We start from the raw sequence: 144,179 nt of genomic DNA, 5'->3' as shown, positions 1-144,179 counted from the left end.
CAATTTATCTCCTCTTTGGTGCAAGTAATGTGTTAGAAGTATCACAACTAGTGATTCAAATATTTATCGTGTACGTAATGTGCTCTGGGTAGTGACCCTCTTAGTCGACGCGTAATTCCATGGGTTTGGGTGGTGGTACACAAATTGATGAAAGTAATTCGCAATGCGTATTACATCACTTCTAGAATTAAATGTTGCAAATAGTCACTCCATAGACAAATCGTATCACGCAATTCATCTGACTCATGTGTTGTGCCGCCTCGAGGTGTTTACATAAATTCATTATAGCATCGAACACGTCGGTGAATCTTCGTAGTTATGAGATGCAGGACGAGTCGAATTTTCTTTGAATTATATTCCATATTGTAATGATCACTACGTATGATGAGCCGCACACACTTTGCTAAGCATGCATTCATATATATATATATATATATTGATTACGCATACTGATACCTCTTGTAGTGGTAGAGTACGAGACATATCAGAACCCTTACATTATTTTTATGAATCTCTTGAATTATTGTTAATCTTAAAGGATAACCATCACTCTGAGTAGAGCATTGACCCTCTCCAACCGTACAGATGATGCAAGTGATGTACAGATTCAAGACCTAGAGGACCATCTCCCTATAGAAGATACTGAATGAATAAGAAGATATTTTTATGATTTAGTTTTATATTTTCATTGCGAACTTGATAATGTAACAAGCTCCTATTGAGAGAGCATTTGATAATTTGTTAAATTTTTTAACTCAAATAAAATAATATATACAGTCGATTTTATTCTTGTGAATGGTTACCTTCATGAATGTAACTGGATGTGATCTAAATGAAAAAAATATGGTGCGATTTTTAAAGCATCCAATTTATACATTATTAACACCCAAAATTCTCGAGCAGGAGTATGTACTCGAGCCATAAAAATTCACAATTTACACCTTTGGTAGAGTCAATTTAGGGACCATGCAAGACCTGAAGCCCACATTCATCAATGATTTGCTAAAACCTCAAGAGAAAGTACGGCTGATTAATTTACTTGAAGAGTTTGTCAATTTCTTCGCATGGGATTACCATGAGATGTTAGGACTCGATCAAGGATTAGTTGAACATTGATTACCTATAAAAGAAGGCATCATCTGCATAAGCAACCACCTAGGTGAATGACAAGGGAAGTAACCCACAAAATAAAAGAAGAAATTAAATGACTTCTGAATTCCAGTTTTATTGGGCCTATCAAATATGCCTAGTGGATTTCGAATGTTGTCCTAGTTATAAAGAAGAACGGTAAATTACGGGTTTGTATTAACTTTCAAAATTTGAATCTAGCCATGTCAAAAGATGAACAACCAATATCGATGCTCGATCAGCTGATCGATAAGGTTGTTGGGCATATGATTGTATCCTTCATGGATAATCATTCTGGGTATAACTAGATTTATATCGTAATGGATTATGTGCCAAAGATGACATTTAGATGTCCAGGTCCATTAGGAACTTATTATTGGATGGTGATGCCTTTTAGACTTAAAAATTCGGGAGCCACATATCAAAGAGCAATGAACGTCATATTTCATGATATGATCGGCCGGTTTATAGAGGTCTATGTGGATGATGTAGTGGTTAATTCGTTTGATATAGAAGACCATGTCGTTCAATTATGCAAATCATTTGAATGAATGAGACTCCATAAGTTAAAAATGAATCCCCTAAAATGTACTTTCAGGGTATCGGCCAAAAATTTCCTAAAATTCCTTGTGCATTGGTGAGGAATATAAGTTGATTAGAATAAGGCTCGAACAATCATTAATGCTCACTCACCGAAGAATAAATCAGAATTACAACGATTCCTATGCTAGGTTAATTTCATGCAAAGATTCATATCTAATTGTACAGCAAAAACCAACATATTTTCTCCATTGATAAAGCTGAAGGGTCCAAGTTCAAATGGGAGGCGAAGCATCAGCTAGCTTTTGATAAAATCAAGGAATATCTAATGAAGCCACTAATATTGATGTCACCAGTCAAAGGTTGACTGCTCAAGCATTACGTTGTAACATCAGATGAGTCAGTCGGAGCTCTCTTGGCCCAAGATGACAAGACCAAAAAAGAGCATGTGGTTCATTACTTAAGTCGAACATTGCTCGACACAGAGAAGCACCGCTCAGTTATAGAGAAGGTATGCTTATCATCATACTTTATGGTGACATTATTTGTTGGCCAAAAGAGTAAATATAATAGTAGTGACCAACCTAGTGAAATATATGCTATATCAGTCGATTTTGAATGGTCGAATTGGCAAATGGGTACTGACTTTATCAGAATTTGATCTTTGTTATACTCCACGGAAGGTAGTAAAGGGTCAGGCAATAGAAAATTTCTTGACCGACCACCCATCCGATCCAGAAGAACAGATTCCTTCAAAAATTATGGATCTAAAATGCATAAAACTAACACCATGTAAGTTGATCTTCGATGGATCGAAGATGCATAAGGCGTCAGGAGCTGGCATAGTCTTAATTGCACCAAATGGAAACATACAGAAGTTTAAGTTCCAATTGGAATTTGATTGCACTAATAATCAGGCTGAGTATGAAGCTATGATAATTGGCCTAGAATTATTGATGGAGTTAGGTGCGATAACTGTGATCGTGATAGGAGATTAACAGTTAATGATCAATCAGATGGCATGGCTCTTTAAGTGTACTAGTACAACCTTGTTGCCATATTATGCCTTAGCAACTCAGATGATGGATGATTTCGAAGAAGTGGAGTTAATGCACATCACTTGGGATCACAACATGGATGCCAACAAAATGGTGCAAATAGCTACAAGACTCGATGAGCCGGGAGGATTGGCCAAAAGGATGATTGCTATCCAAAAAAGATCATTACCATCTATCTTTGAAAGAGGAAGTGTTATGGAAATAGACCAGGTAGAGTTAGGGAAAGAAGATTGGAGGGCTCCTCTCATGAGTCATCTTCAGAGCCCGCGCACTAAGGTCGATAAGAATGTGAAGAGGTCGGCCGCAAAATTATGTCATGATCGCAGTGAACTTCACCGAAAAGGAGCTGACAGAGTCTTCCTCCAATGCCTATCTAGAAAAGAGGCTTTTCTAGCAATGGGTGAGGTCCATGAAGGGATATGCGGAGCTCATCAAGCAAGGAAGAAAATGAGAATCACACTTAGGTGTTACGGGTATTTTTGGCTAACAATGACGGCCGATTGTATACGATATGCCAAGGGTTGTGAGGCTTGACAGAAAAATGGACCAATTCAGCATGTGCTCGCGATTGAAATACATTCTATCATAAAGCCTTGGCCTTTCTGAGGTTGGGCAATCAATTTGATAGGCCAAGTTCACCCACCTTCATCACGGATTGATTCATTCATCGTTGTGGTGACCATACTTCATTAAATGGGTGGAAGCAAAACCTATGAAAGGGGTTGGCCATCAAAAAATCATAGAATTCATTGAAAATAGTATCATCCATCAGTTCAAAATTCCAGAATCTATAACGATGGATCAAGGTGCAACATTTTCGGCAAAAGAGGTGTGGGCGATGGAGGACAAATATGGTATGAGTCCATTCGTGTTAACTTTTGGGCATGGCGTGGTATTACCTCTAGAAGTTACCATACCATCCCTAAGGACCGCTTCTCAGGCCGAGTTAACCTCCATAAGTTCGCAGAGGCCATGCTGGTCGAATTCGAAAGACTGGGTCAATTCCAAATGAAAGCCCTCGATTCAATTATTTCTAATAAAGAGGTCATTGCTCGTGCATATAACAAAAGGGTGAAAGAAAAATCTTTTGGGAAATGGGATATGGTTTGGAAAGTTATATTGTCAATCGGTCATACATATCGTGCTCTGAGTAAGAAATGGTCTCCCACATGGTATGGACCATACATCATTGTCCAAGTCGTCAAGGGTGAAGTGTATAATCTAAAAGATATGAATGAAAAATTTACAAAAACTCTAATTAATGACCGATTCTTGAAGCTGTATTACCCCTCGCTATGGGATGTAGTTTGGGAACAGGCTAGACAAGTTTAAAGAATTTATAATTATCGGCAAGAGAGTAAAGGAAAACATCTTGTATTTCAAGAAAGGAGGCCCTAAAATAGTAGGCCTTTCGATTACAAAAAGAAAAAGAAAAATAAAAATGTGTATATATATGCAAAAAGAGAGGAGATCCTTGGTCGATCAACCAAATTACAGATAAGTTGCCTTGAGTTCTTTGAATTTCTTAGCAGCTGATTCCTTTGCCTCCTTAGCTCATGCGCGCCTATTCCTCCATGACAGTTGATGGCCTGTGGTCTATGAAGAAGACCGATGACTACATCAAGGCACAAGTCGACTACCATGAACTCTTACTTGGTCCTCAGCTTGTCGAACCTGCTTGATTCTTCACGAATCCAATAAAGTGCTATTTGGGACTCGATGAAGTCCAAGAGGTCCTAAGAGTCTGGTCGATCCTATTCTGGATAGAGGTGGGAAGTCTCCGACAAGTCAACAAAGAGGTTGCCACGCTGAGTTTCCAAAGTTCACAGCATCCTTTTGTCGAAGTGATGCTGGAAAATCCAATGTAGTCGATCTCTCCATACCACATCGTATCGAGCCGAGAGAGTCTCGGACTCAGCATGGATGGTTGAATTATTTTCCTCGAGAGTAGCGCATTGGTGAAGTTTTAAATTGGCCATAAAATAAATATCTTTAAGGTGTTGTAAATCGGAAAGAGTCTCGAGGATTTCTCATAGAGACTCGTCAGCATTTGCCACGTTGAAAGCGTAACACCCTGAAAATCGGGGGTCGAGCAGAAGATCAACTCCCGAGTTCCAACGCATTACTTACGTAACATAGATAATGATGATTAAATGTTGTCCATATTAGTGCATTAAACATGAATGGGATTACACTAAATCAGCATATCATACTCTAGAAATAATTAGATTACGCAAGCGGAAGACTGTGATAGATATATAAAGCATATAAGTGGTTATAAGTCCCCAGAGTATGATCATGTCGTCAGGTTAAATAATTTCATGTATAATTCCAAAATTTACAAAATAATACAAAGTAATGGCATCTAATTCATATCCCTGTAACCCCGTCGGCGCAACGCCAGGTCTACATAAACCTGCCAAAGAGTTGCATGTAAGAGAACTCCTCCTTATCATCAACAAAGTTATGCTCTGCCTCGTAAGCCTTGCCATCACCTAAAGCTACAACAAAGTCTGGTTGGTGTTTTAAAACACCGTCCCAAAGTGGAAGTGAGTAAGCAACTCAGTGGAGCTATAAGGCAAAGGTTAACATGTTACCAATTCAATGAAGTAGTAATGATAAAGCAGCACAACAAACATTCCTAAGTACTCTGATTAACGCAAGGATGATATGTATTAATGATGCATGCCCTTTCCTGCACTCCCTCTGCGACATCATCTCACAATCATGCATGCTAAACTCCCACTGTGCTAAACTCCCTCGCCAAAGGCACATGCGATGCGGTGCATGCAGGTGTTAGCCGATTTCTTGATTAAACTTATTCATACAATAGATTCGGGAAGCAAAGGTAACTCCCTTTTTATCATTTACCCAAACAATTATCCATCTAGGGTCATCATTCCTAGTTAATCACATACGGTAGGTAAGTTATAGGGCAGCGTCACCCCTGATTCAAAACAGTGGATAGGCAAGTTCAAGTAGCTACGGGAGGTTCGTCACCTCGGCGTAGGCCTAGTTTATACTCGAGGTCACTACAAGAAAGGCTCATCACCTTAGTGTAGGCTGACAGCTCGAATACAGTATCTCATACCACCGTATTCGACTCACGAGTTTGGCTTGCTCACTCGACATTACGGGGAGGCTCGTCACCCCAGTGTAGGCCGATAGCTCAACCACGGTATCCATCAAGCTTGACTAGTACGAGCGCACATTAAATTAATCGACATGGAGTACATACGAACTCCTCGTGGCCTAACCACTATCGATAATCACCGTATGACTCGAATTCATCAAACATATACATTGTGGCGAAACTAGTTCGGCCACTGATCGTAAACCATTACCGATTGCCTGGACTAGGTATTAGTCCCAACCATACACAAATACAATAGGCATTCATATGTGATAGTCAAAACAGCATGTGACAATCAATTCAAATATAAATCTCATTTGAGCATTTAACAAACACACAGCACATGTTATCATACATAGTCATTTCATCTATAATTCACGTAGTAGGAAAATAGGTTATATGAAAGAAACTATAACTTATAGATACGGAAATTGAGAATCCTATCTCAACGTCCTTATTAAATACATTTCAACAAACAACCTCTCATTCAGACATTTTATCAAACACTTAGACTACACATATCAATATATATGTAATAAAGTAGTTATAACATATATTATAGCAAATCCTTTCACAAAGGATTTGTCACACATATAACAATCATATACTCTCAATCAATAATCATGGCAAGCACAAATCATAATTCCATATTCATTCAAACATTTCAACAAACACATGAAATGCATCATATTCAACATAGTTCATGTATATGTGTAATACTCGGAAAACTTCGCAATCTAAGTACACGTGACAGCAATCAAGTCAGTCATAAATCACTACTGACACTGAAAGCCTTGAAAACCATAACCTAAACATTTAAAGTCCGCACCTTTCGTCGGTATACTCATATCGAACTCAGTTTGAATCCTACGTTCCCGAATACAGAATAACAGGTATCTATACATTGAGATAGGTTAGCTATTACATAGATTCTTCTTTTTTTGGATTCCTAAAATGAGATTAGGGTTAGGATTTCTTACCTAAATCACAGTCGAAACGAGTTGATTAGCGTAGCCAAGAGGCGATCTAGGTCGTGTTGTTGTACAGGAGAACCACCGCGTCGATCTCCATAACCTTCACTCTTCTCCTTACACTTTTCTCTTCTTTTCTCTTTTCTCTCTCCTACGGTTTTAGAAAATTCGTATGGAATGAGAGAGGGGTGGGTTAAGGTCCTTATAGAGGCCCAAAACTAGTGTCAATGGCCTTAGGGTCATGGTATACTTAGGGTATAGCCAAAGGATGGTTGTTTCGGGTCAACGGAGTTCATCTAGAGGTCCATTTTCTGCATACGGTCCAGTGAAAGTTCCCTGGCAATGGATCTATGTCAGGTAAAGATTTTGGTCAATCGAATTTGTAGATCGACCATGGAGGACCAGTTTCAGTTCAATAGCCTTTGTTATTCGATCAGGGCCACGAGTATACTGGCCTGTAAAGGAAAATTTTCCTGATCCAAGCGTATAGTTGGGTCAGACTCTAATGGTCTAAAACCTTAGATTTTTCATACAAGCGAACGGCCCAATTCACTTAAGTTTGAGTTCATTTCCTGAAGATATTCACGTTTCTCACACACTTCGTTTCAGGCTCAAGTTGTGTGTTTCTGAATACTATTAGGACTTAATTCCCACGATGGTTGTCAAGCCCAATAAGGCAGTCATAATCCTATAGTTTCGCGGTCATCGGACTTTCGACGCGCGGTCTAGGTCCGATACGGAGTTTCAATGTGCTCCCGAGAACAACTGGGTTTTGAGATTGATCCTAGGTTTTTAGGTAATGTAGAGTTAGCGATTCTACTAGTTTTGGGTCTTACAGTTCGTATAAAAAGTGATCCAAGCTAATTCACCGACTAAATCAGTTTAGTACTTAATTAATTTTCGTCTAATTTTTAAAGGATTTAGTCCTTAGTGATTTCTGCCTGAGGTGGCACTCAGGTCTTTGTACAGATTTTTTCGAGACGTTACAATCTACCCCTCTTAAAGAAAAAATTTTATCCTTGAAATTAGTACATTTTCGTACTCCTTGAGAATCTGAGGGTAGTTCTTGCGAACCTCAGCTTCTGTTTCCTAGGTAGCCTCTTCCTCAGTATGGTGTGTCCACAGTACCTTCATAAGTGGAATCACTTTACTATGCAACACCTGCTCCTTTCGGTCTAGAATACATATCGATCGCAGTACATAAGTAGCGTCTTCACTCAACTGTACCTGCTCCCATTTGATAATGTGGGAAGGGTTAGAAACGTAATTCTTCAGCATCGATACATGAAATACGTTGTGCACGCCTTCGAGTGGTGTGGGCAAAGCAAGGCAGTATGCTACCATACCCACTCGATCTAGCATCTGGAATGGGCTAATGAATCTTGACATGAGTTTCCCTTTCTTTCCAAACAGGAGAACTCCCTTTATTGGGAAAACTTTCAGGAATACATGATCCCCAACCTCAAACTCTAGCAGTCGTTGCCTCGTATCAGCGTAACTCTTCTGCCTGCTCTGTGCTGTCAGGAGTCGACGCCTGATAATGTTAATCTTCTCTGAGGTTGCCTACACTAACTCTAAGCCAAGTAAACTCTTCTCCCCAACCTCTGCCCAGCAATACGGTGCCCTACACGGTCGCCCATACAGTGCTTCATAGGGGGCCATGCCGATACTCACCTGAAAGCTGTTGTTATAAGTGAACTCAGCATAAGGAAGATAATCATACCAATTGTCCTTGAAATCTAGCACACAAGCTTGCAACATATCTTCCAACACCTGATTCACCCGTTCCGTCTACTCGTCAATCTGTGGGTGAAATGCAGTACTGAACTTCAGTTTCACACCCATTGCTTCCTAGATACGCTTCCAAAAGATAGATGTGAATCACGTGTCTCAGTCCGACACGATCTCCATAGGCACTCTATGCAGACGCACTATCTCCTTAATGTACAGCCTGGTCAAATCGTCTGCTGAGTTTGTGACTCTAATCGGGAGAAAATGAGCCGATTTCGTCAACCAGTCCACAATCACCCAAATGGAGTCATGTCCCTTCCTCGTCTTTGGTAACCCTAAGATAAAATCCATAAAAATGAAATCTCACTCCATTCAGTTATGAGCATGGGCTGAAGTAAACCAGCAGGTCGGTGATGTTCAGCCTTAACCTGCTGGCACATAAGACAACGAGACATAAAATCTGTTGTGTGGGCTTTCATGTTGTTGTCCCACTAGTACGAACGCTTCATATCTCAATACATCTTCGTACTATGAGGATACATCGCCATCTTCGAATTGTGAGAAGCTTTGAGAACTTTCCTTCTCAAGTCATAAAGGTTTGGGACGCATAGGCAGCCATGATAACGTAAACCCCCATCCGTACCAACTCTCCATTCCGAGTCTTCACTGTCGCTCACCTACTCTCTCATCTTTGCTAATAGTTCATCGTCTTTCTAAGCCGCAATAATCCTGTCATCAATGAGTGGCTGCACACGAACGTGTGTAACGCTCTCGAACGGCTCCTCTACCGTAAGCTTCTGCTCGAAGTCTCGCACAAATTGTACCATATTCCACTGGTCTAACATTAGCAGGGTCGCAAATCCTATCATCTTCTTACGGCTCAATGCGTCTGCCATAAGGTTAGCCTTGCCAGGATGGTAGGAGACCTCGAACTTGAAGTCTTTTAAGGTTCCATCCATCGTCGCTGCCTCATATTCAAGTCTCTCTGTGTGAATATGTATCTGAGGCTCTTGTGGTCACAAAAGAGCTCGAACTCCTCTCCATAGAGGTAATTTCTCTAGAGCTTTAATGCAAAGATGACAGTCGCAAACTCTAGGTCGTGCGTAAGGTAGTTTTCCTCGTCCTTCCTCAACTATCGTGAGGCATAAGCAATCACTATGTCCTTCTGCATCAGAACACAACCCAAACCAACACAAGACTTGTCGATGTATATCGTATATTTGACCCCTGCTTTGACAATACTAGAATGGGTGTGGATGTCAACTTGTCCTTCAGTTCCTGAAAAGCTGCCTCTACCTTCTCATTCCAAGTAAACTTGAGATCCTTCTGAGTGAGCTGAGACAACGGTCTGGCTATCTTGAAAAAGTCCCTAATGAATCGATGATAGTAACCTGCCAGGCCGAGGAAACTCCTCACTTCAGTAACCGAACCAGACTGCTCCCAGTCCTGAACTGCAGCTACCTTAGTAAGGTCTACTACTATTCCTTCTTTAGACACCACATGTCCCAGGAACTTGACTTCTTCTTTCCAAAAGTCACGCCTCTTGTATTGGGCAAACAACTGGTTCTTCCTGAGGGTATCAAAGACTATTTGCAGGTGCTCCTCATGATCTACCCGACTCTTAGAGTATATCAGGATGTCATCTATAAATACGATGATGAATCGGTACAGATACGGCCGAAACACCCTGTTCATCAGGTCCATGAACACGGCCAGTGCATTTGTGAGTCCAAACGACATCACAAGGAACTTGTAGTGCCCAAAACTAGTCCTGAAAGCTGTCTTCTGCATGTCCTCATCTCTGACACGCAACTGGTGATACCCTGACTGTAAGTCAATCTTTGAAAAATATTGTGCCCCTTTCAACTGATCGAATAAGTCATCTATCCTGGGCAAAGGATACTTATTCTTCACCGTCACTTGGTTCAATCTGCGATAATCAATACACAATCGCAGTGATCCATCTTTCTTCTTCACGAACAACACAAGTGCTCCCCAGGGAGATACACTCGGTCGTATGGAACCCGAATCTAACAGGTCATCAATATGTCTCCTCAATTCCTTCATTTCACATGGAGGCATGCGATACGTGGGGTAATAAAATAGGTGTCGCACCAGGCACAAGGTCGATAGTAAAGTCGATCTCGCATCGGGGAGGTAACCCAGGTATCGTCTTAAACACTCTCCAAAAGTCCTGGACCACGGGCGTGTTTCCAAGTGTCGAACCATCATGATCCTTCAATAGGGCAGCATAACAAAGAACTCAAAAGGAGCAACTGACCTGAACGAAAAAAGTGAAGGTCGTGTTTTCGGGCCCATGTGCCGTCACCAATCTGGTTTCACAATCAATTTCTGCCTTCATATTAGTGAGCCAATCCATGCTGAGGATGACATCATAATGGTATATCGTGGTGACAATCAGGTCAATGCGTATCGTCCTACTCCCTAAATTTATCAAGCAACCCTCACACAACTTAGTGGCATTTGTAAAAGTTCCTGTTACTGCATTAACTCTCACCCTAACCATAGGGGTCGTATTCAACCCTAAGTGCTTGACCATAGAACATGATATCATCAAAATAGTGGACCCGGTATCCACCAACAGAAATACGGGTGTACCTTAGATGTGGGCAGTGACCTCGAAGGCTAAAGGCACCGTAGCTGTTGAATCAGACGCTTCAGCTACAAGCGCATGTACTCGCACCTGCTAAGAATGGTTCGGTTACGGTGTCATAGGCCGTTAAGGCTGCCTAAATCGAGGTGCGAGTGGCTGTTAAGAAGGCTGTGCAGGCGGTGCTGATCGTAAAGGTGGAGCCGAGATCGTTGGTGGCATCTAACGGTTGATCTTCTGAGGGGGCATGAAGTCGTTATCCCTCATCCTAGTAAAGCAGTACATATCAGTATGGCCCTACCTCTTACAATAAGTGCACCACACGTCTGGTTGCCTCAACTAGGTTGGTGGCGCCATAAGCCGAGGAGGTGAATCTGCTCATGGCCTCTTGTCGAGGAATGGTCTGCTCGACAGATCTGGTCAAGGCATCTGACCCATGGGTACACGTGTATGGGATAGCCTATCCCCATCCTTCTCAGCTTGCAAGGACATGCTCACTAGCTTAACATAGTTATTAATGCTAGCGCAACACATCTTCGAGCGGATATCAAGCCGCAAATCCTGAGAAAATCGCTGCATCTTCATCGGCTCGTTCGCTAGGATCAAAGGAGCATATCTGGCTAGCTCTATGAACTTATTCTCATATTCCGCTACTATCATTCCTCCCTATCGAAGGTGAAAAAACTCTCCCTCCTTCTCATTACGGTAGGTGAGAGGGAAATACTTCCCTTGAAAGTATGTCTCAAAAGCCTCCCATGTCCATACGTAACCAGGAGCAACAGTCTAAAGGATGCTGTCCCACCAGAGACTGGCTTCCTTCTCGAACATGTAGGTGACCAACTCAACCTGCTCTGCCTCAGTGCAGTGCAGCAGCCTAAGCATCTTAGAGATGCGGTCAAGCCAATATTCGGCCTCCTCAGATCTTTGAGTACCGGCAAAAGTAGGAGGTCGAAAGTGTTGAAATTGCTCAAATAAGTCGCTAACACTCATGTTTCCAGTAGGGTGCACAAGTGGTATAGACGGGGCCACATTCATGTTCTGAGCAAGGGCCCCGGCAATGGTGGTCCAAATTTGTTGTTGCTGTTGCATAAGGAGCATCATCTGCTCCAACATATTAGGAGGAGGAACCGCCTGATGCATGTGTGGCGTCGAGGTAGACGCACGGTTCTGCTCCAGAATCGGTGGTACACTAGGTGTTGGCCCATTTGTGGGGCCAGTGGCCAGTAGAGAATCTGGCATAGTCTCGTGATTCGGGACCAAACTGGGGTCTGTGTGGCTATCGCTTAGGGGAGGTGCCCCGTCACTTAATTCACCAAGTGTAAGACGTGTCGTACTCCGAGTGGCCTTAAGTGGCATTCCCTATATACAACATAGGGTGCAATCCCATGTGAGATTGAGCATAAAAAAACACACACTCATCCAAACGTCATCCACATTCCAAATCAAAAGAAGCTTCATGCATTTCATTTACCAAAATTGTCACAATACATGAGATATGGTCTAAACAGCTAATCTAAACTAAACAAGCTTTAAACATCATAACATACTAACAGCTAACCAAGCCTACCAAGGCTAGTATAAAAGAAAACTAATAACAAAGCAAACTAAAAGACACTACACATATGACTAGTCGTCCGAATCTGGTGATGGAGGAGGGGCACCCTTATCTTACATACAACACAAGAGAGCCTTCAAGGTGTGAAACACATTCTTAAATATCCACTTCATGTAGGCCTAATTCTCTTCAAGCTTGGCCCAGGTCTCCATGACTTCCTGTCTCAGGGCGACTTGGCCCTCCTCAATTTGAGCCAAGTGGGCCTCTATGGCGGGCCGATCACGGCGCTGCTCATGTGTAGCAGGAGGAGGTCCCTCATCAGACTCTTAGGCCTCTCCTTCATTCTCCTGATCCCCTCCTTCATCATTGCCCTCCTCTTCACTGCCTTCCTCACCACTTCCTTCTTCTTCGCCACCACTTCCTTCTTCACCTTCACTTCCTTCGACATCTTCACTTTCTTCTTTTGTATCATCGCTCTCTTCCTCAAGTCGGGCTCGGCGTCACCTAAGGCCAATGCCCATGTTGTTGAGCATGTTTTCGCTAATAATGTGGATTGGGGCGACATTATCCATATGGAGTTGGAAGCAATGGTGGCAGACAATTTTGCATACAAGTCGGCCAAAAGGAAGTGAGGAGCTTTCCCTAGTAGACCGTGCAGTGCGGATTATCTGGGATAGGACAAGAGTAGGCAGGCACACTTTCTCTCATTGCCTAACTCTGAACAAGAAATTCACCTAGGATACACGTTATACATGCATACGTGGTGGAGCAGGCAGAAGTCGTTCGTCATCTTGGATGAAGCGAGGCTATTTTCCTACCTCCAATGCTCGAGCTGGCCACATAGGAAGCGTGTGCAGAGTCTTTTATCTCCCTCACTAGTGAGGTTCTTCTCACTGGCGTGTACCACACCTCTTTCAACTCCCATGATGCGGGCAATCTCGTCCACACCAACTATAGCCTCCTGCCTTCCCAAAGGGATAGAAAATTGGAGAAGCTTCAACAGTGAATTTCAAATGTGGGCATAGAAGGCGCACACCGTGCCATCACTCGCATGAGTGTTCCCCTCAAATATAGGTCCCCACCCATTTTCTAGGAGAAATTCGATGACTGAATACGTCCCAAACAACTTCTAATCGACATGAGCCTCGAACATGACCTCGCAGTTGTGGAACTTACCAAGATTGACATCCGATGGTAGCGATATCTCCAACGGAACTCGAGGATCGAGGTCCTGCTTAGACCTTCGCTCATGCTAGGCACGTGCACTAGCTTCGGCGTCCGCCCTCTTCGTAGTACGGCATGGTCGGTTTGGCCCGGCCTCATCCGGGGCCGCTCTCTTCCTTGCCATGAGAGAAAAATGCGTAGAGAGTGAGGAAATAGCGGCGACAGACTCAAAAGGGGCCCTTAGAAGCAAAAATGCTTAAAGAATGAGATAAGTTTGTGGGTTTTTGGAAGGTTTGAGACGCCAAAGGAGAGCCTTTGTGTGCCATAGATGGAAATGGGAAAGAAAGGGAGATGAAAATGATAGTTTCAAAGAAATGAGGGTGGGTAGATGTGATGGGTAGAGGATTTGTAAGATTATGAGACATAAAAGGGGGATTTTGTGCTCAAATGAGTGAAAATAGTGAAGATGGAGGGATGGAATTGAGGAATGGGAAGGTAATGATGAACAAAGTGGGGGATTTGAAGGTTGGAAGTGTAGAGAAGAAAGGATGTGAGAGGGAAAAGATTTTTGAAGGGTTTAGAGGGCTAAGAGTTGAAGGAAATAGCAAAAGGGGAGGTGAGGGGGGTTAAATAGGGGCCCCACACATATGACATGGCCCACTTGATTGGGCGGTGGGCGGTGTCGTCGCCCGGGCGCTGTGAAGCTGGGTGGTGCGCCACCGTCCAGGTTCTGGACTATCAGTAGTGGCCATGCCTGGGGGTGGTGTCGACCCCTCCCCAGGGTGCCGAAAACATGTGGGACACTGCTAGGTCCCTCTGTAAATTACGGTGTGGCCCCCACATCCGTTTAAAGCACTTTCGGACTTCAACTCCCACGTATTCACGCTTTGGCATGTTTTGAGCATGGGATTCGTTGAATTATCACCCAGACTCTTTGATTGACTATTTAAAAAGGGATTGGGATCATCTTTACATGATCTTATATGCATACAGGGTGAAATTCAACGGTCAGTTTCGCCGGTCAGTGAAACTGGGGATCCTATGTTCGTTTCTACATTTTTCTTGGCCCCACCTAAGTCAAAATACGTCAGCATATGTCATGTGTCCATAACCCAGGTCCAGGTTAATCCAAATCATGCTTTGATACCAACTTGTAACGCCCTGAAAATTAGGGGTAGAGCAGAAGCTCAACTCCCGAGTTCCAACGCATCACTTATGCAACATAGATAATGATGATTAAATGTTATCCGTATTAGTGCATTAAACATGAATGGGATTACACTATATCAGCATATCATACTCCATAAACAATTAGATTACACAAGCGAAAGACTGTGATAAATATATAAAGCATATAAGTGGTTGTAAGTCCACAGAGTATGATCATGTCGCCAAGTTAAATAATTTCATGTATAGTTCCAAAATTTACAAACTGATACAAAGTAATGGCATCTAATCCGTATCCCTGTAACCCCGTCGGTGCAACTCCAGGTCTACATAGACCCGCTAGAGAGTTGCATGTAGGAGAACTCATCATCATAAAAGTCAGGCTCTACCTCATAAGCCTCGCAAGCCTCGCCATCGCCTGAAGCTACAACAGAGTCTGGTTGGTGTTTTAAAACACCATCCCAGAGTAGGAGTGAGTGATCAACTCAGTGGAGCTATAAGGCAAAGGTTAACATGTTATCAATTCAATGAAACAGTAATAATAAAGCAACACAAAAAGCATTCCTAAGTACTCTGATTAACACAAGGATGATATGTATTAATGATGCATGCCCTCGCCTGCACTCCCTCTGCGACATCATCTCACGATCGCGCATGCTAAACTCCCACTATGCTCAACTCCCTCGCCAAAGGCATATGCAATGCGGTGCATGCACGTGTTAGCCGAGTTCTTGATTAGACTTATTCATACAGTAGATTCGGAAAGCCAAGGTACCTCCCTTTTTAGCATTTACCTAAACAATGATCCATCTAGGGTCGTCACTCCTAGTTAATCACATACGATAGGCAAGTTATAGGGCAACGTCACCCCTGATTCAAAATAGTGGACGGGCAAGTTCAAGTCATTACGAGAGGCTCGTCACCTCGGCATAGGCCTAGTTTATACTCGAGGTCACTATAGGAAAGGCTCATCACCTTAGCGTAGGCTAACAGCTCTAAACAGTATCCCATACAACCGTATTCGGCTCACGAGTTTGGTTTGCTCACTCGACATTATGGGGAGGCTCATCACCCCAGCGTTGGCCGATAGCTCAACCACGGTATCCCATACCACTATGTCCGGCTCATGAGTCTTAGCAGATCGTAGTACCAAAGTTAAATGGGCTTTTCACTGGTAAGTGGTACCTTAGATTCAAGCAATAACGTCCATATATGGTGAACATACATTGGGCCAATCGGGTTACTTGACAAGCTTGACTGGTACGAGCGCATGTTAAATTAATCGACATGGAGAGCATACACACTCCTCGTGGCCTAAGCACTGTCGATAATCACCATACGACTCGGATTCATCGAACATATCCGTTGTGGTGAAACTGGTTCGGCCACTGATCGTAAACCGTTACCGATTGCCTGGACTAGGTATTAGTCCCAACCATACACAAATACAATAGGCATTCATATGTGATACTCAAAACAGCATGTGACAATCAATTCAAATATAAATCTTATTTGAGCATTTAACAAACACACAGAGCACATGTTATCATACATAGGCATTTCATCCATAATTCACGTAGTAGCAAAATAGGTTATATGAAGGAAACTATAACTTATAGATAAGGAAATTGAGAATCCTATCTCAACACCCTTATTAAATATATTTCAACAAACAACCTCTCATTCAGACATTTTATCAAACACTTAGACTACACATATCAACATATATGTAATAAAGTAGTTATAACATATATTATAACAAATCCTTTCACAAAGGATTTGCCACACATATAACAATCATATACTCTCAATCAATAATCATGGCAAGCAAAAATCATAATTCCATATTCATTCAAACATTTCAACAAACACATGGAATGCATCATATTCAACATAGTTCATGTATATGTGTAATACTCGAAAAACTTCGCATCTAAGTACACGTGACAGCAATCAAGTCAGTCATAAATCACTACTGACATTGAAATCCTTGAAAACCATAACCTAAACATTTATAGTCCACACCTTTCGTCGGTACACTCATATCGAACTCAGTTTGAATCATACGTTCCCGAATACAGAATAACAAGTACCTATACATTGAGATATTAGCTATTACATAGATTCTTCTTTTTTTGGAGTCCTAATATGAGATTAGGGTTAGGATTTCTTACCCAAATCACAGTCAAAACAAGTTGAGTAGCGTAGCCAAGAGGTGATCTAGTTCGTGTAGTTGTACGAGAGAACCACCACCTAGATCTCCCTAACCTTCACTCTTCTCCTTACACTTTTCTCTTCTTTTCTCTCAACTCTCTCCTACGGTTTTAGAAAATTCGTATGGAATGAGAGAGGGGTGGGTTAAGGTCCTTATATAGGCCCATAACTGGTGTCAATGGCTCCAGGGCCATGGTATACTTAGGGTATAGCCAAAGGATGGCTGTTTCGGGTCAACGGAGTTCAGCTAGAGGTCCATTTTCTGCATACGGTCCAGAGAAAGTTCCCTAACAATGGATCTACATCATGTTAAGATTTCAATCCGATCGGATTTGTACATCAACCGTGGAGGACCAGTTTCAGTTCAATGGCCTTCATTATTCGATCAAGGCCACAAGTATTCTGGCCTATGTAGGAAAATTTTCCTGATCCAAGGGTGTATTTGGGTCAGACTCTGACGGTCTGAAACCTTAGATTTATCCTGCAAGCGAACGGCCCAATTCACTTAAGTTTGAGTTCATTTCCTGAAGATATTCGCGTTTCTCACACACTTCGTTCCACGCTCAAGTTGTGCATTTCTGGATACTATTAGGACTTGATTCCCATGATGTTGTCAAGCCCAATAAGGCAATCATAACCCTATAGTTTCACGTTCATCGGACTTTCGACGCGCGGTCTAGGTCCGATACGGAGTTTCAATGTGCTCCTGAGAGCAACTAGGTTTTAAGATTGATCCTAGGTTTTTAGGTAATGTAGAGTTAGCGATTCTACTAGTTTTGGGTTTTGTAGTTCGTATAAAAAGTGACCCGAGCTAATTCGCCAACTAAATCAGTTTAGTACTTAATTAATATTCATCTAATTTCTAAAGGATTTGGTCCTTAGTGATTTTTGCCTGAGGTGGTACTCGAGTCTTTGTATGGATTTTTCCGAGACGTTACAGGAAGCATCTCTTATGAAGGGATAAGTGTCACAAAAGGAGGAATGCAAGAACAAAATGGAGGAGGCCATGACTATAAGACTCATTGTCGAGGTCTAGTTCGTGATGTGTTTCAAATGCAAGGAAGGGGTAATTTTATAAGCATCGTCAAAAGTGATAAATGCATGCATCAGATAAAGGCTGATGGTTGTGATACCCGAAGTAAATGGTTGGGCTGATGCTTCGATTCCTATAAGATTGGAATACCTATAAGATTGGAATACGTAATAAACCCCTTGGGAAGTAGCACGCATTTGTTGCCACTTACTTAGCACGAGACTACGTATACAAAACAAAGAAAATTTGGCAAAGGGTTGAGTGGTCGAGTCACTATAGCTTAACTCGGCCGATGGTGACCATTTGACAAGTCTCATGTTACAATGATAAATGGATCGGGATTTAGTCATCCCGAATGTCTTGGGTAATGGCAGATTATGGAGAAATGATATGAAATCCTAGAAAAAAAAACCTAATGTCTTAATATACTATGAAAATCAACATTGATGTATGTAGAAATTTGATAAAGAGTAATTTATTCAAAGACATTGTCAGTTATCGACTACACTACAAAAGTAGAAAGAAAAGAAACAAAGAGGCCGAATAACTTACGCCATTTTAGTCTTCATTTCTTCGAATTCTTCAAGGAGAGCCTGCTTCTCAGCTTTGTTTTGTTCTTGTTTAGGTTTCCAATCATCTCCTTTTTCAATGATAATTAGAAGGAGAAGAAGAACTGGCCGACAGGAATGTTGTTAGAGGAAACTCTGTTCTTAACTTACCTTTTCCTGCCGAGACTTATCCTCGACCACATCTGGTAAATAAAAATTTGTTCATCCAAGAATGAGAGGTCTTCAGGAATGAGCAGATCCTTAGTAAAGAATGAACATTCCCGTTCCTTGAGTTCTTCTAGCAGTCTGGTATAATATGCTTGTAATGTACAGAGAATGGTTCAGTTAAACTAATGAATCTAAACCCATCGCAGTCGATCGTTCCAGGCTAGCCCTTCAGCTTTGCTCACCTTCAGAGAGTCTTCCTTAGTTGAAGCCTGTTGGTGAAGATATCTAGTGAGCTGTTCAGATTCAAAGGTGAGTTTGAAATAATGATGCCCGATGGAGTATAGACACTTCATGTCATGCCCCAAACCCAAAAATCAGATTCACAGGAATCTCGATCACCGAATCTGGTGCCAACAGCCTCCGTAATACCTCATTCTCGGCTCCCAACACTCGTATACCAGGTTCCGATCCTGGGATCCCACAAGGAGGATTTTTTTGCCAACATACATTTATCTCGTAAGAAGTATAACCCCAAATCACAAAAGCAACATCATCATCACATGTCCACTAATATAACCAGTTGAATACAGTGATGAATGGGAAATACATATGTCAAAAATCAAAGCTCTATAAGTCCGCTACATGCTCCAAGCTCAATGCTGATGTTGGGGCGTCTCCTGGCCTCGGAGGTTTAGGGACTTTCACCCATTGATATCCAAAGTGCCCAGATGCTCAAACCAAATATTTTTGGTATCTCATCTAACCATCCACGACATGCCTGTGGAGGTTACGGCCCTGATGTCGCTAGGGCGTACAGTAATCACAACACACAATACAAGATGCATGAGTCATACAATCCAGTCATGCATCAATCTTGTGCATACCGTGTGCTCATGCGAGACAATCTCTACCTATCAGGGATCTCATAACAATCTACCCAATGACATATGCAATGGTCAACCACAACTCATAATAAACATACAAATGATGTGTATGGGTATGTACATGATGCTATGCTATCACATACTCATGAATCGGTATCAATAACCGGCATCGACAATCGACCTCGACAATGTGGACATTTAACCAACATTGCCCCCAAGGGATGACTCACATAGAGTCTAATGTATGATGGACCCATGGCCTCACAAAGGGCCTAAAATACATCACAATGGGCCTTCAACACGGGCTGAATATACATCACAATGGGTCTTCTCAATCGGCCTCCACAATCAAAATCGGCCTCGGTAGTCAGCATCCACAGTCGGAATCGGCCTCGATAATCGGAATCGGCAATCGACCACGGTAATCGACCTCGATTCGCTAATCGGTCAATCGGCCACGACAATTGGCAATCGGTTACGATGATCGGCCTTGATTGATATTCGGTCAATCGGCCACGACAAATCAGAATAAAAAATTGCCCTCGATCGATATTCGACAATTGGTGAGAATCCTATCAAGGCCTAAGGGAAGGTCACAATGTGGACATCTAACCATCATTACCCATCAATGTGGACATTTAACCAACATTTCTCCCAAGGGGGTAGTCCACATAGAACCAAACACATAGTGGCCCCACGGCCTTGCACAAGGGCCTCGAATACATCACATCGGGCCTTACCCATGGGCCTCGAATACATCACATTAGGCCTTGCCCATGGGCCTCGAATACATCACATTGGGCCTTACCCATGGACCTCGAATACATTAAAAGAGCCACGCGTCATGAGCCTAATACATGTCACAATGGGCCTCAGATTCAAACAGGTGGGCCCCATCATATGGGCCTTATATATATATATATATATATATATATATATATATATATATATATATATATATATATATATATATATATATATATATATCAAAGTGGGCCTCAACAACGGTCCACAAACACATCAAGATGGACCTAATCACATGGACCTTATATTTATCAAAGTGGGCTGAGTCAAATGGGCCCCCTAAATACATCGAATTGGGCTTTATCAAGTGAGCCCAAAATACATCAAATCGGCCTCATCAAGTGGGCCCCAAATACCTCAAATGGGCCATGCCAATGGGCCGATTCAAAATCATTCACCCATTATTATAATTCATTAAAGGACTTATATAAAAAAAAGAACCATATCCAAAGGATCAACTGGGCCATACCACAAATGGCGGTGGTGACAATGATTCACACTGTTAAAAATTTAGAGGGCCCACTGTGGAATTTATTTCCCATCCAAACTATTCATAAGGTCACAATGACCTGAATAGTGAAGAGGAACAAATATCATATTGATTCAAAACTTATTTAACTCAGAAGGGGCTTTAATAGTAGACTTTTAATCCCCACTTTACTGTAGTGTGGTCCACCTGATACCAAGATCTACCTCATTTTTAGTCTCAAGCCGTGAGATGGGCTTTCAAAATGGTTGAACGGCTTGGATGCAACACATGCATCATGGTGGGTCCCATGAATGAAGAGCGTGGATGAAACTAGTGGGGCCACATAGCTCAGTGACGCCACTGCAGCAGCTGTATAGCTAGAGGGAAGTACACTAGCCATCCCACCCTAGGACAGTATGGAATTCAATACATACATCAGTGGTCCCACATGGGGCCCACCTTAATGCTTATTTTCCACCCAACCTGTTGATAAGGTCACGTAGACCCGTATGAAGGGGAAAAACAAATATCATTTTGACTCAAAACTTCTCTGACCCAAAAGGGTTTCAAAGACAGCCTTTCAATCACCACTGTTTCATATGATGTGGGCCATCTGAGCCATCTATATGGATGATTTTCAGAGTGGGGCCCACTGCCCAAAGGGCCCACCAATGCACGGCGTGGATGCTCGACACACATCACGGTGGGGCCCACATATGGGACCCCTGTCCTGCCCGCCTGTCCACATTAACGCCAGTAGCAACATCAACGGCGCTGCAGCAGAGACACTGCTGCATATTGTGCTTCTTTTTTTCTTTTTTTTAGAATTTTCATGGTTTTTCGTATATAGGACCCAAATCTGAAAAATATAACCCAGCCATTGGATTCTACAGCCCTTGATCGACCAAATGAGACTAATATCTAACATGTTTTTGGTGAATAGAAGAATTAAGGTGGGTTTTAACGATAACACCTTTATTTCCTATGGTATGGCCCACCTGAAAATCAGATCGGTCTCAAATTTTGGCTCAACGCCTAAAATGGGCTTAGAAATGAAATGGATAGTGTGGATTAAATCAATAAATCATGGTGAGGCCTGCATAAACGATCTACTCAAAAAGTATAATCTAAAGCTTACATTTTTTTTAAGACCCATGTGATTCGCAGAGGGTTCGTTGCCATAGAGGAGACCAGAAGAGGAAGATCCCATATAGTAGTTTCTAGCAGTAGCGTCGACGACCGCAGAGGCATAGGAACCGTCCATCCTTTCGAGCGCCAGCAGCATCTTTAGCATTACTAAAGAGACTGTTAACGGGCATTTGCTTCAAATGTGGTGAGACGAGGCATCGTAAGCGTGAGTGCCCCCATTTTCAGTAGCAATGACCTCTTTAGGGGGAACATACACCTCCCCTAGCAGACCTAGAGCCAGATTTATGCAACTCTGCAGGACCCTCAGTCATCAGGAGTTGCCGACAATTCGCACAACCGGGCATTATGGCCACCATGTTAGATTAGTCATTAGTGAGATGGTAAGGTTGCAAGGTATCCTAGTGTCGATTGTTTCTGATCCAGGATCTGAGGTTTAGTAGGGGTCACCACAATGTTGGTGAGGCATCTTAAGAGTGCAAGGTTGAGATTAGAGAGCGCTATTCACATCCTTACGTAAACTGATTGTGCCTTGACTTATATATGATGTTTCCTCTTCCCTTGTCTGTTCTGTAAATTTCGAGGATGAAATTTTTATTTGGAGGGGAGAGTTGTAAGACCCGTGTCCTAGTCCGTACCGTTCCATAAGCTTCCGCGGTCCTCTCGGTTGAATTTCGACAACTCTCGACCGGTATCTGACGTTCGCGCGCCAGCCTAAGTTGGGTCCTGCATACTGAACTCGGCTTGACCCGAAACTTGTACCTTAGTGACCGCACCGTCGTCGCGGTTCTAACGCCGCGACTCACGCACCGAACTGATACCCAGGCAAGGAAATGTGGGTCCACGTTCATTCTGAAGAAACGCCGCGCGTTATAAATTTTGAGGAAATCTCTACGATATGTCCCATCAATCAATCAATCATCCAAGTCAAGTACACACCATGCCCCAAGTATAACAACTCATCCCTCCTTTTCAAAAGTCAACCCTTTCTCTCCCCTCACCACTCCTCTTTTTACAAAAAAATCAAACAACACCTTACTTCCCATCCCCTTTTCCTTACAACCACTACATCATCCATCCCTTTAATATTCTTTTTCTCTTTCTCTCATTCTATTTATACTCTCCCAAGCTCCATACATCCAAGCCTTCCCAAGCAAGCAACAAGTGTGGCTCACTTTCCCCACCCTCTCATCTCTCATCTCCACCATCAAAACCCCATCAACCACCATTAAAAGTGAAGGCAAGGAGTTTACAAGCCTAAGGGAGCAAGGAGGCCAATAAGGTGGGTGATCTACCATTATTTCTCATTTTTTTGGGCCACATGTGGTGGGACCGGTTTGAAGTATATAATGTAAGAAATGGAGGGCCCATAGTGGCGGGGTCCCTCCTCTCTCTCTCTCTCTCTCTCTCTCTCTCTCTCTCTCTCTCTCTCTCTCTCTCTCTCTCTCTCCTCCCCCTGGAATGAAGTGGGCCCCACCGATATGTTAAATCTGCTCCATCCATTAGATTGTGTGGCCCACCACATTTCAGGTGAGATCCACTATTGAGATAGTGGGAAGTCCCACATGATGGGTTGGGTTAAATGGCATATTATATATTATATTTATATTATATTAATATAATAATATATACATGCATGGTGGGCCACGACCATATGGGACCCACCACGATGCTTGTGTTGTATCCACACTGTCCAGCGTCCCTGGACACTGGACGTGGTCCGTGGAGTGTGAACAAAGTGCTACAGCAACACAAAAAAAATGTAAGCTTTGGTTTATACTTTTTGAGTGGACCGCTTATGCAGGCCTCACCATGATGTATTGATTTAATCCACACCGTCCATTCCATTTCTAAGCCCATTTTAGGCATTGAGCGGGCCATACCATAGGAAATAAAGGTGTTACCATTAAAACCCACCTTAGTTCTTCTATTCACCAAAAACACGTTACATATTGGTCTCTTTTGGTCGATCAGGGGCCGTAGAATCCAATGGCCGGGTTGGATTTTTCAAATGTGGGTCCTATATACGAAAAACCATGAAAATTCCTTTTAAAAAAGCACAACATGCAGCAGCGTCTCTGCTGCAGCGCCGTTGTCGCTACTGCTGGCGTCAATGTGGACGGGCGGGCAGGACAGGGGTCCCATATGTGGGCCCCACCGTGATGTGTGTTGAGCATCCACGTCGTGCATTGGTGGGCCCCTTTGGGCAGTGGGCCCCACTCCAAAAATCAGCCATATACATGGCTCAGATGGCCCACATCATAGGAAACAGTGGTGATTGAATGGCAGTCTTTGAAACCCTTTTGGGTCAGAGAAGTTTTGAGTCAAAATGATATTTGTTTTCACCCTTCATACAGGTCTACATGACCTTATCAACTGGTTGGGTGGAAAATAAGCATTAAGGTGGGACCCACTGATGTATGTATTGAATTCCATACCGTCCTAGGGTAAGATGGCTAGTGTACTTCCCTCCAGCTATACAGCTGCTGCAGTGGCATCACCGAGCTATGTGGCCCCACTAGCTTCACCCACGCTCTTCATTCATGGGACCCACCATGATGCATGTGTTGCATCCAAGCCATTCAACCATTTTGAAAGCCCGTCTCACAGCTTGAGACTAAAAATGAGGCAGATCTTAGTATCAGGTGGACCACACTACAATAAAGTGGGGATTAAAAGTCTACTATTGAAACCCCTTCTAAGTTAAATAAGTTTTAAATCAATATGATATTTGTTCCTCCTCACTATTCAAGTTATTATGACCTTATGAATAGTCTGGATGGGAAATAAATTCCACGGTGGGCCCTCTAAATTTTTAACAGTGTGAATCATTGTCCCACCACTTGTGGTATGGCCCAGTTGATCCTTTGGATATGGTTCATTTTTTTATATAAGTCCTTTAATGAATTATAACAACGGGTGAATGATTTTGAATCGGCCCATTGGCATGGCCCATTTGAGGTATTTGGGGCCCACTTGATGAGGCCAATTTAATGTATTTTGGGCTCACTTGATAAAGCCTGATTCGATGTATTTGGGGGGCCCATTTGACTCGGCCCATTTGTAAAGGCCCACTTTGATAAATATAAGGCCCATGTGATTAGGCCCATCTTAATGTGTTTGTGGACCGTTGTTGAGGCCCACTTTGATATATATATATATATAAGGTCATATGATGGGGCCCACCTGTTTGAATCTGAGGCCCATTGTGACATGTATTAGGCCCATGACGCGTGGCCCTTTTAATGTATTCGAGGCCCATGGGTAAGGCCCAATGTGATGTATTCGAGGCCCATGGGCAAGGCCCAATGTGATGTATTCGAGGCCCATGGGTAAGGCCCGATGTGATGTATTCCAGGCCCTTTTGTGAGGCCGTGAGGCCACTATGTGTTTGGTTCTATGTAGACTACCTCCTTGGGAGAAATGTTGGTTAAATGTCCACATTGATGGGCAATGATGGTTAGATGTCCACATTGTGACCCTCCCTTAGGCCTTGATAGGATTCTCACCGATTGTCGAATATCGATCGAGGGTGATTTTCGATTCTGATTTTTCGTGGCCGATTGACCGAATAGCGATCGAGGCCGATCATCGTGACCGATTACCAATTGTCGTGGCTGATTGACCGATTAGCGAATCAAGGTCGATTACCATGGCCGATTGCCGATTCTGATTGTCGAGGCTGATTCTGACTGCCGATGCTGACTACCGAGGCCGATTTTAATTGTCGAGGCCGATTGACAAAACCTATTATGATGTATATTCAGCTCGTGTTGAAGGCCCATTGTGATGTATTTTAGGCCCTTTGTGAGGCCATGGGTCCACCATACGTTAGACTCTATGTGAGTCATCCCTTGGGGGTAATGTTGGTTAAATGTCCACATTGTCGAGGTCGATTGTCGATACCGGTTATTGATACCGATTCATGAGTATGTGATAGCATAGCATCATGTACATGCCCATACGCATCATTTGTATGTTTATTATGAGATGTGGTTGACCATTGCATATGTCATTAGGCAGGTTGTTATAAGACTCCCTGATAGGCGGAGATTGTCTCGCATGAGCACACGGTATGCGCAGGATTGATGCATGACTGGATTATATGACTCATGCATCTTGCATTGTGTGTTGTGATTACTATACGCCCTAGCAACATCAGGGCCGTAGCCTCCACAGGCATGTCATGGGTGGCTAGATGGGACACCGAAAATGTTTGGTTTGAGCATCTTGGTACTTTGGATGTCCATTGGTGAAAGTTCCTAAACCTCCGAGGCCAAGAGATGCCCCAACGTCAAGACCAGGTGGATACATGAGCGCCTGAGTGCCGAATACTAGGAGGCCGTGTCTCCCACTGTGTTGTGGTCATTTGGGAGGGGGTGTGGCCTTACCCGCCCAAGCGTAGGGGATAATACTAGGCTGAGTTTGACCAGCTCGTGAATGGGTCTGCTATCGACGTGTCGGATAGGTATTGGCAGACTATTGGCCAGGCGGATAGTGTGGTTTCTTACGCTCACTTGGACTGTGCGGCTGGGAGAGCGGCAGTGCCATTTGGAGTGTACTAAACCCCGGTGATGATCCCAGAGATGAACTGTACTGATATGTGGACTTATTGAGTAGGAGTTGCATACTCATTCATTCATTCATTCACTATTCACTCTGGCTGGTGGTGCGCAACTATTTATTACGTGTGACTTCATAATGGCCAGGATTTCGATTGGGGTGCTCGACTAACCTGAGATCAGGAGTTTACCACATTGAGTCTGACTATCCAAATTTAGGTGTGGGACTGGTTTGGATAGAAGTCCCTTGTGCTGGACCCCATAGCCTGTGATACTACGTACTATAATCCCGACTTCACACTCTAGCATGATCATTCCATTCGCACCGCATATTGCATTACATCTGCGGCATATGGTATTTTGGGTTACTATGTTTATGCATTTATACGGCCTAGACACGACTGACGGTATTCGTGGATTCATCCGGATTTGCATGTTGCATTGTATCATCGACATCTAATATTTGGTTTATTGTATCCGCATTGCATAGCTGATCTACATTGCTTCATTAGTATATGATATTGTTTTTATTATATTTCTACATCACATAGCCTGAATAAGGCTGATGGTATTTATAGGCCTATCAGTATATTTACGCATTACTCTGATATTGTACGATTTATGAGCTTATCAGTATTTTCTGCTTACTCTGATTAATTTGATATTGCTTACTTGGCACTACCTTGTGCACACACTTTCACCATCCACTAAGCTTTCTATAAGCTTATGCACGATAGATGCGTGCAGGTAATATTAGGTTGTAACAGCATTAAGCTTGGAGCGTGCAGCGGACTGATGGAGCTTTGATTTTTGACATATGTATTTCCCTATCACCACTGTATTTAACTGTTATATTAGTGGATATATGATGATGATATTGCTTTTGTGATTTGGGGTTATGCTTCGTGCGAGATAAATGTACGTTAGAAAAAAAATCCTCCTTATAGGATCCTAGGATCGGAACCTGGCATACAAGCACTAGGAGCCGAGAATGGGGTATTACGGAAGCTGTCGGCACCAAATTTGGCGATCGGGATTCCTGTGAATCCGATTTTCAGGTTTAGGGCGTGACACTTTAACTTTTGAAGAATGTCTTCTAACGCGACCTCTGATTCGGCTATTGTCGAAACCTCCTTGATAAAGTAATTCACATAAAAAAGAAATGAAGATTGACAGAAGTCTATCAAACCTCAGTTAAAGATCTCCTCCAACTTGCTCTTAGCACCAGCAAGGAATGAGGAAGAGTTAGAAGCCATGGAAGTAAGGAGCTGCACAATTTTAAGAATTGGCTAATATGAATTTAAGTGGAATTCGAGGCAATTTAAATAGGCAATCCAGGTACCCACAACGGGAGTGATTATAGCATAAAAGATGCTTCATGTTTCGAGAAACCAGGGGCATATAGCTGTCAAGGCTTTTAGTTTGGAAAGCGACCCACGATGTCTCAAAGTTTAAGGGCCAAGTTAGTAGTTAGTTATGAAATAAGAGCAAAATAAGCTAAGATATGAGGCAAAGAAAAGAAGGCTCAACGATTGATTGTATTGATAAAAGGGTTTCCAATACAAAATTACAATTCAAAAGAAGAAAATAGTTGGAGTGATGCCTCTATCGTCTCTAATCGCCCCTTTACCGCATGCAATGTGGCCTCAAGTTTGGTAGAAGATCGATGGAGTCGGCCGATGATAGTTTTTTGAGCCCAAGCGGACATCGCCAAATCCTCAATCACTTTCAGAGTTATCAATTCTGCTTCTAGAGCTATAATCCTGACTTATATGTCTTCCAACTTATCCCCATATGTCTTCAATTCAGTGGTACCGGTTGAACGTTGGTCAGCGATATCTCTGGCAAATGCCATTTGAGAATTTATCTTTGTGCGGTCTTCTTCAAGGTGGCCGATGATAGTACACATCTTATGTCTTTCTTTGACGAATCCCAAGAATTCTTGGAAAGCTGGTAATTTTTCCACAAGGTTAGGGTCTATCCAAGAGAAAACACGATACGATTCGATTAATTTTTCAAGCTTATCGACCACTTCGGCCATCAAGGTGCCAAATAACCCCACTTGCAGGAGGATTTAGAGTTCTACCCTTATGTTCTGCAGACTAGTCGAGAGAGAATGTGATTTGGCCATAGTAACATCTTCGTTGGTGAGAAGAAAAGATGTCATCAAGTCGAAGCAAGACTTCTACAGAAGTAGGGAGAACAGAAGCTTCAGCCGTAATTATTGGCACATAAATGGGAGTGGGCATGAATCAGGCTCAAAAGCATCCATTGTTGGAGTTTCTCCTGTCATTGGCTCAGGCATAGTTGCCTCATCAGGTGATGACTCTTCAACTATTGGAGGAAGATGATCAACCGATGAAGAGACCGGTCGAGGGGAGGATTTCTTGCCAAAACATGAGGGGTAGCACTCAGTGATCACTCTTCTTCTTCCTTCGCTTGGTCAACTCCCACAGGTGGTGTTTGGGGAAGATCGACCATGTATTCCGACTCAATGGTGAGAGTCATGATTTCGGGAGAAGTATGAGAAGGAAGAGCTTCAACGCTAACTATATCCTTAGAGTCGACAATCTACAAATCAGTTGCTTCAGGAGCCTCGATCACTGGTTGGTGTTGTTGTAGCGGTTGTACCACTATAACTTGCTTTTCTACGTCCATTAGCTCTTGAGTGACTATAAAAGGAGGACATGGTTATTCAACATGAGAAAAAGAAAAAAAATCAGAATAATTGTATAGGTAAGTAACCTCCACATAAATTAGAAAGAACAACATAGGTGACGAATCATCTGTCCATAGTTTAAGGATTTTTAATAATTAGTGTTATTATTCGTGTCGAAGTGGGGAATGGTGGCAGGTTGGGATGATAGGGAGTGAGATATTTTTCACCAAACAGAAGATATGGATTATTTAATCTTTCCCCATCCTGCCACAATTTGTTCCAGCATTTATTATAATGAGCTTCCTGGTAATGTTTCAGACACTCCTTGATCTCTTTAGAATAATCTTCAGCGGATAGTCTTGGCCAATATTTAATTTTGAAGTATTTTTCAAATGAAGGTACGACCTCGCCCGAGGAAGTGCCTGATTGTCGTTGTCCTCTTGATGAAATCGGCAATAGTCGATCTATAGTAATCAGCTGGGAAGGTGGATCAACACGTATGAAAACCAAAATAGGGGGTTAGGGAGGCATACCAATAGGAGCTCCCAAATTGAGAATTCTCTTCGAAGCTGTTGGAGGTTGACAAGCTAATGGTGATGTAGGAGTAATAGATACCTTCACCATAGCTTTTTGGCTCTTTGGCTGAGTAACTGCTATCTCGATCGGTGAGGTTTGTGGAGAGGATGCGGCAATCGATTTGGTCTTCGACTTATTTGTTCTTTGGCTAGGAGTAGTGGCCGATGGAGGCGCTACTCTTTTTTTCTTTTAGGCTCCATGTTATAAGAGAGTTAAGCTATTATATATTGAGGAGACTTATTAATCAATTCTGATAATGGTTATCCCACTAGACAACAAAGGTGTCCATTACTTGAGGTTGGTTCAGATAATAGGGAAGATCGAGAATCAGGCTAGCTTCTTGGAAACAAGAGAGAAGAGAATGATAGAGATTGACGCTATCGGCAATCGGCCTATTAAAGGGAGGTTGATTCCAGGTTGTTTGGGTAAATGGGCATGGATTGTTTGACACCGGCTTTGGGATTTTTGTCAGAATTAGTGAGCGAGCAAGTTCAGATAGTATTGTTTGACATCGGCTTTGGCAATTTTGTCAGAATTGATCGTACTATCGTAAGGAAGATCCCTACAAATAAAGTAGCTCTCCCATGTGTGGTGCATCTGAGATACATCCTGATCACCTTCTTGTACGTATCGGCCTGTGAACCAAGCAGGGCCATATTCTCTGCCATGGAATGGGATGAACAACCGACTCCGCTTGTCTCTATCTAGGGAAAAGAATAAAGCACTTGTATATACAAAACAATGATTGAACTTATTGAGGGGAGTTGATAATGCGTTCGCCATAGGAAGAATAAATAGTTCCAGAGTGGATGGAATTATGTACAGGGAAAGGATGGAAGTACTCATAAATCCATATTTGTAGAAGCCACAATGGTACTCCTATGTGGAATAGACCTTTGGTGGTGATTTCATAAATGCCTCTATACAGGTGACCGAGTACAAAGGGTGCTAGAGCAAAGTTACCAACCTTGAACAAGTACCTCGGCCAAATGAACATACTTATTTGTAATTTGCAGAGCATTCATGCAAAGTAAATGTTAGCAAATTCAGAGAAATAAGAAAACCATATGCTCTTCATAATTGACCGATCCACTGCGTTTGCGATATACCTGCATAAAGTGAGAATAGGCTTTACCGTCCTTATTCGTGAAGCGTTTGGATTCCTTTGTGTGAAACCAGGGAAAACAGCTTCATCGAAGGGAAGAAGTTGAGTTAGAGTCGTGATGTCCAAGATAGTTGGACTCATGGGGCCGCAACCGAAAAAGAACGTGTTGGTGAAAGAACTCTAAAATGTTAAAGCAACGGTAAGAAGAGTGGGATCTGATGGATAATCATAGATAGATAGCTTAATACATTCATAAATACCCAAATTTTTCATGTTGACTCATATTGAGAGGAAATATGAGCAAACTAGGCATCCCATATTGGTAGTGGCTTTGGCCACGACTAAGGATTCTTTAGAGCATTAGCAGTATCATGGATGGATCCAGATTGTATCAATAGAGTTTCACAGGGCAAATGGGAAACATGAGATCCATCATGCTAACACCATCGATGTCTGTTGCTGGAGAAAATGCTGGACCCATTTAGTAATAATCGCCCATGAGTGACTCAAAGATCGTTCTATGAGACATTTTTCAGAAATGGCATGCATCGCTGTGACAAAATCATCATGATGGAATGAGAGAGTGGAAGATGATGAGGTAGCTATTGATTAAAAATGAGATTGGAATTCGGATTTGGGTGTTCGGATTGAGGAAGAGGAAAGTGTAAGGATGAAAGAAAATTGAAACGACGCTTATATCAATCGAGGTGATGGAGCATTTATTAGGGCATCATTATATTTTGCTGGAAACGATTCAGCAACATGCATCAAAATGGGGTTCGACTCTCATTTTAATAAAGAGCAGTTATTGCTTACGTGTTGCGATGAATCAGCTAAAGATAGTTATTAGGGTGTCGCTATGTGTAGGTAATTAATACATCATTAATGAGGGGTCGCACGTTGCTTTTACCTTTTTCCAAAGGTGAAGTGACGCGAGGGCAATGTTCATTCCTATTATCGCAATTTCTCATGAGAACCAATCAAAGCAAGTTACGTGTGATTTGTATGGATCCGCATGATGTATTGAAATATCTGCAAAGATGTACATAGATGATTTTTTGACAGTACAGTTGGAACACACTAAACAGTGCCACGTCATTGTTTAAGCAGCCGATGAAAGAGAAATCTTGAAGAAACGGTTATAGGATAGATGGTAGAATAAGAAACAAAGGAAGCCACGAGGTATCAAGTGATTATAGTAACCGTCAAGACATGGGAATGATATAAATGGCTTGACTAAGTTTATAAATAGCTAAGGAGTTCGGTAAAGCAAATTGTCTCATACCAACCCAGTCAAAACCAAATATTTTCTTTCAATTATCCTTTCAATTACCAGTCAATTACATTTCTCAGTGTAATCACTTTACTTTTCTGCCATGTCAATTATATTGGTGTAATCCTGTACTTTGAGCTTGTTGTTTACATTTTATAATGTAATTTGTGTAATTTGTAGCATTAATCAAGTAGCTGATAATCGTAACTATAATTTGAGTCTACACTCTCGCATGCTAAATTCAATTTTGCATTAGGATATGTGTTCTGCAGCAGTTCTTCACCACGGAGGGTAAGAATCCATTTCTTATTTCACTTTTACCATATTGAAAAGTACTTTCATATCGAAGTCAAAAGTGTAACCCATTATCAACGACTAACCCTACCATCTTAATATTACATTATCCTGTTTATACATGGACCGAGTGGCTGAATACACGAATGATTTCATCGGATCTCAGTCATATATAGGGCTATACATGAACCAGGCTAGCCCGATTAACTCGCTTGACTCGGCCCGAAAAAGCTCGACTCGGCCCGACCCAGAATTGAGTTCGGTCCGAGACAGGCCATTTTCTTCAGCTCGAAACTGAGTTCGGAAGTCTTTCCATAGACTATATAAGGGTTAGATATCCTTACCCCAGCTATTATTGCATATGAAATTTATACATACATACATATATATATATATATATATATATATATATATATATATATATATATATATATATATATATATATATACATACATATATATATATATATATCCTAAATCCTTACCCTAACCATTTGAGACAAAGAAGTGAGAACACCGCTCGACCTATGAACTTGCTGTAAGGTCTGAAACTGGCCCGAACTTAGCTCGAACTCGCCCGATTGCTGACTAGGCCAAGTTTGGGCTGGACAATTTGTCCGGTGATCAGGCCGGGCCAGGTTCGGGCTAGGTTTGGCTGGTGACTGGGCTGGCCTGGGTTGAGCCCAGTTTGACTCGGTCCACCCATTGTAAACCAGTAGTCACGTACTCTCGTCTGCCCACGTGGGGCTTGTGGTGGCTATTCCGTTTGAATTGAGCCGCAGTTCCATTTAAGGCATGCCCTCACTTCCAACTATGGCAGCCAAAACAAAGCAGCAACAGTGTGAAGCGTACGATCAAACTGATCTTATGCAGTGGCCCATGTTAATTTAGGGCCATTGTTCTGATGTTTTGGACTGAGGTACGGGTGTCTACCTTTGTTTAGCGGCAGTGTGCATGTGTACGGCTGCTCCTACTCTACCTCTTATCATATAGTCACCCATTTAACGTCGTAGATATTTGGCATTTAAGGAAAGATGGAGCGATCCCTGTCAAGATGATGGGATGCCTCCGAAATAGCACGACAAATTAATGATTAAGTAGGCCACACCAGAAAACAATGCCAGCCAACCAAGAAGGTACAAGTCCACAAGGTCACATGCTGGGCGGCGGCTACGGTGGAACCTAGCTATGAACCCTCCTGGATGTATGTGTTACATCTATACCGTCCATCTATTTTGATAGCTCATTTTAGTAAATGATTCAAAAACGAAGTAGATCCAAATCTCAGTTGTACTACACACCAGGAAACAGTGGTAATTGACCGCAAAATAAACTTCCCATGGCCACAAAAGTTTTGAATCAAGCTGATATTTGTGTGGTCCCTTCAACGAGGTCCTGGTGACCTTTCCAGAGGCGGCCAATAAGTTTTTAATAGTGGCTATTTAATCACCACTGATTCTTATGGTGCGGTCCACCTAAGTTTGAATCTAGTTTATTATTGGTATTATGCTCTAAAATGAGCTGCCAAAACGTATGAATGGCATAGTTGTAAGGTACGTACATCACGGAAGGCCCACAATCAGTGATCCACCGAAGCACATGGTGGTTGCATCTGCTTGATATTTGGGCGCCCAACTTCCACGGTGGGTTAATCCTGATGGTCCGGTTGAGTGCCATGCACAAAGAACGTGTACCCACGCACACCGCGCAACCGGCCTCTTTCCGCAATGTGAAAAACTTTCGTCTCCGTAGTATGACTAAATCCAAGCCGTTCATTCAAACACTGAGACATATCCTATACACGCGGTATGGATACACCATGATCTGAACTGTTCAAACACCGGGATCCACTGTAGATGGGTGATATTAAAAAAATTTGACCTATTGACACATCTCTAAACAATAGATAATGAAAATTGATAATAGTCAATGGTCCAAATTCAACTAACGACAGCCTGTATTAAAAACCATAATACTTCAATTAATCTTGTTTTTCAAGGATTTGCACTATCTAGAGTGGGGCCTACGATTTGGACGGTTTGTATTGTGGTATATAAATGAGATATACACAATGGGAATTGTATTTATAGTCTACCATCCTATCAAATAACCCCACCAGCCAATGGCGATGAAAGGACAACAATGACGGAAGAGAAGTCATTTGATAGTTTAAAAGTGGTTTGGTACGCCACGAGAAATATACCCATGCGATCAGGCGAAACACACGTGGCATAACTTCAACTAAATCGAAACCAGCAAAAAGTTGGGACCCACTGTAGAATGTTGGTTAGAGATCTTAATCGCTGTTTCATTGAGTTCGGACCTTCAATATCATTCATTTTCACCGTCCATTAGATGTTCACTGATCAGGTAAATTGTGGTTATATTTTCAGTGCTCCTTTCAGATTACCACAATTTTTTTTGGGCCCCATCGATTTGGACGGCTTATTTAGAGATAAAATTTTACACGTGTACAAAATTTGCACGCATGCATACGTTGGATGGGTCAATATTAAAAAGAGAAAATTCCTATTGTACAACCCACTTACGGCTCACGAACTTTTTAAGCCCACTTATTTTTAGTTTACAAGAATAAGCTCCAACTGTACGGACAGCTTTTCACGTCAAAAATGTCTTGCTTTATCAATTCCACGTTATACACTCCCTTACACTCAAATACAAGTCCAAACTCATCTCTATCATCCCTATTTCTCTTTTCACCCATTTTCTTCGTTAAATCTCCATAGAATCTTCATCTTACTATCACATCACATCTCCATGTTTCATTCTACTCAAGGCTGCCTGCATTCGTTTTCTGAGAGAACGTGAATGCATTGATAAACATGAAATGTTGTAGGCTTTTCTCCGAAGAACGTTTTTCACATCAACACACTCTTATTCTTTTTATCGAACACGGATTTCATAGATACGGCGGCTATGGGAGGTAAGGACGTTTAAATTCTTAAGAAATTACCTAGAAGTTTGTGGTCAATTTTACATGGTCAATTTCATACATTACTAAGTCAATTTTACGTGGTTATCAAATAAACTTTAAGAAGTTCGTGGTCAATTTGACGAAGTTTCGCGGTTAATTTCAGTTAGTTCCCGGTCAATTTATTGAATTGATTAGTCAACTTCATGTACTACTTGGTCAATTTCACGCATTTTACTGTCATATTGTAGTGCATTTTTGTAATACGATTGTGAATTTATAGTGCATTTTTTATAATACGACTGTGAATGTTATATATTGAATACATTTGTTGCTTTATTTGAAATTGCTAATTTTTTACCATTACGATTCAAATTTCCAATAAGACATTCATTTCAAGGTCAATTTCATGCATTTCACGATCAATTCCCTTCACTTCACGGTCAATTCCATGCATTTCACAGTTAATTCCATGCGATTCCTGCTCATTTCACGGTCAATTCAATTCATTTCGCGGTCAATTTCCTTCACTTCACAGTTAATTCCATGCATTTCACAGTCATTTCCCTTCACTTCACGGTCAATTCCATACATTTCACAGTCAATTCCGGCGATTCCCCTTCACTTCACGGTCAATTCAATTCATTTCACGGTCAATCCCCTTCACTTCACCGTCAATTCCATGCATTTTATGGTCAATTCCCTTCACTTCATGGTCAATTCAATTCATTTCAGGGTCAATCTCCTTCACTTCCCGGTCAATTCCATGCATTTCACGACCAATTCCCTTCACTTCATGGTTAATCCCCTTCATTTCACGATCAATCCCCTTCACTTCATGGTTAATTCCCTTCATTTCACAGTTAATCCCCTTCACTTCACGGTCAATTCCATGCATTTCACAGTCAATTCCCCTTTCACTTCACGGTCAATTTCAAACATTTCACGATCAATTCCCTTCACTTCTCAAAGTCAATTCCGTCGTTTCCCCTTCACTTCACAGTCAATTCAATTCCCTTAAGTTCACTCACTTTGCGGTCATTTTCAATCACTTCAGGACCGAGAAGTGAGTGAAATTCATCGCGAAGTGAGTGAACTTGCCCTATAAGTAAGTGAAATTGACCGCGAAGTGAGTGAAAATCATCACAAACTGAGTGGCATAAATCCCTGCAATTGAGAACTTTGAAAATCTGACCGATAAGTCGGTCATTTCAAGTTAGTACAATGGTGGATTTCCTACTACTTGGTCAAATCCGCCTTATACATGTGAATACTAAACGAGTTATATCATTGTGTTTATTTTCAAAAAATGGCTTCGATAATCATCCTATGCTTATATGGTGGGGAGTTAGTAAGCGAAAACAATCGATACACGTACAAGGGTGGAGACTCGAAAACTACTGTTGTGGGCGTTGACACTACATATACGAGCTTTTATCGAAAATGTACAGGATTACGAAGACTGGACCTGATGATTATAATATTATGTTGAAAGCATCGTATCCTTACACAAACGAATCAATCCCTTCAACTGTAATTAAAGATGACGAAGATGTGAGAATGTTCTTAGCAGTATAGTTGAAGCATCCGGATCACTACATCCCTTTATTCATCCAGACAATGCAGCGCATTAATGAGGCAATACTCGAAGACCCGGTGGCTTACAGTGGTTTCGAACATGACACCCCACCAGTAGAAAGTTTGGGTGGGGAACATATCTTGAAATATGAATATATGGCATCACCTTCACAGGTTCCTCTAAGCAACACTCCAATACCTGTGTCGGCTCAGACATTAAACTTCATGATAAGTCAAGTGAGGGCGTCGGCTGACGTGAAGCTCAGAAGTGAATATCACCTTCATTCACAGGAGTATATTTGCCCACAACATCCAACGCCAGAAACGTAAGTGGAAGCGGCATTCCATTACCCGAGCAGGCTCAAACATCAGACTTCACCATCGGTCTTCCCATTATGCCTTTCTGGGATGCTGGTTTCACCAATGTAGACCTGTCATTGTATTTATATCCACTTGATGACCTGATTGATATAACCGTTGGCCAAACATTTAAGGACAAGAGCCAGTGTAAGTATGTTTTGAGCCAATTTGCAATCCGCAACAACTTTCAATATAAAGTCCTGTATTCCACATCCAAGAAATTCACCACGGCGTGTATAGAAGATAAGTGTGATTGGAGGGTACATGCATCTAAGATGAATAATGTGGGGGTTTTCAAGATTAAGACTTACACGTCCTTACATACATGTGAAATGTCATGGATGAAGAGTGATCATCGGTAAGGAAGCAGTAAGCTAGCTAATGAACTGGCTATCAATTGCATTGAGCAACGGCTAGGATTAAGGCCGAAGGACATTATATTGGCAATGCAAGAGATATAATATTCTTATTAGCTATAAGAAGGCATAGCGCGCTAAAGAAATTACAATCAATCGCGTAATGGGGTCTTATAAAGACTCCTATAAAGAACTCCCTATGTACTTGCATGAGTTGAGGATGGCGAACCTGGGGACAGTGACTGCCCTGCTTGTGGATCCACAAATAGGGAGGTTCGAGAGATGTTTTGTTGTGCTCGGACAGTGCGTCAGAAGTTTTCGAACATGTCTGCGAAGGGTCTTAGCCGTTGATGTGACGCATCTAAAAGGTAGGTACAATGGTGTTTTCTTTGGTGCTACGACTTTGGATGATGACAATCATATTTTTCCAATCGCTTTTGGTATCGAAGAATTAGAGAACAACAACAGTTGGAACTAGTTTCTTACCTACCTCAGTGGTTTATTAGGGGATCTACCTGGTCTTGTAATCATATCAGACCGACATAAAAGTCTAATGGAAGAAGTTCCCTAGGTCTTCCAAGCAGTAATACATGGCTACTGCGCCTCCCATATATACCAAAACTTTGTGGATACGTTTAAAGACAAGTCGTTAGAAATCTACTACTGACAAGCTGTAAAGACTTGTAGGAGGGCTAAGTTCGAAAAGTTAATGCATGATATTGAACTTGCCAACCCTCCGGTACATGCATGGCTGAGGAAAATAGGGTATGAAAAGTGGGCATCATCGCACTTCCTAGGAAAGAATTAATTTAGTCACTACAAATATAACTGAGTGTGTTAATGTTGCATTCAAAGAAGCACGAGAATATCCTGTGACTATGCTGATAGAGACGGTCAAAATGAAAATTCAAGAGATGTTCTATAAGAGAATAGAATCAACATCATCATTCGTTGGACCGTTGACACCGTGGGATGAGAATCAATTAAAGGATCTCATACCGAAGGCACGAGATGTTTGTTGTCATGTAATTTTTCGAGATGAATACTATATTGTGGGAGGGTATAATGATAATGTCAAGCTCAGTGAGCTTTCATCTACATGTCGCGAGTTTGAAGTAAAGAGATTCTCTTGTTTTCATGTTCTTTCAACATGTACAAACTACAACCTTCCTCATCATTTGTATTGCTCCTCATTGTACATAGTGAGGAATTACCAGATCACGTATGAAGATTCTGTGTACCCAGTACGGGACAAGAGCCAATGAGAAATTTCATTAGGATTCAAGGAATATTGTGCGAGTATGAAGCCACCGCTACAAAGGAGGGCAACTGGAAGACCGAAGAAGGCACGGATCCTTTCCCGTGGAGAGAAACGAACAACAAAAAAATGCGGATATTATAAACAAACAGGGCATAATCGTTGGAGTCACAAATTTCCAATACCTCCGGAATAATATAATTTGTAGTGCATTTTTTGTAATACGATTGTGAATGTTATATATTGAATACGTTTGTTGCTTTCTTTGAAATTGCGAATTTCTTACCACTAAGATTCAAATTTTCAATAAGACATTAATTTTACGGTCAATTCCATACATTTGACGGTCAATTCCCTTCACTTCACAGTTAATTCCATGCATTTCACGGTCAATTCCCTTCACTTCACGGTCAATTCCATGCATTTCATGGTCAATCCAATTTATTTCGTGGTCAATCCCCTTCACTTCACGGTCAATTTCCTTCATTTCATGGTCAATTCAATGCATTTCATGGTCAATTCTCTTCACTTCATTGTCAATTCCATGCATTTCATGGTCAATTCCATGCATTGCACGGTCAATTCCATGCGATTCCCCCTCACTTCACGGTCAATTCCTTTCACTTCACAGTCAATTCCCTTCACTTCACAGTCAATCCAATTCATTTCACGGTCAATCCCCTTCACTTCACGGTCAATTCCTTTCACTTCACAGTCAATTCCCTTCACTTCACGGTCAATCCAATTCATTTCACGGTCAATCCCCTTCACTTCACGGTCAATTCCAGGCATTTCACGGTCAATTTCCTTCATTCCACGATCAGTTCAATGCATTTCGCGGTCAATTCCCTTCACTTCATGGTCAATTCCATACATTTCATGGTTATTTCAGTCACTTCTCAATAAGGGAGTGAAGAGAATTGTCTTGAAATTTGCCGGAGTTGCATATGGTCCACATTCAACTATAAAAACTCATTGCCAGAATTGACCGTGAAATGCATGGAATTGACTGTGAAGTGAAGGGAATTCACCGCGAAATGCATGGAATTGACCGTGAAGTGAAGGAAATTCGCTGAAATTGATTGTGAAATGCATGGAATTGGCTGTGAAGTAAAGGGAATTGACCGCAAAATGCATGGAATTGACCGTGAAGTGAAGGGAATTGACCGTGAAATGCATGAAATTGGCCGTGAAGTGAAGGGAATTTGTCGGAATTGACCATGAAATGCGTGGAATTGACCGTGAAGTGAAGGGAATTCGCTGCAATTGACTGCGAATGCATGAAATTGACCATGAAGTGAAGGGAATTGACCGTGAAATGTATACAATTGACCGCGAAGTGAATGAAATTGACCACGAAGTTAATGAAATTAACTGCGAACTGATTGAAATTGACCTCGAAGTGAATGAAATGAATGAAATTGACCGCGAATTAATTGAAATTGACCACGAAGTGAATGAAATGGATTTTCGACATCGATCTGATGGAATCTAGGAAAATAACCAAGTTGGTTAACTAAAGTAGCTTCTCTTACCCCTAAATCATATATGATACGTCAAGTAACTCATTCTAGTTTAAGAGATGTTTATTAAATAAATAAAGAAATAAATAAATAAAAAGAGAAAAAAATTTATATGCTTATATATACACATTTACATAAATATGTATTAGAGAAAAATGTCAAGGGGAAAAAGTTCTCATTGTAAAAAAAAAAAAAGAAAAAAAAGCAATGGTTGCCATGGCACTATTGCCAGCGCGGCGTTATTGCAGCGGCATACTGCAAATTTTTTTCCTGGTGCAATCCTCCACTACTTTTGTGGGTCCCATCATAAGGTATGTGTTATATTCAAACCATTCATCTATTTGGTGAGCTCATATTAAGGCTTGAGATGAAAAATAAGACAGATCTAACTATCAAGTGGACCACACTGTAAAAGGCAGTGGGGGATTGGACGTATACCATTGAAACCCTTTTAGGGTTAGAGAAGTTTTGGATCAATATGAAATTTGTTTTTCCTCTTCAGTTGGGTATTTGTGACCTTATAAATAGGTTGGATGGAAAATAAATATTACAGTAGGACTTGACTTACGTAATTTTTAAATGGGGAAATTTCCTCCTGCTATTTGTGGTGTGGTTAAGTTGATCTTCGGATATAATTCCTTTTTTCGATAATGCTCTCAAATGATCTCGAAACATGGATGAACGGTGTGGATGTAATATATACTTGTGGCCCCGTAACTTTGATCTCTTTTAAACCGTTGGTACAACCCGGAGTTCGAGAAGTATCAGCGCCCGTCTTTGCACACCAGCCAATCGGCTTCGGGAAGGAATGACGGGGTATTTTGGTCCCGTGAAAGGTTGTCCGTACACTATGGGCTAATTCCTGGAACGTAAGGGTAAGTGGGCTTAATAAGGTACGTGGCGATAAATGCGTCGTACAGTAGGAAGATATTCTATTAAAAACGCTGCTGTACAGACGGCATCTTTGTACGGAAATTCAACAGCACGAGCGGAGCGGATTGCCTGTCACCCCGGGCACAGAGATATCCCTGTGCCCGGTTCTGTGTGGGGTCCACAGAGATGTCCATGAAAAATCCACTCCGTCCATATCTTTCTAAAGGTTACAATAGGACACTATTTTACGAATCAAGAAGATCCAAAGCTCAAATGGGCCACACGTACAAAACAGTGGAAACATCAACGTCCATAGTTGAAACCTTCCTGGAGCTGACCATTATGTTTATACGCCATCCAAACCGTTAATAGAATTATTAACACTCAGAAAAACTGTAGAACAAATAGTATCCTGATTCAAAACTTTTTACACTGCCAAGCGTACAATTCCCACAGATTCGTATGGTATGGCCCACATGAATTTTGTATCTACCTGATTTTTAGAATTCCGTCCTATAATGGCCTTTTGAAACAGATGGATGGAGTGGATTTCTCATGGACAATTCTATGGATCCCACACAGCCCCGGGCAGGGTGACAGTCAATCCGCTCCCCACGAAAAGATGATAGCAGCCATCTTATTTTTTCCCCTGAACATCGTACACTTGTTTTACCGTTAACCGTCCATTTACTAGCTAATAAATTACACGGTTAGGATCGTTTGATTAATTTAATTTAGAGATATGTTCCATCCACAGCGTGCCCCACAATTGGGATGGTCTGGATCCTGTACTGTTTTTCGCATGTAAGAAGCACGAGGAGGGATCGTTTTCAAAATGGTGGTAAACTAGCGTAGAAGTCTAGACCTTATCTTACTATATCGATGTTCATTCCACGTTGAACGAGGTGAGCCATATCAACTACAAGTCCCGATCTGGTTGCGCTCGCTCCCCTGCGGTGGGCCACGTAGTTTCCTCACTCCTTCCCTTTAAATTCCAACCAAAGCAAAGCAAAATGGGAAAGGGATCCAATACCTCTGCAGACATGGAATATTCGTGCCTTTATATCATGCTTTTACGAATATATTATTTATACGATGATAATCCGGACCATCAATCACGTGTTCTTCTCAATTTCTGTTCCAGAATGAGAAGAATTTCGTGATTGGGTAGTTTAAATTTTAAATAATGAATATCTGTTCATTTAATGCCTATCTGATTATTTAATGCCTATCTGATTATTCAAAGATATTATAAACTTGATCTTGGTCTAGAAATTATTTATTATATATTAAATAACGAGCCAACAGTTCCGATCTTTCCCTTGTATTCTACCTACACATGTCAATCTGGTGGAGGCATAGAATCTTCCTTGCCTCTCGATGCACCGGATCATTTCTCCAGCGAAATAACTCCGCGAATTCTAGAGAGAGAGCGACTCGCGAGCAAACGCCGAGGCTCGAACGGGCATTCTCCACGTCGGAGATGATACGCTAAGCTGAGGAACAGGAGAATGTCGAGCATCTCTCCTCAGTACACGTGGCTGGCAGGGTGAGGCATCAATCGAAGCCGTCCATTTAGTGACACATATCATGGATGGGGTTGTATTTTAAGAATCACACGTATTAGATACTCCTTTCACCAATCATCTACCACCGTTGCTTTAATGGCTACTGAGCAGCTCATTTAATTGTGTTAATTAGATGAACGGCTTTAATTCATATATAACGATTCTACGGGACGCAAGTTACGAGTTATTACTACGACTCAAATCTCTGTGGGACCCACCGAGATGCCTGATGTAGTTTTGGAAGTGGAATGCCGTCTGAGTAAACTCTGTGGGCCCACCATGGATGTACACCGGACATTTGTTTGTAAAGATCATTTTAGGGCATGATTCCAAAATTGAATCATATCCAGAGCTCAAGTGGACCACACCACTGTAAACAATGGAAATATGATGTCCACCGTTGAAATCTTCTTGAGCCCACAGTGATGTTTATTCCTCATCCAACCTGTTGATAAGGTCACACAGGCATGCACGAAAGGATAAAACAAATATCAGCTTGATCCAAAACTTCTACGGCCCCAGGAAATTTTGGACAGTAAGCATTCAATTCACACGGTTTCCTATAGTGTGGTCCATGATACTTGGATATGGTTTAATTTTGTGTTCAGGCACTAAAATTATCTGATAAAACAGATGGACGGCATGGATAAAAAGATACAAATCAAGGTCGGCCCCACAAGTTTACTCAGTAAGCTTAAGTCGTGCTTAGTGTAGATTCAAGTCTCAAGTGAGCCTCACCATAAAAAGCAGTGGCACGGGACGTCCACGATTGAAACCTTCCTGAGGCCACGGAAGTTTTAGATCGGGACCCATGTGAATGTTTTACCTTCGTCCTGGTGGCATTCACCTCATGAACGGGTTGGATTGCGTATAAACATCACGGTGAGCTCAGGAAGTTTTCAACGGTTGACGTGTCCATCGTAGTGTGGTCCAATTGAGATTTTTATTTAACTCATTTTTATTTCCTCATCGTAGCAGAAGCTGGAGGAGCTAATGGACGGAGTGGATCTTCACATAAACGTCGTTCCTAGTCCCGCACAGATTTTCAGACACCATGTGGATGATTCTACATTCTACCGTACCGTACGTTTCCCCACATCTCTATCTGGGGTTGTCCATTTCCAGGTGGTTTAATTACAGCGGGACAGGGGCCGCAACTAAAAAATAAAATGAAGAGAGTAGAGACAGAGGAGAAGAAGCCGTGCGCGACTGAAAGGCGAACCGATCCTGCCTCAGAAAAGCATCCATCTGTCCTAAGAAGGCTTTTTGATTTTTTCTTTGGCTTGAGCACCTGATGCTAACGCCTTTCCCGTTCTTTTCCTTTCCCCTCCGCACCAACCCCACCACCACCACTACCTTCATTTTGACAAGGAAAACTAAATTCCCTGTTTGGCATCTTTCTTTCTTACTCATTCTCCTTCTCTCCGAGAGAGAGAGAGAGATAGCACCTGCAGCAGCTCCGTTTCATTTAGGTTGGAAAAGATAAACCCCGTTTGGCATTCCTCTTCATACACGCTTGGAGAGGTTGGAAAATAATAAACACCGATTGGCATTCCTCTTCCATACTCCTACTCTGAGAGAGAGAGAGAGAGAGAGAGAGAGAGAGAGAGAGAGAGATCATGGCTTCTGCGCATGGGAGCAGCAGCAGCAGCAGCAGCTACGATTTCTCCTTCAAGATCTTGTTGATTGGGGATTCGGGAGTGGGGAAAAGCAGCCTCCTCGTCACCTTCATCTCCAACGCTTTGGATGATCTATCTCCCACTATCGGTACAATCGATGTTTTGATTGATCGATCTGATCTTTTTTTTTTTTCTAGTTGAATCTGATGCTTGAGTGTATGCATGCATGCCAATCTGGACCGTCCGAATTGTGGTCTACGTTGTGGACAGAGCATGGCCTGAGAATGGGGGATTTGTAACTGTTGGATTTGTGTCGACCGTCAGATGGATGGTCGGGAACGGAATTATCAGCTGTCTAAACTCAATGGGGATGTCGGGCAGTTGAGATGTCATGATCAGTGTGATTTTCGGGATTTGCTCTGTCAGCAGTTGGGGTTGTGGTTTGGATTGTCTGGATGGGCGTGCATGTAAGCAATGTGGAGGGTGGATGGATTGCAGCACGCAAATGGTATCCAGCATCAAAGAATGTTGCTGGAACCTTTTTGCGGTTCTGATATTTCTTTTTTTGTTGGTTAGATATTCTTTGATATTGATATGTAAACTCCAAGAACTGCAGCATTTGCTGTTTGCTACAGAGGACTTAGATGATACTGTGGCAGGGTATGGTGGATCATAATCACTCAAGCAACCAGCATGCGCATGGTATGCATTTTGCTTTTTGTGGATATGTTTCAACTCCGACTGTCCAAATTATGGTAATGCTGTAATGGAGTGTATGCTGGATTGATTGTAATTCTTCTATCATTGGGAATTAGCTGGCTAGCTAGAATGAGAAATTGCCAACTGACAGAATTCAATGGGCAGATGTCCATTGATTGGACAACTATCATTGTCCAGTCAGTGTGTTTTTGTAGCCATGATCCACCCCAGTGGGTCCACACATTGGACTGCCTGGAGTGAGTACGTGTCTGTGTCTTCCAGGTGGATTCACGCACAATATGGTCCATCACACTCTGCCCCCGGTATCATACAATTCTTCTTTTCTAACACATGCATGCATGGAATCACCACTGTTTATGAATAGCTACAGATATTCTTCTGATTGCATTATAATACAAAGTGCTCTGCCCCTTCTGAAACAATCATGGAAAATTCATGAAATTTTTCGGGAAAAAGGATTTTCCTTAGTAATTCACAAATTATCTGCCAGCTATGAATTATTCACAAATCTTTCAGTAATTTATGGGAAACGCAAAAGAACTCAAGAAAAAATGACTTTCGTTCTTCTTCTTCTTCTTCTTCTTCTTTTTTTTTTTTTAAAAAGAAGATTCCCAAAATTTCACAATTGTTTTCCAAATTTGTGTGAGACTTTCAGTAAGTGTGACTGGTTTTCATGCTGAATTTTATCCATATCTCGTGATGACAACCCTGATTTTTTTTTGAAAGACAACAAACTTTTATTAAAAGGAAAAGGGGAAAAGAAGAAAACAAAACAAAACAGAGGGCAGGGGCGCCAAGCCAACGACCTAGCTACATCCCAGGGAAAAACAAATTACATCCCTTAAGGCATGGAAGACCGGAAGCCCATTTGATCACTAGGAACCTTGCTCTCTGGGAGGTTTGATCCATTGACTTGGAGTCGTTTGAGAAGCATTTTGTGTTTCTTTCCTCCCAGACAACCCACTAGACAGCCAAGAGAGACATCCTCCACAGCATTTTCTTCATCTTCCCAAAGGAGGCACTGTGCCAAGCTTGAAGAAGATCATCCACTGCCTTAGGGAAGGACCAAAGAATCTGTAAACGCTTCAAGAAATCTGCCCAAATAGAGCTAATGAAAGGGCAATGGATGAAGAGATGATTGACGGTCTCCTTGTTGTGCATGCAAAGGAGACAAATGTTTGAGAGGATCATTGATCTTTTTCGAAGGTTGTCGATTGTTAGGATTTTATTCCTTCCAACCAACCATCCGAAGGCAATAGACTTAGGAGGCGTGTTTTAGCTCCATAGGAAATTTGTATGCCCCAAAGCATTCTCATGGCCATCGACACATATGAGAGAGCAAAAGGAGTGGCTGGAGAAGGATCTAGACTTGTGAGCCCACATCATCGTATCGGTGTCCGAGAGATGGGAGGCAAAGATGAATTCTTTCTAAGAGCGCTGCAAACTCTGCCACCTCATCATCTGAAAGGGACCTTTTGCATGGAGTCTCCTAGACCAACTTGTCTCCAATAAAAGAGAAAAAACCAGCAACCTTCGTGGTTGGGTCTGGCGGGGGAAGTCTTCCTTCAAGGGAGAGGGGCCAATCCTGATATCATCCCAAAATTGATTTTTTCCCCATTACCCAGGGAGAAGCCCACACCTCCTATAAAAACACTTTTGGCGGAGGAGACTGCTTTCCAAATAGCTGAAGCTCTATAACTGGAGGACTCGCGTGTTACCTATCCTCCATCTGAGCATCCGTATTTACCTTTGATGACTTCTTTCCAAAGGGCAGCATCGTCCTCCCCGAATAGCCAAAGCCATTTGCCAAGGATGGCTTCGTTCATGGATTTTAGATCCTTGATGCCCGCACCTCCATCCTTATATGCTTTGCAAACATCGTTCCAAGCCATCAAGTGAAACTTTTTCTTGTCTTCCGCTCCATGCCATAAGAAGTCACATATGATTTTGTCAAGTCCTGAGATCACTGAGGCTAGACATTTGAAAATAGACATGAAGTATAGTGGGAGGTTTGAGAGCGTAGCTTTGATAAGAGTGATACGGCCTCCAAGTGAGAGATAGCAGCATTTCCATTTAGCGAGTTGCTTCTCGAACCTCTCCACTATCTTGTCCCAAAGATGCTTCGGAGGTTTTCCAATACATAGAGCAAGGCCCGCAAACGTAGTAGGGAGTGCCCCTACTGCACATCCAAGTGAATCGACCAAGATAGCTACCTCCTTTGGTTCCATCCGCACTCCAAAGAGTTTGGTTTTAGCATAAATTCACTCATAGTCTGGAGACTGCTTCAAAGCATCGAATTGTGGTCATCAAGTTGCTTATCGTGGGGGGGAGAGGTGTCGCAAAATAGGAGAGTGTCATTAGCGTATTAGAGATGGGAGATAGGCCTTCCTCCCTAAAAGCATTTTTCCTAAAGCTTTAGGCACTATGATGAAGAGAAAAGAGCAAGGGGGGGGGGGGGGGGGGATAGAGGATCCCCTTGTTGAAGACCTCTTGTGCTTTTGAAAAGCCCTTGGAAGAGCCATTGAGGAGCACCGAAAAGTGAGCCAATCTCATACATTCTCGGATCCAGGATCGCCATTTGCTTTCGCACCCAATACGGTCAAGAAAGTAGTCAAGGAAGTCCCAATCCACATGATCAATGGCCTTCTCCAAATCTAACTTATCAACAACACCTTTCAACCCCCCTTTGAATATGGAATGGAGACATTCATGCGCGATTAGAGCATTGTCAATAATCTGCCGATCTGCCACAAAAGCATTTTGATTTTCTGAGATGACCTTTCCGATGACGTTCTGAAGTCGAGAGGCTAAGACTTTCCCTAGTATTTTATAGGGGCTCTGGGCTCCCGATCAAACTAATGGGCTTAAAGTCCTTCAACGATTTGGCTCTAGGGGACTTGGGGATCACAACGATGGAGCTCCGATATTTGTAGACAAGCACCCCCTTTCAAAGAATTCAAGCATAAAGCCCATCACATCCTCCTCGGCGGCCTCCTAGAATACTTGAAAAAAGCAAGTAGGAAACTGTCTGGTCCCAGGGCATTATTGCTCCCTAAAGAATCAATCGCAAGTTTCAGCTCGTCCTCTATGAATGGGGAAACTAAAGAGCTTTCATCCTCAGTCGGGAGGCGACTAAATGAGACATTGTCGAATTTTGGGTGTCTCCAGTCTTCTTTCGTTGGCAAAAGCTTATAGAACTGAGTAACTTCATTAGTTAGGTGATCTTTTTCCTCTACGTGGTTACCATTCACCACTAGGTGGTTGATTTTGTTTAATCTAGCGTGAGCACTAGCAATGCTGTGGAAATACTTAGTATTCTTATCTCCTTCTTTGATCCGGCGGTTACGAGATCGCTGTTTTCATTTTATCTCGTCCTCCTTCACCCGGCTTGAGTAATCTTGGACAAGCTTGATCCTCGAAGCATGTTCCTCTTGGGGCAGCTCCCTTTCTTCACCTATGGTGTCAAGAGACTGCAGGTTAGAGAGAATTGCCACGGTCTCAGCATGCCTATTGCACAGGGTATATTTTTTCCAAGCTCTGATTTTGTCCTTTAAAAGTTTGAGTTTTTGGCATAGTTTGTAGACCGCAAAACCATCAACTGTGAAGGAGCACTGCCAATCTTTGATTAGCTGTTGGAAACCTTCCATCTCTAACCAGGCGAGTTCAAAATGGAAAGGTTTTGGGCCCCAATTGATGTTGTTGACAAATAGGAGCAGCGGGCAATGGTCAGAGGTGGGCTTTGGCTAGGCGCGCTGAGTAACAAGGGGGGACTCTTTCAAAAAAATAAATAAAAATAAATAAAAATAAAAGCAACCCTGATTACTTTTGTCCATAGAGTATGCCCTTGCTGCTTAAAGCTATGAAGGCGTTGGCTGGTTGCAGGGTTGATCTTTGAAGCCCTGTTGCTGTAGTCCATGGAATACAGAACGAGTGGACCATCCATATCACACTTTTCATACCTGGATGGCTTTGAGATGTCGGTAGGACATGTAGATGAGTCAGCTGGCATGCATCCTTGCGAGAGATTTTCAATGTCAAATATTTTGAAACTCAAAATACTGTGAATTTTCAATATTCACTTTTAATAGTGTCTTAAAACTTTAGTTTCAGTAATGCTTTAAAAAAAAAAGTAAAAACTTTAGCTTCAGGCATGAAGTGGATCCTTAGAGCTTGTTTTCCTTTATGATGTTTACCTTTCCTCTTTCTCCAAAAGAAGGGCCATGTCTTTTTTCTTTGTAATTTTTACCCCCCCCCATTTTTTTTCTAAAGAAGGGCCATGCCATTGCATCAATTTTTTTTTACCTAAACCACATCTGTTTAGTTGTAACCAGATGAATTTGTGAGGGTCCTGGGTTGCTCAAAACCTCCTGATTCATAGATTATAGTGATTACATGCTTTTGTGAAGGACAACCGTTTGTGATAGTCTCTTGGTCTTGATGCTTACATCAATGAATCCATGGTTTGGGATCCTTAGAGCTTGATTTCCTTTATGTTTCCCTTTTCTTTTTCTTTGCCATTGTTGCCTTGTTTTGTACTAGTTTTTCCATAATAAAGTTTGAATATGCTTGACGACAAAGGTAAAAGGAAATCAGATGAATCTTTCAACGCCAATGACGAAAATGACTGGAATGTTGTCCAATCCAGGCACTGTATCAAGAGGATGGTGGGGATCGGTCGTAGGAAATACTCTTCCTACCCTACTTTATATGTGAAATGGTATCCTTACGGGTGGTTTCCTCTCAATCTAGAGAGGATTTTTGGGCGCGCAGGAGCTGTTATGGATGTTATCATGCCCCGCGTTAAAGAAACAGGTGCGTATCGCGGTTTCGCTCTGATTTGCATGGGAAGCGAAGCGGAACTGGCAAGGGCGATGCGTATGTTGCATGGGGTGAGCTATGATGGTAAAAAAATGCTCGTCCAGAGGGCACGTTTCAGCCTTGAAACCCTGTCTGCCAACACCTCTTAGAAACGATCCTTCCCCTCTATGGCCCCTCCGCTGGATCGTCAGCCAGCTGATATGGCTACCTGACCTCCTTCACACTCTGAAGGAGTTTCGTTCCGAGATGCCCTGATCAACGGCCCCAAGGATAGCGCTCCCCAATCTCAACAGTTGGAAGTTCCACCTTAGATCCAGTGTAGTCCGAAATGCTCTGATAGTGCGGATGATCTCTCCGATCACACCATCGTGGTCGCCCAGGACATTTTCGAGAGGAACCGAGCGGAGTTAGCTAAGTCGGTGGTTATCATCACTAATGATCATGCGACTATTTCAACCGTGAAGAATTGGATTCGCGAATGCACTGGTTTTCAGCTCGGGTCATCCGATTTCAAACCTCTGAGCCATGACGCTCTATGGGTAAGAGTATGCCCTGGCCTTAACCCTGATACTCTAACTATGGCGGATTGCTTGTGCGACGATGGTCCGATCAAAAAAATTATGTCCTGGGAAGAATTTTCTATTTTTGGGAAAGAAAATATATGGGTTCTCATTTGGGATATCCCTATGGAATGCTGGTACGATGAGTTTCTCATCAAAGCAGCCTCTTGCTTAGGCTTCCTCCTAGAAATTGATCCCAAGACTCAGCTGGGAATGGAACTGGGGGTCATTAGGGCAAGGATTAGGTGAAAGAAAGGCGATCCTCTTCCGGCCCATTTGAAGGTGAAGATTGACAACCGGATAATCATGCTTCCAATGCAGAAAGATTCCCCTTTCTCATCGCATCCTAGATGGGGTGATGCATGGAGGGCTAGGGAAACGAAGTCGTAGCCGCTGTATCATTTGTAATCGGAACGATGGGAAGAAGGTGCACCAACAGCATTCTCCAGCGGACTATCGGAACACCAGCCTGTCAGACCCCCTGTCATATCACCTCATGCAGTCGGCGAAAATCGGCACTCGCAGAGGACGCGTGGTTCCATCTCCTCTCCTCCCGATCTTCGTCTGTCAGATAATATCGATGACGTAGGCGTGAAGAGACTTCTCTCTGTCGATATTTGGACACACATCCATGACTCTGTTTCCTCCCCTTGGCAAGTGGACCCTCTCTCCCCCTAGGCTAATGTGACGACGACACGTGGCTTGTCCATCCTTCGTCGATTGCGTAGCATTAACTGCGATGGCTCCTCCGCTTCTGGATTGCAACGCGTGTCGCCTGTTCGCTCATCCTACGGGTGCAAGGAAGCCGTGACTGAAGATCGTACGTCTGACCCCAGATTGACGTCTCTCGTTGAAGTCGGGCCTCTCGAGCCGGGTCCGTGTTCTACTCGATTCTGCCTCTTCCCAGGTAAATGGGGCCCTTTGAAGGTCTCCGAGCCTATCCCTATCAACCCCAATCCTTTCCCTGCCTTACACCCGATTTCCAGACCTGATGGCCCCCGCGTTATTCTCTCCACTGCTCAATCTCCTGCTCCATCACCCCACCATCCTCCTCCCTCCAATCTGTCTGAAGATAGTCTCAGTGAAGATATGTTAGATAACCACATTTCAGAGTCCAGACCTGATTCTTAGATCCCATCAACTCCAATCAACTCTGCTTCCAGAGATTGGGCGGACCTTGGCCCCCTGACACTATTTCAGGAGGAGACTTCTACGGATATTATTGACGCAGAACCGCTTCAGATGTGTTCTAAGTTTCCCATCCAACAACAGGGAGAAGATTCCATGGCATCCATGGCAGGAAAAAGTAGGGAGGAAATCTACAAGAAAATCCAAGACAAAAAGTGGATTCGAGATGCTGTGGGAAACGTGGGTCGTTCGCTTGGTCTCTCCTTCGGCAACAGGATCGAAGATTACATGGCCCTTTACATGGCCCTGTTTCAATTCATTGAGAACAGAGGTAGGCCTCTGCCTCCTTCTAAGGCCCTGACCAATCAAGTGTCTCGTTCTCTTAGCAACAGGGAACTCCTCAGACTTCAATCGTCGCCAGCCATACCCTCCACGTCTTCTGCTAGATGTGGGAGGAAGGTTACTCGGGGCAGTTCGGTGTCCCAATGATTGTTCTGTCTTGGAATGTTAGGGGGATTGGCTCCAAGCAGAAGCGAAGCCTCATTAAACAGTCCATTTCTAGAAAAGATCCGGACGTTATTTGTCTTCAAGAAACTAAAGTTACAGTTTTCTCTCCCGCTCTTCTAAAGACAATTTGGGGAGCTCAAGATGTTAATTTCGTCACATTAGACCGTCTGGATCTTCAGGGGGTATCCTTATAGTGTGGAAATCCTCGAGGTGGGATCTACACTATTCGCTGACTGGTGTCTTTTCTAAAGCAATCGTTCTCCAAGATAAGTATTCTTCCTTCCGTTGCATTCTTATTTCCGTTTATGTTCCTACTAATGACTCCCTTAGATCCTTATTCTGGGATGAGCTGATTGCCATCAGACAGTCTTTCTCAGGTCCTTGTTGCTATGCGGGCAATTTTAACGTGACCCGTTTTGCCGAGGAACATTCTCACTTGAGGAGATCTTCTCGCGCCATGCAACAATTCTCTGAATGGATTCAAGCCCTAGAGTTGGTGGACCTTCCCCTCTCCGGTGCCAAGTATACCTGGACCGATGGCCGCAGATCCCCTATCCAGTCGCGATTAGGTAGATTCCTTTTATCTGCAAACTGGATCGATGAATTCCCGACTTCGACTCAAATGGCTCTCCCCAGATCGACTTCCGACCACTGCCCTATCATTCTCTCAATCATTGTCGACGATTGGGGTCCCAAACCCTTCAAATTCAACCCCGCTTAGCTGCACATCGAAGGCTTCAAACAGCAAGTTACAGATTGGTGGGTCTCCTTTCAGCCTGACGGTTTCGCTGGGCACCGGTTAATGTGTAAGCTTCGCTGCCTTGAGGAAAAATTAAAAATCTGGAAGCATGATCATCACAAGCAGAGAGACTGCAATACTGACGCTTTATTTTTTGAGTTGCAATTGCTTGACAATGAATTTGAGGGCCGCGACTTTCCTCTCGAGGCCTTATCTAGATGTATACAGATCATCCAGTCCCTCTCATCTAGATCTTTGGAGGATGATATCTCCTGGAAGGTTAAATCGAGAACCAAGTGGATAGCTGAGGGTGACAAGAATTCTAAATATTTCCACAAAATTGCCAATTTGTGTGCCCGAGCTAAGGTTATCCACACCATCTCTGTGGAAGGCAGACAAATCGATGACAAAGATGAAATTTCGGAAGCTGCGGTCTCCCACTTCAGAGCTCTTCTTTCTTCTGAAGGCTGGTCCAGGCCTCGTTTAGATGGAATCCACTTCCATTCTCTTTCTTCGCCCGAAGTTTATCGGCTGGAGTCCCCCTTCTCTATTGACGAGATCAAAGCTGCCATAGAGGCTATGGATGGGGACAAATCCCCTGGGCTTGACGGATTCCCCATGAGCTTCTTCCATTCCTTCTGGGACATCGTGCAATTGGATGTGGCCGCTTTTCTTAATGAGTTTCATGCTAAGGGAAAACTCTCAAAGGGTATAGGAGCATCCTTCATCGCTCTCATTCCTAAAGTGCCAGGGGCTAACTCCTCTGAATTCAGGCCAATTAGTTTAATTGGTAGCCTCTACAAAATCCTGGCTAAAATCCTCTCCATTAGGCTCGCGTCTGTGATGGACATGCTTATTTCCAAGCACCAAAATGCTTTCATTAAGGGAAGACAGATCATGGATGCTGCGCTCATCGCCAATGAAATACTCCACGCCTGTCATACTTCAGAGATTAAATCTGTCTTCTGCAAGCTTGACATCGAAAAGGCCTATGACCACGTGGATTGGAATTTCCTTTATTACATGCTCACCCGTATGGGTTTTGGTCAAAAATGGAGAAAGTGGATGAAGGCATGTGTCGAATCCCCCCATTTCTCGATTCTTCTCAATGGTGTCCCTAAGGGCTTCTTTTCCAGCTCGAGGGGTTTGCACCAGGGTGATCCCCTATCGCCCCTTCTCTTCCTCTTGATTTATGAAGCCCTTTCCCAGATGCTGTTAAAGGGCCAGAGTGCTAGTTTGTTCAAAGGTATATCCATGCCAGGGGTCCCTTTGCGGATCACTCACATTCAATTCGCTGATGATACGCTGATCACTTGTGAAGCCGAGGCTGAAGCCATCGCTAATCTTCTCACGACTTTGCGTTGTTTTGAGGCTGTCTTAGGTCTACGCATCAATATGGCTAAGTCAAAAATTTTTGGGATCCACATTGCCGAGCAAGATCTTATTTGTTTCGCTCAAATTATCGGTTGCTCCACTTCCTCTCTGCCGACCTTCTTCGTGGGTTTGCCGCTGGTCATCGGCTTCCCTCTCCTTTCCATGTGGGACAGGGTGGTGGAAAATTTTCAAAAATCTCTGGCCACTTGGAAATGTCGGTATTTGTCTTTAGGGGGCAGGCTCACGCGCATAAAAGCCGCTTTATCAAATATTCTCATCTATTTCATGTCCCTTTTCCCCTGCCCCCCTGCTATCTGGCATCAAATTGACAACCTGAGGAGAGATTTTCTGTGGACTGGGAAGGAAAATCAGAACAAATTCCATCTTCTCGACTGGCAAGAGGCCTGCACTCATTTTAAAGAGGGAGGCGCAAGTGTCAAAAACCTGAAGGTTATGAAGAAGGCCCTTCTAGGCAAGTGGACCTAGAGACTGGGATCAGAACCGGCAGCTTTGTGGAACCGCGTCATAAAAGGAAAATATGGGACCTCCCCGGGAGGCTAGTGGACTAGGGACTCTTCGGCTTACAGAGCTTCTCGTCTGTGGAAAGGAATCCTCCTATCCAAAAAAACGGTGATGGAAAACATTTCTTTCCAATTGGGAGATGGGTCGGCAATTCGGTTTTGGGAAGACCATTGGACTGGGGATAGGTGTTTGAAAGAGCGCTTCCCCTCTATTTATCGTCTAGCTGTTTGGAAGGACAAGCCCATCAACAGTTTCTTCTCTCGTTCTTAAAATGGCATAGTTTGGGACATCAGTTGCCGCAGAAATCTTCACGACTAGGAGGTTTCGCACTTCGTTGATCTCCTGCATTGCTTATCCACGGCCTCCCCTTCCCACATTGAGCCGGATCAAATCATCTGGACCAAGGATAAATCCTCCCAATTCATAGTAAAATCCTTATACTCTATTCTCCTCCGGCCCCTCCCCCCTACTGCGTCGGTATCCCCGTTTATCTGGAAATACTCCACCCCTCCCAAATATATCTGCTTCACTTGGCTGGCCTCTAGGAATCGAATTTTAACTGTCAACAATCTTATGAAGAGGGGAATGCAGCTCGCCAACATATGCCTTTTTTGTATGGCCTGTGATGAATCGGTCGACCATCTTCTAGTGCACTGTCCTTTTGTTTCTTAGATCCGCTTGGACTTTTTCTCAAGATTTAGTGTCAGCGGCTGTGTGCCGGCTTTAGCTTCCTCTCTTCTTGCTTATTGGCACGGGTTCAAGTTGGGTAAAACTAATTCTAAGCTTTGGAAAATGGCAATCATGGCAATCTGGTGGGCGGTTTGGAAGGAGCGTAACGACAGATGCTTCAACAATGTGCAGACTTCGGCTCAAACTGTCGGTTCAAGAGCAAAGCAGCTGCTTATCGAATGGGCTTTTGTTGTGCCCTCTCTAAAAACTTTCTCTTTTTAGGATCCTAGTTTGCTTCAGTTCTTTTTTTTCTCTTGCTTCTACTATCTCAGCAGCCCCTCTTGTTTTTTCTCTTCTGTTCGTTTTTTAATACAATCTCGTTACTTTAAAAAAAGAAAAAGAAAAAAAGAAGGGCCATGCTATTTTTCGCTGTAAGTTTTACACCCCCCCCCCCCCCCTTTTTTTTTCTTTTCTTTTTGTGTCTTTTCTTTTCTCCCAAAGAAAGGCCATGCTGCTACATAATTTTTTCTCCCTAAACCACTTCTGTTTAATTGTAACAACTAACAAGATGAATTTGTGAGGGCTCTGGGTTGCTCAAAACCTCCTGATTCATAGGGTTTACATGCTTATGTGAAGGAAAACCATTTGGGATAGTCTTTTGGTCTAGATGCTTACATCAACAACTCCATGGTTTAGGGGCTGGAAATAAAATGCCTCTTATAATTTTCACTTCTCCAAGCATTGTGTACAAAATGGAAAAACGAATGAAGAATGGTCTATGCTACCCTTTCTTGTATTCCTTTCATATATTTGAACAATGTGCTACCAGAAATATTTCATTGTGGTTATTTATATAAACAATCTGAAGACCACTGCGAAATGAATGGTCGGATCCGGGTGGACTACATGATTGGTAGTCTGGATAGTCATCCTTCTCCACTTGATTTATTTATTTATTTATTTGCTACTTCCATGTGGTATGTTCTTTCTACACTGAGAAACGAATGAAAATGTTGGAGTGGTGATTGAAGACCGATGACCGATGATGCATTTTGGCGAGGAATGTGTACTAGTTAGTATGGTTGGTCTATTATATATCAGTTTTCTATTAGGGACGAAGACCGTGGGTGGCTGGGTGCAGTTATATATATCCATGTCGTAGGGGCATATGATCAAATAGCTCAGTTAGTTCTGTTAATGGAGGATCGGTACTGGTGTAGATCTTCAGGGAGAAATGTAGCACTATAGGTTTTGTTTTGTGGTTGGCTTGTGGACTTCTCTGTTGAGGTGAGACTGTAACTTGGAAGGCAATGTCTGGGTTGCAGACATGTAGAATGTGCAGGTCTGTTTGGATGGAATGGAGATCACAACTCACAACCCATGCTGAATATTGGCTTACTACCCACACATTGAAACTGCATTTGTTATAGCTGAGGCTGTTTACGGCCACATCACTAGTAAAGGCAATCGAACTTGGTGCTCTCCTTGTAAAAAAAGGGGATATTTGAGGGCTTTTAAAGATTTGCGGACGTCATTGTAGGAACTAAGGAAAGCATTTTAGACATTTGCAAGTTTGGCATCTTTTATCACTGGAATCAATAAGCTCTCTCTCTCTCTCTCTCTCTCTCTCTCTCTCTCTCTCTCGTAAGAATTTTTTGGCCTCTTCTTGTTTATGAAGCATAGAGTGAGAGTGAGACCCACAAGAGCTTTGTTTGGATGAAAATAGTCTGTGGTACTTGTGGCTACTCAACTCCAACACAATTAGAATTGAAGCGCCATGTATGATATGCTTGTCTCATACTTCCACAAATTCTCCCTTGAAGATGAAATGTAATTGTTGTAGATTTTGGGATAATAATGTATTAGGGAGAAAATTACCCACCCAATGTCTTTTATTAATAATAAAATGTAAAAAGGTATGGTGTCCTGAGTCGGTTAACTTGCTTGCCTTCCTGCTTTGCGCTTGCCTTGTGAAGCGTTGCACTCTGGCTTCTCTCTCGGGGAAGCCATATGCTCCGCTTTCCTACATTTTTGTTTGTCCAACTACAGTTGTAGCCTCGCGCGTACGCCCATATGAGTATTAAAATAAATAGAAATACTCTCCTCTCTCCAATACTTTCCCTCAAGCTGGAACATAGATATCACACATGCCCAACATGGCCAACAAATAATAGAAAAGAGCAGAAGGAACAACTTTGGTAAGAATGTTAGCAAGTTGATGCTTGGGTTGAATATGATCATTGCTGATGTAGCTTCTCCAAAGTAGTAGTAAGGGATTGATACACATTCACCTCTTCCCACATTTTCTTTAAGTTTGGAATAATATTCATTTAATGTTTTGTCACTTTGTTGGAATTCAAGTATTTCTTCATATAATTGATACCTACGAGAGAGATTTTTGTCGGATGAATACATCTCTCGTAATGCATCCTACACTTCCTTTGCATTATCCAGAAATGTTGCATTCTCACCAATGGATGGTTCCATACTATTCCACAACCATGTCATAATTTGAGCATTCTCTTGGATCCATTGATCATAAATACTAGCATCCTTATCAAGTTTCTCTGTGGTCATTTATTTTAATTTTCCTTTAGCCATTAAGAAAACTTGGATAGATTTGGACTCTCGAAGATAGTTTGTTCTATTTAATTTGACAGAGGTTATTTGGACCCCCAAAAGATGGATTTATGAAGTCAATTCTCAAAATGCCTTTCACTTCCATGTGGAAAAGGAACTAAAATATATAATTCAAGCTTATACAAACAAAGGCTGACCTTTCGTGACCAAGAAACACCCAACTTGTAGGCTTTACATGGTATGCACCCCACATTTGAAGAGAAGAACCAATCCACACATCCACGACAACATGTTCGACACAAGAGAGGGATAATCACAAACACTTATCCACTCCTCATGCACGGACCATCACGAAGGTCCGACACTCTAAAAAGAAAAACGAAACCCTAGGAATCGAAATTTTTTTTAGCATAAGAGGGATGAGAAGAATATAAAAAAAGGAAAAGAGAATGGAAGTAGAATAGAAGGAAAATGAATTAGATTAGGAACATGGACACTCTGATACCATGTAGCAAAATATGATTGTTACTATAGTACAATTAATGCAGGGACATTTTCACACCAGGCTCGAGTGGGGTTGCCTGTGGGATGTAGGGGCGCACTCACGGTGGGCGGCCTGTGTGAGGCGGACCCACGTATGTGAGGTGCTACCCATGTGAAGTGGGGTCCACGAGGGGGGTTCGACCGAGGTCCTAACCCATGGGACGTGGGGCTTGGGCTATAAGATAAAGGGATTAATTCGCCATACTTTATCAGTTCGAGCTTTGAGAGAACACGATAATTGTCCTGCATCAAAGTGGTATCAGAGCGGGAGGTCTCGTGTTCAAGACTCTTCACTGGGGGTAATTAATGCAGGGGCATTTTCATACTGAGCTCGAGTGGGGTTGCCTGTGGGATGTAGGGGCGCACTCAGGGCGGGCGGCCCGTGTGAGGCGGGTGGCTTGTGTGAAGTGGGGCCCACCCGGGGGGGGGGGGTTCGGTCGAGGTCTTATTCCATGGGATGTGGGGCTTGGGCTATAAGATAAAGGGAGTAATTCGCCATGCTCTATCAGTTCAAGCTTTAAGAGCAAGAGGTTAATTGTCCTGCATCAACAGTACTACAACGGCACCATGGCAGATCATTGTAGTGGTACTGTAGACGAACTATAGCACGTGGTAGGGAATCAAAAGAAGAGAAGAAAAAGAGAAGATAAGAGCAGAGAAGAGGAAAACCCTACTTGAGTTCGGCGTCCCCCTCTCTTCTTTTTTATAACTAAATGAATCCAATACAACAAATATATCTTTAAGTAACAAAACTACCCAACATATCCTAATCAAGATAAACAAAAGATAGTAAGAGAATGAGAGCTAGTTGGGCCTAGGTTGGCTGCATCCACTTTGTTAACACGTAGCATAATCCATGAAGCAATATTCAGCTACAAAATCTCCAGTCATCAGATGATCCGCCTCGATCTACATCACAATATGCTTTAATATATAGATGAATGTGATTAGAGTATAAACGGCCCTTTCTAATCAAAGACTTTTGGCAAAGAAGTATTCGACAAACAACTTCAAGATGATGAGAACAAGGATCTTGCATGAATTGGGACATGACACTAATAGCATGCATGACACCTAAACAGGTAATGCATAGATAAATGAGCTTTCCTACCAAGTGATGATACATGCTTGGGTCTGTAAGTCCTGATTCTTTAGTATGTATGTGATGATTGACTTCTATCGGTGTATAAACAGGACACCTAGCATGCCAGTTTTCTTGAAGAAGGTCAATGACATATTTACGCTGCGATATAATATCACGTTTCAGTTCCAAGGAGATATTTTAGTGAACCTAGGTCTTTAACATCATAAGTGCTTGCAAGGAAAATTTTCAGAGTGGCAATGGCATCAACATTATCACCAAATACAACGATATCATCGGCATATATTGCCAGCACAGTCATAGAGGAACCAACTCTCTTCATAAAGACAAAATGGTCAAGTGGACTATGGTGGAAGCTAATTTGAGAAATGGCATTGCTGAATTGCTTGAACCAGGCCCGGGGATATTGTTTTATCCCATAGGACTTTTTCAACTTGCATACTTTGCCTTTGTAACTTGGAGGATGAAAACACAATTGGAGAGACATATATGTCCTCTTGAAGATCGCCATGAAGAAACACATTCTTCGCATCCAACTGGTGAAGAGGCTGGCAATAGTGAGCAGCCACATATAGAAGAATTTGCACTGAGTTTCACTTTGCAATGGGAGCATATGTCTCATGGTAGTTTATGCCAAACTCCCAAGTAAATCCTTTTGTAAAAAGGTGGGCTTTGTGTTGATCAATAGTGCCATTGGGGTTGCACTCCAAGGTGTACATCCACTTGCACCCAGCAATATGCTTTCCCTTTGGCAAGTCAACCAGATCTCAAATTCTCTGTTTGTTAAGGGCGGCCATCTCCTCCATCGCAGCTGCTTTCCAATAAGGATCAGTTGGAGCATCTGCCACTTTAAAAGGAACAGACACAGTGGAAATAGAAGAAAGAAAAGCTTTGAAAGAAAGAGATACTCATAGGAAACAAAAATGCTTATGGGATGAGAATTCCTTGATCTGTATCTCTAGTGAACAAAAGGTGTTTTTTCAACTTGCAAAGTGCAATGGGAGGCTTAGACAAAGTTGGAGAAGGAATCAAGTCATGAACAAGAGGCTTTTGAGGATTAGGCTCTGCCCCGAGTCAATGGAGAGATGGTGATGGATGATCCTGGTGCTTTCTACTAGTGTACACCGCAAGAGGTTTTCAGTTGACTCAAGTGAGGCTTGGACCGGACTGTCAACCATAGAAGGAAGATGAAGAGCATCACCACCGGAAGGTTCAATTTTAATTGCCTCGGAAGAAAGTAGGGAACATTCTTGAAGAATGTGACATCATTTGAAATATATCTCTTAGTTTTCTTGGGGCAGTAACACTTAAGCCCTTTTTGTGTGGATGCATATCATAAGAAGACAGTGAACTAACTGGGGACCCAACTTATCTATAGTAAGAATTTTCTCATCCTAGTAGATCCTTGGAACCATTGTACCTATCAGCATAGATATAGTTGCCTTAAGGAGACGCTGATTTTTATGCTCAACAATCCCATTTTGCTGGGTGTGTATGGACAAGACAGTTTGAAATACAATGCCACGATCAACAAAATCACTATAGATCATGACAATCTTCATATCAAATTTATCAACAAATTATTTTACCAAACGGTTTTTCAATCGATGGCACTTCACTTCTATTTCTCATAAGACATCCAGGTAAATCGAGAATAGTCATTGATAAATGAAATGGAGTGTTGAAAACCAGAAATATAAGTAATTGGGATAGCCCCACACATCAAAATGAAGTAGACAAAAGGGAGTGACACTTTTATTTTTATAAACTGGATAAATAGTTGAGGATATTTTGAAATCTGACGTGTATCACACTGAAAACTAATATCCTCATCAAATTTATTCAGAAATAAAACCTTAAGGGACTAAAAGGGGTGTGACCCATGCTTGCATGCCAAAACTGTACAGGCTTGTCATTTTTCAACTTAGACTCAGAGAAACAGGCAGAGCATCATTGACAACAAGTACATACAGCCCCCATGCTGCACATCCACCACCGATCCTCCTGTTTTGCAGATCCTGGATAAAACAATGAGAAGGAAAGAATGTAACACAATGGTTTAGTTGCTTAGTAAGAGAACTGACATATAACAGATTTGTAGGAAATGACAACAAATGATGAATGAAAGGCAATCATGAAGAGGAAGTAAGCTGACAAGAGCCTTTTCCAGATACCATGGAATAGGATGCATCAGTCAGCTTAATATGGTATAGAAAATGTGAGTGTGAAAGGAGGTTGCCTTGCTGATTAGTTATATGGTCAGCACACCACAAATGACCCATGATGTAGGAGTACGAGATGAACCTACACACAAGGTTTGTACATATATCTGGTTGATCACTTGATGTACCAGTAGTAGATATAGTAGCTTGAAGACTGGAAACCTCTTGACAAAGCTTGCTAATGGCTCTTGACTCGGAATCAGCAATGGTAGTCTCCCCTCAATCTCAGCACTATTAGCCCCATTCTTGGGCTTGGGACGGGGGTGAGGGTGAAGATCATAGCAATGGTCAGCTTGTCTTTGTCAATGTTCCGAGAAGTTGTACGGGGCTGCCCCTTTGCCGGAGGTCCTCGTGACTATTTTTCTCAAGCTATGAAGGTAGATTTCTTGGGAATAGATGTATTGGACACCCCTGATGATGCAGGACACCGCACCTAACTGCAAACATAACTATAAACAAGCTATAGTGAAGGTAACGACTCCCTAGAATGTGTGCATGCCTCGAGATTTAGATGAAGCCCATTTAGGAATTCAAACATCCTCCATTTCTCTAACCACTTGTGGAGTTCATCTAGAATAACAACTTCTGGCATACATTAGTCTTAACTCCTTCCATCACAGGTGAAGGTCTTCATAGTGATGACAACGACTATAGACAAACTATAGTGAAGGTAACGGCTATACACAAGTTACAGTGAAGGTAATGACTATAAACAAGCATAGTGAAGGTAACAACTCCCTAGAAACAAGCTATAGGCAAAGGTCTAACTATAAGTAAGCTATAGTGAAGGTAAGGACATCCCTAGAATGTGTGTACACCTCAAGATTTAGATGAAGCCCGTTTAGGAATTCAAACATCCTCCATTTCTCTAACCACTTGTGGAGTTCATCTAGAATAACAACTTCTGGCATATATTAGTCTAACTCCTTCCATTGCAGGCGAAGGTCTTCATAGTATTCTTCAACAGTTGATTCACCCTGTTCCATATGTGTAATATTCCCATGCTGCTGAAAAGTGCATGCTAAACCATGATGTTGAGAGTATATATCGGCGATGGTGTCCCAAAATTCTCTCTATCTTACACAATCTCAAGCCTCAACTCATACCCACCTGCATAGAGTGGAACAGCCAAGATATTACTGTAAGATTCTCACTTTTTATTCCAATTGTCATTGGATGGATCATCTTCACTGGGCTCTTTCTTGCTACTAGTGATATAACCTACTTTCTTATTCCACCAATGAACATCTTGGTCGATTGTGAGTAATTCATCCCATCCAACTTCACACAGTAGTAATGATCAATCCCAGATGTGGGTCTGATTCCCATACCCCCTGCTTGAATCACCTTTCATATCACCCATCCTAAAAAAAAAATCTCCTGTTGAAGGGAAATACAATGAACAGGGATGGAAACACTATCAATCAGCAAAACCAATAGTGTCATATATCATTTGACGAGGCCATGATGATATACGACAAACATCATGACTCCCACAAATTGTGGATTCAACAGGCGGCACTGGGCATTGACAAATGAAAAAGGGCAACGAGTAATGGCCTGCAGCGTCTCCCACGAGTATAGCCATTGGTGGCGGCACTGGATGGCGACAGCACTGCTTGTCGCGGTGTTGGGTGTAGATACGACCGGTGGTGTTGGAGTCAGCTGCAGGTGGCTGCATTGGAAGGTAAAGGAGAAGAAAGGGGAAAAGGGAAGGAGAGAAGGAAAGGGACGGAAAGGGAAAGGGAAAGGGAAAAGGAAAGTGATAGAAAGGAAAAAAAAGGGAAGGAGAAGGAAGAAGACGCGAAGGAAGAAGGAAGAAGACGCGAAGGAAGAAGGAAGAAGAACTAGGGTTGTGTGGAAAACCCTAGGTTGTAGATATATTTTTTTTTTTTTGGGAAATGGCGTGTTAGGGAGAGAATGGCCTCTCTAATCTCTGTTGTTAGTAATTGAATATACAAAGAAATGGTGTCTTGAGGGAGCACCAAAATAGCATGGAAATACTCTCTCAAAAAGCTTATTAGGTATGTCGCCGGCATGGTATTCCAAATTGGTTATGTAATGGTAATGGTCATAACCGTTCAACATTATGGGGCCGAAACGGCCGTTACGGAAAAATAGCTGTAATGGTCCCCTAATGGATCTTAATGGCCCTGTAATGGTCCATAAACACATTAAAATAAAATAAAATAAAAAAGGGTCACCACAGCTGTTATGGGGGCTGTTACAGCCTCCATTACCATTATGGAACACCTTGGTTGCCGGTCTGTATTTTCAAGCAAGCATGACTAACAAGATCGTAAGCCTACTTCAGCTGAGGCAGAATATAGGCGTGAACGAAGTACACCATCTCTATGATCTAGAGACGTGCATGCTTATGGTAGACCAGATAATTTATATCTGAACAAAAAGTATTTGCTCGTTTTTAAATAAGAGGTCGGATAGTTTGGAAGAATCTGAATTTTGGGGTGTCAATGTCACATTTCAACAACGATCTTAGGGTATCTCTTAACACCTAGGGTCACTCGAGGTACGAAATAAATAGCAAGCAACAAAAATGACAAATGTTCATATTGCAAAGGTTGGTAAACACTTACCGGAGAGATTATATCAAATGTGTTTTAGATAAGAATATTTGTTGCCATTTTCTTTTGGGTTTATCACATTTTGCCAGCATATTGTTTTCAGCACGGGCATATATTTCCCTTACCTAATCATGGATTGAGCTGATGGATTTATATTAACTGTGTAGGGGTGGATTTTAAGATCAAGCACCTCACGGTTGGCGGGAAGAGATTAAAGCTTACAATATGGGATACTGGTAAATTTGCATTATTTATGCGATGAACAAAGTGGAAGTATAATTTGTGCATAGAAGTCTTTCCACCATGCCTTCAGTTCAAATAGTTCCTATGTTCACTTCTATCTTGTAACTTATCTTAATTTATGACCATTCTCCTATTTGCATAATGCAAGATTTTGTTTGTAAACTCACTGTTTTTTGTTTTTGTTTTTTGAACATTGAAATGCCTTTTACATGGGATCCTTATGTGACATATTCTGAAGGGAAAAAAAATTCATGAAACATAAGTAGAATGATGTGGATTCTTAGTAGATTCTTTTGGGTTTGTCCTAGAGGACATACATTGTGGGGATTCTTAGTAGATTTGACATTCCAAGTTATGCTTTGGGAGAAGCTCCTATCATCAAGGATGACAACCTTAGCTTATTGCTGTCTTCGGATTGATTTTGAGAGAGGAAATGTAGGACATCCCATATGCATCCATGGTGCGAAGTACTATATTTTAGGTTTGCACTCGACCTAATACAGCTTATGCAGCTAGGATTTTTGGGAGATACATGATGAATCCAAGTATGGATTATTGAAGGGAAGCAAGGAAGGTGATGCCATACTTGCAAAGGCCTAAAGATTTCATTCTCACATAAAGACCAACCGATTAGATATTTAGTTTTGGACTATGTTGGAAGCCTTGACAGCAGAAGGTCTACATCAAGATACCTTTTCATGTTGGCGAATGGAGTTGTTTTGTGAAAGAGTGCACAGTAGATGACTACGGTTTTATCCACCATCTTAATTCATCACCTGCTGCTAGTGTTCCAGATATTGGCATTATTATTGATAATATTGCTGATATTATCTGTACCGCCGACCAAGCAATACTGAAACTCCTGTAAATTGCAATATTTCCAAGTATTGCTTATTTTTCGGTGATTTATCACCACCGTTTTGATATGCGATAATACCAGCAAAATATTGCCTGAGTTCCTTTATAAGACGTACATGGTATTGATTGTATCAATGATTATGATTGCTGATGCAACTCTATAAGGGTAAAAAGGGGGAAGCGTCTGTGCTTAAAGAAAACCGAAAAAATTCTGAAAAAATATAAATTTTTTTTTTTTTTTTTTTTTTTTTTTTTTTTTTTGAGATTTTTTTAAGGATTTGGGTAGAGAGTGAATTTTGACCACTCCTCTTCAAGTTTTGTGAATGAAATCCCTCATTTGGGGGAGCACCAAGGGTAAGAAAAGAATGTTTTTATTCCTCATATTTGGCATGGATTTCACCACAAATCCATATCTTTGCATGATTCTTACACATTGACATTTATTTAAGTTGAAAATTGGAAGATTTGGAAGTTGCAATTAGGGAAAATCCAAAAATTTCATATTTTCTCCAATAATCCCAATTGAGGGCTCAAATTTCAGTATGTTGATGGGAGTTGGCCTATCTATAGATTCATGTAAAATTTCAAAAATTTCTGATTTTATTTATTTATTTTTTAAAATTTCAAAAATTAATTAAAAATCTACTTAATTTAGAAAAAAAATAATTTCAACCTATTTTCCTTAGATATCTATTTTTATTTATTTATTTATTTATGGTTGTATGTTGATGATCGATGGGGTCAATTTCTTGAGAAATAAAATATGATAAATATGATAAAAAAATAAAAAAAATCTGTTTCTTTAAAAAATTATCTTTCCATTGCAATACATGCACATAAATGGATGGAAGTATGGGTGCATTTTTTGAGGGATGGATGCATGCATGCATGCGTGTAGGTATGTAATGTATGCATTTGCATGTATGTATGTGTGCATAGATGGATGGATGGGTTTGAGGGATAGGCTGATAGGTATGTTTTTCAATTACTTTAGTTTTTGGATGTCTTAGTTATAATTTGTTACTTACGTTTTTGTGATACGAACTCATTTTGGTTACAAGATAGGTTTGAGGGATAGTTGGATGGGTATGTTTTTTAGTTCCTTTAATTTTTGGATATTTTAGTTATTAATTTTTAGTTGTTACTTGCAATTTTATTTTATGAACTCATCTTGGTTACTATTGAATTAATTTTTTTACAGCAACACATGCTTTAGGCCCCTATTAAATGGAAACTTATTATGTATTATTCTTTTTTTGTGATCTTTTGATTCCTAAATATGTAAATATGTATATTTTAGCATCTCCTGAAGTTCATTGAAAAATTATACATTTTCCCCTATATTTCCCCAATGTTTCCTTCAGTCAATGTTACATTTCCTACTATCGGCAATACTATTGGGGATATCAATACATGTTTCCGTATCCCCAGTTAGCGATTCATGCAACGATACTGATATTACGAATACTGGGCCCACTTGGGTTTTGGAATAGCCTATTTTTTTCTCCCTTTATCCAGGTAGAGTGCATCTGATGAATTGATTGGACAGCATATACACAACATGCCACACGCAGTTTCGTTGTTTTTATTGGTTGGGCACCCCCTCCCAACTGCTCCCTGTGGTGTGGCCCATCAGAATTTCTGTTCAGGCTGATATTTTGGCCCCTTTGACGAACATCAAAGGGGGCATCTAGTACGGATGAATCTGATGCAAACATACCGTGGACCCCACAACGTTACTATGTGAGCCAGCCCCTATATAAATGCATGTAGACACACACACACACACGCATATACATACATTCATGCACACTTGTGCGCATGCCAACTAGTGGATAAGTTCCAACCTGATCCCTGTGGTGAGGACAACTTTTGGTGGGCTGATTATCTGCTGGTTTATGGTAAATGGACAGTCTTAACCTGATGGAAATTATCTACTGGTTGTATGATAAATTAGCAGCCTAATTGGTTCGACACAAGACCTCATTGATGTATATATGCGTTTTTTTTTTTTTTTTTGTTTTGTTTTTGGGGGGGGGGGGGGGATATTTCATACCATTGTTGTCATGTGCGATTGCATATGCGCATATCCATATGCAGATCGCATATGCGATCATGGCATATGCGCATATCCACATGCAGATCACATATGCGATCATGGCATATGCGATCGCATATTGGCCATGACACATTGAATTTTTATTTTTGTGCAAAAAAAAAATAACATTTTGTCTATAAAAAGGCTTCCTAATCTCCTCTATTTGCAATATTCTCACTACAAAACTCTCTTACCCTATTTTTCTCTTACATTTCTTACTTACAAGTGGTCTTAATCTCCCTCTCTCTTGTATTTCCTACTTCCAAGTGATCTTAATCTCTCTCTCTCTCTCTCTCTCACACACACACACACACACATTCCCTCTCTTTTGGAAGTTGGAAGATCAAGATTCAAGCACTTTTACGTTTCAAGGAAGATAGCTTGTTGATTTTCTACCATAATAAATAAATAGCTTGTTGATTTTGTTGTTACTTCTTGTTAGCTATATTGTTAAATGTGGATGACTTGATGTTTAATTCATTGTTTAATTGATTTTATCTCTTTCAAATGTATTTTAAATATGTAAAATTAGTTATCTATTAACTTAGAAAAGTTCTCCTCAGTTTCTTATATATATATTTTTACAATTTTTTGAAATTTTCCTAATATATATATATATATATATATATTTTTTTTTTTTTTTAATTTTTCAAAAAAATAAAAAAAATATGCGATCGCATATGCGATTTTGCGATCGCATATGCGCATAGGTATATGCGATATCACATGATTGCATATGCGATTCGACAACATTGGGCACTACTATAAGTTACTGTAGTGTCGAGCTCTATGGGGCCCGCCATTACGTTTATCCTACATCCACTCTGTCTTTCAGTTTTACCCCCTCTTGTTCCTCTTAGAGCCCAAAAATTAGGCTGATCCAACTTGCTGTTGATGATGCCAACGTTAAAAATATGTGCACGTATAACACTCCCTGCTGACAGATGCCTTCATTACAGCCACGTCAATGAGGGACAAAAACTCGGTTGACATAGTATTTAGATTTAAATATTTGTTTTTACCCCTTGTCCCACTACAAACGGCACCCTTCTGATGTGGCTGTAATGATGGCACGTGTCAGTGTCATTTTTTTTTTTTTACCCCATTAGACTCTCCCAGCCAATACTAAATGGGCCCTAAATTAGTTACCTCTAAGTACGTTTGTGACTTATCTAGAATAGTTGTCAGTAACCTGGTTTCATGTGTCAAGTTCTTGCACTATTTTCTCAAGGGCAGGATTAGACAGTCCCTGACTCAGAGCACTGTAAATGATCATCAACTAGATGTCAGATGCATTAGAGCTTCTCAGTACATTGGAAACATGAAATGGTCATTTATCTTTCCATGCCCATTTATGTGTCCATCAAGGGAAATCTTCTCCCAGCAACAATTATAGATGTATTTTTGAGATGCTTTTCACACTCTTTACTGTAAGTTACTTCAGAACTGGTATGCTCTTTTACTGGATTTCATTGTTGTATGATTGCTATTTTGTATGGTTGCAACATGGTAAGTTATTGTTGGTTTCAGTTCTTAATAAGCTGTGGAAATCTATCAACTGGTCTTTTCTCCTTTGCATTTTGTTTTCAATCCCCAAATAATAGACATTTATAATCTCTTCCAATGAGATATAACCATATGTTCCATCCTAGTCAACAAAAAACTACTACTTGAGCATATCATGTTGAACTCATTACTCTTCCCTTGCATACCAAGACCACTCGTCAGTCATACTAATGAAGACCCAAAGCCTACCTCCACTTTCCTCTCCAAAATCTTCTTCATCCTGCTGGCATCAAGGAAAGTGTGGGGAAAGGATAGGTACTCCTAAAACATGGGTTTATCAGCCATAATGAACAGCTTGAGGCCAAGTGGACCCAGTTTCATCTAGTTATGCGCTTCAAGTGGTAGAATGTTGGAAACGTAATGGTTACATTGACATCCATCTTCGCTGCTTTCAAGTATGAGCATTTTCTCAAACTCAAATTGCAATCTTTCCTGCTGAGATCTGTGGCAAGGATAATTTGTTGATTAACCATACAAAACTGTAAATGCTTGCTGTGATCTTTTTCTAAATGCAGACATTTTTGTATACTTGTATCTAAAACCTCCTGAAGCTATGTTTGCTATTTTCAATGCTTATATGCTGGGTAATTTTTTGGTGGGTATTAAGTCACTATGTTAGCGTTGCAGCTGGACAGGAGAGGTTTAGAACACTAACAAGCTCATACTATAGAAGTGCACAAGGGATCATTCTCGGTATGGCATTTCATTTATGAACTGGTTCCAGCTCTCCATAAACATGTATGAAAAATGATATTTCCTTTTAATTGTTTTCTTTAGCAAGGATTACTAGGGAAGAATTTTCAGTGATTTATTGTGCATGGCTCAATCCTCTCAAATGTATATGTGCAGATGTTTCTTAGTCAAGCCAAAAATCCAGCAGTTGCCACTTCTCGTTTTAGCTTGACTATCATAATTGATGAAAACCATCACTTTTGTTGGATGTACTTGGGTGTATCATGCATTGACCAAAATATCGATATTCGATTCCACACAAGGATAGTGTAGTGTGAAATCATTGAAGGTAGTAATGGGATCTGAGCTCCAGCTGTTCTGCCGTCACTTGAATGAAATTTAGTTCCAAGCTGATGGATTCATGGGAAAGAGTGCAAAAAAAAAAAAAAAAAAGAGAAGGAAGAAGAAAAGAAAAAGACCAAAAAGAAAAAGAAAAAAAGAAAAGAAATGGTCAGAAGTAGAAAAGAATGGACATGCGAAGATGTGAGTCGATTGCTCTGATATAATGACAGACACTAATTATCAGAAGCTGATTTCTTAGTTGCAGGATTCTTCGACCAAGGAGTTGCTCCTGCTTAAAACTCTTGCATCTGTTCCAGCTTCTGGTCCCACTTCCTGAGCCAGTTGATAACATTTTGAAACATAAGCTTCCTGACTCTAGCACTTGTCCACTTCACTCCAACGCTAAATTAAGAAACCAGCAATGAACATAACATGGAAAATGAAGAGGGTTAAAAGAACACTGTTAGAGGCTTGATTTTTTAAAAACAAGAGATTCTACTATGCTAGGTGCTGAAAACTTGGCTCATGAAGCAGCTATATTTAGAAGTTGCCTAAGCAACATGGGGCACACTTGTACACAATATTTTCTCACTAAGACCTGCCTAATTATTACTGTTGTTGTTGTTGTTGTTGTTGTTATGGTTGTGGTTGTTATAGTGTCACGGAAATATTTACCAGAAACCAAGCAAAGGGTGCTACAAAAGCCTAATCCACAAGAGAAAAAAAGAGATAATGAGAAATCATTTAACAACAAACAGCCACTAGGCTACTCCCCAGGACACAAGAAGCTCCTTTTTGTTGCATCCAACAAAAGCTTTAGATGCCAACGCCCATTCTATCATTTTGTCTTTTGCTTTCTGGAAAGATCTCAATGATGCCTCTACTCTATTGAACATCCTGTTATTGGTTCTCCTTCCAAATCTTCCATATTTCTTCCAGTAAAGCTAACCTCCACAAAACCTTTCTCTGACCTGCACATCTTCTATCCCTAGCTTGGAACGATGCTGCGATCAACCCTTACACAATCAAATTTGTCTCAAACAATGCTACAAATCTCCTCTATATCTCAATTCTCAAAAGAAAAAGAGAGAAAAAAAAAAAAAAAACTCCGTATCTCTGTTGCATACCCAAAGAAGATAAACAAATGGTTAGGTTTTTTCTGCATCAGTCAGCCATTTGATACATCCATTCATTATTATCATCTTCCTATGTAGACGGCGATTGTGAGAACTTTATTTATGTTTTTTTTACCTAGAAGCCATTTGAACACTGACTTTAGGAAGTCCCTGGTACAACCATATTCTGTTTGTTGGAGCTTCTGATCTGTTACCCGGCCCAGACCTGAGAAGGTTGTTGTACAATTTCACCAGAATACACTGTTGGCATTGAACTTCCACCACCACCTGGCCCTGTTCTACATTTTCTGATTCGCACTTTGAAGCCTCTCCTACATATGAACAAATTTCTCACCATTAACGTTTCTTTGAAAACACTGGTCCCAAACAATCACTTCCCCTTGGTGGGGTGTTTATCAAAGCCAACTGTTTTGCTTTCAAAGGGGTTAGAGCGCCAAAGGTGGCGGGGCCTCTCAAAGAATCTCCTAAGTGTAGAGCTGGACACCAACCGAGCTATCTCGGTTAACTCGCTTGACTTGGCTTGGATAAGCTCAACTCGGTTCGGCTCGAAAGCTGGGTTCGGGCAGAGCTGAACTGTTTAATTGAGCTTGAAAAAATTTTGAGCCGAGCTCGAGCTGGCCCAAGCTCGACTTGAAGCTCGGCCCCAACCTGAAAATGGGTGTGCTCATTGTTTCCTCAAGTCAGGCGCTTAGGATTGTTGATGCAGGACCAATGCATGAACTCAAATAATGTGAGAGATCAATCAGAAAATTTAAATTAATTAATGAAAACTACAAATCTTGCTACCATATCACAAATATCAAGATTTTAAGAGGAAAACATGCATAGTTTAAGCCTAAGTTGCTAAGCATCATCATAAAAGACCATTAAAGAGAGAAACTGGGATATAATGGATGTATAAACATTCAAATAGCATAAGGTTAGGCCTATTGTAAAGGAGAATGTCTAATACTACCTAGGGTTTACTAGATTTGGGTGTGGGTGACGCTAGGGTTATGAAAGTTTGAGGAAAAATCTGAAATTAATGATGAAGTGGGGAATTGAATAACGTGATTAAAGGATTTAGGTATTAGGAGGTGGGAATTAGGGTTTTGGATGTAGGGAAATTAGAGATTTTAGGTTAATTGAAGATTTGAATATCTAGGGTTTGGGAGATTTGGGATTTTAGGGTTAGGGTTAGGGTTTTGGACGAGAAGATGGGGTTTTGGAGGGAAGGTTCAAAGATGCAGGGGGAAATAGAGATGTGGCCATACGGATCAGCCTGTGGGCTCACACATGTGGTCGTAGGTCACACGTGTGGAGTCTGGTCGGATAGGGTTTGGTCCCTAACCTTGGGAGTTTTGAGGGAAAGGATAAGAAAGAAGAAATGAAGGTGTTGGGATAGGTTTTAGATGGTTTGTGATGAGGAGCTAAAGAGATTTCAACAAAATACCAAAGAACTCAAAAGGGATAAATGAGATCCTTGCGCCCTCGTTATTGGAAGATCAATGTCGTAGCAATCTCTTTTCTAAATCACATGGAAAACTTCTTCACATCTCATGAAGAATGGAAAAGAAAGTATTTTCTGCTTCTTCTTGTTTATTATTATTATTATTATTATTATTATTTTAAATGAGCAAAACACCATAAGAAATTGAAAGTGCACTCCATGTGTTTGTGAAATGCCGCACATGCTCGATCTCGGCTCGAACTGGCCCGAGCTGCTGACTGAATCGAGCTGAGCTGGCCAGTCAGGCTCGAGGACGGAGTTGAGCCGAGTTCGAGTTGGGGTTAGCTAGTGGTCGAGCCGAGTCGAGCTGTGCCAAGTTCGACTCGGTTCGACTTGTGTACACTTCTACTTGTATCGTACTAGATCTTCCACATTAAAAGTAGAGCTAACTCCCGTGGGAGGTGGAAGGTCTACTACATATGCATTAGGACCTAGTTTCTGCAGAATGTTGTATGGTCCTGTACTACGCGCTTGCAATTTCTTAATAGCTCCCTGTGGGAACTGTTCATGCCTCATACAAACCATGACTTGGAATTCCTGAAATCTGCAATGAGAATCTGCAAATGCTTTATGTTTTTCATTACTTAAGTTAATTCACTTCCAAATCTCACTATGCAACTCATGTATGTGATGTGCAAACTCATGTGCTGACTTAGATGGCATATGGGACACAGACATGGGTATGGGATTTACGAGTTTCCTAGGTTTATAGCCGTGCACAATCTCAAATGGACTTATGCCTATGGACCTATTAATGGAACTATTATATGCTAATTCGGCTATAGGCAAAACAACATCCCAAGTTCTGACGTGATCACCCACAAGGCATCTAAGCAGATTTCTACGACTCCTATTGACGACCTCAGTCTGACTATTTGTTTGAGGATGATAGGCATAACCTCGTCCCCATCATGTGCCATAGTGTCTTCCAAAAATAGCTCATAAAACGTACATTACGATCAAACCATGGTCTTTTGTAGACCATGTAAACGCATTACCAACCCAAAGAAAAGTTTAGCCACATTGGAGCCATCCGACGTTTTCAAGCATGGAATGAAATGGGCCATTTTGGAAAAACAGTCCACAACCACAAATATGAAATCATGTTTCTTGATAATCTTAGGTAAACCCAACACGAAATCCATACTGATGTCCTGCAATGGAGTATGGGGCACTAGTAAAAGCGTATACAAATTTGTATTTTGCTTTCTCTGCTTTGCTAGTTGAGAAGTCCTGCACTGCCCAATTATCTTGGCTACATCTCGCTTGAGATTTGGCCAATAGAACCTATCCTCCACAAGGGCAATGATCTTGTCCCTCCCCAAATGACCAGCTACCCCTCCTGCATGAAGTTCCCAAACTAGGAAATCATGGATAGAAGTATGAGGAATGCAAAGTCTGCCACCTTTAAATAGGAACTCATCGATGATGACAAACCTGCGATTGTCGCTCAACTTCCTATCTCGTAGTGACGCGTACAACTCACCAAAGTCTGGGCATGTAGGATACTCTTCTCTCAGCCGCTCAAGCCCAGTCACTTCCACACTTATACTCTGGAGTAGCGCCACACGACGTCTAAGGGCATCAACATGTTTGTTCTTGACCTCAACCTTATGTTTAAGAACGAAAGAATATTCCTTAAGAATTTGGACCCATTTGGCATGCCTAGGGTTTAGTTTCTTCTGGCAATTGAGGTAATGTAACACCTCGTAGTCAGAAAACAAGACAAATTCTTGCGATAAGAAATAATGCAGCTAATGGTGCAAGGATTGGACGACTGCATAAAACTCTGTCATAAGTAGAATACCGTTGCTTTGCCTCATTCAACTTCTCACTAAAATAAGCAACGAGGAGCCCTTCCTGACTAAACACTCCACCTATACCTACCCTAGATACATCACACGCAACTTCAAAGACTTTAGAAAAGTCTAGAAGGCATATGACGGGAGCTTCACTCATCTTGCCCTTAATCTCCTTAAATGCTCTAGAGGTAACTTTAGTCCATACTAACTTCCCCTTCTTTTTGCAATTGGTGATGGGGGTCATGATGGAATTAAACCCTCTAATGAATTGCCTATAGAAAGTTGCTAAGCCACGAAAGCTTTGCACCTCGTGAATATTGCATGGTTCAAGGGTTCGAGTACCCATAGGTGGTGAAATTCCACTAACGTGAGTGTGTGGGGTAAAAAAAAAAAATATATTGCATGGTTCAAGCCACTCAACTATGGCCCTTGAAAGGACGAGCTATAGATGTCCTAGATGGGGGGTGAATAGGACAATGCCAAATATTTCGATATAATGCGGAATAATGATTCAATTAAATACAATATTGCAAAGTATTGAATCCTTGATACCAAATAGTTCGTAGGACAACCTTACACCTAAGGGCCCGTTTGGCCGGTCGGATTGGAAGGGACTAGATGGTATTGGAAGGGATTGGAAGTTAAATCTGGGATTAGCCAGGCGTGCCAAACAAAGTCGGTGATCTGATCTCAATCCCATGGATCTTAAGACAATCCACTGACAACACCATCATTACCTTTAAATCCCACCGTTCAAATTTGCCTGGACGTGTTTGGTTTGAGGGATTAGAAGGGTTGGGAAGGTTTAATCCCGGGATTGGCCGGGCGTGCCAAACAGACTGGATATAGCAATACAGGGATATAGCAATCCCATGGATCTCAAGACAATCCACTGACAACACCATTACCTAGAAATCCATGTCATCCACCCTAATACCATTCAATCCCTTCCAATCCACCCGGCCAAACGAGCCCTAAAAGATTTAGGTAGGACAACCTTATTTCACGACGTCTTTGAAATCAAAGTATCAAACTAACTGCAAAGAATAAGAAAATCACAATAACACAAATAATAATATCCAATCACCACAATGCAGAAAAGAGTTATAGTGGTTCAGTGCCTCAATGCAACCTACTCCACTCCCAAAATTACTACCCTCGCAATTTTGCTTTTCACTATTTCAAGGTTTTCCAGGGTCACCTTAACAACCTTATACAGTTATTGCGATTTTCATGGGCTATCACAATCAAACCCACATTGTGATTTTACGGGATCACCACAAACAAACCCGCTTTGTGATTTTACGGGGTCACCACAAACAAACCCGCTGAGATTTCCAGGCTATCTCAGAAAAACCTAAACTGAAATAAAATAAAACAAATAGTACTTATCTTCGATTTGGCGAGTCAAAGTCATAGCTGTAGCTTGAGTGCAGCGATCTTCTAATTGGGATATTGATGAAGCCGATGTATGAGTTCAACCCAAAAAGATGCAAATGGATCTAATAGATTTTCAATGAAATAAATGAAACCCTATTGCTGCAGATTCGATTCTCCTTCTTTTCAAAGTGGAGTATGGATTACTCTTATCAAAACAATTTAATCTAACTTTGAAAAGGATAATAAAATAAGCTAATAATAAAATATGAATTACAACACAAATAGCTTAAAGAGGCTTGAAGGATCTCTCTCAATAAAAGAATATGAATTTTCATGATTTAGAATGTAAGAGAAAGCCTCTATTTATAGCCAAGGATATGTGTAGTTCGGCCGACCTAAGATTCAATTCGGCTGGCCAAAATCCAAAGATTATGTTCCAATTAGAATCTGAAAATCGCGGGATAAAATCTTTCAAAACTTTGGCTGGCCTAAGCCCAGGTTCGGCTAGTCAAACACCCAGTTCGGCTGGCCTAAGCTCAAGTTCGGCTGGTCTTACTGGCTTGGATTCTGAAATCGTTCCATTGCTGGAAACTTGACCGAACCACCTTGGGTTGGCCGAAGTTAGGTTTGGCTGGCCGAACCAACTGCAAAAGATCTGAATTTTGTCCGAATTTTGCATGGTTGGTCCAAGTAGTTAGGTTGGCCGAATGGGACGTCGGGCTGGCCTAACAAGTGTGTATTTAACATAAAATGTGGTTCAAGATATGCATGAGTAAAATACACCTAACCTATGGTCCAACTAGGTTTATACCACCTATAAGTTGACTCATACGAAGTGTGCTGAACTTTGAACCACGAATGATCGTGCATTGAGATGTTGAATCTTCTTTCCAGGTACTTGATCGAGTTGATAGCTTGTCTTCAGTCGAGCTTATGATCGTAACCGGACTACGAAATTTGACAAACTAATATATGCCTTAATTATAAGCACTTACAGCCCTGACCTCTCATGCCCTCAGATGATACTATGAAACCTAAAAAGATAACACTCTTTGACATGAATGTGCACTTCTTAAGGTTGGTATAAAGCTTTTCAGTTCTGAGGACCCCACCAACTTGCCTCAGATGGTGGAGATGTTATTCCTTTGATATGTTATAGATAAGAATGTCATCAAAATACACCACAAGGAATTTACCCATAAAGGGTCTCAACACCTGGGTCATCACTCTCATAAATGTGCTCGGGGCATTAGTCAAGCCAAAAGGCATGATTAGCCACTCGTATAGCCCATCCTTTATCTTGAATGCTGTTGATAGGGACATCAGAGGACATACTCAAATATACCAGAGATGGGACTATCACTCACATCAGCACAACTTTCTTTATGGATGGGAGACGAGTTCCAGATGGGGCCCGCCGACCCATTTTGAAGAACCCACATACATTGGACGTGCATCAGGAAGACCCCACTTTGGGATGATGCATGTGGGCTTCTTAGGAGATTATTTTAATCATACGATTTCTATTTCGTGTCGATCCGACCATTGGATCATGTTGATCAGGCCATCGGGCCACCAGATCTTTTTGATCTGGGCCCCTTGGACTGTGATCTTGCTTTCTTTATGTTTTTCATTATTTTTAGGTTTATTTGATGATTGAGATTGATAATAAATGTTTTAGTTTTCTTATTTTGGGTTTTAGTTTTCTTATTTTGGATGATGGGCCACTTAAGTGAGTGACATCGTTGTAAGTATGCTGAATTTTAATTCCGAAATTTTTAATTATAAAACCACAAGGAGAGTAGAGTGCCAACCCTAGTGGAGATTTGAAAAGAAAGAAAAAAAAGAAGAGATAAACTCTCTTGTGTGAAGGAATTTTCCTCATTATTTTTTAGGTTTTTTTTTTTTTTTTTTGAAAAAAACTCTCCCTTCCAATTAATTTGTGGAAGGATAGAAGCTTGTTTGGTGGTGGATTCCCCAAGGTACATCCTCTCTCGTTCTCTTCTTCGAAAGGTGTTCTTCTACTTACATCATTCATTTCTCTTCTTTGAAGGGTGTGCTTCTACTTACATCATTCATTTCTCTTCTTCAAAAGGTATTATTTTTCTTCTTCTTTTGTCTTCGTCTTTTGCCTTCCATTACAACCTTCTAAACCCCAGATATTCAATTTCTTATTTTTCCCAATTTCTAAAATCCTAATTCCAAAATCCCCAATCCTCATGAATCCTAAATTTTCAAATTTTAGATTTTCCCCTTCCTAACCCTAATCATAAAACCTTCTAGTCGTTCCCTTGAGTGTGGAACGTGCCTTTGCTAAATTGGAAGTTCTATCCTTCCATTGAGTCCAGTTTTAATTGATTTATGTGATTTCTTAGAATGCGGGCATGTGATTTAGGTTAAATCTGATTTTATTTCCTATTATTTACTCTTAATTACTTGGTGGGTTAGCATTTTTTGTTAATTGGATTATTTTATGGATTCTTTCATAATCTTCATGTTGCATGCTAGCATTAAATCATGTGTCCTGCATCAAATTTGGTATCAGAGAATAGGTTTATCATAGGATTTTTGTGTTATATATAGGTTAGAGTCACATCTAGGGTTAGTAGAGTATGGATTGCATATATGATCATATTGCTGAATTTTTGTTGGAGTATCTTATTGCTGAATTTTCAGTTCGCAGCCCCACTTATACCATTGCTGAAATTTCAGCATAGTAATTTCAGGTTGTCACATTGCTGAATTTTCAGCTTGTAATTTTCGGATTACAACCGTGCTGAATTTTCAGTTTAGTACCCTCGGACTACTATCTTGCTGAATTTTCAGCATAAGATTTGAGGATAGCGACTTGCTGATTTTTTGGGTTAGTGTGTCTAGCATGATTTCTAGGTTAGTACTATCATTGTCATCACATTATCCTAGGACCCAGGGTTTCTTTTCAGAGTGTCCTTGTGTATGCCCAGTTGTTTAGGATGTAGTTTTGGCCTACATCCCATTGTTAATCTAGAACTGATTGCCGAGGCCCTTAATGCTATCAATAATCGTTTGACGGTTATTGAAGCGCACAATAAGACCACCGCAACTCAATTGACTGTGACCAATGCGCGTATTAATCGGCTTGAAGCCTCCCTTCAGGCAAACCCTGACACTGGGGAAGATGTCCAATCACAAGCCGGGGATCAAATTGAAGGAGTTGAGACTGCGCCACTTGCAATTATTAGCCGCACCTTAAGCTAAATTGTAGAAAGTGATGATTGGCTTAGGAATTCAATTTTCCACACCTATGCTAAGTGTGGTGGCAAAAACTGCAAGACGATCATTGATAGTGGCAGTTGCATCAATGTGGTATCTACTCGCACTGTGGACCACTTATGTATGCTAGTCGTTCCTCACCCTCAGCCCTATTGAGTCTCATGGGTTGATGCATCTTCAATTTTGGTTTCTCAGCATTGTCCCATTCCCATCCAGTTTTGTTCCTATATGGACATGTGGTGTGGTGTTTTGTTTATGGATATAGGCCACATTATTTTGGGCAGGCCTTGGTTGTATGACAGAGATGTAACACTGTTCGGTCACTCGAATACGTGTTTGTTTCTATATGGAGGCAAAAGGACCGTCTTGAAGTCTCTCCCATCCAAAAGCACCTCGGAAAAGGAGGACGCCAAGAAACGTGGTCTTGAAGGTGTGACGAAACTCGAGCTTAAGTCTCTTCCTATAGTTAATGGTAAAAAGTCTGAAAGAGAGACAAACTGATTTGACGTTGTATGCCCACGTGGCAAGTGAGGTCACACCTAAGGTTATTATGGAGATGTCACCTGAGGTTACACCCGAGATAGTGTAAAGTTACCATCTGAGGTGAGTCTGGTATTGGAGAAGTCCAGTGTTGTTATTCCAGAGGACATACCGGATGAGCTTACACCTGTGTGGGACATTCACGCATTGACTCTACCAAACCTTCATCACGATCAAATGAATCCCGAGGAGGAAGTGGATTTGGAAAGAAATAAATGAGCCTAGGACTCCTATAGATTGCATACCCATGTCTGTGTTCCATAGGCCTTCAGAGTTTGCACATGCATCTACATAACATATGCATGACTTGCATGTGGAGATTAGAAAAATAATCAATATAATTAATGAAACATACAAAATGATTGCTGACTCACACCATAGGTTTAAGGAGTTTGTTATGGGTGATGAAGTCATGGTTAAAATACGTCCAAAAAGGTTTCCACAGGAATCATAAAAAAATTACAGGCCCGTAGCATTGGACCACATAAAATCTTGAAAAGAATGGGTTCGAATGCTTGATAGATCTTACACCTAACATGGGTATCAGTTCCACATTTAATGTGGAAGATCTTGTATAGTTTCATGAACCTTCCCCTAACCCTCACATGAACTTTGATGATGATACCCCCTTTCTTGTCTCAAAACCCATGGCCTTTACCTGACCCCACTTCTCAACCTTTACCATATGTACCATCCATACCTATGAGAAGAGAGGAGATGAAAGATATCTTAGATAAAGAAGCGGTTTCCACATGACATGGTGGTTACCAGGAGTACCTTGTCAAGTGGAAGGGTAGACCAAAATCAGATAGTACGTGGATCATAAAGGCAAAGCTTCAGCGACGAGACTCGGATCTCCTCGAGCATCACTGTAACTTTATTTCCCCAAAGGCGAAATCTCCTCAGCTGAGGGGAATTGATGGGGACATCAGAGGACATACTTAGATATACCAGAGATGGAGACGATTACGCACATTAGCACAACTTTATTTATGGATGGGAGATGAGTTCCAGATGGGGCCCGCCGTGCCATTTTGAATAACCCACATGCATTGGACGTGCATCATGAAGACCACACTATGGGATGATGCATGTGGGCTGCTTATGAGACTATTTTAGTCATATGATTTCTACTTCGTGTTGATCCGACTGTTGGATTTTGTCGATCATGCCATCGAGCTGCCAGATCTTTTTGATCTGAGCCCCTTAGACTCTGATCTTGTTTTCTTTATGTTTTTTTTTTTTTTTTTGTTATTTTTAGGATTTATTTGATGGTTGGGATTAATAATAAATGTTTTAGTTTTCTTATTTTGGATGGTGGGTCACTTAAGTGAGTGGCATAATTGTAATTATGCTAAATTTTAATTTCGAATTTTTTAATTATAAAACCACAAGGGGAGTGGAGAGCCAACCCTAGTGGAGATTTGAGAAGAAAAAAAGAAGAGAAGCTCTCTTGTGTGAAGGAATTTTCCAAGTTGTTTTTTTTTTTTTTTTTGAAAAAAAACCCTCTCAATTAAATTGTGGAAGGGTAGAAGCTTGTTTGGTGGTGGATTCCCCAAGGTACATCCTCCCTCATTCTTTTCTTCAAAAGGTATTCTTCTTCTTACATCACGCCTTTCTCTTCGTCGAAAGGTATCATTCTTCTTCTTCTCTGGTCTTCCTCCCGTCCCTTCCATTACAACCTTCTAAACCCTAGATATTCAATTTCCTATTTTTTCTAATTTCTAAAATCCCTAATTCCAAAATCTCCAATTCTCATGAACCATAAATTTCTAAATTTCAGATTTTCTCCCTCCTAACCCTAATCATAAAACCTACTAGTCGTTCTCTTGAGTGTAGAACGTGCCTATGCTAAATTGGAAGTTCTATCCTTCTATTGAACCTAGTTTTAATCGATTTATGTGATTTCTTAGCATGTGGGCATGTGATTTAGGTTAAAGCAGATTTTATTTCTTATTATTTACTCTTAATTACTTGGTGGATTAACATCTTTTATTAATTGAATTACTTTATGGACTCTTTCATAATCTCCACGTTGCATGCTAGCATTAAATCATGTGCCTTTCATCAGCTGTCTTTTATTAATATCTTGTGCGTATAAGTATTTGGTGATACTTGCTCTTGAGGTCAATCTTCAAAAAAGATGGTGGCACCTGCCATCATGTCTAACATATCATCAAGATGCAGTATGGGAAACTAATACTTGACCATGATTTTATTGATGACTATCTCCACACACATGCGCCACGTGCCATCTTTCTTATGTGTAAGGAGCGCTGGCACGACACATGGACTTAAACTCTCTTGAATGAAAGCCTTCCTAACGAGCTCATCTACCTGCTTCTTCAACTTTGCGTGCTCCTTAAAGTTCATTCGATAACAAGGAAAGTTTGGTAGAGTCGCCCCCAGGGACAAGATCAATGGCATGCTGGATGTCTCGCATGGGTGGAAGCTTATCTAGTAACTCCTCTGGGAATACATCATGAAACTCATCTAGAATCAGATTCTCCTTAAGGGGTCCCTCCATACTAACCTCGGGTGTAACTTTTCTAGCCACTAAGGTGTAAACCATCAAATCCACCTTAGCCTCCCTCTCGAACTCTTTGGCGTTGATAACATGGAGAGACTCAGATTGAGATCTCCTCGTATCCCTTGGGTTACTCGACTTCCCCTCAGCTTTCTTCTCCGCATTGCTTTTTGGTGGGAGAGGAACTAAAGTGATCTTCTTGCCCTGATGCATAACTGAACACACATTCGAGTAACCATATTTCATCACATAGTGGTCGGCCGCCCCAAAATGATGTGTCCAACATCCATGGGCAAAACGTTGCACCACAATGAATATGAATAGGATCCAAAGTGAACAAGCATAAGACATCGCTGGGCAATAGGCATGGAAGATGCGCCAACCCATGAAACTCTAAAGGGCTTAGGGTGCGGTTTGGGTTTCAAACCCAAGCAGGATAAAGTGCTAGTAGAGACTACATTTGTACAACTACCACTATTGACAATCATCTTGCAATTCTTCTCCCCACATTTTGCATAGGTGTAAAAAATCGTAGTCCAAGGCCAGTCATCAGTCTCATTAGCATTGGTCAAGGCGTACGTGATGTGATGTCTTCATCATTTGTTCAACTAGCATGACCTGTGAGCAACGACCCACACACACTATGAAGCGTCCCGCTGGATGAGTTCTCCATATTTGGTGAGTGTCTACCTAATGTTACCCAGTGTTCGAAGTATCGGTATCACTACAAGTTTTGTTGGCCAGGGATACGGAAACAATATCGATATCATTGATAATATCGCTAATAACCGGAAATGTGAGGAAACATGGGAAAAACAGTGGAATTTTCAGCGAAACTTTAGGAGATGTTAAAATGTGCATATTTAGAAATAAAAAAATTGCAAAAAGAATACATACATAACAAGTTTCCATTTAATTGGGCCTTAAAAGTATGTGTTATTGTAAGAAATCAGTCCAACCATCCCATCCAGCCTATATAACCATCTAACCTTCCATCCAAACATGCATCGATATTTTTAAATATCAACAACACATGATATTTCACCAAAAAATCATCGACAATTGGAAAGAAAACAAAAGATTGTGGTCTCAATATCGCGCATGTTGTGATATCGATAATATCGAGATATTATTAATATTATTAATGACAAATTGAACACTACATACAACCATGCGCCCATGAAAAGAAATTGAAATAAAATTTTTTCTAATAAACAAAATTATGATGATATTAATAAGTCAGCGATATTATTGAAATATCGTCGATACACTTATGATACAAGCATTACCTAAAATTTATATAGTCGAAAATATTGGCGATACATTGGCGATATTGATGCATTGGCAATACAAGCAACACCTAGAATTTACATGGTTGAAAATATTGACGATTACATTAGCGATATTGATACGTTGGCGATACTTAGCAATTCATTGCTAATACCTGAAATTTCTGATACTATCATCATTATCAGTATCGCTACCAGTGTTATCGATATCGCTGGGCAGGAGATAAAGATGGAGATATTTCGATAATATCGTAGATAATTCGAACACTACTGTTACATAAGTAGTTTTAATGCAGAGGCATTTTCACACCGGGCTCGAATGGGGTTGCCTGTGGTATGCAGGGCACACTCGGGGTGGGCGGCCCGTATGAGGTGGGCCTCACCCGTGTGAGGCAGTACCCATGTGATTTGGGGCTCACAAGGGGGGTTCGGCTGAGGTCCTAACCCATGAGATGTGGGGCTTGGGCTATGAGATAAAGGGATTGATTCGCCATGCTCTAATAATTTGAGCTTTTAGAGCAAATGGTTAATTGTCCTGCATCAAATTGGTATCAGAGCAGGAGGTCTCGTCTTTGAGACTCCTCATCGGGGTGTTTAATGCAGGGGCATTTTCACACCGGGCTTGTGTGGGGTTGCTTGTGGGATGCAAGGACACACTTGGGGTGGGCGGCTCGTGTGAGGTGAGTGGCTTGTGAGAGGTGGGCCCCACCCTTGTGAGGCGGGTTGCTCGCTTGAGGTGGTACTCATGTGATTTGGGGCCCACAAGGGGGGTTCGGCCGAGGTCCTAACCCATGAGATGTGGGGCCTGGGCTATGAGATAAAGGGATTGATTTGCCATGCTCTAACAGTTCGAGCTCTTAGAGCAAGTGGTTAATTGTCCTGCATCAAGTTCTCACTAAATGGACTTAATCACTACCCTTTATATTTGCGTGATATCTGTCCTGCATGAATTTCATCCACATGTGATGTTGTGAGATATGCTTGTTAAATTTTCAGTTGTTTATCTCCGATGAAATTAGCAAATGGGGGAAACATGCTCTTTTTTGAAACATTTGCTATACCTTTGTTAGCATACATTCACATACTTCTTGTTTGCTCATTGAAACTCCAATCTCCTATTTCATCTCTCCTGTAGCCATTATAGCTGGATTTCTCTCCATGTTGCCATTGCATATCCTTTTCACATTATGTGGCCTTTTACATGCAAGTTAAAATGAAAATTTAACCAATCGTTTACTTTATGAAAATTTAACCAATCATTTACTTTATTCTCATTTTAGTTTATGATGTGACACGGCGTGAAACCTTTACGAATTTGTCGGATGTATGGGCAAAGGAAGTAGAGCTTTACTCCACTAATCAGGACTGTATCAAGATGCTTGTTGGGAATAAAGTTGATAGGGTAACTTTTTTTGTCTTTTTATTTTCGACTTTTTAAAAACCTTCTCTATGTTGTTGCAGAAGATACTTATGTTTGTTATTACTTGTTTGAGCTAGGGAATGCTTAAGGGAATTCTAATTATAAAATAAAGCATTAAGACTTTCTTTTCTTTGTTTGTTTGTTTGTTTGTTTAATTGAGAAATACTGAACATCATCATCGTCATCATCGCCTTATCACAATTAATTGGGGTCAACTATTTGAACAGAGTTCTACTAATCAAATAATTATGGAGGCCTTTTGTGATGGGTGAAAGATATAAGCAAACTCTGTAGATGAAACTGTTGGTATGTTCTTTAATCAATCCTGATCATCATAGCCTTGTTCTAGCTATTTGTAGTCAGCTTTACAAATCCTATTTCGCTGATCCTTCTCATCTATTTCCCTACAAGACTGCAAGTATGCATGGCTTTCACGGAGAGAGAGATTAGGGCTAGATGCCTATATTAGCCCAAGACTAACACATTATATGTTAGATGAAGAAAGGAGTATGAAACTCTAGGAATACAAGAGAATATATACATGTATACATAGACAAAATAGTCTCGACAAATATTTAAGATCTTTTCATCCACATTTTGATTAATTATTTGAAATTTGACTGCGCTCCTTTGACATCAATTATTTTTGTTTTTATTGACTCTCATGGTTAGCAAATTCTAGTTAGAACCCATTCAAAATCTGGATTTCATTTCTGCATTGGATTACTAATCATATTATGCAAGATTTGAGTTTATTGTTCATGTTCCTTAAGAATATGAATTTTATTATCTATTATTTAATATGAATTTTATTTATTGTTGTTCATATTCTTTGAAATTGTAAATTTTACTCTATTGCATATTAATTTAAATATTTGAATCTATTAAAAAAGTTCATATATCTTTGTTGAATAGCCAAGATCCATTATCTAAGATTGCGATTTTTTTTTTTCTTAAAGGAGCTGGAATTTATTTCCGGTTACATACTATTGTTGGAAAAGCAAATTGAAATTTGATCTTAACATGCATATTGACCACTTGAACTAGACTCATCTCCAAATATTCCAGATTTGTCTATTAACCGTATTGCTCAAGTTAATTCACCTCAGCATATCCATCAACATTCCTCTCTGTTACCTAATTGCCGGTTTAATTTATTTCACACACGAGTTTTTACATGCTAATTTGAATCTTTTCTTTTAATTCATTTAAATATTGAATTTGGTTATCTTCTTTTTTTTTTTCCCTACTCTAATTCTTTTCATCAAATGTGCATCTTAACTTGGTAATGATTACACTTCTTATCATTCCTCTCGATTAAGGAAATATGTTTGTTTTATTCAATTTATTTTGCTTTAGCTATTGTTGATGGACCGTGTTGATCTCAAAGGTGGATCATGATGGTCTCACATGCTGTTTTTCACTATTATTGGGCTGAAATATGTGTTAGAATAGAGTATAAGCCCATGGGCTTTACTTATGTAATAACTTAAGAACAGGGGTATTTTAGCACTTTCACTTTTATTATGAAAACCCTAACATAAAATAGAGAGGCCACTGCAGCCCTTCTCTCTCTTCACTTACTTTCTCTCATATTCTCCCTCTCTCTCTCTCTACATAAAATAGAGAGGCCACTGCGGCCCTTCTATCTCTTCAATTACTCTCTCATATTCTCCCCCCCTCTCTCTCTCTACATAAAATAGAGAGGCCACTGCAGCCCTTCTCTCTCTTCACTTTCTCTCATATTCTCCCTCTCTCTCTCTCTCTACATAAAATAGAGAGGCCACTGCAGCCCTTCTCTCTCTTCACTTACTTTCTCTCATATTCTCTCTCTCTCTCTCTCTCTCTCTCTCTACATAAAATAGAGAGGCCACTGCAGCCCTTCTCTCTCTTCACTTACTTTCTCTCATATTCTCTCTCTCTCTCTCTCTCTCTCTCTCTCTCTCTCTCTCTCTCTCTCTCTCCTACTCAATTACATGGTATCAGCGCAAAATTGATTTGGTACCTTGGGTTCTTTTCCTTTCTTTTACTTTCTTTCTCCTCTTCCTTTTATTTCTTGGGGGTGTTTGATTTTTCAAATATTTCTGTAAATACACAGAAATAAGTCATTATTACTTTTTAGTTTTTATGGATGTTTGCCAATATATGGAGATCACTAGCATTTCTTCCTTGAAAATCAGTATGAGAAGGGCTGACTTAAAATCAGTATGGAGATCCTCACTAAGTAAGGATGTTAATATTATCCCAATTCCATATCCATGGGTACCAAGACATCCTATGCAATTTAAATTGTTTATAATTCAAAATAGGCAAAAGCTACAAATGTGGAAAAGATCCAGAAATCAAAGAAAGCAGGAAGAAATAAGAAGGGGGGAAATAGTTAATGGATAATTGACAAGATTAGTCTTCTGTTATGGAATATTAATATATTTATTATTATATTATAAGAAAGATACAAAAGCCACTAAAGAGGGAACTCTTTACAAAATGAACCAACATAATTATGATGAGAAAAGTTCCCCCAAAAGTCTATTTCTACAACACTACCCCTCGAGTTGGACCATATATATCCATCATGACCTTCTTATTTAGTGTACTCTAAAATTTATTTTGTCCGACCACCTAGCTGAATTTATTTGCAAGCTGATCTTTACATTTGACATGAGCAATGCGAATGATCTTGCTTGTCACCTTCTCCATGATGAAATGACAATCAATTATACTATGTTCTGTTTGCTCATGGTAAATTGGATACATTTGTGCCTACCTCAACATCAAGCTGTTATGGTTTGAAATTAGTATGCTCTTACCGAGTGAAGATTTGAGATTATCAAAAAATTCTTTACACGATATCAAGTTGAGGAGATGAGGGAGCATGCATAAACTACTCACCATAGTCACAATACTAGGACAAGTAATTGTGAGGTATATGCGTTTTCTCACAAGTTGCTGACACAACCCCAAATCATCCAATCATTGGACAAAGGCAATTATTTTAATCCATGGGAGAGTCAACCGAGTGAGATATAATTGAATAGTTTGTTCCAGTAAGTTAAGAAGATAATCATGCTAAGAAATGGAACAACGCCTTTCCACAAAATTGCTACCTCAATGCCCAAGAGGTTTTTAAGAGGTCCTAAATCTTTAATGTCAAGCACCTTGCTCAAGCATCCTTTAGTTCTTGAATCCCCTTGGAGTTATTTCCTATGACAACAATGGCATTAACTATTGACAAGGAAAAATCAGTTTATGCATGTTGCACCAAAGTCTGAAGGATAGCCCCAAGCATATAACCAAGAGTTGGTGTAGGACTATTGTTGAGTATGGTCCATGGCCATATTTTTCCACAAGGATTTTCCTCATTTTAAGACGCTCCTATAAGACAATTAAAGGGTTTCGAGACCCAGTTTTCGAAATATCGACATTGCGTTACATATCGCATCCTTGGGATACAAATATGTATCGATTATCACACGGGATATATCATTTGTATTGGGAATTTATCGCACTTTTTGGGAAACGTGGGGAAACACTGGGAAAATGGTTGAATTTTTCAATGAAACTTCTGGGATTGTTAAAAAAGTCCTTAATACACACTTTTAAATCATAACATCTTAAAAAAGAAGTGCACATAATATGTTTCCTTTATATAGGGTCATAAGTTATATGTTTTCTGACTAAACTAATGCAATTATATTTAAATTGAATGCATAACATTTAGAGTGTATGTGATGATCATTTCATCAAACGTTCCCAAATACTTTGAAATTAGTCTCATTTGACAGCGGGTTGAAGGGAAATTAAAAAAAATAAAAATAAAAATTAATAATTTTTAATTAAAAATGATTTTTATTTTTTGAAAATTGACAAGGACTTAACAAATCAGTAGATCAACCCTCGTACATGCTTGATTTCATGTTTGGAGTGCAACATTGCAAGCAATTTGGGAGAAATTGGGCAAATTTCGAATTTTCCCCAAACTTTCTCAAATTGGATTGCCTATACTCAAATTTCAAAATTAGATGTATTTGATGTTCATTTCATCAAATAATCCTAGGTGCTTTGAAATTAGTCTCAATTGATAGCTGGTTGAATGAAAATTTTGAAAAAAGCTTGGAGAACATGAAGAACCAATGGATATCAAAATCAAAGATCCAACTCCATGATTTTTCATGCAAAACATGAAGAACCAATGGATTTCTAATCATTTGACACTAATTTAACATAATTTCAACAAAAAAAGGGGATCATAAATTGAAAATGCTCACTGGATCTAACATGTGGGATATATTGGCACTACTTGTGCATTTCGTATTGCACAGGTGGGATACGAGATATATCCTGGGATATATCGGCCGATATCGTTGATATTTAAAACATTGCCGAGACCTTTGACAGCCATTGTGCTTACTCAAGAGTGTCTCCGAGGCTCTGCACCTATCCAAATTAGCTCTAGATGCTATGCACCTAAAATTAGCCCTTTGCACCTACAATTTATTATGATAGGCCAAAGCCAAAAGAATACAATATACAAGAAAAGAAAAAGGAAAAAAAAAAAAAACCAAAAATGTAAACCACCCTACCACCCTACTGCTTTAAAAGCATTTGCCCACTCCTTAACATTCACTATAAGCCCTTTTGAGAACATCATCTGCCTTACTACTTTGATTCCAATAACACCTATTGTTCCTTTTACTCCCACAACCCAAATTCCAGCCAACAAGGACATCTACCATCTTGGTTTTCCTTCCTTGCCAATTCATCCCCCATTTCATGTCTGAGAGAAGCTTTCTATAGATTCTAACATGATCTTGTATGTTCCAAATTCTATAGACTCTATACCCATACAATATTATGAATTCCCCAAAAGCCTCTACGCTAGGTGTAGAGAACTCTTTGCACCAGTCTGCAAGGCATAAACGCTAACGCCTAAGTGTCGGGCGTTTGCCCCCTTATGGAGTAGACGTTAGTCTGCCCGGTTCTTAAAATTCCATGGAATTGAGCTTCTCTTGTCCAATGGGAGATTAACATGTGTCCATAACCATGTAACAAATTTTGGGATGGAAATCAAGACCTCATGGCTTACAATAGCCCATTGAGCATCACTTGCTGGACGATTTGTCAACTTTTGATGTTTGGGACTTTAGACACTGACATTCATCTCCCAGTTGAGATGGGCCTCACTAGGATAAACAGTCCCATTCCTGCTGGGAAGGTTGTGTCAGGTGTAGACCTCACAGGGGAAGCTAAGTGCCAGGCTCTAGACTTACTGGGGACAAAGCTCTGTGTACAGGCGCAGACCCATTGCAGCATCTATGCCACGCCTAGAGTACCACTCCCAAAGCCATTGTCCAAAGACAACGAACACTATGTTTCATACATTAGCCTGATCTCCTGCGCTAAGTGCATACCCCTAAGCACTGGGTACTAGGGACCCTGTCAGCAGATGGGAAACACTATCCTGTAGTTTGATGCATTATATACATCACCCGGCATATGAGACATTAAGTAATGCTAGAATGATCATGCTTGTGTCATGCTTGTGTACTCTGTGAGGCTACATCACTATTTGAAGCCTATGCCTCGTAAGATATACGATGCACATGATTTGCTAGTATACCGACGCCCAGTTGGCTATAAGAGACTTCTAGACACCAAGGATTATTGCTAGCATCTCAGCTTGATCTTGGACACTTCGAAGACAGAACTATCAATTAGTACTTTTTATGCATTATTTGCATCTTGCTATTTTTTACATTGCAAGACAGTTGTTTCACTAGTTTTATCTTTTAATCAAGGATTTTCTCCCAGGGATTGTAATCAAGGGCCTGTTCCAAACCATAGTTTGGAGTGTGCTTTTGTTTCCTAGATCAATAAAAGCCTCTTGACAGGGTAGATTGTGTACATTGCTTATAGCGGAGTTAGTCATAGAACAATATCACGCCATAACTAAAGAAATGCAATTGTAATTAATATCAACATATACTAATAAAAGATTTACCATTGACTATTGTACCTTAGTGGTAATCTAGCTATGTGAAGAGTAAGAAACAACTACTGGTTGCTCAATACAGTGTTGAGTCAGAGTATCATACTATAGCTCATGGGGTTTGTGAACTACTTTGGTTGAAAAGCTTGTTTTTCAAATTGGGGTTTCCTGTTAGACTTTTGATGGAAATGCATTGTGAATCTGGATGCAATTCATATCTCTTCCTACTTGGTGTATTGTGAGCATCCAAAACATATTGAAGTTGACTGCTATTTCCTTGGGGAGAAAGTCACTTTGAAGGAGATTAAAATGTCCCATCAAAAATTTGAAGATCAGTTGGCATACTGTTTTTACCAGTAGAATTAGTTGTCATTAACTTCATCAGATTTTATTGGACGTGTCACAAGTTGGAAATGATCGATATTCATTCTCCCGCTTGAGGGTGAGTGTAGACTGTAGAGCCATATGATTAGGTGGGGCATCATAATGTCTTTCTTTCTTATTATGTCATGTAATCAATGTAGTCAAAGGTGTTCCAGGTGCGCGCATAGGCACACGCCTAAGCATTTTGGGTCACTTGCACAGTTGTGCCTCACCTAGGCCCTAGCCGAGGTGTTGTACCCAAGCATGCACCTAATACCTGGCGCTCGGGTGCCACCATCATAAAGATGGAGATATGACTTATAATCTCTCTTTAAGCACATTTCCCCCCTTTCTTTTAGATCAATGCTTTTAGTTATGAAGAATGCCTCATCTCCTAAGTTTCTTAAAATTTTGAATTAACTATGAGATCTTCTTTATTTCCTTCTTCTAAGTTATTTAACACTACATTGTATTTCTTATATGCAATTTGTGTTCCATTTGTGCCATACAAGATATACAAGACAAATTAGGGATTTTAGGGGAAGTAGAAATTTTTGGTTAGATGATTTGGATATATGGAAAATTTAGTTTTGGTAATTTTAGGGATTTTTAAAAGCAAAAATGTGACTTTTAGTTGGGGAATTTAGGGGAGTTGGGAATTGTGGAATTTCGGGTTATGATTTGGGTTATTGGTAGAATTGGGGAAATTAAGTGAAAATTGGGGATACGAGGGTTTTGAGCTAAAGTGTATTTTATAATTTCATGAAGTTAATGTTTCTAAGTTTGTGAAATTGGGGAATATGAAATTCTAATGTTATGTGGAATGTTCGAGTATATGTAAGTTTTTGGAAGTAGCATATAACTATCACTATGTTTAAAATGCATAATTAGTTTGCAATTATTTTTAATTAATTATGTTAAAATTAGGTCTAGAGCTAAAACTATTAAAAATTCAATATGTATCTATGTATAACCTATATGATAAAAATAAATTAAAATAAAAATTGTGCTTTGATGATGATGATGATGAGAAATGTGCTTGGAATCTCCATGCATGTGCCTATTGCCTGGGTGTACATAGGCCTTTCAGGCATTCCAGGGGTACTAGCATTTTGGCCCCCCCCCCCCCCCCCCCGCGCGAGTAGTATGTTTTATTTATGTGGTAAAGTAGGTATTTTTATGCGAAACTAATAACTTGCATTTGTGTATTTCAGGAAAGTGAGAGGGTTGTAACAAGAGAAGAGGGTATTGCTCTCGCCCAAGAGTATGGATGTTCGTTTTTTGAGTGTAGTGCAAAAACTAGAGAAAATGTGGAGAAATGCTTTGAAGAACTTGCTCTAAAGGTACTGTCTTTGAAAAGATGCGTATTCATTTGATTTTCACTGTCATCTAAGCCTTATCGAACTAATTGGGGTTGGCTACACGAATCCTGCTCTGCCATTTCAATCTATCAAGGATAATATCCTTAGTTAAATTGTAGTTCGTCAATCTTTTGTTACTACCTCTATGTTCTTTTGGGCCTTCCCTTGCCCTTATAGAGCCTTTGGACTTGAACTAACTTGCTCACTAACAGGTGTAGTTCTTTATCTCCTTGCACGTGGCTAAACCACCTACGTCTAGTGTCATCATCTTATTTCCTATTGGTGCTATTCCTTGGTTCTCTCGAATCTACTAATTCGTTAGTTCATATATTGGATTATAATGCCATGTATGTTAATGATGACAAATAATTTATGTTAGAGAAGCATTAGTATTATTATTATTTAATATTCTTTTGAAGTGATTCATTCTATTTTATGAAATTAGGTATAGCAAGCAATATCTTCACGATCTTCTAAATTTCACGACAAATACAAAATATTCTCACAAAGATTTTGATTCATAATAGGTAATCAATATTTTTGTGAAGAGCATGAAGCATTAATTTACATTTGATAATTCATCCGACATGCTTTGTTATATTATGAGGTGATTCATTCTATTTTATGAAATTAGAGTGTAGCCAACAATATCTTCATGATTTGTTACATTTCACTATATATACAAAATAAGTCTCATAAAGACTGTAGATTCAAAATATGTGATCGATGTGTTTATGAAGTAGATGAAGCATTAGTTTATATTTGACAGTGCATCCAAAAGCTAAAAGTTGTTATCATACTGGAGGCCCTATAATTGTGTCATCATCATCTTAGCCTTTCTCCCAACAATTTGGGGTTGAACATCAACCTTCCTCTCTTACCTAGATTCATGTAACTAACCATGGAAAGAGTATCTCGGCATAGTCCCACCTAGTTTTGTCCCCCATCCCAACTATTACATTCATGCTTCAAAGGGCAAGCAAGGTGGGTTTTGGAGGTGTAAGTTTTCGGGCAAGCCACTAAACATGAAGGGACACAAATGAACCACCATTGGACCAAAAATGAAAAACACATGCTCAAGTGGTTCAATGTAGGGAAGAGATTAACGGGTGAAAGAAGGATAGTTTTGGAGGCAAAAGGTGGGATGGGATAGAGAGTTGGCTGGGTAAGTGGAGAAGCTTGCTATGTTAGTGGAGGGTGATAGGTTGTTGGTGGTCAAGCAGAGGCAATTGTGTTGCCTCGATGCATATGTTGTGACCAATGTTTTAAGTATCAATGATCTCGGGCGATATATCCCACGACATATCTTATATCCCACCTGTGCGATGCAAAATGCTCAAGTAGTAGGATATATCCCACATGTTCGATCTAGTGAGCATTTTCGATTTCTGGTCCCCTTTTTTTTTTCCTTGTAAATCATGTTAAATTAGTGTCAAATTGATCGAGAGCTTTGATTTCGAGATTTAGAGGAGATGGGCCAAGTTGTGGAAAATTGAAAAAACTTCCCAATTTCTCACAAATTGGTTGCAATCTTTGTGTCCAAACATAGAATCAAACATGTATGTACCCTGATTTAGTGATTCTTCTTTTGCTTTTGAATGTATTGCTTGTGTTTCCACATGTCTTCTCACACTTATAAATTATATGAATAAACTTTGAATATACTTGCATCAATTTAGTTAGACCGCATAGATTAGGACCCCATACAAAGAAAACCTATTATTTGCAATTTTTATTTATTTATTTTTTGTAATGTTTGGATTTTGGATTTATAAGTATGTATTGATGTCTTTTATTTAACAATCACTGAAGTTTCATTGAAAAATTCGACCAATTTCGCAATGTTTCCCTATGTTTCTAACAACAACGATACATTAAGCAATATAACTAATATATCCCATGCGATAACTGATACGTATCCATATCCCAAGGGTGAGATACGTAACGCGATACCGATATTTCGAACACTGGTTGTGACGATGTTGTGGTAGCAAAATGGGCATGTTGGTGCAGTGGCTGATGAATTCTACAACCTAATCAGCTACCGATGTGTAGGATTGGTAAGCAGGGGGTGGATGACTGTAAAAGGTTGAGGAGCAAATGTCGGATGGCTGAATGGTGCACAATGCATTGGGTTATTGTCTGGCAGTTGATTAGCTTGGCCCTCAGATACCCAACTGTATCAGAGCTGAAAGAAGCCACAAAACAGCAAGGGCTACACTTACGAGTTCTAATGCAATAAGCTTGTAGGGGTGGGTGCTATTGCGGGGGCGAATGACGCTAGTAGAACTTGTGGTATGTTTGAGGGAGTAGGCAGGGCCTCTATCACATGTTCAGATAACCATTGTTGGTGCTTAAGATTTGCATCCTTCAAAGCATGGATGTGAGCTTGCATTCCCAAAATTTTGACCTGAAGCCATCTGCTCTATTCCATCATCAACACCAATAGTTGATGAACTTCCTTGGCATTCCATTTGGCCTAACAGGCCTCTTAGATGGTTATTTCAATGATGAGAATAATGTGTCTTGTGCCTCTCCCTCAGGAGCTTGATGTCAAGTACTAGCATGGCTATGATGTGACCGCAAAGAATAATAACGTGTGGAGCTAGAGGGGGGGGGCGCTGGGCAGGGTGGAGGCTTCTGTTGGAGGAGCCTAGACAGAAGCAGCTGTCATGGGTTGTTGCTAACTTGTTGAGAAGCCATAGGGCAGGAGTCCACACAGAAGCAGGTGCCACTAGACTTAATGCTGAGGGGAAGCATTACAGAAGATGGCTGCTTGGATAAGTATACAGTCTAATAGGCTTGTAGCCAATGTTAAGAGTATTAGTATCATTACCTGTATCAATGACCAGGGGTATGGAAACATGTATCGATATCACTGATATTATTGCAGCTACAAAAAATATAGTAGACCAAGGGAAACATTGGGAAGCATTTGAAAAAAAGGTGGAATTTTTCTGTCAGACTTCAGGAGATGTTAAAAGACACATGTTTACACATTTAGAAATCAAAATATTGTAAAAAACAGCTACACATAATAAGTTTCCGTTTTATAGGAGCTTAAACCATCCGCTGTGATATTTTACCTTGCATCTGTAATGTTATCGACGATATTGATGCATGTTTCCATATCTCAAGTCATCGATGGATACAATGGTATTGTGATACTGCTACTGTGTGATGATGGCATATTTGATGCTTGAAGTAGAAGCTTCTCTAAATTTAAAGCATCTTCAAATGGCAAATGGCACATTAAAGTACCTGTTCCACTGATGGCATTATGTTTCAGTAATTCATGTTGTTCCAATGACGGAGTATGCACTTAGCAATGACCTTGATTTTGTTGGTTTGGGTGGGGCAACTAACGTAGGTTATAAGGAAATTTCTAGACAATGTGGTCGACCCTTCTTCTTCTTCGTCGTCTTTTTTCCCTCTTCTTCTTTTGCTTAAAATTTGATCATTCACTATTCATGCCTATAAGATTAGTGTATGAGATCCAAACTGGTCACCAGGTACACTGATCAGTAAATTCCAACCATTAAATTGGAGGACCTTTGGGGAAAGAAAATGGATGGTTTATCATCATCATCATAATCATCATCATTATAGCCTTGTCTGAGCTATTTGGCGTCAGTTCTATGAGTTCTGATTCATTAATCATTCCTCTCTTGCGCCCCATTCTCAGTAAGTGAGCATGCCTTCACATCCCTTCTCACACCTATAATCGAAGTCCTCTTGGGTCTTCCTCTCATCATCCAGTGTTTTAAATAGCGGTAGCGTGATGCGTAGCGCTCAGCCCTCTATAGCATGAAGCGTAAATACGTAGCGTGTAGCGTAAGCTACACGATACTTCTATTTTTTAATTTAAAAATAGGACAAATATAATAAATAGTGAAAAAAAAAGGAAAAAATATATATAAAAATGCCTAAAAGATGATTCATTTTATTAATTATAAGCATGTTCAAAAAAGTTATTAGTTATCATTTATCAAAAGCCAATCCACATATATAAGCCAAATCAACTTTCTAAGCAAACCACTTTAATTAATAATGTTTAATTGAAACCACAAGTCACAATTATGAAAAGAAATAAAAATCCCATAGGTTAAAAGTATCAAGCATAATACAAGTGTCACATTCCTCAATATTAGAAATAAAGAAAACGTGAAAAAAATAATAAAAAATAAAATAGTAAAAAAATACATTATAGCTTACGCTATGGATGCTACGCGCTACGTAGCTGTAGCGTAGGCTACGACCCCTGTAGCGTACGCTACAGGGGATTTACGCTATTTGGGATGCTACATAGCGCTACAGCCATGCTACGCTATGTAGCGTACGCTACGGGCGCTATTTGAAACACTGTCATCATCTTTGGGGGCCCTTAACTGTAAACAACATTCCCCTGCTTACTTGAGCAATCTCCGTTCTTTGTTGCTCATGAATGAACCATCTCAATCTGCTCTCTATTGTTTTCTCTTCTTATGGGGGCGAGACTTGGGCTGCTTCGGATGACTTTAATTCTTAATTTTATCCTTCCTAAACTTCCATCATTTCCATCTCAACATCCTTCTCTCGGCAATACTCCAATCTTTGCTCATGCTGCTGACTGCCAAACACTGCGTGAGACGGGCGCGCGCGCGCACACACACACACACCTTTCCCTATCCTTTCTTTCCTTTTCGTGTCATTTTTTTCCCTAGAAAGGGTCCTCTGATCCAAGGGTAGAGGGAGGGGTCACAATTCAGCAGATTGAGAAAGTTCGAATTGGTGTAACTTGAAACCTGTTAGTCTGAAAGAGCTATGGAGAGCAGCAAAAGTCCACTGCCTAATTAAAACTAAAGAGTAAAAGCTTCTTGTGCTTTAGGGCCCCATGGAAGCAACAAAGAATGTGTAAACTATTCACAGTAGTAGAAACTTCATGGGTTAAGATATTTCAGCCGCCCAAATATGAATTGGCCAATCCATGGGTATATCATGAAGTTACAAAGGTTGTACCTGTGGACCAACCCCCAAAGAGAAATAAGCACAAGGAAAGAACAAATGTACAAACCAACCTACAAAAAAGGAAAAAAAAAAAAAACCATACCTCTCGGATATTGGAAGTGTTGTTGCCAAGATCTGTCTATTTCAAATGTCCTTGTAATTTCTCCATTTGAAACTATACTTGAATCAAAGGCATGGGGGATTTCAGACCCCTCCCTCCACATCCATTTTCCTCTAAAAATCCTCTAATTCAAGGGTACACAAAAACACTCTTCTGTGCTGAGCGGCCAACATGCCACAGATTTGAATTTTAAGGATTGGAGGGAAGTTAAGGGTATTCAAGGTATTTCTCATAGGCAGTTAATGGTTAGTGTTGAGGACAAAATCTGGACCACCCTCCACTCAATGCAGTGAACCTCCGACGGTCCCTGGACTTGCACAAAGGGGTGAGCAAAGGAGACCCTGGCTAAGCCGGGGGACCCTCCGATGCTTAAGTCAAGTGACGGATTCCGGGTCTAAGTTGAATGTAGAAAGAGGGTGTAAGATGTTGTGTACCTGTAGCAATGGAGTCTCATTATATTTATACCTGTGTGTTGGGTGATCCGCGTCTGTTAATCTCGGCATGATTTACTCAATTAGTTGGATACTGTGATCGTGGAGATTTCGACCGTAATCCAGGGATTATGTAGCGTATCATGTCTTAGAGGAGCGTATCTGCGGGCAGGATATCCGGTCATGTCTGCGTAAGGCAGTTTCTTAGTTAGGCGTTCGGAACGTACACGTATAGCCTCGACCTCGGATCTAAGTCGGGAACTAAGGTACTTCCAACCCCAAGCCTCGGACCTTAACTAGTGAATAGATGCGACCCCTTTGTCGAGTTACCAAACGAGACGGCTAGAGGCCGAGGCAGGCTTCGGCTTGGACCGAGGGTGGACCTGGCCCCCTTGTTCACCAATCATATACCTCCGAGGTCTCTTCTTCAAACTTCGAGGTAGGTAGTGGACTTGATTCATTGAGTTGGATTTCCCCATAACAGAAGCCCCCTACTCTTTTAGTCTGAGCTCGGACTGAGAGAGTAAATATTTGGGGAGGCGAGACGACACCCGCATCTCTGCTGTCAATTGAGACGATCGGGGCGTAATTAATGCGATTCGCCCCTCTGATCTTGCTTGTGGCGCAATGGCTATGTCTCTTTAGTTCCCCTCCTCTCAGTAGAAGATGCGTGGCGGCGGTTATGCTTTGCAGGCGATGAAGCGAGGGGAATAGCGCCACGTGTGCTAGGGGATCAAAAGGACGCCTGCGGCATTGAATGACATTAAATGCCAGGAAGATTCTGACCTTGAAGCGTAGACTCGAACGTATCGCTTTCTTTCACGTGTCTCATGGTGTTGATGCTGAGTCGTATCGGCCCTCGGTATAGCTATTAATAATGATGGCACCTAATGATGAGGTAGCTATATAAACCCCTCTTCCCTTCGTTCTCATACTTCTCACATTTCATCCTTCTGCATTTTTCCCTTCCGAATTTCTGCCGAAAATCGCCTTTTCGCCGGAAAAAGGATTCTTGACCGAGGGGGGGTTTCAGTCTAGCAGAAGATCTCGGAGCCAAAACAACCTCCACCAGGAGGCATCGGCTGCATTGTTGTGAGTCTTCCAACACTTAGCGCACTTTTCTTTTATGTCAAGCGATTCTGACGAGATGAGTTCGGTCCGGGGAGCTAGTTCGGAGGATGAATGAGAGACCTCCGCTTCGGGATCAGGAGAGTCTGAAGGCCCCTTCGAGGCACTACCCCTTCATAACCCAGCCTCGGCCCGAGGATCCGCGAGTCAGAGGGCCAAGAGTCGTGGCAAAGGAGCAAAGGGGGCTCTCCGCGACCCCGCAGGGCGATCGACAACAGGCCCCAGGGGAGGCAGAGCTAAGCCACTAGTCCCTGGGGGATCAGTTATGATTGAGTCTCAAATGGCTCAGATCCGCAAAGATTATCAGATCCTCAATTTGGTTCACATCCGAGCCCCAGCCCCCACGGACCAAGCAGGGTCTTCGGCTAAGGGAGAGATCGTCATCTTTATCTGTGCCCTCCAGTGCGGGCTTCAATTCCCCCTCCATCCTTTCCTGCGCGAGCTAACATCGCAACTGGGAATTGCACCGGGGCAGCTAGTCCCGAACTCTTAGAGGACTCTGGCCTCTACCTTCGTCCTCTGGCATCAGGCAGAGAACCAAAGACTGATGCCAGGGGAATTTTTGTTCTTGTACATGGCCAAATATGATAACACGGACAAAGTCTGGTGGTACTTCTCGGCTAGGCCCCCATGTATCCCAAACCTGATAACGTAGCTTCCTTCTTCCAATAAAGACTAGAAGGGGAAGTGGTTCTGGGCCTCGGGTGAATGGGAGGCCCCAGCCTCTGAACTGGATTAGCTACAGATGCAAGTCCCCACCAAGTTCGCCAATCCAGGTTGTCGGACTTTTTCTTTTGATTGTATTGCATATTCAATTCTTTCTTGTGCCCAATCTTATTACTTGTTTCTTCTTGTAGTTCAATCGAAGGGGGCTCTAGATCTCTCTGCCCTCCATAAGCGTCAGGTCGACCGGGTCCGAGTGATCCCTACGAATCAACGTACCTGGTTCGAGCTCATTAACCTCGAGAGTCTGGTGTCGTCTGGCTTCTGTGGAGTTCCGCCCACTCTCTTCGCCCTAGGTAAGCGGGGTTAGATATACCGGAGATTAGTTGGCTGGTCACACTAGACTGATTTTTGTTCCTCCTTTTTTTTTTTGCAGGGATGGAGGTCGGTGGTTCGAGAAGAAGGCCCCCGCGTCCTCCGATGGATGTTGTCCTCTCCTCCGAATCAAGGACGCAGGCGGAGTCGAAGAAGAGGAAGGCTCCCGAGGCCGAAGCTAAGGTAGCTCCAGCTGTAGGCCCGGCTGGGATCGTACCTATTATAGTTCCCTCGGAGACTGCCCTTGCCATCGCTTCGACCCTCGTTTCTGTATTTTAATCCGTAGTTGACTTTTGGATGGTAATTGTTAATTGTTGGTTGCCGAACCGATTCATTGGCAGGTTGGTTCATTTCGAGGCATTGCCGAGCCAACTTCTTGACGAGTCAGCTCATTTTAATGCCGTTTCGTAGAACTTTGAACTTTGTGGTATCGCAACTGTTAAGTTCGTACCCCTTTAGGGAATCGGCTCATCCCACGATTGGCGAGCGATTTTTAATATATCTGTCAGTCGGGCGACGAAACGACTCCTCTGCCGGGGAGTTGGGTCGTCTATTGGCTTTTTCCTCTGATTATGAGGGGATGCCTTGTAGAACTTTCATGGGATAACGTTTTAACCCATTCTTTAAGGGATCAGTTCGTTAAGTCCACCCCTGCTTATGAGAGGCGACTTTTTCCTAGTAGATAATCCGTTTGTGTAGGTAGGAAGAGATGTGAATTTTATTGAGAGCCTTAAAAGCTAGTCGCTCGGAGGTGTACATTTATTGGGGGCCCTCAACGGCCCTTACATCAAGGGTAGTAGACTTTCAAGTGTTCGGCGTTCCAGGGGTGGGAGAGCTGACGACCCTCGAGATCTTCTAAATGGTAAGAGCCAGGTTTGGTTGATCAGACCACACGATATGGCCCTTCCCAATTAGGTCCGAGTGCTCCAGCCCCTAGTTTTGCGGTGTTTTGGAAGACTTGACGAAGGAGTAAGTCCCCTGGACGGAATCGCCTAGTCTTGACTTTAGAATTGTAGAATCGCACCACCTGTTGATGTCGAGCAACGACCCGGAGTCTGGAGATTTCTCTGGCTTCTTCAAGTAGATCCAAGTTGACTACCATTTGCTCGACGTTTTGGTTTTCTTGATAATTTCTTACCCAAGCTGTTGGGAGGCTAATTTCGACTGGCACCATTGCCTCCGAGCCGTACGATAGCGAAAATCGGGTCTCCCCAGTGAATGACTGAGCCGTAGTCCTGTAAGCCCAGAGGACGAATGGGAGCTCCTTGGCCCAGTTACCCTTTGCCTTTTCTAATTTTGTTTTGAGATGATGCTTGATGACTGCTTCCACCTGTCCATTGGATTGCGGGTGCCGAGGCGAAGAATATGCGTTTGTGATGCCGAGCCCTTAACACATTCCTCGGAACTTGTCGTTATCAAACTGCCTGCCATTATCAGACACGATAGTGCGTGGAATCCCGAATCGACAGATGATGTTTCTCTAGACAAAATCGATCACTTTTTGCTCTGTGATCTTTGCAACGAGTTCGGCCTTGGCCCACTTAGTGAAGTAGTCGACTGCAACAATGGCGAATTTGACTTGCCCTTTCCCTGTGGGCAGAGGTCTGATGATGTCAATCCCTCACTGAGCGAACGGCCACGGACCGCTCATGGGAGTCATTTTCTCTGCAGGTTGCCTCGGCATAGCTGCATATCGTTGGCATTTGTCGCACCTTTGAACATAGTTCTTCGAGTCCTCCCTGAGAGTCGGCCAAAAATATCCTTGTTGGAGTATCTTTAGGGCCAGGGCTCGGCTGCCAAAGTGGTTTCTGCAAATTCCTTCGTAAATCTCCGGAATTACATAATTTGCCTCGTCAGGTCAGAGACACCTGAGATAAGGCTGGGAATGCCCTTTCTTATATAGGATCCCGTCCAGGACAACGTACCGTGCTGCTCTGACTCTCAGACGCCTAGCTTCCAGCCTATCCAAGGAGACCTCTCCAGATGTGAGGTAGCTATAAATCAGGTCCATCCAGCTCGGAGTATCATCTACTGGATTAACTGTTTTCTTCTCCGTCTAGTCGATGCTTGGATGCTCTATGAATTCCACGGGAATGATTCGCGGGATCTTCCCTTCCGTAGCTGATGCTAGCTTTGCTAGGGTGTCGGCCCATGAATTTCCTGCTCTGGGGATCTAATGGATAGTGTAGCTTCAAAATCTTTCTATCAATTTCCTTGCCTCATCTAGGTAAGCAATCATCCTAGTCTCCTTGGCCTCGTACTCAGTGGAGATATGATTCACTACTAATTGAGAGTCACATTGGACCTAGAGAGACTGGACCCCTAGACTAGCTGCTAGCTTGAGTCCGGCCAGCATATCCTCGTACTCCGCCTCATTGTTAGAGGCTTTGAAACCAAGTCTGATCGCTACTAGATGGATGTGGAATCAGGCGAGACCAGGATAATTCCTGCTCCAGCACGCTTGGCATTGGACGACCCGTCTACATAGAGAACCCATCCTGGTTCTGATACCACTTTCTGATCATGTGAAGGAGTTATCTCGACTTCGGGGCTGATCCCTCCATTTAGGGTGGTGAATTTCGCGATGAAATCAGCCACGGCTTGGCCCTTAATTGTTGTCCTTGGTTGGAACTGGATGTCGAACTCCCCGAGTTCGATGACCCACTTGGTTAGCCGACCTGACACTTCGAGCCTCTGGAGGACTTGTTTAAGGGGAGAATCGGTCAACACGATGATGGAATGAGCTTGAAAGTACGGGCGTAATCTTCGAGCCAAGACGACGAGACAGAGTGCTATCTTCTCCAGAGCCGGATATCTCGTCTCGGTGGGTACCATGGCCTTGCTCACATAGTACACAGGATGCTGCTTGCCCCCTACTTCTCTAATCAGGGCCGAGCTGATGGCTGAGGCTGAAACCACCGGGTACAAGAATAGGGGCTCGCCTTCTTCGGGTTTAGACAATAGGGGCGGTGAGCCTAAATATCGCTTCAGCTGCTGAAAAGCCTACTCGCATTCTGGTGTCCACTCTACCTTCTTATGACCCTTCAATTGTTGAAAGATGGGGAGGCATTTATCAGTGGCTCTGGATATGAACCGTCCGAGCGATGCTACTCGTCTAGTGAGGCATTGTATCTCCTTGACAGTCCGAGGTGAACCCATATTGATGAGTGCTTTGATCTCGTCGGGGTTCGCTTCGATGCCCCTTTGGCTGACTTGAAACCCGAGAAATTTGCTAGAGCCAACTTCGAAGGCACACTTCGCAGGTTCAGCTTCATCTAGTATTCTCGAAAGACGGCGAAGGTTTCTCCGAGATCTGTCAAGTGATCTGACACCTTGATGTTCTTCACAAGCATGTTGTCGACATACACTTCCATCGTATGCCCGATCTGTTTGGCGAACATTTGATTTACCAGCCTTTGATACGTTGCCCCAGCGTTCTTTAGGCCAAACGGCATGACTTGGTAACAGTAGAGTCCCCTGTTGGTGACGAAGGTAGTCTTTTGCTTGTCTGGGGGATGTATCGCAACCTTGTTATACCCAGAGTAAGCGTCCAGGAAAGAGAGCAGTTCGTGCCCCGCTGTGCTGTCTACCAGCTGATCAATCCGAGGCAACGAGAAGCTATCCTTCGGACACGCCTCGTTCAGATCCGAGTAATCTACACAGACCTACCATTTCCCGTTGGCTTTCTTGACAAGGACCACGTTTGCGATCCAATCAGGATAATGTACCTCCTCTATGAAGCCAGCGTCAGGCAGGATGGAGACTTCGTCGACTATGGCTTCATACTGCTCGGCATCGAACGGTCTCCTCTTCCGTTTCATGGGTTTGTAATCTGAGGCCACATTTAGCATGTGGACCATGACATCTGGGGAGATCCCGGGCATGTCCCCATGCGACCATGCAAAGACATCCCTATGTCGCCATAGGAAAGTTAGCATTTCAGACCGTTGTTCAGAACTTAATGTCGTTCCAAGCTGAATGGTCTTGCTCGGATATGCTTAATCGAGCGGTACTTTCTCCAGGTCTTCCACAGATGAGTCCTCTGTAGGTCCTCTGGGATCTAAGACGTTGACAGTGAGTGCTTGCTTCACAGACTCTTTCTTTATTGCTATAGCGTAACATCTTCGAGCTTCGCACTGATCGCCTCAGAGGTAACCTGTTCCACCCTCGGCGGGAAACTTTATCATCAGATGATAGGTGGAGACGACTGTCCTCATTGCATTGAGAGAAAGTCTGCCCAGAATGACGTTTTGCACTGATAGCACATTGAAAACGAGTAAGTCCACCATGAGGGTGGCTTGATGTTGTCCTTCTCCTACGGTCACGGGGAGGGAGATGGCCTCTTCGAAGATCACCCTTTCTTCAGCAAAGCTGTGCAGGGGGGTCTTCACAGGTTTGAGGCGTGACCTTGGAATCCCCATTCTTTCAAAGGCTCTGGAGTAGATCACATCGGTTGAGCTTCCGGTATCGACCAGGATGCGGTACACCTTGTGGTTGGCCATGGTCATAGTAACTACTAGGGCGTCGTCGTACGAATGCGCATCGTCTTTCGTGAAGGTCAAACTGCACGGGTTGACCCGGAGTTCCTTGCAAGGATACTCGGTCATGTGGATGTAATGTTCCGGATCAAACTTCCGAGAGTGGGCCTTTCGAGCCTGGTTTGAGTCTCCTCCATCGGACGAGCCACCGAAGATGGTGCGGATTCCGGCTGGCTCTTCTAGGGTATTGTTTGGCTGATCTCGCTCTTCTTCCCGAGCTGTTCTTTCTTCCTTGGTATATCGGTGCAGATGGCCCTTGCAAATGTCTCAATCTCATCCTTGAGGTCCACAGAGTCGGCTGTGTTATGGCCGTGATCTCGGTGGAAACATCAATACTTGCATTTGTCTCGATGATCCGGGTCGGCCTGCATATAAACAGGCCAATTCAGAAGCTTCTACCTTCGGATGTCCAGTAGAATCTGCTCGGTGGATGTGTTGAGGGGGGTGTAGGAACGGAATTTACCCTTTGGTTTTATGCTCGGACGACGATCGCGAGGAGCATGGTCATCTTGCCCTTTGCTGGGTGTCTGAGGTTCTTCGTTCCTTGGCCTCTTCCCTTTGCTAGTCGGCTCTGCTACTTGGATATTTTTGTGGGCATTGGAGAATTCCTCGGCGTTAGCGTACTTTTCAGCCCTGGTGATGAGCTCGGCTAACGTCTTTGGTGGATTCTTTCCAATGGAGAAGGCGAACTTCCCCTCTTTCAGACCCCTGAACACTGCAGAGAGCGCCATCTTGTCGTCGTAGTCTTCCACTTGCAACGCTTCCTCATTGAAACGAGCGATGTAGTCCTTCAATGACTCCTTGGGCTCTTGCTTGATGGTGAACAAATGGGTATTTGGTTTCCGACTCTTCTTGCCACTTATGAATTGGGTAAGGAATGATCGGCTAAGCTCCGCAAAGGAACCAACAGAGTTGGGTTTGAGCTAGCGGTACCAACTCCGAGCGGATCCTGTGAGTGTGATTGAAAACCCTCTGCACATTATCACATCCGTTGCTGTCTGGATCTGCATCCATGACCTCCACATGCTCGGACGGGTCACCAGACCCAGAGTGTTGGATGACGGGAGGTATCCGAAACCTCTGGGGCATCGCCTCGCTTATGATCGCAGAGGTGAAGGGAGGCTCGGTCTCTTCCATCATCACTTGAACAACAGCGGGAACTGACAACGGCTGCTGATTCTTTTCTAGCGTTAGGATCTTGTTGTTGAGCTCCGCTAACCGTGTCTCCCACGGATCTTTGTTTTCAGCCACTATCTCTTGGGCGTCTTCCATTTCGAGGGTTCTCCTTCCCCTCCTCCTTTCCAACTCGTGGCGGAGATCGGTTGGTGCCAGAGCCGAGGTGACCGAGGCATTCGTTGGAACCTGAGTTGCTGTATTCCGGGCTGGAGCTCAGATTTGAGTCGGGGGGGGACTGATACCCCTCGGGTCTCATACTCCTCGGCACGGAATGGGCTTCCACTACTGGACCAACCACTTCCTGAGCAGGGTTTTCCGGAATAGGACGTGGTTACGGCTCCTATTGCCGCTTCATTTGGTTAATTTCGTTGCGTAGGGCTTGTATCTCACTCTGCATAGCTCGATAGTTGCTAGCCCGATTGCGAGAACGCTGAGAAGGCCCCGGAGCCGATTTGACGTGAAGTAGTGAAGAGGAACGAGTCTGATCATTTTGTTCCGGTTCCACAGCTACCACTTTCTTCTTTTCTCTTGCCATTATGCTTAAGAATAGGAACCTGACTTCTCATATCAGCTTCCCACAGATAGCGCCAAAAAATGTTGAGGACAATTTGAACTACCCTCCACTCAATGCGGTGAACCTCCGACAGTCCCTAGACTTGCACAAAGGGGTGAGCAAAGGAGACCCTGGCTAAGCCGGGAGACCCTCCGATGCCTAAGTCAAGTTATAGATTCCGGGTCTAAGTTGAATGTAGAAAAAGGGTGTAAGATGTTGTGTACCTGTAGCAATGGAGTCTCATTATATTTATACCTGCATGTTGGGTGATCTGCGTCCGTTAATCTCGGCACGATTTACTCAATCAATTGGATACTGTGATCATGGAGATTTCGACCGTAATCTAGGGATTATGTAGCGTATCATGTCTTAGAGGAGCGTATCTGTGGGCGGGATATCCGGTCATGTCTGTGTAAGGCAGTTTCTTAGTTAGGCGTCCGGAACGTACACGTATAGCCTTGGCCTCGGATCTAAGTCGGGAACTAAGGTACTTCCGACCCCAAGCCTCGGACCTTGACTAGTGAATAGATGCGACCCTTTTGTCGAGTTACCAAACAAGACGGCTAGAGGCCGAGGCAGGCTTCGGCTTGGACCGAGGGTGGACCTGGCCCCCTTGTTCACCAATCATATACCTCTGAGGTCTCTTCTTCAGACTTCGAGGTAGGTAGTGGACTTGATTCGTTGAGTTGGATTTCCCCATAACAGTTAGTTAAGGTAGGTAATGGACAGTTAACATTAGAAGTTAGAATAATCAATTACAATATTAGTTAAGCATAATCAAGATTAGTTAGGAATTTTTGTTGGAATTTGTAAGAAGTCTGTTAGGTAGCTGTAGGAATTAGTGTAAATATTCTATTTTGGGTAATTATAGTAGGACCTTTTCGATTGAATTTGAATTAGATTTCATTTCTTGGAGCAAGATGCTAGAGAACCCTTCTTGAATCCTTTTTTTTTTTTTTGGGGGGGGGGGGCAAGGGTTTCGATGAAAACTCCGCCATAGCTGCTTGATCTTTGCATGAATATTTGATGGAGAAGTGATGTTGCTGGTGTTGGACATCAACAAACTATGCATTGAGCTGAAGTTGTGTAGGAGGTGTTGTAGCCTCGCTTTTGGAGGTTGAAGCACTTGTCCACCGATTTGAGGCAATTCGAGAGTCCTTGAATGAATTACTCTTCCCTTGCTTATTGTGTGATCAAGGACCAAGTTTCTTGATTCATCGATCTTGTCGTTAGTTGGTAACGGAGCAAGGGTTTCGATGAAAACTCCGTCGTAGCTGCTCAATTTGTGTGAATCTTTGGGGGAGAAGCTACATTGCTACGGGCGTTGGATGTCGACAAACTGTGCACTGAGCTCATGTTGTGCAAGAGAAGGTATTGTAGCATCACCTTCGGTGGTTGAAGCACTTGCCGGCTGACTTGAGGCAATTCGAGGAGGCCATGATGCCATCCAAAATGAAAAACTGATGATGGATCTGATGGATGAGGAGATTGAAAGACCAAGAAGGCAGATGGAGGATGTAGCTCAGTGCCATGTGCAAAACTGCCCAATGGGTCACATTGTCGATGAGGCAGATCTCCCGTTGTAAGGTGCCTTTGCATGAGTTCTATGAGTGTGAAGATTGCTTAAGAGGGTTATGGTTGGATGGGAGATGCAACAATCTTGGAATCAAGATCAAGATCCTTGAATTCCATGGCGGGTCACATGTGAAAGATGTCTATTGGATTGATATTGTTGACATGATCTTTGATTCCATGATATCCCAAGAAATAAGCAAGTGAAACTAGTTGCAATTTTCTTAAAGGGGCAAGCCTTACCATGGTGGGAGCAAATGCACCAATCTGCACCTAGCATGGTCAAGTGCCTATCTCCCATAAGAGGTTTTACCGTTCAATTATGACTGAATGATGTATCAATGCTTCCAAGACTTGTGGCAACTGGCAAAGTGATCGAAGTATAGTGGCATACATTGACTTAACCACCTTGTGGCTTGAATGGATATCTACGAGATCCACGAGCAACTCGTGGCCCGTTACATTGGTAGCTTCCGATCAGCAATTGGAGATTAGATGATGATGCAACCATTGTGAACGGTGTCCGAAGCCTTCCATTGAGTCTTGATGTGGAAGGCAAGACCACCTGCTATGGAGTAAGAAACCCACATGGAGAAGGGTCCTTTTGGGCCTTAGTGGCGACATCAGCCCCGTGGTTGAGTGTGCGTCAAGATTCCTCCACACAACCCTGAAACACATCCCACACTATCATGGAATGTGGTTGAGCACCATTAGCCGTCTAAAAGAATTTCTAGACATGATTTCTCAAGTGTTTGATGTGGTAAGCAGTGTTTTAAATAGCGGTAGCGTGTTGTGTAGCGTTCAACCCTCCGTAGCGTGTAGCGAAATAGCGTAGCGTGTAGCGTAAGCTACACAATACTTCTATTTTTTAATTTAAAAAAATATATATATATATATATATATATATATATATATATATATATATATATATATATATATATATATATATATATATATATATATATGATAAATATTAAATAGTAAGAAGTTGATGGATAGGGTCTTATTATTTTTAAGTTAATACATGTCTCGTGTACAATTTTTTAAGGGCCCGAATTAGGCGGGACTCAGATTGTGAAGTGTAGCACACAAGTGTCAAAGTTTTTTGGGCCCCACCGTGATAAATGTGTTATATCCACACTGTCCATCCATTTTGCCAAATAATTTTAGGGCATGAGCCCAAAAATGAGGCAAATCCAAAGCTCAGGTGGACCGCACCATAAGAAACAACAATAATTAAACGTCCACCATTAAAAATTTATTGGGGGCTACAAAAGTTTTAGATCAAGCTGACATGTGTGTTTTCCCTTCATCCATGTCAGTGTGACCCAATTAACAGGTTAGATGGAAAATAAACATTACAGCGGACCGTGTAACAAAATAGTGCAAGTGCACTGTTCAACGTGCACCGCAGAACACAAAATAATAATAATAATAAGTGTGTGGCTGTGAAACAGCCACGCAGTCTATACCAGAAATGAAAAAGAAGAGAGGGGGAAACCGAAAGAAAAGAGGGAAAGAAGAGAGAGAGAGAGAGAGAGAGAGAGAGAGAGAGAGAGAGAGAGAAGAAGAAGAAGAAGAAGAAGAAGAAGAAGAATCCGCAGCTGCGGCCGCAACCGCAGCAGTTCGAGAAGAAGAAGAAGAGGAAGAAGAAGGAGGAGGAGAAGGAAGAGGAAAAGAAGAAAAAAGAAAAAAAGAAAAAGGAAGGAGCGTACCTATTTTTGTCTCAAGATAAGATTGAATCAGTGAAAACTGCAAATGTTGGTTTGCTTCTGGAAGCAGTTTTTCAAACTCAAGATTGAAAAGTGAGGAGCAATGTCAACAGCGTCGGTTTGCACCTGACAGCAGATTTTCGACCTCAACATTGAAGGGTGGGGAGAGGAGCAGTGTCGGCAGCGTTGGATTGGCCCTGTGAGAGGATTTTTGGTCTCCAAATGGAAGGGTGGGGACAGCAGCTGCGTCAACTGCTTCAGTTTGGGGGTGGAAGCCCTTTCGAATTAGGTTTTTTCTTTTTTAACTTAAGTTTGGCTTGTGGTGTGAGTTCACCACTATTTCCTGCACTGAAAAAATTTTAAAAAAAATACCAAACAGGTAGCGCACGCTACCTGCGTACACTACGTATCCGTAGCGTACACTACGACCGCTACAGGGGAAAAACGCTATTTGTAACGCTACGTAGCGAAATCGCTACGCTACGCTACGTAGAGTACGCTACGAGCGCTACTGAAAAACTGGTGGTAAGTAGGGGCATCGGCCGAGCATTTACTACTCTTAAGTCCTCCACTCATGACAAGAGCAAGCAACTATTAGTACAATGGAGTTGGGTAACAATCAGGAGATCAGTGGTGACCTAATCTACGATTATTATAATGATGATGCCGATAATGTGATCATGTACGGTGATGACTGTGACACATTGATACTTACTTCGGAAAGCTTTCCGATGTTGAAGACTGCCATGAGATACTTGATTGATGCAGGACAATTAACCACTTGCTCTAAAAGCTTGAACTGTTAGAGCATGGCGAATTAATCCCTTTATCTCATAGCCCAGGCCCCACATCTCATGGGTTAGGACCTCGGACGAACCCCCCTCGTGAGACCCAAATCACATAGGCCGCCCACCCCGAGTGTGTCCTTGCATCCCACGGGCTACCCCACTCGAGCCCGGTGTGAAATGCGCATTAATCACCCCCGGTGAGGAGTCTCGAACACGAGACCTCCCTCTTGGGCCCCAAATCACATGGTTCACTCACCCCGAGTGTGTCCCCGCATCCCACGAGCTACCCCACTCAAGCCCGGTGTGAAAATGCTCCTGCATTAATCACCCCAGTGAGGAATCTCGAAGACGAGCTCCTGCTCTGATACCAATTTGATGCAGGATAATTAACCACTTGCTCTAAAAGCTCGAACTGTTAGAGTATGGCGAATTAATCCCTTTATCTCATAGCCCAGGCCCCACATCGCATGGGTTAGGACCTCGTTGAACCCCTTTCGTGGGCCCCAAATCACATGGGCCGCCCACCCCGAGCATGTCCCTGCATCCCACGGGCTACCCCACTCTAGCCCAGTGTGAAATGTGCATTAATCACCCTTGGTGAGGAGTCTCGAACTCGAGATCTCATTAGTGGGCCCCAAATCACATGAGTCACCCACCCGAGTGTGTTCCCGCATTTCACAAGCTACTCCACTCAAGCCCAGTGTGGAAATGCCCCTGCATTAATAGCCCGGTGTGAAATACGCATTAATCACCCCTGGTGAGGAGTCTCAAACAAGAGATCTCCCCCATGGGCCCCAAATCACATGGGTCACCCACCCCGAGTGTGTCCCTGGATCCCACGGGCTACTCCACTCGAGCCCAGTGTGAAAATGCTCCTGCATTAATCACCCCCGGTGAGGAGTCTTGAACACGAGACCTTTCGCTCTGATACTAATTTGATGCAAGACAATTAACCACTTACTCTAAAAGCTCGAACTGTCAAGCATGGCGAATTAATCCTTTTATCTCATAGCCCAGGCCCCACATATCATGGGTTAGGACCTCGGCCGAACCCCCCTCGTGGGCCCCAAATCACATAGGCCACCCACCCCAAGTGTGTCCCTGCATCCCACGGCTATCCCACTCGAGCCCAATGTGAAATGCGCATTAACTACCTCCGGTGAGGAGTCTCGAACACGAGACCTCCCCTGTGGGCCCCAAATCACATGGGTCACCCACTCCGAGTGTGTCCCCGCATCCCACGGGCTACCCCACTCGAGTCTGGTGTGAAAATGCCCCTGCATTGTTGATCCTTTATGAGGAGATGATCAAGTTACCGCGAATTGTCATGCCAAACATTCCCATGGAATCCAAGTGTGATAGTGGGAGATTGGTGGAAGGTTTCAACGACAGTATTGCAAGCTCCATGCAAGCCATTATGTTTCGACAAAGGATCGCATCCCTATCACAGCTGATGGATGTTGATCATCAACTAGCATGGTCCAAACACAAGAAACCTTGAATGAAAGGGGGATAAACCATCAAAAGCACCTCAGTTGTCATTGGACTACATCTGTACCAGTAACTGTTGTTAAACCTTGGCCTCTTTCCCCTTCCCATTAAAAAGGAGTATGACATATTGGTGTGTTGTGATGGTGTAGCCATGGGAACGTGCTGTGTTTTGTTTGTTGGTCCTGTATATTTTGATTGTCGAATTTTGCATGACAATAGGAAAGTGTTCATTATGGGGTGGGAGTTCCATTGGTGCTAATGAATGAAAAAGCATCAATCAACAATATGCAAGAGAAGGGTAAGTGTCATCTCTCAATGAAAAATCATTTCAATGTGATTCATGGTTTTGTAACAATATTTAATACGAGGCACTAATGGTGAGTGATTTCGGTCCCTTGGACTCCAGATGTTGTGAATCGTTAGAGGCTCGGAACCCTCCTTTCTTCATCAACAATTGTAGTATTGATTAGATTCATATCCTAGTTAGAAGCAATGTTTATCGTGTCAGTATCACGTTACGTATTGCACCCTTGGGATACAGATATGTATCAGTTATCGCATGGGATATATCATTTGTATCAGGTGATGTATCACACTTTTTGGGAAACATGGGAAAACATTGGGAAATTGTTTGAATTTTTCAATGAAACTTTAGGGATTGTTAAAAAGAACCTTAATACACACTTTTAAATCATAACATCACATAAAAATGTGCATAATAGGTTTCCTTTGTATAATGTCCTAAGTTATGCCCTGTTTGATTGAACTAATGCAACTAAGTTCAAAGTGAATTCATAATAATTATAAATGTAAGAAGACGTGAATCAATAGATGAAGCATCATACATGTTTGATTTTGTGTTTGGAGTGTAACATTGCAACCAATTTGGGAGAATTTTAAATTTTCTCAAATTTCTTCCAAATCGGACGTACCCTCAAATTTCCAAATTAGAGTGTATGTGATGATTAGAGTTGTACATGAGTCGAGCCGAGTCAAGCTTGGCTCGGCTTGGCCAGTAGCTAACCCCAGCTCAAACTCGGCTTGGCTCGATCCTTGAGCTTGATTGGCTAGCTCGGCTCAATTCGGTCAATAGCTCGGGCCAGTTCAAGCCTATCTTCAGTTTTTCACAGAATGCAAAACTGTAACAACATTATACATTTATTTCATCAAACACTCGGCGGGCAACATCAAAATCATGATTTGAGGGCAGTTTTATAATGTGATTTAAAAAAAAATAAAATAAAATTTTGTAGTGATTTGTTTCATATCCATTCCTTCCTTGCCACTAGCTGAACCCGTGGAGAATGTATGCACCCGAAACAACACTTCATTGAGTCATTTCATCAAACACTTGGCGAGCAACATCAATATCAAAATAACCGAGCCAATTCGATTCGAGTCTATTCTAGTTGAGGTTCGATCTAAGTTGAGTCGAGCTCGAACTCGACTCAAAATTGTTTCGAGCTAAAAAAATTAGCTCGACTCAGCTCGAACTCAGTTTCGAACCGAGTCGAATCGAGTTTTTCAAGTCGAGTCGAGCGAGTTAATCGAGCTAACTCGGTTCGTGTACAGCTCTAATGATGATGATTTCACCAAACACTCGTAAATACTGTGAAATTGGACTCAATTGATCGCTGCTAGAAGTGAATTTTAAAAAGAATATTTTAATTATTTTAATTTCTTTTCCAAAAAATCATAAACACTTCATGAGTCAGTAGATCAGCCCTCATACATGTTGATTTTGTATTTGGAGTGTAAGATTGCAATTTGCAACCAATCTTGGGAGAAATTGCGTAAATTTTGAATTTTCTCCAATTTCCTCAAATTAGACCACCTACCCTCAAATCTTGAAATTGAAAGTTCAAATTCTTGATTTTTCATGCAAAACATGAATTAAGAATTTCTAACCTTTTCACATTGATTTTGTACAATTTACACAAAAAAGGATTGAAATGTAAAAACACTTGCCAATGAAAACCGACCCCAAATTTAGAAAGGTCTTGAATCGGCTTTGAAATCTTGGTTTCTCTCTCAAAAGATTGCAAATGATGGACCAAAATCTGCTATAATTTGTTTGGAAGACAGAAAATCGAAGGAAAAAGTGGAAAAAAAAGAAAAAGAAAAAAAAAAAGAGAGTTAGAAAAGGTTTTTGGTAGAAGTCCTTATTGTTCCTGTTTGGTATCGACGATATCTGTCGATATTGACAGTTATCGTCTATACGAAGGATTTTTTCAAAGGAAAGATCGTCAATATCTCACGATACATTGCGATATTGGTGATACATTGCGATACATTGACGATACATTAGTCGGTACTCATGATTTGAGACATTCCATGCCAATTTCGTATTGCCCATGTGCGATACCGATAATATAGGCCAATGTTATCAATATTGTAATCATTGGTTAGAAGTTTGGTTGAGCATCAAGTCTCCATGGATAGTGTTGTTTATGTGGCAACACTAGAAGGTTTTTTATTGCAAGACTATACCTTTTCCCTCAAGCACAAGGTTGGAACATTAAATCGTGTGGTGGACACTTTAAGTTGTTGGGTGCATTGTTATCTATGATATAGATGGTTACCATGAACTCGGGAGCAATTGGTACAGTGGAATTGCTATGATTTACGATTGGAGTTCAAGGGGTGTTGAGATTGTTTGGGTACTTCTTATTGATCAAGGTTAAAGGGAGAGCCCTTTACGACTGGGAGAGGCAATATCTCACAATTCACGGCGATGTCCTGAGTACAGTCCATTAGACAAACATGTTTCTAATTGTTCAACAAGAGAATGTTGCGTTTGACCCTGGGGGATGGTAGAATCCTTTATTTGTGGTGGGGCCACATCTTGACACCCAAATACACCTAAGAATGACGGAGAGTGAGATAGAAATTGTTACCTTGATGGTGATTTCTCCCCCAACTAGAGGAGTTTGATGCAATATAGGTGGGCCATGAGCGGAATTTCAAGCACGTGAGGGAAGTTGAGGGTATCTTGGGTGATTCTCATAGGTAGTTAGTGGTTAGTGGAGATAGTTACAGTTAGTGTTAGAACCAAGGTCAATGGTGGTTGTAATAGTCACCACCGTTACTGTTACGGGTATTGGCCATAACAGCCGATACGTGGGTCTAACGATAGTTACAACCCCCGTAATGGTTGACATTTTTTGTTTGCCTGACAAATTCTGGAAAAATATTTAGAAAATCCAGAATAATGTAAATATTCCTATAATGTATTCATTTTTCGTTTTGAACATGTTTATGATAGCTAAACGGTCCATTCTTTGGTGAGAGTGATGTATCTGGTTGTCTGGTGAATCTATGGATATGGTTATGTGTCTCTAATATTTACACATCACAATCAACCATTAGAACTAGAAATCAGAATCAAAAGGCATAGATATCACTTTTGTTTTTTAATTTTTTGAAAAAATGGCCATTGGAGCTTCTACGGGGCAAATGATTGTTAATCCCCGTAATGGCCGTTACGGTTGATCCGGTCCCAAAACACTAATTGCCCTGTTTCACCCCTGTATTGCAGACCGGTCATGACCGTTACTTATATGTAATGGCCTTTACAGCCATATTGTAACGGATATGAAACTGCAACACCTGAGAACAACTAGTCACAAGATTACTTGAGCCTAATCAAGATTAGATGGGAGGTTTATTGGAGTTTGTTACAAGTTTGTTGGGTAGTAGGAATTAATATAAATACTCTGTTTTGGGTAATTGTAAAGGAATTTTGGATTGAAGTTTCTTGAAATTTCACCTTTCACAAAAATAATAATAAAAATAAATAAATAAATAAATAAATAAAATAAAATAATATTGAAATTTCATATCTTCTAGCAAGAGGCTAGAGGACCCTTCTTGTTGAATTTCGGTGGGTGTTTGGATTTCTAATTTGCAAGCCAAATACTTTGGATTTTCCACTAAAATTCCCGTTCTCCTTTCTTTCCCTACTTGTGTAATCAAGGACCTTGTTTTTTCGATCGTCAATCCTGTAACCCGTCACTTTCACTGTCCATTTTTTCATTAAAGAAAAAGGTACTTCAATCCAAGGGAACACACACACACACATGCGAGGAGGGAGGCAGGAGTGAGAGAGGGGGAGACATTTCACTGTCTTATCTGATAAGTACTCAAATCTAAAGGTACAGAGAGAGAGAGAGAGAGAGAGAGAGAGAGAGAGAGAGAGAGAGACATTTCACTGTCTTTTTTTTTGTCCCTAAAAATACTCCAATCCAAGGGTACGCACACCAAGGTATTTTGTAACGGAACGGTGGCCATAACGGCCACCACCATTACCTTTACGATATGGGTCATAGCGGCTGTTACGGCCCCCATAACGGCCGTTACTGTTTCTTTTCTTTTTTTTATTGAAAAAAAAAAAAACTCGTAAAACCTATATTTGCCCCGTAATGTTGAAAAAATAATAATATGAAAACCTATATTTGCCCCGTAACATACCATTACAAAGTTGTTATGGCATTTACAAGGGGCATAACGGGCAGTTAACTGCGGTTATAGGTTGTTTTTTTTTTCCATGATGTTTGTTACAGCCATTACTACCCGGTAACGTGTATTGGTTGCCACACTCATTTCACTCCAGGGGTACATGCACGTGCACACTCACTTTACTCCTAGGGCACGCACGTGAACACATACAGACACTCCTTTCACTGTCCATTTTTGCCTAAAAAAATTCTCCAATCCAAGGGTTAGGATTGTCCACACAGGGACACAAATATTTTCACTGTCCATTTTTTTGTTTCCTAAAAAAAATCCTCCAATCCAAGGGTTGGGATTGTCCTATCGGCTTGAACCAGCCTACCTTGTGATCAGTTCAGATCTCAGATGCATATGAAGAGCAAGTTGTTCAAGAGAGCTGACAATCATTCTTGATATTCATACAATTGAGTAGTAGTGATGGTGTTTTTTGCAGATTCTTGGTGTACCTAGTCTATTGGAAGAAGGATCAACAGTTGTGAAGAGGAATATTTTGAAACAGAAACAAGAATATACTGCAGCCCCAAATACTGGTTGTTGCTCGTGAAAACCTGGCCTCAGACACTAAAGAAAGTTCCCCAACAACCAACTCATTGCCCTTCTGAAGAGGCATCGGATAGCAAGATCCTTGAATGAGAATGCATCAGTTTAACAGCTGTTGATGTTAATAACAGTTTGTGATTTGTGATCAGTGTAAATTTCTTTTCCATTTGTTAAATCTTTGGCATTGATGTTGGAACTAGTTTGTGAGTTGGGTTATGTGGTAAATGCTTCCATTAACTAAACGGTATACGTGTTTTTCTTTTCTGTCCACAAGCTTGGGTGGATTTTTTTATTTTTATTTTTTAATACTACATTTGTGTTGCTCCTTTTTTATTGCTACATTTTAATGAAAACCGAACATTGCCAAGATCGATTGTTCTAATATTACATGCGTGAAAGGTAAGATGTCGCCTGCTTCAAGTGGACCCTAGCATACATGGTGATTTGGTTGCCCATCTGTTATAGGCCACCATGCAAGAATTAGATTGATTAGATGATCCAAATCACACAAACATAAGCCTTCTATTTATAACCACAAGTTCTCCAAGCCAGAGATTGTGGTTAGCATCAATATCTTCAGATGGTGTCATTATTGATTGCAATTTTCAGGCCATTAACCATCCGTTTCTGTAAAGTCAAATAAGTCTTTCTGTCCAATTGGCGTATTTTTGGACCGGGGCTGATTAAGTCAATGATCTACGTCTCTTAGAAGTCTACCAGATGTCCTAATTTCTGGCATTAATGTGTATGAGAAGCTGGGATTTTGTGCCAGATTGGATGGTATCCTTTATTACCAGATACCATCAAAATGCTACGAAGTCATCCAACATTGCAGAGAGATTTCCAGCTGAGCCACTGGTTAACTCACACCTACCATTAACATGCCGCAAGTCATCAAACGCCAAGGCCACTCAACTTGTTGAGATTTTGAGCTGAACCACGCGGAAACTTGCTCCCAACTCAACAAGACTGGTCAAGCCAATCTGCAAGCGTGGTCAACTCGATTCAACTCACAAAGACGGCTCGGGCAGAGTCACTTTCTGAGTCATGTTGTTTTTCAGTAAAATGGGTTTAGTGTAATGTGATTTGACACCTCATCTGGAGAGTGTAGACTTCAACCAATATGACTCTGTGCTTCAAGTTGCTTGCTAATGCACTTGTTATATTCTTTATATGAGATCAACTATTTTAACTATTACTACTATTATCTCCCAATTAATTAATTTAATCATTCAATAGTTGAGTCATTGGTCTTAGTCTTCAAGTCAACCTGACCCGGATGGATAGCATAGCAAGTCGAGCCGATCTTTCAGATTATTGAACTATGATTCCACTGAACAAGTGGTAATAGCGAAAAAAAAGAAAAAGAAAAAAGAAAACCAGAGTTGTCAATCTTGACTATCTGATTGTGCCAGTCAAAGTTGGGAGTCCTAACAATTTTCTTCCGGGACCAGTCCAATTTCCGAGCTGTGCCCTGGCCAATGATCCAAGTGCTATGAAACTTTTTGAATGCTGGACATCTACAGTGGGGCTCCTCATATAAATGATCTTGATTAATTTTCTCTTTGAGGGAGGGCAACTGAAGGAAGAATAGGTTTAAAAAAAAAAAGTCAAGTGAAAAGTGAAAGAGTAAAAAGAGAAATGATCAGATACAGCATTGGATCTAGAGTTGTGAGACGTGTATAAAATTAAATCCCTGTTAAAGGGGCCCACACCATTATATTATCACCTTATATGAAAACAAAGCTAAAAACAATTTCAAGGGTCGAGCAAAACTCAACTCTCGAGATCCGGCACATCACTTATACAACATGGATAATAATGTTTAAATGTTGTCCATATTAATGTATTAAACATGAGTGAGATTATTCTAAAACAGCATATCATACTCCAGATATAATTAAATTGAGCAAGCGGAAGACTGAGACATATATATATATATATATATATATATATATATATATATATATATATATATATATATATATATATATATATATATATATATATATATATATATATGTTTGAACAGGTAAGTGTTTTACAACATCCAGAGTATGATTATGTAACCGGGCTGAATAAGTACATGTATTGTTTCAAAATAGGTAAAATATCAAAATTTAAGTGTCCAACTAATCCATGTGCCCCTGTAATCTCGTCGAATCAGAATAAGGTCTAGGAGAATTCCTCCTCCTCATCTACGAAGTCCAATCTATCCGCATAGACTTCGTCATCACCTGCATCTATAACAGAGTTTGGTTCGTGTTTTAGAACATCATCCCAGAGTGGGAGTGAGTGATCAACTCAGTGGTACTATAAAGCAATAGTTAACATGTTATCAAGTCAATCAAGCAGTAATGATAAAGCAATACAACAATCACTTCCTAGCTACTCTTATTAATGCAAGAATGGTATGTAGTAATGATGCATGCCCTCGCACAAAGCTTCCTCACAAGCGACTTCGACAACCAATTTCGCACATGACACTCCCTAAAGTGTAACTTCCTCACCAAAGCACATGCAATGCGATGCATGGTCGTGTTAGCTGAGTACTTAATTAAGCTTATTTATAGAGCAAGTTCAAAAAGCTAAGGTACCTCCCTTTATATCATTAACCCAAACTGAAGGATTCATCTAGGGTCGTCAATCCTAGTTAATCACATACGATAGGTAAGTTGTAGGGCATCACCCCTAATGAAAAGCAGTGGATAGGCAAATTCAAAAGTTTATACTCGCGGTCACTACGGGGAGGCTCGTCACCTCAGCGTAGGCCGACAGCTCGAACACGGTGTCCCATACCACCATGCCCGGCTCACGAGTTTGGGTTGCTCACTGGTCACTACGGGGAGGCTCATCACCCCAGCGTAGGCCGACAGCTCGAACGTGGTATCCTATACCACCATGCTCAGCTCATGAGTCTTAGCGGATCATGGTACCATGGTTGAAACGGGCTTTTACATTGGTAAGTGGTACCTTAGATTCAAGCAATGATGTCCATACAAGGTAAACAACAATAGGTCAATTGGTTTGTTTGGCAAGCTCGATTGGTACGAACACACGTAGACTTGATCGACATGGAGCGCATAAGCACCCCTTGTGGCCTAACCACTGTTGACAATCGTCGTGCAACTCGGATTTGTCGAATTACCCAAGGTGGCGAGTCTAATTCAGCCACCTGTACATGGATTGTTACTGATTGCCTGGGCCACGTGGTAGCTCCAATCTTACCCAGATGCAATAGGCAGACACATGTGATAATCATATCAGCATTTAGCAAACAATCCAAATAAATCCTTCATTTGAACATTTCATCAAACACATTAAGCATGTCACCAAGCACTTGCATTTTATCCACAAATTGTGTAGCGGTAAATATGATTACATGAAAGAAACTATACAAATGATTAAGGTAATTGAGAATCCTATCGTAATACACTTAATAAGTACAAATCATCAACATTTTCTTATTCAAACACTTAAGTTACACTTCACAAACTACATAGACTAGATTAGTTACGACATATATTTTAGCAAGTCCTTATACCGAGAAATCATCAGGCATACGACAAACATGTGTTGTAGATTAACAGTCATGACAAGCACAAATCACAATTTCATGTTCATTCAAACATTTCAACAAACACATGGGATGCATCTTGTATTCAACATAGTTCACACATGCATAATATATCGAATACGTCGTATCTAAAACAATATGTCAGCAATCAAGTCAGACATAAACCATTAGCTGACATTGAAAGCATTGAAAACCATAACCTAAATGTTTATAGTCCGCACCTTTCATCGGAATACTTGATTCGGACGCAGTTCAAACACTACGTTCTCGAAAATGGAACGTCGGGCACCTAGGCAATGAAATAGGTTAGCTATTTCGTCGATTACTCTATTTGGATCCCTAAATCAAGATTATGGTTAGAATCTCTTACCCAAATCATAGCTGAGATGGATCGTGTAGCGTAACAGGAAGGCGATTCAGTGCGTGGAGTTGTGGGAAGGAATCCCAGCAACGATCTCCTGAACTCTCTTCTCTCCTCACTCTTTCTCTTCTTTTCTCTCTTCTCTCTCCTAGGGTTAGAGAAATTCGTATGAAATGGGAATGTGGTGGTTTAAAGGCTTTATATAGGCCCAAAACTGATGCAAATGGCCCCAGGGCCATGGTATACTTGGTTTATAATCAAAGAGTGCTTGTTTTTGACAAACCAGGCTCATATGAAGGCCCATTACTCACCTACATCACAGAGTAAGTTCCTTAACAATGGATCTATGCCAAGATGTGATTTCAGTGCGATTGGATCGGCCGATTGACTGTGGAGGACCTGTATTAGATCAACGATCGAACTTGCTCGATCGGGGTCGCAAGTATACGGATATGAGCTGAAAAATTTCCTTTTCTCCTGGGTAAAGTTTGGTCAGAAACTGATGGTCCGAAATCCTCAATTTCGCCCGTAAACGATTGGCCCAATTTACTTAAGTTTCAATACATTTTCTAAAGATATTCGCGTTTCTCACACACTTTACTTAGGGCTTAAGTTGTACATTTTTGGATATTATATGGACTCCATTCTCGTGATGATTGTCAAGCCCAGTAGGACGGACATAACCCTATAGTTTCCCGGTCATTGGACTTTCGACGTGCGGTCCAGGTCCGATATGGAGTTTCAATGTGCTCCCGAGAGCAACAAGCTTTTGAGATTCTTCCTAGGTTTTAAAATAGTGTTGAGTTAGCGGTATTGGTGGTTTTGGGTCTTACCATTTGTGTGAATGGTAGTTCGAGCTAAATCCACCAATTAATTTAGTTCAGTATTTAATTAATTTTCGTCTAAATTACGGCAGGGTACGGTCCTTAGGGATTTCTGCCCGAGGTGGTACTCAGGCCTTTGTATTGATTTTTTTGAGATGTTACACATATGTTACTCAGTCGACCCTGACAATCAAACTGTGATACAACCCACCGAGGACGAGACAATGTTTAAATCTTTGTTAAGGACGGTCCAAAGATGATCCTTGGCCCTATGACACCAGAGAACCACTTCGAAGCTTCTAAAGTAGAGAGGAGCTCCCTCTTGACCATTTAAGATTTTGTGGAGGAATCCATGGACATTAGTGAGGTGTTTGCTATGTTGGTAAATGGTGAAGAATCGGAGCCCTTAGATATTTCTCAAAGTTTAAGGCCATTGTTGAACGAATTCAAAGAAATTTGGCCTAAAGAATTATCCAATAGGTCGCCCCCATGTGGGACATCCAATATCATATAGACCTTATTTTTGGGGCTAACTTATTGATAACATCTAAATATTATATATTTATCCTCTCAATTGCATTAGTTTCCATGCATTCGAAGTACTTAATTGATTAAAAAACATCTAATTTGTACATGCAAGGTAATTCGAGAAATAAAGATGAAATTATGCTTAAGAAGAAGGATTAAAGGTCAAAAAATTAATCAAGAGAAGACTTAGAGATTTAGAAGTCATTAATAAAGAATTCACATTCCAAAGATCTAAGAAAGTTGAGTACAAAAGATAGAGAAAAGACTGAAAAATCATACAGTGCAAATAACAAAAATAATAGACTGTTCGTTCCCACCTAAGGTTAGTTCGGTTTGACCGAATGTGCACAAAAGAGTCCAACAACAAACTGTCATTTTTAGAGTTAGTTCGGCTCGACACATAGGTCCGACCAAAACTAGGTTTGGTGCCATTAAAGGGATGTTCGGTGCGATCTAAGGGAGATAGATACTTTAGGAGAAAATTAAAGAAATTCAGGTGCAATCGAGAGTCAAATTTAGTGCGACCGAAGGCTATAGTCAGTTGTAGCTGAAGCATAACAAAAGTACAAAAATTGAAGTCGGTTTCAAATCAGTGCAAACTTTTTCTATTTAAAGAGGTGTTTTAAGCCTTCTGAGGTAAGAATTATGGTAGAGGAAAGAGACATACGAGTCGTGGAGCTTCTTGGAATCATCATTCCTTCTCAATCCTTCGGTTCTAATTTGTTTTTCGATTTTTCTTTATAAATGTTAGTCATGCTTGGCTAATTTCTTAGCTAAGGCTAAGGGATAAAGTTTTTAATAGATATTCGATATTTAATCTGTTTCTTCAATGAAAGTTAAGGTTTTTATGTTGAATTGTGATTGGATGTGATTAAATTCCTATATTGGGAAAGGAATCAATCTGTAAAGTTATTTGATCTATTGTCGGCTTCGGATATATTAGATCATTTTAATTTCCTATGATGTGATTACGTAAATCTTCATAAGAGATCAAGCCCATCACGATTCTAACCTATGTTGGTTATTTTTTTTTATCGATATTACTGTGTTATCTTTCAATTAGAATGGATTAGAATCCAATTCTAGTTGAGTTATTAACTTGAGAAGACAAATTCAAAATCTATTAATTAGGGATTCTTGGATCCTTAGTCCTTTTTGTAATTGTTTCTACAACCCTTCTATTTCTCTATATTAAAAATCCATACCAAAAATTTTCATAAAATCAATTCTTAATATATTCTCACTAAATTTCCTGTGGATCGACCTCGGTCTTATCGAGTTATTACTAAATTGCAGATTTATACTTGAGGTTGTCAACCCTTGGGTTCGATCAAGTTTTTGGTGCCATTGTCGATGAACTTTACGTTGAGAATACTTAGGTTTAGGTTAGGCTTTGATTTCTTGTAACGTCTCGGAAAAAATCCGTACAAGGACCCGAGTACCACCTCAGGCAGAACTCATCCAGGACCAAAACCTTTTAGAAATTAGGTCAATGCTAGCAAGTGCTAAATTGGAGTACTTATGAAATTAGCACTAATCTCTTTAAATATGATCTGCAAGACTAAAAATGTGCAGAATCATTGACGCTACATTACCCTGAAATCTAGAATCTATCTCAAAACCCAGTTACTCTCGGGAGCACACCGAAACTCCGTATCGGACCTGGACCGCACGTCGAAAGTCCAATTACCCTGAAACTATACGGATATGACCGCATTACTGGACTTGACGACCCCCTCGAAAATTAAGTCTTAATTGTGTCTAGAACTACACAACTTGAGCCCGAAGCGAAGAGTGTGAGAAATGTGAAAATATTTAGAAATAAAAATCTGAATTTAAATAATCTGAGTCGTGTCGCTTGCGGGTCAAATATAAGGATTTAGACCATCAGAATCTGACCCAAATACACCCTCAGATCAGGAGAAATGTCCCACACATGTCGATGTACTTGTGGTCCTGATTAAGTGACCGTGACCGTTGAACTGAAACTGGTCCGCCACGGCTAATCTGTAAATTCGATCAGAACGAAAACTCAACCTGACCTAGATCCATGGTCAGGGAGCTTAAGTCCGACCGCACGTGGAAAAGGGGCCACCAGAAGTGCCCCGTTGGACCGAAATGGCCCATATTTGGATATAACCTAAGTATACCTTGGCCCTGGGGCCATTCCCATCAAACCTGGGCCTATATAAGGACCTTAAACACCCTCTCTCATACCCCATACGAATTTGATAAAACCCTAGGAGAGAGAGAAGAGAAAAGAGAAGGGAAAAGAGTGAAAGTGAGAGTGAGAGTTGGAGATTCTTCCTGGGATTCGATCCCGCTACTCCACGCACTCAACCGCCGCTCCTGTGTCGCTATACGGTCGATACCAATCCCGTTCTTAGGTAAGAAAACCTAACCCTAATCTGTTTTAGGGTTTCAGATAGTGTAAGTTATGAAATAGCTAACGTAATTTATGCTATAGGTTTCCAATCTGCCGTAGACAAAGACTTAGCTTTAAAACTGAGTTCGTTACGAGTCTACCGGTGAAAGGTGCGGACTATAAACGTATAAGTTATGGTTTTCAAGGCTTTTAATGTCGGTTAATGGTTTATTACTGATGTGGGTGCAATTTCACATGCCAAATGCGATGTTTGTATCGCGTTTCTGATATATATGAACTATATTGAGTTTAGTGTATTCCATGTATACGTAGAAAGTATCGTATATGTATGAAATTTGAACATGCATTTGTCATGATTAATTGCCGTGTGTTTGTGCTAGTTGTATGTGTAACAACTCCTTGGCAAAAGGATTTGTCCTAATGTGTGCTATCACCAACATACATCATGTATGTTGAAATATGTAGTCTAAGTGTTTGTAGAAATGTCTGAATGAACAAGTGTGTAATATATTGTACTTTATATGGGCGTTGAGAAGAGATTCTCAACTACCTTAACGAGAGTAGGGGGCAATGCTAGGCTGAGTTTGACCAGCTCGAAGAATGGGTCCGCTATCGATGAGCCGAGCCCGATATTGGCAGGCGGATAGTGAGGTCTCTTCCACTTACCTTATTGCGCGCGATGGGGCGGCGATCTGGTTTAAAGTGTACTAGACCCCGATGATATTTCAGATTTGAGCTGTATTGATATGTGGACTTAGATGAGGATTTGTATACTTGAGTTACATTTCGCATTGCATGGCCTTGGTATGGTCGACATCATTAATGCTTTGCACCACATGGCCTTGGTATGGCTAATGGCATTCTTGGCTTTCATCAGCATGTTTCGCATTACTCTGATACTGCATAACTGCATTACCACCTTGAGCACACACTTTCACCACCCTCTAAGCTTTCTATAAGCTTATGCACAACCGTTGCGTGCAGGTGACGTTGGATCGCAGCAGCGCTGAGACTTGAACACGTGGCAGATTATTTTGGAGTTTTGTTCATCATTATTGTATTTCCCTTTATGCTCATTGTACTTGTAAAGTTTTTGATCATAGTAGAAATGTGATAAAGTTTTTGGTTGTTGTTTGTTGGTTATGCCTTTGGTTATGCTTATTATGAATCAAATGTTGAAAATCCTCCTCGTAGCATCCCAGGATCGGAACTTGGCGAATGGGCACTGGGAGCCGAGAATGGGGTTCTACGGAGGCTGTCGGCGCCGGATTCGAAAATCAAAAATTTTGTGAGCCCAGTTTTCGAGTTTGGGGCGTGACACTAGGCCTGCACTGATAAGGTGACGAGCCCTTTACAGCGACCTAGAACCGTATCATCGTATGAGATTTACTAGGACTGACGACCCTAGAATGGATCATTGTTTGGGAATGATATAAGGGAGGTACCTTAGCTTCCCAATCCTGCTGTATGAAAAGGATTAGTAATAACTCGGTAATCACGCTCATGTCACGCACTGCATGTGCCCCGGGTTGAAAAGCACAGAGGGAAGAAAGCATGCTGCGACCGTAAGATGGTGTCGCACGAGGGAGTGTAAGCGAGGGCATGCATCATGCTTACATTTCATCCTTGCATTAATCAGAGTACTTAGGGATGTTTGATTGTATTGCTTTATCATTACTGCTTGACTGAATTGAGAACATGTTAACCTTTGCTTTATTGTTCCATTGAGTTGATTACTCACTCCCACGTTCTGAGACGGTGTTCTGAACACCCACCAGACTCTGTCTTAGTTGCAAATGATGATGCGACTCAGGAGGCGAAGCCCAATTACTATGATGATCATGATGAGTTCTCATATATGCAGTTCTCTGGGGGTTTCGCTTAGGCTATCCGGATCGACGGGGCTATAGGGTTTATTTTTGTAGTTGAACTATTTTAAACTATTACATGTATATGATGACTCAGTGACGTATTCATACTCTGGAGACCGATCGTGATCTTTTTGGTTCATACACGTTTATATACATTTTTCAGTCTTCCTCTTGCGTTATGTGAATTGATCTGGAGTAAGAATTACTGTTTTGGTATAATCCTACTCATAATTAATGCACTAACACAGACAACATTTAATCATCATTATTTATGTTACATAAGTGATGTGTTGGAACTCGTGGATTGAGTTTATGCTCGATCCCCGATTTTCAGGGCGTTACAAGTTGGTATCAGAGCATGATTTAGATTAAACCGGACTTGGGTTATGATCACACGATGTACACTGACGCTTTGCAATATAGTTGAGTGGGAGAGAAATTTAGAAACAAGCCTAGGATTCCCCGATTTCTGCAATTGGCAAAGTTCATCAAAAATGATCACCGAGATCGGGTCTGTACACATCCGTGATTGCTTGAGTCGACCCCGGATCATCCCCAGACCATCAATCGACGAGTTTAGACTATGATTTACCCAATCTCAGCCTTCAACAATCGAGAAAAGACGAGGTTACATCAGAAAGTGTTCGAAATGACCCGAAATGAGTCAAAACGGAGTCGGGGGCCAAATGACACACTTCCAGGGGGACCCAGGGTGGGACCCACATCTTTTTGGGACCCAGGGGGCAAGAGGACCTTGCCCAAAGGGCGAGCCCTAGCCAAAAAGTCCAGTGGCCGGCGAGGACCTTGCCGGTTTGGCGAGGCCTCGCCGCCAAACGGGCCTGGCCGGGCAGGCCGGCTCGGGCCGATCATTCCTGGCTGTTGTGGGGCCCACGCACGCAGGTGAGGTTGATTAAAAACCCTCCTACACCACCTCTCCTTCACAAACCACCACCCTAAGCTTTTCTTTCCTCCAAAAATTTTAGATTTTTCACTCAAATCCCTCCTTCAAGCACTCCCTTTCTCATTTTCGTGCAACCCTTGCACTACCCCCTCAAAAACCCTCTACCACCGCTGCCAACCCCTTTCCATTCTCTCATTTGAGCTCTTAAACCCTCCATTTGAGTCTCAAATTCGTGTAAGCTCACTAACCTACTTGGTTTCATCATTTTCCCTCTTTATTTTCCTTTCATTTGAGCCTACACATCCTCCTTTTGTAGCTCAAGATTTTAAAACCCAATAATCCCTCTTCTAATCTTCCATATTCCTTCAACTTTCTTCATTCCTTCTCTTTTTGGAGCACACAACTACCATTGTGTGCTTCAACAATCTTATGAGCCCATAATCCATCTTATACCCACTTTTCCTTTTAGTTCAATGACTCTTTTTGACCTTGTGGTGACTATTTTCTCTCTTTCCGCCCTTCTTTCTATCATGGGAAAGAAAAGAGCTCCTGTGGAAGAAGCTGGGCCTAGTCGCCCTACTCGTTCGAAGAGATCGAGAGGTGCTGCCGCAAGTTCGAGCGTCAATCGGGAGTTTCAGACTAAACGGGATCTTGATCCCCAGGCTCCCGTCGGAAGGACGCTATTGGCGGAGCTGTCGCATGGAGTTTATGAGGGCCGTAGAGTCCTTTTTGAAGCTCATGTGGATGCAAGGCTATTTGGGAAATACCTCTTGTTCGAGCGTCTGGAAGAGGCCGGGTGGGGTCGCTATTTGAGGGCGAGTACCGCGCAAATGTGGGCACTGTCCGAGCTTTCTATGCCCACATTCGAGAGCCTACCTGGAGCCCTTGTAGTTTAAGATCCCTTGTGGAAGTGATCGGAAATCCACCATCGACGTTGGTTTGGTATCTTGGCTTATGAATGTGCCTCTTGGCGAGGTACATGCAACTGAGAAGAATCTGAGGAGTGTATGTGAAAGAGATCACCACACATGGGCCCTTTGTGGCCAACTGGTTCAGTGGCAATCTAACAATAGCCTTCTAGCGACCAATATGTCTAGCGACTTCCGTCTGCTTCACCACATCTTCACATTCAACGTCTACCCCAGGTGGAGCAACCGCAGTGAGTGCACGTGCTTGATGGTAGATTTTCTATATCAAGTGGGGCAGGGAGAGAAGTTGTATGTGCCTACGTATATTCTGCGACAGATAGTTCTCACCGCACGCTCTAACAGAAAGTCGGATTTGCTCCCATTCGGCAGACTCATATGCAAGATTGCACATAAGTTTGGCTACAGGCTTGGGGCGGAAAAACCGGTGCCGATCCATTACATCAATGAAGCGACTCTCAATGAGATGGGAATCGGGCCACAGCAACGACAAGCCCGACTTGAAGAGAGTGAGGATGAGACAGAGAGCGAAGAGGAAGAGAGTGAGGAAGAAGAGGGAGTTGAAATAGAAGAAGAACAGAGCGAGGAAGAAGAGGAGGCCCAGGATACGGATGAGAACTCCCCTCCTACGGTACCGGAGCATGGCACTGTTCAAGCTTGCTTAGCTCAACTTGAAGAAGGTCAGGCTGTCCTACGACAGGATATAATGGATCTCCGGGGCCTCGTGAAATATAAGTTTAAGAAGGTGACTCGCACTTTGAAGTCCATCCTGTGCTGCCTGCAGGATAAGGGTGCAACTCCTCTGTCACCAGACTCGGATGCCTAGTCATCCAAGTCGTTGCCCCATAGCTTGTTTTGTTGCTGTCTTAGAATGTTTGTATTTCAATGATTAAGAGCTTAATAGCATCGTGGGTAGATAGTGTGTTTGTGGTTGGCAGTTGCTCTACGTTGGTAGTCTTTCTTTGTAATAGCTTTCATGCATTTCCTGTCATGATTCATGTAATGTGTATTTCATGTATTGTGACAATTTTGGAAAATGAAATGCATGCGGTCTCTTTTACTAAGAAGTTGTGTGGAATGCTTAAAAGATTGTGTATTGCTATGCTACATCTTACGTAAGTGAACCCTATTTCATATAGGGAATGCCACCTAAGGTCACGCGGAGCACGGCACGCCTCACATTTATTGATTCGATGGACTAGTCACCTCCCCAGGGTGAAGGTCGTATGGACCCTGGTTTGGGCCCGGTTCGTGAGACTATACCTAAGCCTCAGCCTTCTACTGGTCCTACGGTTAGGCCGCCACCTTACACACCACCGATCAGTTAGCAAAACCGTGCGTCTTCTTCGACGCAGCATGAGCTTCAGTCGGCCCCACCTACTGATGGGTTGGAGCGATTGATGATGATGATGCACTAGCAGCACCAGCAGCTCTTAACCACGATTGCAGGGGTCCTAGCTCAAGGTGGAAGTGCAACTCCACCTTCACCATCTGTACGCCCTGTTGAGACTGTAGGGCCTTCCGCTTAGGATGAGGGTGTGCCTTCACTTGCACCTGCTGTATACCCTACGGGGAACTTGGGTATGAGTGGCCTCCTCGAGCGATTCCAGCGCTTGCGGCCTCCTACATTTGCGAGTTCTTACAGACCCGAGGAGGCCGAATATTGGCTAGACCGCATCTTTAAGATGCTGAGGATGCTACATTGTACAGAACCGGAGTAGGTTGAGTTGGCCACCTTTATGTTTGAAAAGGAGCCCAGCTTGTGGTGGGATAGTGTCCTGCGGACCATTGCAGTTGACTATGTATGGACGTGGGCAGCTTTTGAGTTCCGCTTTCATGAGAAGTACTATCCCCAGACGTACCAACACGAGAAGGAGAATGAGTTCTTATGCCTCAGACAGGGAGGCATGTCAGTGACAGAGTACGAGCACCGGTTTACGGAGTTGGGCAGGTACGTCCCTACAGTACTTGCTGACGTGCAGATGCTGATGTGGCATTTTTCAGAGGGCATGCGACCTGATATTCGCTCGAAGATGTGCTGTGCTAACATACCCTCCTATGCTGAGTTAGTACACATGTTTATGCGGGCGGAGCAGGATGGGGATCGATTGTCACGTTCTCGTGGGCCTATGATTCTTAGGCCACGACTAGATATGCCGAGCAGGCCATTCCTCGGCAAGAGATCCCGTACCCACTCCCCTCCCAGGATCGCGGCGCCACCAGTTCCGATGAGGCGACCTGGTATGACATGTACGTATTGTGGGAAACCAGGTCATGCGGCGGAGAGCTGTTTTGCACGCATGAGAGATAGTGGGTTTTCACCGCCACAGAGAATCGACCGCCCTCGCCCTCAGGCTCTATCGGCTCCACCCCTACGGATAGCACTTGCACATCCTTCCTTCAGGCCCCCTGCACCTCGATTTAGGCCACCTCAATAGCCTATGACACCTCAGCCCAATCGTTTTCAGCAGGCTCGAGTATACTCACTTACAGGCTTTTGATGTTACGGCACATATCCAAAGTACTCCAGTCTTTTTATTAGTGGACACCGGGTCCACTGTCTCTATCATATCGTGTGTAACAGTCAAGCGGTTAGGGCTGGAAACTAGCCCTATGGTTGGGGTAAGAATCCTTACTGCCACAGGGACTTTCTCAGACGCTACCAAGATCTGTAAAGGGTGTTCGATAGATGTAGGGAGTGGGACAACACTCCTCAACTTGATTGTCACCCCATTACATCACTATGATGTCATTCTCGGTATGGATTGGCTCACAGAGATGAAGGCAGAGATCAACTGCGATTGTAGAGTGGTGACAGTTTATGGACCAGAGGGCACGACCTTTACTTTTCCGGTGCAGGTCAGTTAGCCCTATCGCATTGATTGTTATGCTTCCATGCCGGAGGACGCTCATGGTCCAACGCTTGAGGACACTCCTGTGGTCCAAGAGTTCTTAGACGTGTTCAGGAAGATACCTGGACTACCCCCTCAGCGCGAAATTAATTTTTCCATCAACCTAGTGCCTGGTGCGACACCCATTTCACTTCAGACCTATCGTATGGCTTCATGTGAGATGGAGGAGCTGAGGAAACAGATCGATGATCTATTAAATGCTGGCTTTATACGACCCAGCGTGTCTCCATGGGGAGCGCCCGTATTGTTTGTAAAGAAGAAGGATGGTTCACTGCGATTATGTATTGATTATCGCAGGTTGAACCAAGTGATGGTGAAGAACAAGTATTCCTTGTCCAGGATAGACGATTTGTTCGATCAGTTGAAGGGGGCAAGGTATTTCTCGAAGATTGACTTGCAGTCGGGATATCACCAGTTGCGCGTAAAGGATGAAGACGTGCAGAAGACGGCTTTCAGGATCAATTTTGGACACTATGAGTTTCTCATAATGTCGTTCGGCCTTAAGAACGCACCAGCCGTGTTCATAGACTTAATGAACAGGGTATTTCGGCCATTCCTTTTCCGATTCGTCATCGTGTTTATTGATGACAACCTTATATACTCCAAGAGTCGGGAAGAGCACAAGGAACACCTCTGAGCAGTCTTGGATACTCTGAGGAAGAACTAGTTGTTTGCACAGTACAAGAAGTGTGACTTCTAGAAAGAAGAAGTCAAGTTCCTGGGACATGTGGTGTCTAGAGAAGGGATAACTATAGACCTTACTAAGGTAGCCGCAGTTCAGGACTGGAAGCAGCCCGGTTCGGTTAGTGAGGTGAGGAGTTTCCTTAGCCTGGCAGGTTACTATCACCGATTTATTCAGAATTTCTCGAAGATAGCTAAACCTTTGTCTCAGTTGACACGGAAGGATCTGAAGTTCGCTTGGAATGAAAAGACGGAAGTAGCTTTTCAGGAGCTGAAGGACAAGTTGACGTTCGCCCCTGTGCTAGTATTATCGGAGCAAGGGGTCAAGTATACGATATACACGGACGCATCTCGCATCGGTTTGGGCGGTGTTTTGATGCAGAAGGATAGGGTTATTGTCTACCTGTCACGACAGTTGAGGAAACACGAGGAAAACTACCCTACGCATGATTTGGAATTAGCTGCCGTTATCTTTGCCTTGAAGATCTGGAGGCATTACCTCTACGGAGAGGAGTTCGAGCTCTTTTGGGACCACAAGAGCCTCAGATACATATTCACTCAGCGGGACCTAAATATGAGGCAGCGGCGATGGATGGAGACCTTGAAGGACTTCAAGTTCGAGGTTTCTTACCATCCCGGTAAGGCCAACCTTGTGGCAGACGTACTGAGCCGCAAGAAGGCATTAACATTTGCAACTTCGTTGATGATAGCAGAGTGGGACATGGTAGAGCTCGTGCGAGACTTTGAGTAGAAACTTAAGGTGGAAGAGCCGTATGAGGGCATCGCATATATTTGGCGAAGATGAGAGAACAGGCTAACAACGATGAGGACTCAGAGTGGAGCTTTAGTACGGATGGGGCTTACATTATCGTGGCCGCCTATACGTCCCGAACCTCCTTGACTTGAGGAAGGAAGTTCTTGAGGCCGCTCATGATTCTAGGATGGCTATGCATCCAAACAGCATGAAGATGTATCGTGACATGAGGAGGTCGTACTGGTGGGACAATATGAAGACTCACATAGCAGATTATGTATCCCGTTGTCTCACGTGCCAGCAGGTCAAGGCAGAGCATCGTCGACCTCCTGATTTGCTTCAGCCCATGCCCATAGCAGAATGGAAGTGAGACTTCATCTCTATGGATTTCATTTTAGGTCTGCCGAAGACGAGGAAGGGTTATAATTCCATTTGGGTGATCGTGGACCGGTTGATGAAATCAGCTCATTTCCTCCCTATCAGAGTTTCGAACTCTGCAGACGAGTTGGCCAAGTTGTACATCAAAGAGATTGTATGTCTGCATGGAGTTCCCTTGGAGATCGTTTCAGACCGAGACACGCGATTCACATCTATCTTCTGGACTCGTATCTAGGAAGCGATGGGTGTGAAGTTGAAGTTCAGTACCGCGTTCCACCCACATACTGACGGGCAGATGGAACGGGTGAATCAGATTCTGGAAGATATGTTGCGGACCTGTGTACTGGATTTCAAGGACAGTTGGGACGACTGTCATCCCTATGAAGAGTTCGCCTATAATAACAGCTTCCAGGCAAGTATTAGCATGACTCCTTACGAGGCACTGTATGGCGCCCGTGCAGAGCGCCGCATTACTGGGCAGAGATTAGCGAGAAAAGCTTGATTGGCCCAGAGTTAGTACAGGCGACCTCAGAGAAGATCGACATTATCAGGCACCGACTGCTGACAGCGCAGAGCAGACAGAAGAGCTACGCCGATACGAGGCGGCGACTGCTAGAGTTCAAGGTCGGAGACCATGTGTTCCTCAAAGTTTCCCCTATGAAGGGAGTCATTCGGTTTGGTAAGAAAGGGAAGCTTACGCCTCGATTCATTGGCCCATTCCAGATACTTGATCGAGTGGGAGCGGTAGCGTACCACCTTGCTTTGCCCAAACCACTCGCGGGCGTGCATAACGTATTTCATGTATCTATGCTGAAGAAGTACGTTCCCGATCCTTCCCACATTATCAGATGGGAGCAGGTACAGATGAGCGAGGACGCTACATATGTACTGCGACTAATGCATATCCTAGACAGGAAGGAGTAGGTATTACGTAGCAAGGTCATTCCACTTGTGAAAGTGCTGTGGACGCATCACACGGAAGAAGAGGCTACTTGGGAGACAGAAGCCAAGGCTCGAAAGAACTACCCTCAGATTCTCGAGGAGTACGAAAATATACTAATTTTGAGGATAAAATTTTTTCTTTAACGGGGGTAGATTGTAACGTCTCGAAAAAATTCATACAAGGACCTGAGTACCACCTCAGACAGAAATTACCCAGGACCAAAACCTTTTAGAAATTAGGTTAATGCTAGCAAGTGCTAAACTAGAGTACTTATGAAATTAACACTAATCACTTTAAATATGATCTGCAAGACTAAAAACGTGCAGAATCATTGACGCTACATTACCCTGAAATCTAGAATCCATCTCAAAACTCAGTTGCTCTCGGGAGCACACCGAAACTCCGTATCGGACCTGGACCACACGTCGAAAGTCCGATTACCCCAAAACTATACAAATATGACCGCATTACTAGACTTGACGACCCCCTCGAAAATCAAGTCTTAATTATGTCTAGAACTACACAACTTGAGCCTGGAGCGAAAAGTGTGAGAAACGTGAAAATATTTAGAAATAAAAATTCGAATTTAAGTAATCTGAGTCGTATCGCTTGTGGGCCAAATTTAAGGATTTAGACCGTCAGAATCTGACCCAAATACACCCTCGGATCAGGAGAAATGTCCAACACATGTCGATGTACTTGTGGCCCTGATCGAGTGACCATGACCGTTGAACTGAAACTGGTCCGCCACGGCTGATCTGTAAATTCGATCGGGACGAAAACTCAGCCTGACCTAGATCCATGGTCAGGGAGCTTAAGTCCGACCGCACGTGGAAAAGGGGCCACCAGAAGTGCTCCGTTGGACCGGAATGACCCATATTTGGATATAACCTAAGTATACCTTGGCCCTGGGGCCATTCCCATCAAACCTAGGCCTATATAAGGACCTTAAACACCCTCTCTCATACCCCATACGAATTTGATAAAACCCTAGGAGAGAGAGAAGAGAAAAGAGAAGGGAAAAGAGTGAAAGTGAGAGTGAGAGTTGGAGATTCTTCCTGGGATTCGATCCCGCTACTCCACGCACTCAACCGCCACTCCTGTGTCGCTATACGGGGGATACCAATCCCGTTCTTAGGTAAGAAAACCTAACCCTAATCTGTTTTAGGGTTTCAGATAGTGTAAGTTATGAAATAACTAACCTAATTTATGCTATAGGTTGCCAATCTGCCGTAGACAAAGACTTAGCTTTAAAACTGAGTTCGTTACGAGTCTACCAGCAAAAGGTGCGGACTATAAACGTGTAGGTTATGGTTTTCAAGGCTTTCAATATCGGTTAATGGTTTATTACTGATGTGGGTACAATTTCACATGCCAAATGCGATGTTTGTATCGCATTTCTGATATATATGAACTATATTAAGTTTAGTGTATTCCATGTATATGTAGAAAGTATCATATACGTATAAAATTTGAACATGTGTTTGCCATGATTAATTGTCGTGTGTTTGTGCTAGTTGTATGTGTAACAACTCCTTGGTGAAAGGATTTGTCCTAATGTGTGCTATCACCAACATACATCATGTATGTTGAAATATGTAGTCTAAGTGTTTGTAGAAATGTCTGAATGAACAAGTGTGTAATATATTGTACTTTATATGGGCGTTGAGAAGAGATTCTCAACTACCTTAACGATGTGTATGATTTCCTCCATGTAACTTACATTCTTTGACTGTTTTACTTAGACACTGCTTAAGTGTGAATTCATGTTTAAGTTGAAATTCATCAAATGCTCACATGCTTGTATGAATGGAATTGTTGATTTATTACTGTCCTTTTTTGACTGTATGATTATCTGTTATAATTGAATGTATTTTGGACTATGAAATAGTCCAGGCAATCGGTAACAGGTCCTGATATGGTGGCTGAGGTTGTCTCACCACATAGGACGTGATCGATGAATCCGAGCCGTACTTGGGTTGTCGGCAGTGGTTAGGCCACACGGAGTGCTCATGCACTTCATGTCGGCCAATTCAACGTGCGCTCGTACTAGTCGAGCTTGTCAAGTAACCCGATTGACCCGATGTATGTTCACCATGTATGGACGCTACTTCTTGAATCTAAGGTACCAAACTCACCAGTGAAAATCCTTTTAAACCTTGGTACCTCGATCCGCTAAGACTCATGAGCCTGACATGGTGGTATGGGACACCGTGGTTGAGCTGTTGGCCTACGCTGGGGTGACGAGCCTCCCCGTAGTGACCAGTGAGCAACCCAGACTTGTGAGCTGAATACGGTGGTATGGGACACTGTATTCGAGCTATCGGCCTACACTGATAAGGGGACGAGCCCTTTATAGTGACCTTGAGCATACACTAAGACTACGTAGAGGCGACGAGCCCTTACGTAGCAACAAGAGTACACTAGGTGTAAGCCCCATATCATACACCATACCGTTTCATAGACTTCCGCGGTCTTTCCGGTCGAATTCCGGCAACCTTCGACCCTTAACCTGTATTTACGGGCGACCCTGATTCTCATGTTGTCAACCCAAGTTGACTCAACCCAAGACCTTTACCATAGCGACTGCGCCGTTGCCGCGATTCTGATGCCGCGACTCACACGCCGAGGTGATACCTTGGTCAGGAGATGTGGGCCAGCGTTCAGTGAGAGGAAAACGCCGTGCGTTGCAAAACCCGAGAGAATCTCTACGACTTGTCACATCAATCAATCCCATCATATCAAGTACATGTCAAGTACACATCACCTTTCACCCATTCCCAAGCAACCACAAAATTCAAAAAGTTCTTACAAAGCCCATACTTTCTTACACCACTTGCCACAAAAGTCAAAAAAGGGCTCTTACACCCATCACTCACCACATCAACACATCCATCACCCCTCCCTCTCCTTACAACTCTTTCTCTCATTTCTCAAAGTCATTCCTAAGCAACCAAGAGCCTCACGTCCAAGCCCTCCCATGGAGAGAAAAATGCATGTGTGAGGCCCACATTTCCATCCCTAGATCTCCCATCCTAGCTATCCATTTCTCATCTTCCTCCATCAAAGAGTAGCACAAGAGCTAAGGAAGTCAAGGGAGTAAGAAGATCAAGCGGTGGGTGCTTTGATAGGGTAATTTTATTTTTTTTAAAGATGGGCCAAGTGAGGCCAACCGATCAATGGGTTGGATCTCACTTTGGACCCTAAGATGTGGCCGATGGCCCACTTGGATCATCATGATCATTCCATGATGGGGCCATTCTCCATGGACCCCATCATGATGTTTATTTTCCTTGCATACCTAGGGTCATCTAGACCGTCTATTTTAGTGGAGAAGGGATCTCCACCATTAGATTTTGATTTAATGGGCCCATGTGTAATGGGACCCACTTGATGTATGCTTGGTTGCAAGGGAGGGCCCATAGTGCCGGGGTCCCTCCATCATGTGTGTCCCACTCTCTATCTCTCTCTCTCCCTCTCTATTTCATTTTTTTCTTATGTGATCTAATAGGGTTGTATGGCCCACTTGGATGGACCCCACCCTGAAACATGTACTTTATCCAAACCATCTTCAAGTGGAGCCCACCTTATATGTATTGCACCCACACCACCTACCCTTTGGTGGCCCACCTAAACAGGGCCCACCTTGTGCGTGTGAGGCCCAGACCGTCCAGCGTCCAGGGACGCTGGACGTGCATGGAAAACACAAATATTAGCTTGGTTCCAAGCCAATGGGGGTGGCCCACTTATTTTGGCCTCACCTTGATTATGTCTTCAATCCACGCCCTCCATTCCCTTCTCAACCTCAGTTCAGGCGTTGAACCAAAAAACAGAGTCAATCCGAGGCTCTGGCAGGCCATACCATATCAAATGGTAGTTTTCACCATTAAAACCTTCCCTGATATTTTTATACGCCGAAATATGTCCAATATTGGGCTTGTTTTGCTTATCTTGAGCCATGGAGGGCCATTAGACGGAGTGGATTCTCAAGATGTGAACCCCACCTGTGAAACACCACAAGAATCAGAAAATAAAAAATATATATATAACAGCAGCAACTGGCGCTGCTGCTGTGTCAGAAGGCAGCAAGCGCTGCCTGCGCACAAGGATGGGCGGGCGGACAGCACCCACGGCCCTAGCCGTGGGCCCCACCTTGATGTTTATTTGTCATCCAAACCATTCATATATTGGGCCCTCAGGGCAGTGGGCCATCCTCTAAAATTCAGGTCCATCCAAGACTCAGGTGGCCCACATTATAGTAAACAGTGTGAATTGCACTCTACCATTGAAACCCTTTTTTTAGGTCCACAGAAGTTTTGGATCAAGCTGAAATTTGTTTTTACTCTTCATCTAGGTGTGCGTGACCTTATGGACGGAATGGATGGCATATAAGCATTATGGTGTGTAACGCCCTGAAATTCGGGGGTCGAGCTTAACTCAGCTCCCAAGTTCCAAAACATCACTTATGCAACATATTTAATGATGGATGTATGTTGACTGTATTAGTGCATAAAACATGGAATAGATTAAGACAAAACACAGATATGATTCAGGGATAAGTGAATAAAGCAAGCGGAAGACTTATAAAAAAATATGTGTACAAGTACAAATCCCTGAAGTACATATACAAGCCAGATCGTATGAAAGTGTTATTTAACAAAATTATAAGTATCAAGTTACATCATTTAATTTTCCAAAAATAATCCCAGCATCCCGTGCATCAGACCAAGGCTCGCTAGAACCCGCCTGAAAACTACATATAAGAGAAGGCAACCTCGTCATCATCCAGCTCCCGCTCTGCCTCAGAAGTCGCATCCACATCTGCAACATCAGAGCCTAAGACAGAGTCTGGTGGGTGTTTAACACCGTCCCAGAAACGTGGGAGTGAGTGATCTACTCAGTGGAACAATAAGGCACTGGTTAACATGTTATCAGTTCAATCAAACAGTAATGATAAAGCAGAACAATTAAATAAATCCTAAGTACTCTTATTAATGCAAGGATGTATGCAAAATGATGCGTGCCCTCACGCGTACACCCTCAGCTTCTTCATCTTACGTTACGCATGACATCGCCTCAAAGTGCGCCACATCTACAAAACACATGCAAATGTGGTGCATAGATATGATTACCAAGTTGTTATTAGTCCATTTCACACAGCCGGATTGGGAAGCTAAGATACCTTCCTCATTTCACCATCCAAACAGTAATCCATACTAGGGTCGTCAATCCTAGACATCTCATACGATCATATGTTTGAGGTCATAGCAAAGGGCTCGTCACCAATCAATGCACGCCTTTCATGCCTTTACTACCACAATTCGGCTCGTCACCTCCTTGTGGTATCCAGGTATACTCGAGGTCACTACAAAGGGCTCGTCACCAATCAATGCAGGCCGACAGCACGAATATAGTGTCCCATACCACCATAATCGGCTCACGAGTTTGATTGCTCACTGGTCACTACGGGGAGGCTCGTCACCCCAGCGTAGGCTGACAGCTCGACCACGGTGTCCCATACCACCATGTTCGGCTCATGAGTCTTGGCGGATCGAGTACCATAGTTAATAGGATTTCACTGGTAAGTTCGGTACCCTAGATTCAAACAATAGCGTCCATACATGGTGAACAAACATCAGACAATCGGGTTACTTGACGAACTCGACTAGCACGAGCGCACGTTGAATTGAACGACATAGAGTGCACAAACACTCCACGTGGCCAAACCACTGCCGCCAACTCTAATACGGCTCGGGTTCGTCTAATACGTCCTACGTGGCGAAAGCAGTCTCAACCACGAACATAGGGTCAATTACCGATTTTCTGGACTAAAGCATAGTCCTAAACATCTTACACTACTACAGATATTCATATGGAATGTAAAACAATAATGGAACAACAACTCAATCATGGTACATACGCATCTGAAGAATATCAACTTAACATAAATGTAAGCATAGATAATGCTTGAATTTAAATAACTTGGAATGTAACTGCATAAAGGAAATCATGCGCATCAATAGGAGTATTGAGAATCACTTCTCAACGCCCACAATAAGTGTAATAAGTTACACTTTAGATCATTCATGCATTTCTACAAACACTTAACATACATGGAACAACATACATGACGTATGTTGAAAATACATGCACTTAGACAATTCCTTTTACCAAGGAGTTGTCATACATGCATCTAGCATACATACATGACAAATAATCATGGCAAACACAAGTGCATATTTTATACGTATACGGTACTTTATAAATACACATAGAATACGCAAATCTCAATATAACACATGCATATCAGGAAAGCAATGTAAACGCAACATTTGGCATGTGAAATCTCATCCATGACAAGAATAAATCACTAACTGGGATTGAAAGCCTTGAAAACCATAACCTATACACTTAAAGTCCGCACCTTAAGCAAGGAAAGAACCACCGAACTGATTTAGACGAGTTGTCTTCGTCAACGGCGATAGAATACCCTAAAATAAGGATAGAAATGAGATACAACAACACCAAGACTAATCTAAGCTCTAACACAGGTTAGGGTTAGGTTAACTTACCCCAAAAGAACTCAGAACCGTCAGAAGAACGATTCAAAGTGAAGGTTCAAAGATGAAGAAGAACAAGGAAGAATCCAAGATGATTCACCAACTTATCTTTCTCATTTCCTCTCTCTTTTCCACTCTCTTTCCAAGCTAGGGTTAGAGAAAATTCGTATGGAAAAGAGGGCTAGGGTTTAAGGACTATAAATAGGCCTATTCTTGATGAAAATAACCCTAGGGACAAGGTATACTTAAGTTATAACCAAAGCATGCCTTTCTCGATCCAACGAAGCACTTCTGGTGGGCCTATAACCACGAAAGGTCGGACTTAACCTCCTTGACCATGGATCTAGGTCAAGCTGAGTTTTCATACCGACCGGCTCCTCAGATCAGCCGTGGCGGACCACACTCAATTCAACGGTCACGGAATCTCGATCAGGTCCACAAGCACTAGGATATGCCTGGGCCAATCTCTGATTCGAGGGTGAAATTGGGTCGAAATCCAACGGTCGGATAACTTAAAATCGTCGCGCAAGCGACACGACTCAGATTTCATAAAAAGCTTAATAAATTCCAACCGTTCTCACACTCTTCACTCTGAGCTCAAGCAAATCGACCCAGAACGTCACATGGACTTGATTTTCGAGGTGATGGTCAAGCCCAACTCGGTGACCGCAACAGCCTAAGATCATCGCCATCGGACTTTCGACGCGCGGTCCAGGTCCGATCCAGATCTTCCAAAAATTCCCCAGAACAACTGGATTTAGCGATGGATCCTAGATTTCAGAGTAACGTAGCGCTCACTAATCTACACGTTAGAGCCATGCAGATACAATTTAAAGTGATTGATGCGAATTTCACAAGCAATCGAGTAAAGTGCTAATTACCCCAAAAATAACTACTTAAGGAAAGATTAGCACAGAAATTCCAAGGTCGTTACATGGTGGGCCCCACATGGGACTCACAATGATGTATTTGTTTTATTCACACCATCCACCATGGACGGTGGAACCCACCATGGGGCATGTGTTTTGGACAGGCCGTCCACCCATTCCACAGGGACAGGGGGGTCTCACTGCTGTTGACATCAGCAGGGTCTGTGGGACCCACCATGATGCATGGGTTGCACCCAATCCGTCCAACCATCTTAGAAGCCCATTTTATGACATGGGCTTAGAGAATGAGCCAGATCCATAGTCCAAGTGGACCCCACCTTGGCATGTTATGAGGCCATTAGTTGTATTTGTGGCCCATGGTTGAGGCCCACCTTGATATATATGTAAGGCCCATGGGTCGAGGCCCATTTGATGAATTAGGGGCCCATGGGTTAAGGCCCATTAAGATGTATTGGGGCCTATGGGTTGAGGCCCATTTGATGTACATATGGGGCCCAATTGGTGTGGCCCATTTGATACACATAAGACCCATGAGATTAGGCCCATTTGATGCATTCTAAGGCCCACGGGTTATGGCCCATTGCAATGTACATAAAGCCCATTGGTGCGGCCCATTGATGTGGCTCACTTGATGAATATAAGGCCCATATGATATGGCCCATTTGATGTATTGAAGGCCCAATGGGATGTACCTAAGGTCCATTGCAATGTGCGATCCCAACATGGTTTATGTAATGATGTTTATGACGGTCGTGCGTTGGGAGCAATGTTGGGTTGGCGTCCACATTGCAAGTATAATGTTGGTTAAATGTCCACATTACAACTCTCCCTAGGGCCCATTGTTTGGCCCATACTTGTTGTGTGTAGGCCGTCTAGGTCATCTGCGTTGTAAGGATAGTGTATTACTTTATAACATGTGTAGTATAGCTCCATAACTCATGATCATACACATCATATATATGCTTGATATGAGAAGTGACTGATCATAGCATATGCCTTCGGGCAGATTGTTTAGGGGCTCCCGGATAGGGGGTGTTGCCCTACATGAGCGCATGATACGCGTAGGATTGTTGTATGACTGGATAGTATGATTCATGCATTCGCATCGTGTGATATGGTTATTGTACGCCCTAGCGACATCAGGGCCGTAGCCTCCACTGACATATCGTGGTTGGTTGGATTGGATACCAGAAATATTGTTCTACATGGGGTGCTATAGATATCCCTGGGTGAAAGTCCCTAAACCCTTATGGTACCAAGAGGTTGCTCCAACGTCTAGACCGAGTGGGTGCATGAGCGCCGAGTGCCGATTACTAGACGGTTGCGCTTTCCACTGTGTCTTAGTCGGTTAGAAGGGGGTGCGGCCTTACCCGCCCGAGAGTAGGGGGCAATGCTAGGCTGAGTTTGACCAGCTCGAGGAATGGGTCCGCTATCGACAAGTCGAGCCTGATATTGGTAGGTGGATAGTGAGGTCTCTTTCACTTACCTTATTGCGCGCGATGGGGCAGCGATCTAGTTTAAAGTGTACTAGACCCGGTGATATTTCAGATTTGAGCTGTATTGATATGTGGACTTAGATGAGGATTTGTATGCTTGAGTTACATTTCGCATTGCATGGCCGACATCATTAATGTTTTGCACCACATGGCTTTGGTATGGCTAATGGCATTCTTGACTTTCATCAGCATGTTCCACATTACTCTGATACTGCATAATTGCATTACCACCTTGAGTACACACTTTCACCACCCTCTAAGCTTTCTATAAGCTTATGCACGACCGTTGCGTGCAGGTGACGTTGGATCGCAGCAGCGCTGAGGCTTGAGCACGTGGCAGATTATTTTG

General features: G+C 42.0%; 1 protein-coding gene across 3 annotated transcripts; it reads left to right on the top strand.

The window, feature by feature from the left end:
• Positions 1-44,397: 44,397 nt before the first annotated feature.
• On the top strand, positions 44,398-118,106 carry LOC131225755 (ras-related protein RABC2a-like). 3 transcript variants are annotated; one of them, XR_009161510.1, is made up of 7 exons: positions 44,398-45,008; positions 65,097-65,165; positions 70,322-70,387; positions 85,404-85,525; positions 93,110-93,238; positions 93,702-93,783; positions 117,736-118,106. XR_009161510.1 is itself a non-coding variant. In XM_058221345.1 (6 exons), exons 1-6 carry the CDS (start codon positions 44,861-44,863, stop codon positions 117,844-117,846), a joined length of 645 nt encoding a protein of 214 aa, XP_058077328.1. In that variant the 5' UTR covers positions 44,404-44,860; the 3' UTR covers positions 117,847-118,106. The 3 variants fall into 3 exon arrangements, 2 of the variants coding, with proteins under 2 accessions (XP_058077329.1, XP_058077328.1); XM_058221345.1 differs by lacking the exon at positions 93,702-93,783 and having other exon boundaries at positions 44,404-45,008; XM_058221346.1 differs by lacking the exons at positions 70,322-70,387; positions 93,702-93,783 and having other exon boundaries at positions 44,402-45,008.
• The last annotated feature ends 26,073 nt before the right edge of the window (positions 118,107-144,179 follow it).

Source organism: Magnolia sinica, chromosome 14 (assembly GCF_029962835.1).
Source record: "Magnolia sinica isolate HGM2019 chromosome 14, MsV1, whole genome shotgun sequence".
Lineage (NCBI taxonomy): Eukaryota > Viridiplantae > Streptophyta > Magnoliopsida > Magnoliales > Magnoliaceae > Magnolia > Magnolia sinica.
Note: the sequence above shows the minus strand (reverse complement) of the source record. Positions and strands in the feature narration are given on the sequence as shown.

Excerpts from the sequence above, each read along its gene's own strand:
- LOC131225755 (XM_058221345.1), top strand. The coding sequence starts at position 44,861 with ATGGCTTCTGCGCATGGGAGCAGCAGCAGCAGCAGCAGCTACGATTTC. Across the intron at positions 45,009-65,096 it reads TGATCTATCTCCCACTATCG|GGGTGGATTTTAAGATCAAG; the intron begins GTACAATCGATG and ends TTAACTGTGTAG. Across the intron at positions 85,526-93,109 it reads TTGGGAATAAAGTTGATAGG|GAAAGTGAGAGGGTTGTAAC; the intron begins GTAACTTTTTTT and ends TGTGTATTTCAG.